Genomic DNA, 144,179 nt, shown 5'->3' with positions numbered 1-144,179 from the left:
GAGGGAGCAGGTGGGTCACATAGCAAGAGGGAGCAAGAGAGAGGAGAAGATGCTAGGCTTCTTTAAACAATCAGCTCTTGTATAAGCTCATTACCACTCATTACTCTCGGGGGGGGCACCAAGCAATTCATGAGAGATCTGCCCCCATGACTCAATACCTCCCACTAGGCCCCACCTCCAACATTGGGGGTCACATTTCAACCTGAGATTTAGAGAGGACAAATATCCAAACCATACCATTCTGCCCCTGGCCTCCCAAATCTCATGTCCTACTCACATTGCAAACTATAGCCATCCCTTCCCAAGAGTCCTCCAAAATTTTAACTCATTCCAACATTAACTCAAAAGTCTAAATTTTCATTTAAGACTCGAGGTAACTTCTTTCCCTGTAAAAATCCAAAACAAGCTATTTACTTCCAAATATAATGGTGGTATATGCATTAGGTAAACATTCCTAGTCCAAAAGGGAGAAATCGGCCAAAAGAGAGGAACAACAGGTCTCACGCAAGTCTGACACCCAGCAGGGCAGACACCAAACCTTAAAGATCCAGTATAATACTTGACCCTATGTCCCACATTCTGGGCATACTCATGGAAGGGGTGGGACTCCAAAGCATTGCACAGCTCTGCCCCTGTGGCTTTGCAGGGTGCAGCACCCTTGGCTGGTCTCACAGGTTGGAGTTGAGTGTCTGCAGCTTTTTCAGTCTCAAGCTGCAAGCTGCAGGTGGCTCTACTATTCTAGGGGCTGGAGAGTGGTGACCCTGTTCCCATAGCTCCACTAGGCAGTACCCCAGTGGGAACTCTGTGTGGGGGCTCCAACCTCAAATTTCCCCTCAGCACTGCCCTAGTAGAGGCTCTCTGTGAGGGCTTCTTCCCTGAAGCAGCCTTCTGCCTAGGCACCCAGGTTTTCCCATACATCCTCTGAAATCTGGGTGGAAACTATCAAGCCTCCTTCACTCTTGAATTCTGCATACCTATAGGCTTAACACTATGTGGAAACTGCTAAAGCTTACGGCTTATGCCCTCTGGAGCAGCAGCCTGAGCTGTACCTGGAGCCCTTCGAGCTGCTGTTGGAGCTGGAGCAGCCTGGATACGGAAAGCAGTGTCCAGAGGCTGGGCAGGGCAGCAGGACCTCACGTCTGGCCCCAGAAACCATTCTTTCCATCTAGGCCTCTGGGCCTGTGATCAGATGGGCTGCCTCAAAGATTTCTGAAATGAGTTCAAGGCCCTTTTCCAAACACTGTCTTAGATATTAGCACTTGGCTTGCTTTTGTGTTTTCCCCACAACCCACTTGGATTATTCTCTTGAAAACAGTTTTTATTTCTCTACCACAGGGAGAGCTGCAAATTTTTACCCTCTGCTTCCCTTTTAATTATAAGTTCTAACTTCACATCATTCTTTTGCCCACATCTGATCATAGGTTGTTAAAAGCAGCCAGACCACCTCTTGAAATACTTTTTTGCTTAGAGATTTCTTCCACCAGATATCTTAAATCATCACTCATAAGTTCAGCCCTACACAGAGCCCTAGGACATGGACAAAGCACAGCCAAGTTCTTTGCTAGGGCATAACAAGGGTGACCTTTGTTTTAGTTCCCAATACGTTCCTCATTTCCATCTGATACCTCCTCCACTTGGTCTTCACCATCCATATTTCTATCAGCATTTTGGTCAAAACCACGTAAAATTTTTCTAAGAAATTCCAAACTTTCCCTTGTCTTCCTGTCTTCTTCTGAGCCCACCAAACTCCTCCAACCTCTGCCCATTACCCAGTTCCAAAGCCAATTCCACATTTTCAAGTATCTTTACAGCAACTCCTCACTCCTCAGTACCAATTTTCTATATTAGTCCATTTTGTGTTGCTATAAAGGAATATCTGAGACTGGGTAACTTGAAAAGAGGTTTATTTGGCTCATGGTCCTGCAGACTGTACAAGAAACATGGTGCCAGCATCTGCTTTAGGCAAGGACCTTAGAAAACTTCCACTCATGGCAGAAGGTATAGGGGAAGTAGGTGTGTCACATGGTGAGAGCGAGCAAGAGAGAGAGAGAGGAGGAGGTGCCAGTTTCCTTTAAACACTCAGCTCTCGTGTGAACTCATTACTACTCATTATCACTGGGAGGACACCAAGCCATTCATGAGGGATCTGCCCTCATGACCCAATACCTCCCATCAAGCTCTACCTCCAACAATGGGGGTCACATGTCAACGTAAGATTTGGAGGGGACAAATATCCAAACCATATTGTTTTCCATATACATTTATGTCTTTCATCCTAAAGACAGACTTTGTTTCATGCCCAGGGCATAAAATATGGCCTGCAAAAGCATGAAAGCTTAATTGTTCCAAATCTAGTCACACTCAAAAGACTGAAATCTAGTCACATTCAAAAGACTGAATCTTTCCTCTGGATTTAATTGACCCATTTTGAGTTGTGTCCTCTTCTAGATCAGTCCAATGGCAGTCAGGGCAATAGGGTCACGTAAAAATGCCTGAAGAAGCTCACTCCACAAAAGAGCCATGTGGATGAGAGAAGGGTGTTTATGGAAGAAAATAATATTCACAACATGCCCCCAAGAAAACTATTTTTATAAATTTTAACAATAAATAAGTTAAATTGCATATCTATCTCCAACATTGCCTACATATGACATCTCTGACCCTATTCAACCTTTCCTCGTGCTAACTAAATGTGGCCAATACCATTGGCCTGTTGCTGGGCAATATCCTCTTAAGTTGCTGTTACATATCCTGTTTTTATTTCATGGATAGTGACAAAACTTCCACCCTATTCCTGAAGATATTTTAAATTCAGGTTGTTAAAGTTTTACTACTTCTTGGAATATTCACAAAATCATTCTCAGCCTGAGTAGCCAATTTATTGTGTAAATGCAGGCATGACATCTTAAAAATATATTCCACTGACTTCAGGTGCATATTCAAGTATCACTTGCCAGGCAAACAGGTGAGCCAATTAGTACAGTTATACCACCTGAATACTGAAGCTGCCAACCAAACACTCTGTAAGCCCTGCCATTTTTATGTTGAAATAGTAGTTGAATATGCTAATACAAAGAAGCGAGAAATTAATGGTTGCCTATTAAAGGTACCAAGTAGAAGTAAAAGAGAGTCCTGAGGATTAATCCAAGAACAGAGAAGTAGAAAAAAAACGAGGCTGTCCTTTAATATGTCAGTGGATAAACAATCCTTGGTATATCCACACAATGAATGGAATGTTATTCAGTGGTAAAAACAAATGAGCTCTCAAGCCACAAAAGGATATGGAGGCAACTGAAATGCATATGGCTAAGCGAAAGAAGCCATTGTGAAAATACTACATACTATCTGCTTCCAACTATGACATTCTAAGAAAGGTAAAACTTATGGAGATTGTAAAAAGATCAGTGGTGGCCAGGGGTGTGTGTGATGAACAGGTAGAGTCCAGGGGATTTTTAAGGCAGTAAAACTATTCAGTATGATACTGTCATGACAAAACACTGACATTAGACATTTGTCCAAACCTATAGAACTGTATGACACAAACAGTAAACCCTAATATAAGCTATGAACTTTAGTTAATAATAGCGTATTGATATTGGTTCATCAGCTATAACAAGTGTACCACACGAATGCAAGATATTAATAATAGGGCAGACTATGTGTAGTGGGAAGATGGGGTAATGGTAATGATCTACTTTCTCCTTTCAGTTTTTCTATCAGCTTAAAACTTTCCTAAAAATAAAGCCTATTATTTAAAAAAGAAAAGAAAAAGAAAGAAAGAAAGAAAAAAGAAAAGGAATTGTGGTTAGGGGGTGCCGTGCAGGGTGGGGAAGAACGAAATTCCCCTGGATAAACATGAAGGAAAAGGAAAAGACCAATCTCAATTAGCCCTTGACAGCCTTTCCCTTGGATGTCTGGATATAGTAGTAGGTTGTTTCTAGCTCCATCATCTTGGGAACTTCATTCTTCCCCTACCATGAGACTGTTTCCTGAAAGTAGGTTTCTACCAGGAACATTCCTTATGTGACTGCAGTTAGATAGTCCCAGGAAAGGACACACGCCTCAAGTCAGGCTGATAAGACTTGAAGGGGAGGTTTGGTTTCTTTGATTATCTGTGGACTTGTAATTATATGAACAAAAAAATGGCCCAGCCAAATACTCTGTTATCAGAAAATAGATTTTGCTATACTTTATAATTTGTTTCCTTCTGGAATTTTACCCAATCTAATCTATTAATAAAGGAAATATTTTAGGAAATAATTCAGATCTCCAGAATATAAACTCCTTGAGGATGAGAATTCTATCTGCACAGTCAACCCTCAAAAAACATGTGTTGTCCATGATAGCAACGCTGGTCATGATAATGATGATGGAAGAAGAAGTATTCAGCAAATGTGATACCAGTCCAGTCACCCATAAAATAACATTATCCCCCTTTATCTTTCCATAGATGTCAAGAGGATGAATCACGGATGTTGGTGCATTCCCCTCAGAGATGTTACTCTGCTAGCATGAGCTGTAGTGAACAATGTGCACCAGAAGCTTGAGGCTTATTGTTGAGCCACAGTCTACCCAGTCTCAGCTAGCCGCTGGTGAAAATAGGCAGGTTACCAGGAAGAATAATACACAAATCTGCTCTTATGACAATGTCATTGTTACACTTACTATTTCACTTTCTCTTTTCTGGGCTGAGAGTACTTCACAATATACAATCTCTATTCTTGGTCTTCCTGTGAGATAGGCAGTCAGAAGAAAATGGGAAATCTTAGCACATCTGAACAATAGTAAGTCTTTCTTCACAGTGTTGTCTGAAGAGTGTTGCTTGATGACATCAGCAGCCAGATCTGTGTCTTCCCCCACACAATGAGGCTGAGTTTCTGTGCATGGGTGAGAAAGCATCTTATGAGCTGAATGATAATTAGGAAAACCATTGAGAAAAAGGGAGTGACATCCTGCAAATTGAAGGCAGTCATAATGTAAAAGGAAATTAAATCTTCCGTTTTTAAGAAAGAGAGGCAATCTTGCTCACAATATTTTGACCCTTTTCCTTTATTTCTTCCCAATCCGTACTTCTCCTTTATCTTTTCTTGGGCCCATGTTCATTTTCTCACTGAGTTGATACTGCTTCAAACAGTTTTGTGGTTTCTGTAGGTGTGTCATTAAAACAAGGACATGGCTTCTAGGCATCTGTGATGACTCAGCGAGTCCAAACTCTATCTGGTGTGTTAGCGCAATGGATCAGCCTCCTCTTGCTGAACAGAATCTGCCAGATGTCCATGGTGCATGGCAGGGCTCTGGATGAGCATTCATTGTTTTATTTAATCAGTTATGCCAAGGATGGTCAGTTGAGTGGCATGGGGCATCATATTACTTGTCTGAGGCTCCTAATGAGAGAAGTTTGCCTTAAGAGGCCCTTTTCTCTTTGCCCTGTGGAACACTAGTGGCAGAGTGTTTGGTACTTTTCTTAGTTTGGCACCAACTCCTGTAACCATGGGTTGCTCCTTTGGAGCTGTGGTTAGACTCACCTAAGTGGCTTAGCTTGGTGCTTCCTAAACATTAACATTCATATACATCACCCTAGATCTTATTAAAATGTAGATTTGGATTCAGTGGGTTTGGGATAGGGCTGCCTATTCCGCACTTCCAACAGACGCCGCTGTTTCATGGACCACACCTTGAATAGCAAGAGCCTTGCTGATCTCAGCTGAGCACATCGTTTTACGACAACCTGCCACCATTAGCAGACAGGAGAACAGAAGTGCATGTGCCACTGGATTTTTTCAACGTTTGACCTCCATAATAGGGAAGGGAAAAGGAACTACCACTGATAGAGCCTTTATTACACCCCAGGCGCAACGCCTAGTTGTCAGCATTTAATTCTATTATCCCATTGATGAGAATCTGAGCAACTTGAATAAGAAAGTGATTACTTAAAACTTGGTTTGTGAGTCCCTCCCCTTTCTGACATCATGAGTAACTAGTGTTGCTAAAGCAACTCAACAGGCCCAAGATGCCAAATCTGAGAGGAGGGGATGTCAAGAGAGACTGAGAGCTCACGGCACACTACAGGAAACCCCAACTCCAAGAAAGACCTACCCAAAATAGAGGTGTGCTGATGCAAATCAGTGATCACTGCTGTTCTCGGGGTATAAGAATAGTTGGAAACCTCTCTGGTGACTCATCAGCCTTCACAGTTGCCAGGAGTTATCTCTAGCTCTAGTCAGGCAGCCAGTCACTCCCTGGCAGAGGGAAAGCCTTTTCTCAAGAACATTCTGATCTGAGGAAGGAGCTGGCTTGAGCTCATTATTCAGGGTCAGGTGGCACAATGAACTATGCTGCACCACCTAGGATGGCCTTTTCTGCGGGGGTCGAGAGCTAGATCAGGTTGTCACAGGTCCCCCCTTCTGGCCCAAGCCCCATGCATGGAAAAGTGGTGGCTGGTGGGTGGGAGTCGGGGGCAGGGGCGATGAGTCTCTGAAGCCAGGTAAAGACCCACTTCACTGGGATACTTCACTGTTTGGCTAAGTGGATGAGGGCCTACAGTGTCAAGATTTGCACACTCTAGGTATCACAGGGCTGGACCATGCATCAGAATCCCAGATTGGGTTCTCTGTTGGAAGCAGATGCCTTAAAAGGTTTCTTGGCTGAAAATGCATCCCCCAGACCACACATTTTTGTTCTCCTCTGACCGTTCCAATTCAGAGCTACCTCTTCCAAGGTAGGGCTCCTCCTGACTGAAGACACTAAGAGTAGGTGATTAGAGATGGCTTTTAATGATGTCAGGTCTTCTGAAATGTTTACTTCTCTGAAAAGTATTCTCAAACACCAAGCTCCTGGCCTAGAACTGTTAACACAGCAGAATGTTTCTTTGGAGTGTTGAAAAGAATAGCATATGAGAGGGTTATCAGTATTAGCTGGTAACATATTCTGAGGATCCACTAGGGTTATGACATTGTGTTAGAAGCTGTGAGCAATAACGAAAATGACACCTCAAACCTTTATTATCGGATGTGGAATAGGAGTTATATATTCTGGCTTATTAAATAATAGATTTTTTTCATAATAAGAACCGCAGAGGAGAAAAGACTTTCCCTTTACCCTCTGAGAATTTGATAACTGAGTCTATAAAACACACTGACGGCAATCATATTAACAGGAGAATAGGCAGACAAATATGTTATGTACATGGCTGCATCCCAGAAAAGAAAAGGGAATATTGCAAAACCCAATGAGATCTAGAAGTCTGCATGGCCTCGTTGTAGGGGAGGGAGAATATAGGTAACTTAGGGAAGAGTAAGTGATTTGAGGGAAAGATGAATGGGTGGTAGATGAGATTCGAGGGCAGTAGTGGGCAGGCTAAGTGGGGGTTGTGGGGGATTCATGACGATTGAGTTATTTCAAAGGATTTGTCTTCAGGCAGATAAGGGAAGTTTAGAGAAAGCCCCTTCTTGCATTAGCTGTTCCCCGAATGCCCTCAATTTGAAGTCATCAGCACACCAAAGCAGCATATTTGGGGTGGTATATTCTAAACTCCTTCAGAACAAACATGTATGGCATGTTAGAGTTTACAGAGCACATTCGTATAAATCATGCAATTTGGTTACTCACTACTAACCTGCAAGAATATATATATATATAATGTGCGTTTTGTTGATGAGAAAAATGAACCTCAAAGAGGTGAGGATATTTTTTTCAAAGTTAAATAGGTATCCAGAAGTGGATTTGAGATTAAGCTGAGGCATTGGTTTTTTTCTCTTCATCACAGTATCCAGGGCACTGGGGAGAAAATGGAGAGTGGTTCTTCCCTGGTCTTTACCCCTTCTCCTAGAAGAGTCCTGGGTGTGTGTATCTGGCTTATGGGAGGTGTCCACAATCCATTTCCTCTTCCTTCTGTGGCCCCTCATTCTTCAAAGGACACAGAGTTCTCTAGTGCAAAGCTCATTACCTTTGAAACACCTTGCTTCCAAAAAAGCCCATACCTCTGGTTCCCAGGACTTTACCTTGGCCTGGTCATCGTCATTTCCTTTGTTTAAATGTTAAAGAAGTGGGTTATCAGTGTGCATGGGATGAACCACATGGGAGAGAGACCGTATTCTACCTTGCATTGGGGCTATTTTTGCTGATCACAACTTGGTTACAATCTGTATTCTCCTAAATTGCTTAAATAAGGACTACCTTGTCTTACCAACTGATGACCTGTCCATAAACATTTCAGATATGGGATTGTGTTTTATTCATTCATGGAGTTGCAGCTCCTAGAAGACATTAAGATGTTAAGGGAGAGCCTTAGACAGTAAGTGTTTGATTACAATTGTCAAAAAACAAAATGACAACAAATTTAGTTTAAAGATCTTAAATTGGCTTTTATTTGTGATTCTAGAATGGGACAGCATCTCACTCTAAAAAATAGAATGAATGTTCTGATGAGTGGAGCAGAGGAATTTGGTTTCGTAGACAGGAAATGGCTGAGGAAAGCAGAAACAGAAAACAAAATACAAATTCGTCATTTCAAAATTAGTTATCTTGTAAAGGTTAAAGCAGAGGGACTTCTTTTTACAGATTAAAGTTGCCCTGTTTGGTGGTTTGGCTACTATCTCTCTCATTTCTTGAAGGTCAGATAAAGATCTTAGTTTTGGCTCGGTAGTGTGAAACTTCAGCAGGAGAAACTCCATTTCAGTTCGGTCTGTGGGGTTTAGGGCAGGGGCTCAGTCCAAACCAATGGCCTCCTATAAATATTGTTTGACAAAATTATTAGAATAACTCAGGGGTATTAAGAAAAAGTCTGGACTGGGCGCAGTGGCTCACACCTGTAATCCCAGCACTCTGGGAGGCTGAGGCGGGTGGATCACAATGTCAGGAGATCAAGACCAACCTGGCCAAGGTGGTGAAACCCCATCTCTACTAAAAATACAAAAATTAGCTGGGTGTGGTGGTGTGCACCTATAATCCCAGCTACTCAGGAGGCTGAGGCAGGAGAATCGCTTGAACCCGGGAGGCGGAGATTGCAGTGAGCCAAGATCACACCACTGCCCTCCAGCCTAGGCGATGGAGCGAGACTCCGTCTCAAAAAGAAAAGAAAAAAAGAAAAGCCTGGGAAATTCCTCTTTTTGTCAGAAAGTACCCTATCATCCAGGATGCTCTTTTGTGGGGAAAAAAAATTGCAGACCGTGGATTAACTCTGTCCTTGGGAATTCAGTGGCAGGAGTTCACCCCTGGGAGGTGGAGAAGGCATTCAGAGGTCTACTTAGCTACACCACTGCTCTGGAGTCTCATTCCCTCATTCTTCTTGCCCATCCTCAGCCTGGTTAATCCCATTAGGCTCTGGACAAAGGTGGGAGGTAAATTCCCACCCAGCCCCTACCCAAGAGATACTGGGTCTATAGATCTGGGTGGAGTACAGCTACGTGTATTTTTAAAGGCACCCAAGGTGATTGTTATTCAGGAGGCTCTTAAACCACAGTTTGAGAAAACAATGTGTTAAACAGAAATTGCATGCAGGGCAGTGGATACCATTCCTCGGGGGAACCTCTAATATAAGCCACACCCAGTCTGGGTGCCCTTCAGCAGACAATTAAGAAAGGCATTTCTGGGTCATAGCAGGACCATTCTATGGGAATATGATGCTTCTGGCCCATCCTCCAGCCAACCACTCCATCTACTAGCTACTAATAACAGCATTTATTAAATGCTTTCTATTTGTCAGCCACTGTGTTGGGGCTTTCACATGGGTCAGATAATCCTCACAATCATGTGATGAAGTTATTTCATTATTAGAGATGATAAACATCCAGAGAGGCTAAGGAATTTGTCTAGACAAAATGTGAAAGTGGTTGTGTTGGGATAGGCATCCAAGAGGCCTAGTTGCACAGATCATCCTCCTCTTACCACTCTGCTATGCTCTCTCCCATTGAAATCACACAGGTCTGGGACCGGGGAGTAAGGGCGACTCAATGCTTCTCTCCACCTGAAGACATTCTGTCCTCTACTTATGCTGTATTTCCATCCTGTGGTCTAGTTGGAACTTTTTTCCTTCCTTGGCTGTTTGTTCAAAGGACTGAAATGAAGGTTAAGTAGGAAGACTGATAGGGAGGATGGGAGCTGGAGAATTTACTAATGAAGTTGACTGAGCCTGCCTGTCTGCCATGAAATTTGTCCTTTGCCCGGTACCCCAACATGATCTCAGTGGAGCACAGGCGGCCCCTCACCAGGGCTGACCAGGGCAAGTTTCAGTGGGAACACAGTGCAGACCACCTCATGGATGTGTTGGTTTTGGCAGGATCTGATCCATGTCATCCTGTATGTAACGTTTGCCTCTGTATCCAAGTTAAAAAAAAAAAGGAGAGAGCAGAAATGAAGAATCAGCAGTAAATACAACAGTTCCTAGGAATTGGTGCAAACTCTTTGTGACAGACCCACAGGCTATCTATTTGTTCTATATAAATTAGTAAATGTATAAATGAATAGTAATAAGTAAATTTTATTATAAATTAATAACCTCTTAGTATTTTTTTCCTACAAAACGTAAGATAGAGAACACAGAGTTTGGATTAGCCATATCTGGTGTCCCATCGTGCTTCTTCCAATTCCCTGAGCAAGTTACTTAACTTCTGTGCCTCAGTTTCTTAAGATTTAATTGTGGGTAATATCTGCTTGAAAGAGTGAGATGTAAAGATTAGAAATAATGCATGCAGGGGGGGCTCTCAATAAATGGTAGCTAATATTATGATAACTACTCTAGAATTCATTTCCAAAGGTAATGGAATGTCTAAAGATGAACCATATGAAAAGTATAGACTTTTGGTCTCTGTGATTTCAAAAATAATGATATAGAGTTTTGATGCCTATATTCCTGCTCCTGTGAGCTAAAAATACTGCAGGTAAAGAGCAATTCTGTATCCTTTTGATCCTTATAACAGTCCTGTAGTATATAATAGGGTATTATTTTCCTCATTTAAAAAATTATCATGTTAAAGATTAGCAAAGTTAAATGGTTTACCCTTAAAATTTATAAAGAGAAGAGCTGAGCCACATACCAGTCTTCTGAAACTGTATTCACAGCTCATTCTACCTGACCACACTAGAATCTATATATCAGGTCTCTTTGAAGCACCCGATGAAAATTCATACTCTTGCCTTCTCTCATACCAATTTTTAGAAAAATTGTATCCCAGAGATGGAAAGAGAGTTTATTCAGATCATACAAAAAATGAGCAAGAGGGATTGGAATTTATAAAAGGAGACTTTAGTACGTAACCAGTTAGGATGCCCAAGGGGATCCTGAAAAGGCATGAGCTCTCCTGCTTGCTAGCTGTGCAACTTGGGCAAGTTAACCATATTAGGCTGGAGCTTCTCAAGTTCTCAAGTTCTGAATTAAGAATAACAGTGTCAACTTCATAGTGCTGCTGTGGTGGTGATTGAATTCGATAATAGATGTGCACCTGGCAAATCGATGCTCAATAGATATGAGTTTCCTTTACCTCATGCCTTAGCTTGACAAGTAAGCACTTGGCAAAGTCTAGTAACCAAAGCCCTGGAGTCATGAAGCTTTCTCATGCCCACAAACTAGAGACAGTGGATACTTGGCAGGGTGGCCAAGCATCTCAGCAGTTCTCAGCCTCAGCTGTCCGAAGCAGAGCTGTTCCTAGAAGGGGCACTGAGAATACTCTGGCCTCTGAAGGGAGATTGATTCCCTCTGTAAGTGGTTTGCCAGTAAGGGTGTGAATTCAATCCAAATGTTGGAGTGGTTTGTCTGCTCTGAGTGACTTGGATGCTGATAACTAATAGATGTGGGAGCACTAAAGTTCAAGCTTAATGTGAACACATGGTCACCTAAGAACAAGACTGGGACCATTAGCTCACAGTATGAGGGCTACAAGTCTCTATGAAAGGATCACAGCATTCACTTGCTATGCTTCTGAGAGCAATGGCAAGTTGTGGGCCCCATTAACAATGATCGAAGCCTCATTCTTCTTACCCTATTGGTATGCTACCTGCACATGGGTAGCATTATACCAAAGATGGGAGTGAGGAATCCATCTGATTCTAAGGAGGCAAGCCTTTCCTGCTAGTGTTCACTTCTTCTCGGCAGACAAGGTAACTGAAGACATTAGAAAGTTTTAGCTTTCTCTGTTCGTGTGTATATGGGTATTTATGCAAGCTCATAAGTTACCTGTAAAGGAGTACTGTTCTCATAATTGTCTCCTTCTACACGACCATATGGAGCATACCGTGAGTCCACTCATGTGAAGATTGTTAGAAGAGTCTCTGTTCTTAAGTCCAGGCTGTGTGCATGCCTCTCAACTTGGGCTCATTTTCTAGGTCTGTGGATTTGGCCCTGACTTCTTGGCCTGTAAAGTTTGATTTCTTGCAATGCCCCATGCAACTGGTCCTGATGAGAAAATATCCAGTTATTTGTTTGTGTTTTGCTTTGGTTTTAGTATGTTCTAATTGAACATCTATATTTCAGGCGAGGATGGCAATCAAATGATACACAAACTCCGGGCTGCCTTAACTCCAGGAAGGACCTAAGGGATGAAGAAGGCCTTGTTCTCTGGCACCTTCTTCATGTTTGGTCTACTCCCCAATCACAGGAACCATGACATCTGCTTGCCTTGTCTGGCCAGTGTCCCCCTTCATCTCTGGGAGTCAGCCTAGGAGGTCTCTGCAGCCCAGTCCTCATCCTGAAAGGCTCAGTCATATCTAAACACCTCTGTGCCTATGCTTGCTAGGGCGAGGGTACTAGAAGCCTGAGCCACAGTATGTTAATTTCCTATTGCTGTAGTGAAAAATTAAAATAACTTTAGGGGCTTTATTAGCTTTAGAGGCTAACAAAACATAGATTTATTATCTTATAGTTCTGGAGATCAGAAGCCTCACAAAAGATTCAGCTAAAATCAAGGTGTCGGCAGAGTTGCATTCCTTCTGGAGGCTCTAAGGAAGAATCTAGTTTCTTGTCTTTTCTAGCTTCTAGAGACCACCCACATTCCGTACTTCATGGCCCCCTTCCTCCGTTTCAAAGCTAGCAAGGTGAAGCTGAGGCCCTATGCTGCCATCTCTCTTATTCTCTCTCTTCTATTTATAAAGACCCTTGTGATTACATTGATTTCACCTGGCTAGTCCAGGATACTCTTTCCATCTCAAGGTCAGCAGATGAGCAGCCCCAATTCCATCTGCAACCTTAATGCATCTTACCATGTAACCTAACATATTCAAAGATCCTGGGGATTAGATGGTAGGCACCTTTGGGGGCCATTATTTTGTATACCATACATATTCATCCTTTTTCCATGAGGCAGAGCTTGTACAGGACCATTGCTGAAAGCAGTCCTGGTCACATGCTGGACTTAGAGCAGCCCCACCCATTGAACTGTCTCATCCTGGTCATTGATAAATGATAGTGATCAGCCTCCCTTGGCAGCCTTCCCAGACATGTGGTCTGAATCAGCTTCCAGGGATCCTAACGTCCTTTCCCTTTCAGCTGACACATGCTCTGTGTCCTCAGTAATCACCCTGTGACCAGTTCACCAAACTCTACCTTAGATGGAAATTTCACTTGGGGGAAACATGGCTGAACAACTTTTTCCAAGGCTTTAAACATCTGATTGCTTAGTTTGCTCCAAAAAGATTATTAGCCTTAGGTCTAGTCCAGGGGCTATTGGTAAGTCTAAAGTAGTTAAGCTGTGCTTCCCCCACCAGTCCTAGGGATAGCAAATGACTTAGGACCAACAATCAAAGCATTCAATCCTCTGGCCACAGTCCTCACCTAAAGATGAACGTATGACCCAAGCCAACTGTGGCAGAGACAGTAGTCCTCGTCTAACATTCTAAATCCTCCCTCCCATTCCTAGTCATCTTGCCATGTAGCTAGCTGTGGCCAATAAAATGTAAGAGGAAGTGCTATGGATCACTTCTGGACTGAAGCAGTGAAAATCCATGCCTGATTCTACAGTCTTTTTCTTGCTCTACTACAGCAATAAAGAAAATATTAAGTTGCAGATGGTGGAACTACAAATGGCGGAGTGTTCATCATCTCGGGTCCCTAATGACCAAGGACACACTGAGCATGTAACATGAGTGAGAAACAGGTTGGAGTGGTAAGCCTCGGATTTGGGATTCATCGTGCCTACAACAAAACCAGTGACTCTGACTAACATACCAGCCCAATAAGAAGGCTTCCTGAGGCTTTCCGGAGCTCTCAGGAAAGACTGCACCTCTTTTGTTCTCTGGCACTGCCAGAGACATTTTGGGCGTGGAACTTCCGGTAGCCATCTTGCCTCCATGAGGAGAGGGCCTATCTGAAAATGAAGCCTTTCAGAAGCAAGCAGAACCAAGGGATAAAGAAAACAGAATCCCGTTGACCTCATTTGAATCCTTGGATGTATTTGAACACAAAGGCTGCATGACCCTTTGAACCTCTCACTGATGTTGTAAAGATATTCCCTTTTTTTTTTTTTTGAGCTAATTTGAAGTATGTTTTGTCCTTTGCAATATTGAGGGTCTTCACAATCATAGCCTTTTCTGCAGACTCATGTGACAATCTAGAATTATCTTTTTCTTTTCAGGGACTCGTTCCCATGGAAAGCAAGATTCCTGCATATCAGAGTGGGGTCCTCAACACATTTGGTTGCCCCAGAGGCTATAATTCTTCTATATTCTTTATCAGTGTTCCCCTGTTGAAGTATAATTACATTCACCTTTTCCATTTCCTGAGAAGGAAGAGTGTGTTAACAGTCAGCAGCAGGGACTTGAAACTGCTCCTGTTTTATTTTAATCACCAAATCACTCAAGGGAAAATTCACCAGTAATCAAAAATAAAACAAAGGGAAAATGAATATTGATCATCTTGACTTGCAAGTAAAAACAATAAAGAGGTTGGATGTAGTGGCTCATGCCTGTAATCTGAGCACTTTGGGAGGCTGAGGCAGGAGGATTCCTTGAGCTCAGGAGTTGGATGCCAGCCTGGGCAACATAGTGAGACCTCATCTCTACCAAAAAACAAAACCAAAAATATTTTTAAATTAATGGGCATGGTGGCATGTGCCTGTGGTCCCCGCTACTCAGGAGGCTGAGGTTGGGGGATTGCTTGAGGCTGGGAGATGGAGGCTACAGTGAGTCACGATCACACCACTGCCCTCCAGAGTGGGTGATAGGGCAAGACCCTATCTCTGAAAATAGAAAAGAAAAACAATAGAGAGAAACTGGTCCTGCCCTTATTCCACTATAGTACTCTCTCTAGGCATTGATTTGCCTTTAGGCATTTTCCAACCATTAGTTTGGGCCTTTGGGAAAAAGATCAAAGGTTTTGAGGTTTCCCCCAGAAAGGATGATGAATGTTCATTGACTCATCCACAGTGGCTCTCTTGTTCCCTGTCTGAACCCAAAAGGAGGCATATAGGAGACCACTTCTTGGAAAGAGGTTAGAGTCTGTGGTGGTAAAATTACAAGATAAAAGGTCCACAGAGGGGTCAAACCACCAAAGTTGACCTCAGCTCCATGCTTTAACCAACTGTGCCAAATTCTGACCAGCTCCCCACACATCCTAACACATGTTTCTTCAGAGTGCCTTGAATTGACCAAATAGAACCTCCACACTTAGAAACGGCCAGTGGGCTGTAGGCGGCAGACTCAGAATTTCTTCAACTTTGACCACAACTGTGAGTCAGTGGATAAAACTGAGTCTTTGTCAAGTATCCCTCAAATACTAACTCAGGAATTCAGCAGGATCTCTAAGATGGATGACACAGAATATTAGGTTCAGTTTTCAAAAAAACCCATGATTACCTGATTGCTTTTGTTTAACAAGGGAGCATACATACATATTCCTGTGTGAATATGTATTGTTGACCTGGAAATTGTAATTAGAAGATTGCCAATCTCACTTTCTTAGTCGTGCTAACCTCTGGTGAAGAGTCTTCAGCTTTGCCCATGCAACTGCTCAAAGTTGGAATACCTTAACACTCATTTCAAAAGAATTCAGTTCTTCCTTTTAAGTACTACTCACTTGGGCTCATGTCTAACTTGGATGAAAAGAGTAGGATGCTATTGACAGTATTTCCTTAAATTATATTTCTCATTATTCCTGATAATTATGATATTAACAATATATTTATTAGTCGACAAGATGCGATGCTCCCGATGTACTTTTACTTAGAGAATTATAGAATTTCATGTGAAGAAATTCTCTAGCCTACATGCTCCAGTTTTCTTGGCAACATTCTCCACTACTGTCTTTCACCCTTGAATGCTGCTCTTCTACAGGCCATCTGTAGCAGGTATTGCTAGTGCCCCAGCACATTGCCTTGGCGCAGCTTGGATTTCAATCACAACTGAGACCAGACTCACTTTGAGCTGATAGTGTCTCACATCAGCTGCTGGGTGCCCCAACTATGTCTACATCTGCTTAAGACTTTCTCCCAAACTGCTGACTATGCAAGTGTAGCCCGGACGTAAACCGTCCATCTGTGGGCTTCGAGGCAGTGCGGCAGTCTACCTTCCCCCAGGGGGTTGATTCTGGGAGGCTTCCTGCAAGATTCTCAGAGGTCTCTGGATAATGCATGCTTATGGTGGCTTCCCTTTTTTTCCTGTCTTACTCCCCCTGTCCCCTCTTTTTCGTTGCTTGGGGTCACCTCCCAAATAAGTGGCTTGCATTCAAGCCCTAATTACCTCAGGCTCTGACTTTGAGGGAATCCAAACTAAAATACAGTGTATTCCATTGTGGTCAGTAAGCATGTGGACTTTGGACATACACTTCCTGACACTAGCTCTGTGACCCGGGGCAAGTTTCTTAAACCTCTTTGTGCCTTGGTTTTTTTCATCTATAAAATGGGGATAATAATAGTATCTACATTAATATAGCAGCCATTGTTTCAGAGCTTTTCCTCATGGTGAGGTGAAATCTGTCATCCTGTAAATTTCATCCTTTGGACAGAAATGGCCAACAGCTTCAGGTCACGCAGCTCAGTTGGTTGAGATGAGGAAATGAGTTATTATTTACTGGGGTTTCCCAAATCACTTGGTAAGTCATTTCCTCTGGGCCTGGCTTTGGCTTAGTACTAAGACCATCGGAAATAAGAAATTCTTCTCTTAGAGCGTTAGTGCAAAGAACAGTGATGGGGCAAATAGATTATTTTAATAACACCTCTAAATGAATGGCAGTTAACTGTTATAAAATACTAATAAAATGCTATTTAATGCAATAATTTTCACCTTTTCAATTCTTTTCTTTTTAGATGCAGCATTATAAATATCATCAGAATATAATATCTAACCTCCTGACAACCTGAGTTTATTACAGTAAATGTTCTACTGATAACACCTGCTTCCCTTTGATACAGAGTCTAACGCTATGTTTAGATTTAGTTTGCAAGTATAGAAAGTAAGTTTCAAGGAAGTGATGAAAATCAGAGACTGAGAGGCCACAACGGGTATTTGTTCGGGTCACTGAGTGGCAGATGATGTGCGTGAGAAGGAATACAGGGAAAATATATGAAATTGAAATTTTAGGCTCCTATGAGCCCTTCCCATACTTACCCAACCCTCACTTTGTCAAGCCTCTTTACTGCAAGTATGGTCCACGGACCAGCAGTGTCAACAACACCATGGAGCTCAATTACCATTCTATAATTTATACTTTTAATATTTATCCATAGCAAGAAATAGGGCTCCAGCACATTTTTTATCTCATTTTTATTATGGTATAAGATACATAACATTTATCATTTTAATCATTTTAAGTGTACATTTCAGTGGCATTATAGGCATTCACATTATGTAACCATCACCACTATCTACTTTGAGAACTTTCACTTCCCCTAAACAGAAACTCTGTATCTACTAAAAAGTAACTCCCTATTACTCCATTTCTCTAGCCCCTGGTAACCTCTATTTTACTTTCCGTCTTAGCTTATTTGTTCTTAATTGCCATATTGCATGTCTTCAATAAATACCGTACATATTATCTATTCCTCTATTGGGCTAAGATACTATATTTGTTTTCTATTACTGCCAGAACCAATTATCACAACCTTAGTGGCTTAAACAGCACAAATTTATTATCTTGCAGCTCTGTAGTTCCAAAGTCCAATATAGGTCTCACTAGGCTAAAATCAAGGTATTGGCAGGGCTACATTTCTTTCTGGAGGTGCTAGGAAAAAATCCTGTTTATTTTTATCTTTTCCAACTTCTAGAGATTGTTCTCATTCCTTGGCCCATGCTCCCCTTCCTCCATCTTCAAAGGCAACAGCATGACAGCTCCCTGACTCTATTTCCATCATCAGAGCTTTTTCTCTGACCCTCCCCTTTTGCTTTCCTTGTTCACTTATAAGTTGGACAATTGTGGTTACCTTGGGCTGACTCAGATAATCTTCCTCTTTTAAGGTCAGCTGATTTGGTAAGCTTCATTCCCCCTGCAGCTGTATCTCCTCTTTGTCATGTAACATAACACATTCACAGGTTCTGGGGATAAGAATATGGACTTCTTTGGGGAAGCCATTATTTTGCCTATCACAGTTACTAAAACAATGTTGCAGTTGATATCCATGTATATACATCTTTCTATTGGTGCTCCCATGTGAGAACTCTCTTGGCAATACATCTACAGTAGAGTTTTATTTTCCTCCTTTAATCTTTGAGGTCTTTTTGGAGTCAGATTTGTCTTTATTTTGGATACAACCCTTGCTGAGACTGACCCTAAGGGAGCCCAGCTTTGTTCAGGTTACATATGAATGGAGGAGTTGGCCTCTGCCTGCAAGGCCTGGATCTTGTATGTACTCCCTCACAAGTTCATAGTTTGAAAGCTTTAAGATCTATAGTGATAACTAAGAGAAAGGTGAGAAAGCACTGCAAAAGTCCAGGGACGAGTTAGAAGCAGTGATGTCTAGGCTATGTGCTAAAAGGAAAGCTGTCTCTGGGATAAGGGAAGTTAGAACCATCACTTCAGGGAGGAGAGTGGGCTGGGGAGCAAGGAGGTGGCCCTGACAGTTGGCTCAAAATAAGCCTGGAAGTGCTCAAGTCCAGGATATGTGTCGTGTGTGTGTGTGTGTGTGTGTGTGTGTGTGTGTGTAAGTCACGTACAATAGACCAGGTGCAGCCAGAATGCTTTCCCTTTGGAGTTGATGTATAACAAAGATGCTGCTTTTGATGAAAATATTTCTGGAATTATGTTAAAACCAAAAGCACATTCTTTTGACTATCATCAGAGCAGGGAAGTCACCTTTTGAGAACAGGTTTATTTTGAAGATAACCAAAGGTAATTACAAGTCAGATCTTACAAAAGAAGCTACCAACTGAATGACAACATTTCTGGTCAAAAAAGGACGAAAACTGATTTTCTTACATGACCGTAGAGCAAAGTGACCACCCATCCTTGCCACCCAGTCTGGGTTTTTTATGATTATCCCAATATAATTTATTAATAGCACCCACTATTTTTCTCAAAATGCCCCTATGTGCATGATACATTATTATACACTATCCTGAAGGCAATTCTAAAAAAGAGGTAACAAATATGTAAGCAATTATATGATTTTGGGATTAGTGCTCAAGTTGCTAATGTGACTGCTTTTAAGAACACATTGATATAAATGTACAAGTTCTGATATGTTTGCTTTTAAAAATACTCAAATAAACCACCCTCTATACTTTCCTTGGCTTTATTATAAATTCATGAACACACAGCAGGTCATATCACAATAGAGTTGTGATATGACCATGGCTGGCAGCAAACCACCCTCCTTCCCTTTCACACACTGTCAGAATGAGTTTTTATGACTGTCCTCCCGCAGATTGTCCTTGATATTATTTACTGTAACTAGGATTTATCTCAATAATAATGCGAGGAGAAAATGAAGGAGCTTATGTAGTATAACATGTTCTGGGTCCTATAGTCTCACAGGAATGGCCTTGACTAAGGGCATGGTTTTCTTTTGGGGGCCAGTATAAAATCAGAAGTAGTGGGTTGAACCATGACACTCTAATGAGAAAGTTGTGAGGAGAAAGCGTGAGAACTAGTGCTCTAATATGGGCAGATTATTCTTGCACAATGCCAAACACTTAATTCCATAGACACTCTATCTTCCTTCACATATTGAGGAAAGATATACTGGCATCATTTATAAATATGATCTTAGTCATTATCATAATATGCTTTCCCAAAAGCCAGGGAGGGCAAAAATACTTCGTGGGGACTTGTGAATATTGATGTAACATCATGAAATTGTATTAGAAACATGAAGACATAATAATGACACTTCAGACTATTTTAAGCTAAAGAATGTAAATAGACAATGTTTCAAATAGAAATATCCCAACCCTTCTGATATCAAAAATAATAACTTTGCAACAGGCTGCATATCTGGGGGTTCTGTCAACAAAGGATATCAGAATAGAATCACAAACCATAGTGATAAAACACAGAATCAAAATTAAACAGTTTCAACTGTTTTTATTGAACTCTTTCCTTCCAAGGAGGTCAACATAATAAAGATGTTTGATCATCTTCCCAAGCTGGGCTCTCTTTGAGAAGGTAGTATAGGCAAGACTGAGTCAGAAGAGGGGTGGGGAAATCAACAATTGATAAACAAGTATTTCCTTTTCTAATTTAACTTTTATTTTTAGTTCAGGGGTACATGTGCAGGTGTGTTATGTGGGTAAACTCATGCCACAGGGGTTTGTTGTACAGATTATTGCATCACCCAGGTGTTAACCTAGTACCCATTAGTTATTTTTCCTAATCCCCTCCCTCCTCCCACCCTCCACCCTCTGAAAGGTCCCAGTGTGTGTTGTTCCCCTCTATGTATCCATGTGTTCTCATTATTTCGCTCCCACTCATACATGAAAACATGTGGTATTTGGTTTTCTGTTCTCACATTAGTTTGCTAAGGATAATGGCCTCCAGCCCCACGCATATTCCTACAAAAGATATGATCTCATTCATTTTTTATGGCTGCAGACTATTCCATGGTACATAATGTACCACATTTTCTTTATCAGATCTGCCATTGATGGACATTTAGGTTGATTCCATGTGTTTGCCATTGTGGATAGTGCTGCAATGAACATATATGTGCATGTGTCTTTATGATAAAACTATTTATATTCCTTTGGGTATATACCTAATAATGGGATTACTGGGTGAAATGGTAATTCTGTTTTTGGGTCTTTGAGGAATCACCATGTTGTTTTCCACAAAGGTTAAACTAATTTACATTCCCACCAACAGTGTGTAAGCGGTTGAACAAATATTTCTCGCACGGCTATCATGCGCAGGGCACAGCAAAGTGGTTGAACATAGCGTCATTATATCTACCAGCTCCACCACTTACTCCACTCAGATGACCGACTTACCTTTCTCTGTCCTAGCTACCTAACCTAATGTTGGACTAATAACAAGACCTTCATAGGTTTGTTGTGAGAATTAATCCATATAAAGCATTTACAAAGTTGAGTGGCATAGAGCAAGCACCCAAATACTATAGTTAGGAGGGAACAATATATTTGCAGATAAAAACACAACTGCCCAAATCAGGTAGCATATCATAAATATGAAATGGTAACTGGCAAATTACAGGAGGAAAGATCACTGTGAATTAGAGGCAGTGGGGTTTGTCCAGAGTCTTAACATAGAGGCAGAAGGAGAGGTGCTTGTTAAGAGCATCTCAGGAAGGCCAGGATGCAAGTGTCTCATGTTCTTTTGAGAAGGGGATGCAATAAATAAGCCCTTCTGGTTGAAGCATTGGGTTCATGCAGGAGAGAAGTGGGAGAGAGGTGGTAGAGGTGGTTTGGGGTTAGTTTGTGATAAGCTTCGATTTTAGCCACTTCTGGTTTTTAGGACAAGCTCATGGATTGGTGTAAGTTGTGCCCCTGGAAGCAGATTGGGCAGGGACCTGCCAGCCTGGAGGAAAGATGACCTAGACCATGAAGATCAACTGTACTGATCCTTTTGCACTGCAACAGAGGTCAAGTGTAGGGGTCTAGACTAGCGGGAGGCAGCCAGAAGAGAAAGTCTCCTATGGATTCAGCCTGATATGAGAGGACTCAGATCAAATTGTGCTAACTGATCCCAAGGGACCTTCTGGTGTGCAGGGAAGGACAGAGACTGAGGTCCAGCTTGGGTTACTAGAAAGGAGAGGTCTTAATTAAATGACTAGTGCTTGCACTTACTTTTTTCTATTGAACAAGAATATTCTCGGAGTGACATTAGTTATTCATCACGAAATATTTGGTACCTACTTGTGCTGGAGACATTCAGAAGAAATTAAAAAAAAAAAAAAGACCATTATCTAAGGTCCCTAAGAATCTCAAAATCAGATTGAGGGGAAGGGAGAGGCAGTGTTTGGGAAGAGGCGTTTGTTCAGAAGGCCAAGTATGTGGCCTCCTGTTGTTAAGTAAGTTTCCAGTGAATAATGTGGATACAGTATGCTACTGGAAGGCCAAAAGAGGTTCCTACAGGCTACAGTGGTTATAGGAGCCTGATTTGATTATTTGTTTTATTATAAATTAAGATGTTTTTATTTTTAGAGAGAAAAAATCCTGTAGTTGGTTAAAGTGGAGACCAAATTACAAAAATAAAATTCAAAAATGTTATTTATATTTTTAACTCTTATGCACATTAGACTTGAATGTGCAAAGATATTTAATAATAATTAACATTCCTTGAACACTTATTTAGTGTGTGGTACTATGGTACACTATTTACACATCAGCTTATTTAATCCTTACAAGCTGTTAATCAGGTACACTCTATTATCTTCGTTTTACAAATGGGGGAAGAGGGGCTTGGAAAGAGGCTGTTTCATTTCTCAAAAGATTGGCTTTGCTGGAAGCATTATTACTGTCCCATGACTAGACTCTGACCTGTCATTTCTTTTATTTTGTTGCCGTTTCCACCACCCTTTTGAGACTGATAGCCTTATGTTTAGGTAGCTTTGACTGCTGGGATCCTTACACTCCCACTGAGAGGGAGTTCAGAGGCACTCAGCGCAGATTCAGTACTGGGTGTCTCACACCATTATAATTGTCCCAGATTTGATCTATGTGTATTGTTTGAGCATTTCTATCAGCCACTGCTGCTAGCACTTCCTCCATTACCCTCAGTCCTGGCCACCTGTTTTGCCAGGGAACACCTATGTGGTGGTCAGGAAGCCGACTGCCTATAGAAGTTGATGAGGCATTTCTGCTTGGATCTGGTGCCTTCCTCCACTCCTTGATCATTGTCAAAAGGTTCTGCAGCTCTTTATAACTCAGCCACTTCCAGCACTTCATCTTACTAGCTGTGTGATCTGGCTAAGTTGTTTAACCCTCTAATCATCAATTTCCTTACCTATAAAATCAGAATAATAATAGTACCTACCTTGTAGGGCTGTGAAATTAAGTGAGTAATGTTAAAGCATTTAGAATAATGCCTGGCGTATAGTAAGTGCTCAATCGATGTTTATTTATTATTGTTTCCAGAACTTCTCAAGTGTTCATTGGAAATATTGGGCCCTAGAGTCAAGCCACAACTTAAAAATAATAATTATATATAAGAAGAAATTGTAACATGGTTATAGAACAAGACCGACAAGTGATTTTTTTTTTTTTTTTTTGAGACAGTCTCACTCTGTCTCCCAGACTGCAGTGCAGTGGTACAATCTCAGCTCACTGCTGCTTGAACTTGTAGCCAAGTTCAAGCAATTCTCGTGCCTCAGCCTCCTAACTAGCTGGGATTACAGGCATGCACCACCACACCAAGCTAATTTTTGTATTTTTAGTGGAGATGGGGGTTTCACCATGTTAGCCAGGCTGGTCTCAAACTCCTGACCTCAAGTGATCCTCCTGCCTCAGCCTCCCAAAGTGCTGGGATTACAGGCATGAGCCGCCACACCTGGCAAGTGACTATTTTACAAACATACTACCATGTTATCATTAAGCAATAACTTTAGTTTTTTTAATCAAATAGGAAGTAAAGCAAAAGGGAGGACTGACAGGGTTGCAGAGAGAGAGCGCAGCACCCCATTATTTGCATGTGAGTAAAGCTGTCAGAAGTGTTGATCAAAGTGCAGTCTGAGGACCACTTGCCTGGGCACTTTAAAATATGTAAATACCTGAATCCTACTGATTCAGAAGCCCTGGGAATTGATTTCTTCTTTTTCTTCTTTCTTTCTTTCTTTCTTTCTTTCTTTCTTTCTTTCTTTCTTTCTTTCTTTCTTTCTTTCTTTCTTTCTTTCTTTCTTTCTTTCTCTCTCTCTCTTTCTCTCTCTCTTTCTTTCTTTCTTTCCTCCTCCTCCTTCTCCTCCTCCTCCTCCTCCTCCTCCTCCTCCTTCTTCTTCTTCTTCTTCTTCTTCTTCTTCCTCCTCCTCCTCCTCTTCCTCCTCCAGCTCTTCCTCCTCCTCTTCTTCTTCCTCTTCTATCATCCATTTCTGCTGCTTCTGCTGCTGCTGCTTCTACTTCCTCTTCCTCTTTCTCTCCCTCTCCTTCTTCTTCCTCTTCCTCTTCCATCCTTCCTTCCTTCCTTCCTTGCTTTCTTCTTGAATAAGTACACTAAGTGATTGTTAAGCACTTGAGAGTTTGATTTGCATCTATCCAAGGACTGAGAAAGAGCATCCCACTAGGGTCAAAGTGGACTTGCAGCTGGACAAAAGCAGGCCTGCATGTTGAGGTTTGATAAGACAATCCCAATTCCTAGGCCTTCAGGACATCAATTGACCAGAGAGATAATAATGAGCTGGCTTTATACGACATTTAAATTGAGTAAAGAACATTTGTCATTTTAGGATCAACCTTGCCTGATATCAACTCTGTAGAACACCTGGTGATCAAAGGGCATAGGGTTTACCAGCAGCAGAGTAACGATGGCAAAGCCCACTTTCATCTCAAAACTCGCTCCCTTAATAACAAGAATTACAAAAATCAGCATCACTTTCTTTCTCATGATACTAGAAGCCAAATAAAACCCTGAAACACCAGATAAGGTGACAAAAAGCAAATGGAAGATTGCTAAATGACTTAGCTAAATAGTACAAGAAAAAAACTAGGAATCTATAGAGGAAGAACTGAATTAAATCAATTCATCTGTGGGACTGTAGAAAGGCATCAAAATTGGTAACATCACGTATTGTAAAATATAGGAGGAGACTGGGGGCAGGGGATATGAAAAAAAAAATGGAAGGGGGTGTGGTTAAAAGCTACATAAAAACTACTTAAACCCCCTGAGTTCCACCCTCATCCTGCAGTTAGAAAAATATACTTCTGGAGAAACAAGTTACCTTCCCATCTCTTTTGTCAGGAAACTCTTGGATGATGTACTGACCAAAACAGGGACTAACCTAACAGAGAGGAAGACAGGGATTTTAGGAAACCGGAGACCACACAGGAAGGAGGTAAGAGGGAAATCCCAGGATGATGGCAAAGGGAAGTCCCCAAACAACAGCTGTGCAACAAGAATAAAGAACAATCAGAGGACCACTTGAGCCTGGAGGTCAAGGCTGCAGTGAGCCAAGATCATGCCACTACACTGCAGCCTGGGCAACAGAGTGAGACCCTGTCCCAAAAAGAAAAGGACCTGTCAGCCTCAAGTGGAGCAGAACAGAGGGTCCTGGGAGGAACGTCCTCAGAAAAAGATATTCAAACACAGTTGTCTGAGGAGTTTGAAGATGTAAAAAGTTCTATTGAAAGCCATTGTACATAGCGATAGGAAGACATGCTGTAGACTAAAAAATAATAACCTAAGCAAACCAAAATTAAGTAACAAAAGTCCAGGAAAAACAAAAACTTATGTAAGATGGGAAATGTAGACAGTGTACATCACTTAACTCAGAAATGAACCATCATCAAAAATAATAAAAACACTGATTATGAATTTAAGAAAAAGTTGTGGTGATAATTATAGAGAAGGATATGAGAGCTAAAATGCTCATTTACCATAATAAAAATTAAATAGATTATGCCAAAGTTATAAACCAAGATATGTTAGTATACAAATATTGTTTACAAGTACAGTAGTACATACCAAAGATACACCTCAGAAAATTGAAAGTAGCTGCCTCTGAAGAGTAGGACAGTGAAGGGTGTGTGTGTGTGTCTGTGTATGTGTGTGTGCCCTTGGAATCTATAGTTTTATTACAAAGTTTCTTGAAGGAGAATATCATAATACCATGTCTTTTTTTTTTTTTTTTTTTAGAAGAGACTTGGTAGCATTTTTTGTCCAGGCTAGAGTGCAGTGGCTTTTCGCAGGTGTGATCTTAGTGTACTACAACCTAGAACTCCTGGGCTCAAATGATCCTCCCACCTCAGCCTCTCGAGTAGCTAGAACCACACGTGTGTGCTGCCACACCCAAGCAAAACTGCTAGAGTTGAAATTCTAATGCCACTACTTACCAACTTAGTAACTTGTGACCTTAAGAAAGTTACTGATGCTCTCTGTGTGCCTCAGTCAGTTTTAACATCAATATAGTGGGGATGACACAGATAGTACTCAACTCATAGGGTGTGCTGAGAATTAACTGAGACTATCCTTGTAAAACATTTATTTTGGTGTCTGGCACATAGGATGCGTTTGATGCATCTTATCCATTATCATTTCACTTTTTAAATTATGTTCATGTATTACTTTGATAAGAAAAAAATGTAATTTAAAAGAAAGCAGGGCAGGGAGCAGTGGCTCATGCCTGTAATCCCAGCACTTTAGGAGGCCAAGGCAGAAGGATCACTTGAACCTAGGAGTTTGAGACCAGCCTGGGCAACATAGGAAGACCCCATCTCTACAAAAAAGTAAAAAAATAGTCAAGCATGGTGGTACATGCCTGCAATCCCAGCTACTTGGGAGGCTGAGGCAGAAGGATCACTTGAGCCAGGGGGTCAATCAAGACTTCAGTAAGCCATGATCACACCACTGCACTCCAGCCTGGGCAACAGAGTAAAGACCCTGTCTCAAAAAAAGAAAGAAAGGGAAGGAAAGGAAGGGAGGGGAGGAACGAAAAGAAAGAAAGAGACAGGGAGGGAGGAAGGAAAGAAGGAAGGAAGGAAGGAAGGAAGGAAGGAAGGAAGGAAGGAAGGAAGGAAGGAAGGAAGGAAGGAAGGGAGGGAGGGAGGGAGGGAGGGAGGGAGGGAGGGAGGGAGGGAAGGAAGGGCGAGCAAGCAGGTAGGGCAAAGAGAGATCCCTGACAAGGGAGCTTTCGGGAGGCTTTCTAACTACACCAACCCTGAAGCTGCATTCCAGTTCACCATGCCTAGAAAAAGACACTAAATGAGTTGTGTTTCCTGTGAAGTAAGAGGAAGGCAACAAGGATGTGTGTGTGTGTGTGTGTGTGTGTGTGAGAGAGAGAGAGAGAGAGAGCGAGAGAGAGAGAATGAAGCTTCCTGTTAATGTTGCTATTAAAAATAGGTTTGTTTCGATTATATTGTCATTAGCTTTCCTGTGTTCAGATATGCAAAAATAGTCCCCCTTCTAGCCCTGTTTCTTTGAAGGTGGACAAGGGGACAACCTGCGGATTTCTCCTGATGAATTGTTCAGGCCTTGGCATGGTCCTCTTAGCGTCTTTGTGGTGAGAGTGTGTGGATTTACAGGCCTGAGGATGATGGGGTTTTCTGCAGCCCTGTCATCTGTCTACTCATCTAGATGAGGAAAACCACAAGTTGGGATTGGAGATACACGGAGCTCACTCAGGTTGCTTTCGTGAGTGTTGCTAAATCAAAATAGCTAATTGGTACCTTTTCCAGCTCACTCTAGGTGCAATTGGCTGAAAAACAGCCGTAATAGCTGATACAGCTGGAACTTGATTGTGTTTCTCCTGGAGAGGGCTGTCTGTAGGGCTCCTATTAGCAGCACACAGCATCTGCTGACTCGTTCTGCTGTGAAGCTTTTCAGGCTAGCACTTCTCTACTCTAGGCTGTCCTCCTATGGACCCACTGAATTCCAGGTGTCTAGAGTAGAGCTTCTCTTACTTACTGCCCCCTCAGAAGGTGTTCATTGATGTCCCTGAAATGCCACTCCCTCCACAAAACTGCACCCAGCACTGACCACCAGAGATTAGTTCCTTACTTGTTCTTATCTGGACTTGGGACTTTGAGGTCCTCCTCCCTCCTTCCCCACCCCAGCTATTCACTTAGCCTGGCTCCCTGCCCTTTGTGCACTTATCCATGACCTAAATGGGTAAATTCTTTTGTGTCTATTCACCATTGAATGTTTATTTTAGGCTCAGTGACCTATCTTGTCCATGTTTTAAATTGTGAACGCCCAAGGGTTAAGGGTTACGTTTCTTTGCAATTCTCTTGTTGCAGTGTTTGCTACAGCAATACTATGTTTTGAATGTTTATGTATTTCCAAAATTCACATTGAAACCCAATCCCCACTGTGGTAGTATTAAGAGGTGGGGCTTTTAGGAGGTGATTAGGTCATAGGGTCCACACTTGTGAATGGGATTAGTGACTTTATAAAAGAGGCTTGAGGAAGCCCGTTTCCCGCTTCTGTCAAGTGAGGACACGAAGAAAGAGGGATAGATCACCGGACACTGAACTCTGCTGGTGTCTCATTCTTGGACTTTCCAGTTTCCAGAACAGTGAGTAATAAATGTATCCTGTTTATAAGTTACCTGCTCTAGGTGTTTTGTTATAGCAGCCCTAAGAAACTAAGACAAACATGTAGGCGTTTCTGTGCTGCTTTCATAAGTGAGGAAGAAGTGAAGGGTTCTAAAGCTCCGATAGTGTTTGGAAAAATAAAAGAAATCTCTGGATTTGGACATGAGAATAAGAAGGTCAAGTTCAGGGACCAAGCAGCATTTTGCAGTTCATTCCTTCAAAGATTGAAATCTGTGTGGAGAGTCATTAAATAAGGAGTCCAAGGCTGCTGAACTCCTTGGGAGGATGAGTGAGGTTCACTTGCTGACCTTTGGTGAGTCACTTCTACTGTAGTCTTTTGATTTCCCTATTTTAAAATGACAAGAATAATAGTTTTACAAGGTGAGAGAAGACTGAGGAATGCTTCAGAGAGCCTCCAAGAATTGAGAGTTTAAACCTCAGTACTGTAGTGTCACTTTGGTAAGCGTGACTGAGAGGGGAAAGAAGAGGTTATTAACTTTAAGGTCATCAGAGGTGTGTTGGCGTTTATTGGTTCAGTCTGGAACCTGGAACACCAAGTCAGAGAGTAGATAAGTCAAAGCTTATGTCAGCCATCAAAAGCCAGAGGCAGGAGCACAGCTTGAGGCATCATTCCATGTCAAAGACAATGGCAAACATGCCCATGCAAACTCAACACCTTCAGGGGGCATGGAAAGCAGCTTTCTGATTACTCTTATAGTTTTCTGTTTCTGCTGCAACTAGTTACAACCATACAAGTTTATCACCTTAACGTCTGAAGGTCGGAAGTCTAAGATGGTTCTTATGAGCTAAATGCAAGGTGTTAGTAGAGCAGCATTCCTCTGGGGGGCTCTCAGGGAGAATGTGTCCTTGCTTTTTCAAGCTCCTCAAGGCCTCCTGTAACCCTTGGCTTGTGGCCCCACTGCTCATCACTCTACCCTCTGCTTTTGTCCTCGTATCTCCTGACTATGATCCTCCTGTTTCTTACATAGTCTCTTGTGATTACGTTCCGCTCCCCCCTCCCCCACCAAATAGCCAGGATATTCTTTCCATTTAAAGATCCTTAATTTAATCACATCCAAAAAACTCTCTTAGTAAAAAAAGTACCATATTCAGAGGTTCTAGGGATTATGACCATGGACATCTTTTTTTTTTGGGGGGGGGGGGTCATTATGCAGCCTGCTACAACTACCCAATGAACGTCATGCTCTTTGTTAAGGGCTTTGTTTTAGTGCTAAAGCCATGACCTGCATATAAATATAAAATAAACGTATCACAGATTTAGTTTAACTCATTAAGGAACAGTTAAAATGATACCACTGTTTCAAAGGAAAACTGAAAATTCCCACACATCTAAAGACCTTCAGGAATGCTGAAAGAATTTGCACATGGATGTACATTGGTCAATATGGGACACTAATTGAGTACATCACACAATTCACATTTTTGTGAACAAAATAGTTTGCATCACTATCATCAGTACTCTACAATTTACAGAGCCATGGTTTCATTGAACAGCAGATAACCCAGCCTGCGATCCCAGACTCCAGTCATTGTATTTGCCCCTTTCAGTCTTTTGAAATGTTTCCCGATACCTTCTACAATGAAAAAATTCCCTTGGATCCTCAGAGCCCCTCCTTTGTAGACTTCCACCTCAGAACAGTTTCCACCCTTCTTAACCACCTGCGTTCTCTCCACCCCTGCATCACTAGGTAACTACTTCATTGATATTCATTTACAATGATCAGGTAGCAACTTAAAATGCATATACTCCTGGGTGGCTGTAAAAGCAGGAATCAAAGCTTTGTCAACTGAGTGCGATAAAGCTGAACGTGTAGGCGGCAATTTTCACTCCCCTTAGAATCACCTGGGAACTTTTTGGAACCTGCCAATGCGGGGATGCAATTCTAGATCACTTCTGAAGGTCTCCCCAGATAAGTCTCACGTGAATTCTTATGCAAATCACGGCTGTGGCCCTTGCTCCTGAGAACGAGGTCAAGAGACTGGAACATGCACAACACCTGCAGCTTGATAGCGCTATCAGGTCCCAGGACCCACCTAGACTTTCTGAATTGAATCTTGAAGATTAACAAGATCTGAGGTGCTTTGTATACATGTGAAAGTTCGAGGAGCACAGGCCTTTTGGGTGGTCTTCTGGAAGGCACTAGGCTTTCAGGTGGAACAGTGCTTCTCAAACTTTGACTGAGAATCAGAATCACCTGGATGGCTTGTTAGACTTTCAGATTCAGTATGCCTCAGTAGCCTCCAAGAATTTGACTTTCTTACAAGTTCCCAGGAAACCACACTTTGAGAATCACTGGTGTAGAACATTAGAGAGTGAGAGAATTTTGAGAAAGTGTCAGTTCTTTCGGGGCCAACTACACCATACTGCTGGCTTATCCATTCCACTGAGCTGGTTGGTCCTCTAAGAAAATAACTGGACTGACACACCCAAAACTCTTCAGCACCATCCTAAAAATAGTTGCTTTTAGCCAGACAGGGAGATTGTCTTGAGAGCAAGAATGTGCAGTGCATCTCGGGCAGAATCAAGTTGGCTGTCCCTCTAAAATCCCTCAGGATCCCTCACTCTTTGGAAGGCTTTCTTGGGAGCAAAAGGGTGGGGCCAGACTCCTATTAAGTTCATTAGGGATGGCACCAGGTGCAAGAGGCTGAAGAAGAGAGTTGGACCCAGCGAGCAAGACATAGGGTTTATGGAGGGGAACTTACTTACAGAGCAATCCAGTGGTGGTGGGCTGGATAGGAGAACCACCGCCTCCTGCAGAAAGCATGCCGTAGAGGCTGGGCACAGTGGCTCGTGCCTGTAGCCCCAGCATTTTAGGAGGTCAAGGCGGGAAGATTGATTGAGGCCAGGAGTACGAGACCACCCTGGGCAATGTAGCAAAACCTCATATCTAAAAACTAAAAAAAAAAAAAAACAAAAAAAAACCCATGTGTGATGGCACACACCTGTAGTTTCAGCTACTCAAAGGCTGAGGCAAGAGGATTGCCTGAGCCCAGGAATTTGAGGCTACAGTTAGCTCGGATCACGCCAGTACACTCCAGCCTGGGTGACAGAGCAGGCTAAAGACCTTCCTAAAGACCTTCAGGAACGCTGAAAGAATTTGCAGACGGATGTACATTGGTCAATATGGGACACTAATTGTCCCATCACACAATTCACATTTTTATGAACAAAATAGTTTGCATCACTATCATTACAATTTACAGAGCCATGGTTTCATTGAAAAACAGATAACCCAGCCTGCGATCCCAGACTCCACTCATCATTTTTGCCCCTTTCAGTCTTTAGAGACTATCTCTAAAATAAATAATTTTTAAAAAGAAAGCATTCCGTTTATATTTCATTTTCACTTAGCACCCTCCCTTAACAACTTTCACCTGACCGTCTTCATTTAACCCAAAACACGGGGCCCCAATCCTCTGTGAGGCCCACGTGCCAGGGGACAAGACGGTTCAGATGTTCCTCAAAGATAAGGACTGACTTTTTGAGTTGGCCACTTCTGTATTCCTTAGCTTGGAATTCCAAACACACATTCAGATGCATCTGCTGTGCAGGGTCATTCTCGGGGTATGCTTAAGTGACTCCTGTCAGGTGTGTCTGCCATACAGCAAGCCAAAGACTTATTTTTGAGGCTGGAGTGAGTGGGAATGATGTTCACATATAGGTGGAGTTAGATTTTTAAAAATTTTTTATTTCTTTCTCCTCCTTTTTTTTTCCCCTTCCCCTCTCCCTCTCTTTCACTTCTCTTGGAGAGTCCAGGATGAATCACTCATGGCTGGCATTTAACTCACACCTGTTATCCTGAGGCAATTTCTTTGAACAGTTCACTGCTTCATACTCCCTCCCTGGGATAACAGCAGGGGAGGGTTTTATTCACGTCACGTTATGGATGTGGCATCTGAGGCTAGCCTGCCTGCCACTGTTACTTAGCCAGTTGGTGCTAAGACGTGGTCACTACCCACAAATGCCCCTGGGGCTTTTCAACAAAAAGCCATGGGTTCAGGCCGGCTTGCTTCAGCTATCCTCCTGGGAGAAAATGCTACTGAGGTAAGTCGAGGTGGGCAAGCCTGGGGTGGGGCTTGCAGTTGGGGACAGGGGAATAGTGGAGGTTCCCGCATCCTTTCTTCTAGGCAGGTGCCCACAGCCGCACCTGGAGGCAGTCCAGCAGGCCTGTGGAAGAGCTAAGGCTGAAAGACAGCGATGGGGAAATCTAAGGCCTAAGGGCCTGCCCCAGCCCTGTGCCTGCTTTGAAGGGAGTGCTGGTGATAGGTGGGTAGCCCAAAGAGCTCACTGACCCTGCAATCTGTTTCCTTCATGTCTACCTTGTTATCAAACAGCTGACCTAGGGCTGCTTTCTCTGGGGACTTGGGAAGGTAAAGGCTTTTTTCCAGCTGTGCAGGAGAATTCAATGTAACACGTTGGTCTAGTTCTCCTTTTCCTTTTTTCATCTTGCTCATTCTGTCCACCCACCTTCTCCCACTTGTTGGCTGTTTCCTCCTATCCTCCCCTAAAAATGGCTTTGGCTCTTCTCACCTTGGCCTGATCCAGCCATCTGGTAATATCACATGGCCAGCTCAACTTTTGATGAGGGCTTCATTTTTGAGTGACAGAAGCCCTTGTAAGGCAGTATGGTATGGTTTGCTCTGAAAGAACTGATACTGATATGTCTTCAAAACTCTCTCATGGGCTGGGCACAGTGGCTTACACCTATAACCAGCACTTTGGGAGGCCAAGGTGGGCGGATCACTTGAGGTCAGGGGTTCAAGACCAGCCTGGCCAACATGGTGAAACCCCGTCTCTACTAAAAATACAAAAATTGGCAGGTGCCTGTAATCCCAGCTACTCGGAAGACTGAGGAGAATCGCTTGATCCCAGGAGGCAGAGGTTGGAGTGAACTGAGATCGTGCCATTGTATTTGAGCCTGGGCAAAAAGAGTGAAATTTTTGTCTCAAAACAAAAAACACCTCTCTCCTGTTTCCCAATGTTCTACACCAGAGGTTCTCAATGTGTAGTTTCCTGGGAACTTATTAGAAAGTCAGATTCTTGGACTCTGAGATCTACCAAACCTGCAACTCTGAGGGTGGGACTCATCAATCTATAGCAAGCCATCTGGGTGATTCTAATGCTTGGCCAAAGTTTGAGAACTGCTGTTCCCCCTGAAAGACTAATGCCCTCTTAAAAGACCACCTTCCCTCATGGTAAATATTTGCTACTCTCTAGGAAGTTCTTTGTGACTATTCTTATCGATGGCTAACATTTACTGGGAGTTTTCTGGCGTCAGGCTCTTCACATATTTTTTTCTCATTTAATCCTTCTAATATCTCAACACACTATTGTACCCATTTTATAGATGAAGAAACTGAGTCACGGAGGGGTTACGTAAAAATGTTTAGTATGTGTTACTCCAGAATACTGTAGCTGATCTTCGTGCCAGACCCTTATTGACTTCAATAGGGATGGCATCATGTTCAAGAGGCTGAAAAAGAGACCAGGAGCCAGTGAACAAGATATAAGTTGAGGGGACTGATGTACAGGGTGATGCAGCAGCAGTGGGCTGGACAGGAGAACCACTACCCTTTGTAAAAAGCATGCGGTTTATATAGCTTTTCACTTAGCACCCTCACCCTAGCAAACTCCACCTGATAACCTTCACTGGACCTGAAACAAAGAGCCTCAATCCCCTGTATGACCTGCATTCCATGGGATGGGCCGGAGGTTCAGATGTTCTTCCTAGACAAACGAATCCCTGGGTTGGCCACTCCTAGATTCCTTAGGCTTAGAACTCCAAGCGCACATTCTTCTTGACTATAGGGTCATTCTTGAGGTAGGCTTACATTAAGTTATTGGTCAGATGCATCTGCCATACACTGATTTCCATTAAGGAGAGACCAAGGGCAGGTTACTCCAAACCCCTGATGCAGTCAATCTTCAAACTGAGCTTTAGGCAGAGGGATGGTAGAAGAGGAAGTGTTCTGAGTTGTGTGTTAGCAAGGTGAGTAGGCTACAGGTGAGGCCATGAGATGTGTGGAAGCTATAGTCCTGCTTTGTCATCAACCCTAGGTGCTTCTTTTTACTCTTTAGTCCTGGGCTTCTTAATCTGTAAAATGCAATGGTTGAGCTATACTGCTAAGAACTTTTCCAACTGTGACAGCTTGTAATTATCCAAAGGCAATGTGCATTAGAAAAGTTGAAGCCCCATTTGACCCTAGGTATTTGCTCCACTCCTGTATGTGAATATGAAAGGAAGCCTGCCTATTGGAAAAGTGGACCAGTGGGGGATTTGACTTGATATTGGCCAGCAGGATTTGGCTGGACATTCCCTACCACAGTGGCAGATCTCAACTGCAGAAAGGTGGCCAGAATAGCTTGCTATCACCTATATGCCCAACTTAATTCCTGTTTTATTGTCCTGAAGAAAGGGGTTGCTTAAAGCTCTTATATCTATGGTCCTTTCCTTGATGTGGTCTGTGCTGAGTAAACATGGTTAACATTTAAAGCCTGGAGAGCTTCCCTCTAAGCAAAGAATTTGAAGTGTGAACATAATTTAGTGGCCACATAATATTTTTTATCTCCTGAAACCAGAGATCTTCTAGAAGTGGAGGGTGGTATTCAAAAAAAGCTATGATGGGGAAAAGATAGGAAGAGGAGTTATGGAAAGTATGGGAGTTTCTTTTCTATCCAAAACTTTACTCCAAATACCTGGGAAGGTCTTGAACCGTGTGAGAGTGACATACCACAAATGTAACCATGAGCTGAGACCAAGCATCTAGAGTAGTCGTCTTCCCCTCGTTACTTCAAAACCTTCTTTGGAGAGAAAGATGATCAGAGGAAGACTTTATCTTTGATCCCAGTGAGGGCCTAGAGATCCAAGCTGGTGTCAACTTGAATAAAACTCATTCTATTAAGCTAGTGATCCATTGCTCTGGGGCAGGGAATTAAATGAGGACTCTGTCATTTTCCTTATGCCTCACTGGTATAGCAGAGGGCCACAGTAGAAAACGTTCCAATTAGAAGTCAGGTAACCAGGGCCCTTGGCCAGACCCCAACATGTATTAGCAACACGATCTTGACCATGTGCCAGTGTGATGAGAGCCAGTGTGCTCTCATCAGTGGAGTGTAGATTGTTACACTGATTCTTTCTACTTCATATTAGGCAGTGATGAGGATCAACTGACATAATGAATACTGAGATGGTGAGCATATTAGTGGCTTAAAATAACAAATGTGTTATCTCACACAAGTTCATTAGGTCAGAAATTTGAGGACAGTTTAGCTGACAGCTTTAGTTTGAGAACCCTCATGAGGTTGAAGTCAAGATGATTTCCAGGGCTGTCGTCTGAAACCTTGACTGTGGCTAGAAGATCCACTTACAAGATGGTGCACTCATGTGGTGGCAGGTAGATGCTAGCTTTTGGCAAGAGGTCTCAGTCCTTTACCATGTGGACCTCTCCATAGAGCTGTTTTGGTGTTCTCATGACTTTATAGCAGGCTTCCCTCAGCAGGCCTTCCCTTGGCCATGTAAGTTGGCCCTTTACAGTACACAGGAACATGAACACCAGAAATCAGAATATCAGGAGCCATCTTACAGGCCATTTGATAAGCTGCTACTGCAGGTGTCATTAGATTTATTGTTCTGAGAATGTTGCTGTAAGTTGGAAGTACTATCTTAGGAAAATACTTTGGCTAACATTCAGGCTGTTTCTCAGCCCAGTATCTCATTCTGTTCTCTGAATATAGGATGTCAAAATGCATCTTTCCAAAGGCCATTTGGAAGAGCAGGATGAGCACAGGTAATAGGTGTGAGGAGGCAAGGAAATGCTGTAAACACTTAATGAGTTAAGATTTAGCAAAGAAGCTCAGAAAAGCTTCAGGTGCACTAAGGCAGCAGCTTCATGGCCATCCCTCACTGTGCTTGTTATAAGACAGAAATAAAGTCAATAGTTTAAAATTTCCACCCCAGCAGACCTGTAATCAGTCTTGCCAATGAAAAGCAAATGTAAGCCTAATTTCCTGTGCCTTTTCCTGCTCAGCCTCTGTAAGGGGTCAGCCATCACAGAAATGGATAGAAAAGGTGGCCAAAACAAAAGGTGTTGAGCCCAGCAACCTCCTTTCTGCACCATTCGTTGTATTTTTTTTCCTCAGTGGGAAAATACAATGAAGTCACGATGCACTCTCTCACAGGTTTTCTCAATGTATTTTCACAACTCAAAGGTTGTGTCTCAGTCAAAACTTTATCAAATAAAGCATCAAAAGAATGCTCCTTATATTTCTAGGATATGTATTTTGTACTTAATTAAATTTTGCAGATATTTATACAATACCAACAATGTGCCCCAGAACTCTGAGGTAATGGTGAGAAGCAGAGAGGCACAATGAAGAGTCTATTAGGGGTGGTAAAGTGTTAAAGAAAAAGCTGAAAAATACAACAATGGCAGATACTATTGACAGTCTGGCCCAGAGGCATTCAGTACCTTCTCCCTGCCCACTTCCCAGTATAGACGCAGAAGAAGTGAGCTATTTGCTTTCCTGGCCTCACTGGAAGCTAGAGGTGACTACATAACCCAGTCCTGGTCAATGAGGTGTAGAGTCACCTGGAGGCAGTTCAGAAAGTTTCCTTTCCCTTATAAAAGAGAAAGGTGTGAAAGGAGAGCTCACTGGCACTGCTCCTTTTCCCTCCTGCCTGAATATAAATGTGATGGCTGAAGTGGGGCAGTCACCTTGTGCTCATGAAACAATTAACATTTGGCTGAGAATCCCAGACACAGAGCAAAACATAGAAGGAACCACAGTCTTGGATGGCCTTGTTGTACTACCAAACCAATTCCAGCAACAAAACCAATACCTCCAGACTTTTAGTAGTAGTCATTTAAGCCACTTTTAGGTGGCTTTTCTCGTATTTACTGATTATTCCTGTTGAAGACTAAGGCCAAATGAGACTGTTAGAGAGTAAATGCACTGAAAGATCAGTGAGGTCAATTCAGCAAGAGCTGGAGAGGTGTGGAAGGGCTCGATTGGTGGAATTGGGGTCAACGGGGAGTGCTTGAATAGGTGGAAATGTAGCAGATGAGATGAAGAATAGCATTCCAGAGTGGACATACCAAGAATTTATCACTGAATCCATATCTCTAAAGACAAGGTTGTCACAGGTCCCTGATCCCTAAGATGTGATACATGGCTGGGCCATTTTGTATAATTAGGGGCAGCACAACATGATGTGTCACATCGAGGGCTCTTGGACTAGATAGACCTATGTTTGAGTCCCAGCTCTGCCACAAACCAACTACATAACTTTGAGCCTGCTGCATAACCTACTTAAGCTTCAGCTTCCTCATCTTTCAGTTGAGGGCAATAAAAATTAAACAACGTAACATATGCAAAGTGCTTAGTGTATAGTAAGCATTTACTAGCCTGAGTGGAAATTACTACTATCATCATTATAGTGATCAGATATTATATCCATCTTTACATGCCACCATAGGGATGCCTGCTTAACTCTAGAATCCAATCGTTACATCTATCAGATGGGAATGTCATCTCTCAAAGCTGCATTACCTGTTAAGGAGGCTCCTTAAGAAAGATTCCTCGAAACAAGTTTGCCTGGAGTGTGTAAATAACTTACAGCATTTTGTTATTTTTAAGCCCTTTAAGCAGATTTTTGAGCTAAAAATCACTATGATCTCCCCATCCGCCCACCCCCAGCAGAAGATACAAGAATTATGTAAGGCAAGAAGATGAAAACTTTAAACAATGACCTTTAGATTCAGTGAAGGGTTCAGGGTTGCCATTGTATGGAGTAAACTGGCTTGGACTTTGGCAAGTTCTAAAGAAGTTTGGACTTCAAGGCACACTGTGGAAAACTCCAGGGCAGGAAACTCTTTTCTGGTAAGACCATTTTGTTATGTGCTGTCTCTACCATCCGCAAAGGATGGGGGCTAGAAGGGAAAGTTGAGGTAGGACAAAGATAGTGTCAGGAAGAAACCTGGAAGGTACCATCTGAATGTGCTCTTGAACTCATAAATTCCCTCACAGTAACTCAGTTACTGGTTCTTCAGGTATGTGATTGGATCTGAGGCTGTAACTGCATGCGCACATGCGAGCACACACACACACACACGCACATACACACACATTCCTACCCCTCCACACCTTTCTTCCTGCTGCAGTCCAGTTGCCTTTCAAAATCTTTTCCCTCACTTATTTACGGTATCTCATCAAAGACTTTCTGACACTCCCAATTAAAGTTTACCACTCCTGTGCTTTCTTAGACATTTGCTTTTAACTTTTTAAATTGTGAGTGTTCCATGCTTGCTGAGGAAAAACATACATTCCAAAAAATTAACCATGTAATTTTATTAACTAAACCCAATAGACTTCCAGAATTGTCATAAACATACTCTATAAGATATAAATGTATACACATATGTTGAATAAAATGGAATACTTTTTCATTGTTTAAAAACATATTTTGAATAAACATAGATTTATTTACATGCCAATAAACAGGATATGAATGTATAACTTTTTAATTGCTGATGGTATCCTTCTGACTTATACTATACCATTATTTATTCAATAAGTCATTTAGATTAATTTCAGTATTAAAAGGAATGTACCAATAAGCATCATTGCTCCTTGATATTGACACACTTGCCTAATCTCTCTCCCAGCTCTCAGGATTATTAGAATAATGTGAACTTTTACATCCATCTTAGTTTTTTAAATCTTAATTTATCTTTACATATATTCTCATTCAATACTTTCTTTCATTATTTTTCATAAATATGTTAACTATTATTTGGATATTGGTTCCGTTACTGCTATCATTGTTCTCTACCATTTTTAGAAGACAACTTCCTTCTACTTGTGTTCTTTTTGTTTGCTTTTCATTTGGCTGGAAGATTTTTAGGTTTTTTTTTCTCTGAAAAGGTAAAAGTGGTCACTCTTTAGCATTATGTCTTAAATTTTTGTTGCCTCCAAACATAAACAATTATTTGGCTTATATAGCTGTTGTCACAATCCTTTTTCTGTCATTAAGTGCTATGAAGGAAAGTCATTATTAACCCTTTTTAAAAGTTTTAAATTTAAGAAATGGGGTCTTGCTCTGTTGCCCGGGCTAGACTTGAAATCCTGGGCTCAAGTGATCCACTCACCTCAGCCTCCCAAGTAGCTGGGACTATAGGCATGTGCCACACTGCACTTGGCTTAAAAATTTTTTTTTGTAATAGTAGCCTGTTTTTGTTTGGTTACTTATAAATTTTTTCCTTGAACCCTAAGAAAAGTTACCAAGCAATTTGGGTCTTATTATTTTATGCTATTCAGTGGGTCCTTGATATGTGTAGGCTGAATCCTTATTTAGCTCAAGAAAATTTTCTTCTATCAGTTCTTTGATTAGTACTTCTCGACCTGCTCTGTTGTCTCCTGAATTCCTACTGTGCATGTATTAGATCTTTTCAATCTATTCTCTAGGTCGTCTCTTTACTTATCATGGTCATCTCTTTTCTCTTGTGTCTGTATTCTGAGAGGATATCTTGAATTGTAAATTCTATTTTACTAATTTGTCTCTGTAGCATCCAATTTGTCTTTTACTGATAACCCTCCATTTTTAAATGTGCTAATAGTGTTTCATGTGATAGCAATTAGAACTGAGCTCAAAACTTTTTCCTATTAATAAGTACAAGTTTCTCAAGTTTCAGAGACATTGATTTGACTTTTCCCCCTTTTCCTGGAGCCAATTTGTTTTGTATGGGAGACATTTGTTCCAACCCTTCATTTTAATTACTGAAACATTTCATATGCCTTGTGATTGGCTGTAAAGCTTCTGCAGCAGGAAGGAGGTTACTGTGTGACTGAGTAATGAGAATCCATATGAATTTTGCCTGAGATTATATGAGTCTTTGTTCAAATCCTTTAACCCCAGATATTGGAGAGGGGTGAGGAATTATATGTATGTTTTTAATAATTTAAAGTTTTTAATTTAAAAATATTTAAACTCTAAAAGGTTTGATTTTTCTAGACTAGATAGGAAACATTTTTCTGCGAAGGGGATAAGGGAGAACTTGCACTAAATTTTTTTGTATGTTTATTGTGATAGACCTCAATGCTAGGACATAGTCTGTTCCTCCTAACTGATTTTGTTAGGAACCTGATATGGAGCTGCTTCTGCTTTTCTTAGCAAACATCTTTCCAAGCAGAAGCTGGATGTGAGGTCCACAGCCAACTGGTGGACGTTGGCATCTAATGCATCTCCCAAAGCATCCTTAAACTTAAGATTTTGCCCCTACCAACTGCCAGGGTGTGCTGGGGCCAACTCAGACCAAACCCTGAGAGCCAATGGCTACATTTTTTGGGCATTTTGTGAGCTGGTTGTGATATACAGCTGTTATTAAACATTAAATGATGTAAGCTTAATATCACATAAATTATAATTACAGGCATCATTAAAAATTAAATCATAAACTTACAATCAAATACTAAAAACTCACCACTTCCTAATTGTTTCACTTTGTTATCAATACTCCTGAGATTACTTTTCATCGATTGCTTCTGGATGGTGGCAATACTATATATTGGTGTGCTACTGTGCACCTCCTCCCAACTGTGTTCAGTGACATGTGGAAGAGCTGATGATTGAACATTTTCCGGTGCACCCTTGCTGGTTCACCCTAAGCCCTAGCCTCAATTTCTCTAAACTAGGGAGATGTGGGAGAATATACTGTGCAGTTCTGCTAAGGATTTACAGCCACTTACCAGAGACACTTTCCCTTTTATGTTATAGGCTAGTTAAAACTTCCTTCATTCTACTGTGATTACCGACTTTTGCAGAAATTCCTCAAAAGTTCCATATATTGATGACAACCTTTCTCCTTGGGAAAAAGCCAGAAAACTTGAACTTCCAGTTTCACGGGGTGTTATTAAAATGTATCATTGGAATGTATCTTTGAGAGACAAAATTTTTAAAGTAGTAAAATGAACTTGAAACAAGGATATTCTGTGGGGAAAATGATGAATGAAACATAGTGCCACATGAAGTTGGGCTCCAGACCAGATGAAGCTGATGTCTGGATAAGAGAGTGGAGTGGCCAGTCCCCCACAGCTTTGAGATTTGGCACTGCCTGAGATGTCACAAGGACTTCCCGAAGAGAGATTCACCACTGAGCTGTTGGCCTGGAATAGTCTGGCAAATAAACAGCGGCCCTGATTTTGTTGGCCTTTCTTTCTGTAGAACTTGCAGGGCAGCTTTCTCAGGCATGTTGAAGTGGGTGCAGCCCAAACAGTACTAGGAAACAGGCAAGATGCACCTTGAGCAGAGTTCTGGAGCCAATGTCACAGAACCTCCTTTCTAGGACAATATTCTGCTTCTGCCACAGACTGAATAAGAAAGCACTATATGGAGAATATATCTGAAGAACCATTTCTAATCGAACATTGTGTAAGAGGCGCTACCGCTTGCAGAGATCTCTTTGACAGATTCCTCTCAAGTGTCCAGGGCAAGAGGATCATTCAGTTTACACTGAACTGACAAGTTCCTCCTCCCAGAGCACTGGAACTATGAAAGCATTGTGTGCCCCTTTTTTTTGCCTGGCTAATAGGAAGCTTTGTTTTCCTTCAATTATTAAATTTTCCTTAGAGACAATTAGTTTTTATTTTCAATAACATCTCCCTTCCTTTCTTCCTTCCCTACTTGTTTTGTGTCTATTTCGCGGCTTTACTTTTTTGTCATACTTGTGTTTAATGTTATACAATATATATTAATGTATACAATGTATTTAATGTTATAAATACATTTAATGTATTTAATGTTATAAATACATTTAATGTATTTAATGTTATACAATATTTCAGAATAATAGAACAGCCAATCACACATAAATCGGTGATTTTTAATCCATTGGATGATGAGTAAATCAATGTCGTGTACCTAAGCCAATAAAAGGTAAATACTTCCTGGAAGTAGGTACAGATATGAATAAACATAAATATCTTATATAAAATATCTTAAAAGTTATACATTTTGGGTGGTTTACCATGTGTCCAGCCAGCCCTATCCTACAAATGACAGGAAATCAAAAGTGATAGTTTTGGGGAATGTAATCTTGATAGGCAAGACTTATGACTTACTAACAACCATATGTATTGCTTTCCATTGATTAAATGCCAGCCATGTTGCAGGTGCATTCCGTACATCTTATTTAATGCTCACCCCTAGAGACTCCAAAAGTTAGGTTTTCTATTAAATGCATACCCAGGTGATCCTAATGTTCAACTAGGGTTGAGAATTTCTCATCTAAAATAAAAGGAAAAAGTACAGTTGCATGCAGATCACATTTAATGTGCCAAGGTAAAGAGCCAACTGAGGCCCTGGCATCTGCCCCTGGACAGGGAGAAAGGTGGCTTGCCTGAAGCTGAGGTGTGTGATGTCAGCAGTCTGAACCACCTGCAGCATGGGAACTTTAGATAGGAACATTCAACTCTAGAGAACTTATAATGGAGATAATGCCTTTGACAGTATTGAAAAACCAAACATGTCACCTGAAAAGTGATTATATTAAAGAAGTGCAATGGTCTAGGCTCAATAGAACCAGCTTCCATGAAGGCTGGTGGGAGGAGCAACCACCAGGAGTACATGGGCCTGTTTTACTAGAGTAGGAAACATTTGAAATGTCAACTCCTCTCTGAAGCTTGGCCTAGTTCCTCATGCAGGCCTACTTGAGACTTAATGTTCATTCCTCTCTGTATCTCTTATGATAGAGGGCAGTTGTTTGAGTTTGCTTTCACCAGAAGACTGTAATCTTTGATTTCACCTGTCTTATCACTGGATCTTCAGAGGGAAATACAGTGTCAAGCAAATAGTAGGTGCTCAATAAAGCTTTGAATGAATCAGTACATTAGACATCTCATCGGATGTCTTATCCTCGCGCGTCCAAAGAAACAGATCATCACCACTGTCAACAAAACTATTTTAAATAGGTTTGAACATGGCACTGGGCCTCTTTTAGAGGACAGTAAATATGGCACAAAGTGACTAGCACATTGTCTCCATTGTGATGAAGTTATCTATATTTTCTGGTTTCTGAGGGCTTGGACTATAAATCACTGAGCTCTGAAATGAGAGCTCCATAAATAAATTGGTTCCAGTGAGTTAGTCTTACAACGTATGGTATATTTCACAGTCAAAACTATAATTCTAATGAGCAGTCGTGTTGATGAATAGACCTCCCTTGTAACTTTCTTCCTAATGTGATTAGTGGTGGTAGTTAGAGGTTGACTGTCCTGTTCTCATATTGTAGGCCAAACCTTTACACCTGTCAAGACAGGTATAGATTTAGAATATTTTATTTAACAAGTTAAGCCTGAGGTTATGCTTCAGACTGTTATGATTGAGTGCTACAGAGAGAAGGGAATTTCTCATTTCCTTCTGGAAAGCAAAATGCAGATTAGCATGTTGGTGATTACTCATTTATCCTCCACACCCTCCCTCCCCCAAAGCATCTCAGCGGTTTTCTGTTGAGTTGATTTATGACAGCAATACCAAACTGGAGGTTACAAAGTGCTATCTTTTGAGAAGATAATCTGAAGTTTGGATAGTGAGTAATCAATTCTATCTATTTAAGATATTGCAATTGATTTTTATTTTTAAATAGACTTTTTAAGGGACAAGTTCAGGGAAAAAAAGGTGTCTTAAATTGACTGACACTGTATCAGGTCTTAACAGACTCTACTTCCCTGCCCCCCACCATGCCCCAGAGGGTTTGGTAGGCCACATTCTCTTAGCACTTCATGCTTTAGGTAGATGGGCAGAGTGTCATTTCCAAATACACTCCACTCCACACTGTCAAGAACTTGGCTACCAATTTAGATTCACCTCAAGTGTCACGTTTAAGATGTCAGCAAGAAAAGTATACCCCAATTCTAGGCATGCTTTCACTTGGCCATAGTCACTGGCAACATAAAAGACCACCAGTTGTGGGTTAAAATTGGTGGTCAGATTGTAAATGGACAACTGGGGGACTGAGAAGCTTCATTCAGCTCACTTAATCACAGCATATGCTCTAGAAGGAGTCCCAGAGGCCCAAACCTTTATCTCACAGATAAGGAGTTGGAGGCCTGGAAGGTGCCTTGAATTGGCCCGCTTCCCACAGCTGGTTAAAGACAGATAAAAAGACCAGGCTGGGTCTCCTAAACTGCAAATCAATCTATTTTCTTTTTTCTATGGCCTATACTATGAACATAAATTATAAAGTAACATATCACTCATTAATGGCAATGGTTTTTAGTTAAAATACTAGAAGTACTATTTCAGTAAGCAGGTGATCTAAAGTCGTGATCTTCAAACTTTAGTATACATTAAAATCACTCAGCTTGTTGAAACAGATTGCTAGGCTCCAGTGTCAGAGTTAGTAGGTCAGGGGTAGAGCCTGTGAATTTGTACTTCTAATAGGTTTCCAAGTGAAGCTGATGTGAATGCTGTTAATCTGGGAACCACACTTTGGGAACCACTGGTTTAAAGCAAGTCCAGGCTATTTCCTGCCATTCATCATTGGCCACCTGTGCACTGTCTACTAATTGAAAGCCACATGGTTACCTCCCCAGCAAAATGTTACCAGTGAGTTTTTTTTGTTTTTTTGTTTTTTTTTTTTTTTGCATTCTCTTGTGCATTTTCCATTGAAAGGCTATTACATTACAGCATAGGGGTAAAGAGCTCTGGCTTGAGAAGTCTATGCATTCAACTCTGCTCTCAGATGCTGCATGATCTTGAGCAAGTCATTTCACATCTATGCCTGTTTTCTCATCTAAAAAATGGGAATATAATCATCTTACCCACATAATTGTGGAAAGAGGAAGACAAAGAGTTTAATAGATGATGATCACTTGATAGGTCAGAGACCAGTGGGGGGTGGGGGTGGGAATTACCCTAGCTTTTACTGGAAGAATTGAATGATGATAATTACTTGGGTGAGGGAAGGGCTTGGAAACCAAATAGGGGTGGTGAGGGAAACCAGACATTTAGCAACAGCATAAAGCTGCAACCACTTCTTGGGCTAGAGTAAAAATGGGAGGAGGTAATGTTTCCAGAGCCTTCTCCTGAGAGCTAGAGCAGAGGGGGTTTGCTCAGACCTGAAAGTGAGGGTCTATCTGGCAGGAGCTAGAGTCAGGGAAGAGACACCTAGAAGTTGGAGGGCAAGAGATCCAGGGAATATAGTTCTCTGTGATACCAAACAGAGCAGGGGGAAAGCAGAAAATCAGTCTTGGAGCTACTGCCATACTCAAAAAATATTTATCATTGTTGCCCTGAGAGTAATTATTTGTATGTCCCTCTCCCCTCTACTACTGGACTATGTCTTCAGATCTAGACCCTCACCTTCACATGTGCCTACATGTAAAGTAAACACCATATACATGCAAAGTGGTATTGCCTTACGTCCACTTAGCAATAAAAACAAATGGGAAAGTTATCTACAGTAAGACTTGTGCATCTTGACTAGGTGATACAAAGTAAAATCTGCATTTGCGGTATAGCTTAGCTGCTGTCTGCAGCCCCATGTCATCCCTGCACTGTGAGTGTTCAAAATATGCAGACTGTACAACAGAGACAAAACTAGACACTTGGTTCTTAAGGATGATTCTCAAGGTTTGGGGATGAATGCAGAGGAGGCGAGAAGAATTGAGGGATGATGGACATTCTAGGTTTCCTATAGCGAGAACATGCCTTGAAAGGACATCACCTAGAGGTATTTCCTCATTTAAGATGGTGAAATTGGCCGAGCGCGGTGGCTCATGCCTGTAATCCCAGTACTTTGGGAGGCTGAGGTGGAGCGGATCACGAGGTCAGGAAATCGAGACCATCCTGGCTAGGTGAAACCCCGTCTCTGCTAAAATTACAATTAGCGGGGCATGGTGGTGGGCGCATGTAGTCCCAGCTACTCAGGAGGCTGAGGCAGGAGAATGGTGTGAACCCAGGAGGCGGAGCTTGCAGTGAGCCAAGATCACACCACTGCACTCCAGCCTAGGTGACAGAGCAAGACTCTGTCTCAGAAAAAAAAAAAATGGTGAAATATATTAACAACAGCTCAGTATTACTTACATGTGAACACTCAACGTCCTTCACAACTTTACAAAAATGAGATACTGTGATAACGATCAAAGCGGGTGGGTGGGAGAAATAAAAATAGCAGCAATATTTATAAGCCACAAGACAGCTGTTTTAGAAAGATTTCTTAGGTGGTAAGTGAAATTTCAACCCAAAACTTAAGTTTCAAAACAACCTTTATTCTGTTTGAAGATCTAATACAATGCATTAAAGCAACTTAAAACAAGACATAGCTCCACTGAATCTATAACTTGAACGAAATGTCAAGGAGGCACACTACCCCCACCCCCCACCCCAGTTGCCTTGTGAAGGCAAAATTACAACTGACCGTGACATCCTCCCTCTCGTCAAAAGACCAACTTTATTTTAACAATGTCATATAAACAGATTTGTAAAAACATTGAACTGATTGTAGCTTTAAAAAATACACAGGTATAAATGAGTTTTTTTTTGTTTTGCTTTTTTTTTAAAATATATATATATATATATTTATATATATATATATATTAGCAGCATCCTGGGCAGTTAATGCTATCTCATGGTGACAAGTTTCATGTTAAGTTGGATAGTCTTTCCAATTGACTCAATTCTATTTCTTCCCCACCAGTATTTTCTAGAACTGGTTTTTTAAAAAATAAGAATTTGGCATTTTGGAACTTTGTCCCATGTGAGACATTGTGCTTTAAACTGCCCCTTTCTAAAAATGACCCTAAACTCAAACAGATCTCAGGGTCTGCGATTCAACTAACTTGGATACCATGCATAGCAAAAGCACAGTTGTTAAAACCAGCAGAATTTTTCTTCCAAAGGAACATCAGTAGGACTTCCCAAACATGTTACTAGTTCATAACCAGCTACATGACAAAGCAATTGGTTCCCCACAGTGACAGCTCACATAAACACATTTTGACTCGACACACTGAAAACAAGGATTTCCAAGCTAAGCAAGTCATCTGACCAGCTCCCTAAAAGGAGTAACTTTTAAAAACAGAAAAAAGCCAAAGAAATATGAACTTCTCACTTCACTTGCAAACAATTTTCACCTTTGTAAGACAAAACAAAGCAACCTCAATGGGAAAAATCCCATACAAATATATAAGAATTGTACTAGACGTTTGCTTGTTATGTACTTGAACTCAACTACTGTGGATCTGTTTTGGCTGAAAGGTGTACCGGAAACACAGTCCATGCACATATACATATATACATATATCAAAAGGCCGTGAAGTTATCAGATGTTGCAAACACATGCTTTTTGCTTTTTCATGTGGTTATGATCTCGTGTGTGTAACGTGAGGTCCCAATGCTCCCACTTCTATGCCCTATCACAGCCTCACTGCAGCTTAGCTTCTGGCTTTATCTTTAGGATGCTACACTGGGTGGGAAAAACTGATGCATGGATAAAATCACATATCAGGAGTGCCTCTGCTGTATCTAGTCATACTCAGCCGTTCAGACTATTGTTAGGAGGACTGTCTGATGAAACTCAAAGTGCCCGGCTAGCAAAATATCTAAAAAGACAAATGCAGTGAGCAAGCTACACCGCACTCAAAAAGGCATCGGGCAGAATAGGTCTGGTGTAACTCAGTCATATGGAATGATGAATCCTACTTTGCTGTTCAGTGAAAAGATCTACTGCACTTATGTTTGTGAGATGCAAAAATAAGGCAACTGCCTAAATACCACGTCATCTTGCAAAGACTGTTGAAGCCAAAATTCACAAAACTGTAGCTTTTAATAAAAATATTCAATCTCAGATCTTATATTTTAGAAATAAAAATTTGTACGTCATAGCATACATGTGCTACCAAAGAAAACCCACAAACCTAGTTTAAAAACTATTAACCAATTAACTGTTAGACTTGTGTGTGATCTAGAAGGATATCACAATAACTTTAAAGCAGAGACACAGACTAAACCAGGGAAATCATCAGTTGTCTGGCGATGAGAGGGAGATGGTCAGATCTGTGAAGTCAAGTTTGAGGGCTAACAGTCTTGCTGTAAGACTGACTTTTGCTTAAGTATGAGTAGCTTTATGTAAAGAGGAAAAATACATTCTGCAGATGATTCACTCAGCTGCAAGACTGGTTCTTTCAAAAGGAACAACATTAAAAAACAAAGGAACAGAAAACCCTCACCCTAGTACTTAAACAGAAATATAGCTGTGGGTAAATCTAATATGGAGAAAGGGAAATTTGAAATTGCAAGATGTCATTTAAGTCTATTAGGGTAGTGACCATATTATGGTTGCTAATTAGTCTTTATTCCTCCTAACACATGTACAGTTCCTACTGAACATACCAGCTTTTGCAGATCTAAATCAGGAAGAGAGATCTCTCAGTCCTGCCCTAAACGGGAAACATTATGCTAACTATGCTTCCTTTTCCCCCGTAGTGAAGCACATACAATGATTAGGATGAATGAGAAGGACTGCCACTTGGATTCCTGCAATGGCCATGACCTTAGCGAGCTCCACACAGTCCAGAGCAGTGACAGTACGATTGTGTCCATTTGCTTTATGTTCTAAACCAAATGGAAAGCTAGGAGTAACCAACATCCCACCAAAAGTATTTTTTCAGATCATGCTTTTTTTTTTCCTAAAATGAGTATTTGCTGGTCGTGATGGATAGTCCAACGTGACAGAGATCATCCCTTTAAACCAGTGTTCTAAACAAAGGTGAGCACTGTTCCAGGAACCCAAAAACAAACTTGGCACTTCCTTCCTAAGAACTGAAATACCTGGCCAGTCACACTGTGTTAGTTACAGTAGGTTTGTAATTGTCATTAATTGATAACTAGCAAATCAAAGTGAGAAAAGACTGAAGTAGAAGAAGCAACTTCACTTTGCAGTTATTCACTTCTCTGTAAATCATGAGAAAGACAAAGTGCATATAACCTTGCCTCCCCCTCCCACCACCCGACCTGATACATCCCTTCACTACATTCCCCCCTCCCTAGATTCAAGAAGTTCACAATTCTTTATGAAATAAACATTGCCAGGTACCGTATTTTAAGAGTCTTAAAACAACATTGTTGGACTCAGCAATACTTTGTCATATTCATATATCTTTTTCTTTTTTTTTATTGAATAAAGCAGCTTTGAAGCTTATCAGGCACTGCCCAACAAAACAGTCCAAAAAAATCTGTTATGAACTTTTTATCCTTGGGCTAACAGCCAAGTACTCTGTACAAGAAAAACTGTAAAATATTTCATAGTTTTAATTCTGAAGCCATTTTTTTTTACTGGCATCCTGTACATTTCTTTTAAAAAAGGATAACAAAAATGAATATTAACAAAAATCCGGGACAACAATATTTTCAAGCAACAAAAACTGGGGTGGGGAAGCTTATTCTGAAGGTACATTTAAAACTGAAATAACAACTTAATGAAAATTAAGAATTGCATAGCGCTGTGAATTTAGCCTTCAGCAAAACAAAACAGAAGCTATTTGGTATTGATACAAATCCATCTATTTGATAGTTAGTCATCCAATATTATGTACATATTTTATATACTGAATGTCATTTTAAGTCCTGTTTTCCAAACTCCATTTTTCTGTTGCTGGGTTTTTGTTTTTTGACAAGTTTAAACACTTTCTGGCACTTTCTATGACAGAATTTCTTCTGAACATACATGAACTGACGTTCTCCCAAAGCGTCCCTTGTGAGTGGAAGTGCCTTTCTGCTACATATCGTTCATTTGTTAGAAAATGAAATAATCCACAGTGCGATGTGTCTGGGTCCACCGTGCACAGCAACATCCAGGCTAAACCAGGCTGGACCGAACCTTCTCAGGCCAGGGTTCTTCTGCCTCTCTCTCCTCCGCTCTCCACAGTCCCAACTTTCAGCTGGTAAAGCTTCAGAAAGCATTAACAAGCACCATGGTTAAAGGCCTCTTTGTCCCTGCACGCAGAGATTTTTGCATTTCTTTTTCTCTTTGTGTTGTATGTGGTTGTGGCTTTAAATTAAACCAAAGAAAAAAAGAAAGAGAAAGAAAGGATAAGCACTCCAGCTTAGAAACGTGTGGTCATCATACAGCCCTAGGCTGCATATCTTCCCCTACTTCTTTTTTTGTGAAAGAAAGCTCTAGTCCCATCCGAAGACAGATGGCTTCGTTTCTGCAGCTCAATTCACAGATCAGACTGGAGAGGAGCCCTTTGCTTTCCAGAGGCCTCAGGGTGGCTGAACTTCAGGAGAAGGATCAGAGAGTAAGCGCTTCATCGCCTCTGCTGTGCATATACTGGGTAGGCTAGTGTGACATTGAGGGAGTCGTTGTGCTGCACGAGGGAGGTGTGTTGGTAATGTAGCACCAGTTCTTTCAGAGAGCTGTACAAGTTATAGGGCTCGGCAAAGCCATAGCCAGTCGCTGTTTTGTTTATGACACAATGCTTTACTTCGCCGTCCACCCTAGAGAGGAGAGAAGAAAAACTGTCTTTTGAGCTTGCCCAAGCCAATTCACAACTCTACAGAGCATGTTTAATAAAAAGCATCATTGTGCAGTCTCAACTTGGGGAAAGGGTCCTAGGTTACAGTAGACTCTTGGCCCTGTCACATGGTAGACACTTGGCTGAGTGCCTTGGGTAGGTAACCCAGCTTCACTGACCTACTTTATTTTCATCTTTAAAATGGTTTAAAGGGAAGACAATAGTAAAATGTATGTAATACAGTTACTTTGAGAAATGAAAGGAGATCATGCATGCAATATGCTTGATAAAATGCCTGACATGCGGTAAGCATGCAACAAATGGTAGCTTCCAACCATGATGAGGACAACTATCAGCAGTGCTCCATGACTAGCAGTGTTACTATTACTCCCAGGACGATTATTCATAGGATTCCTTCTTTCTGGCTGTCCTTGAGGTGTCTGCACAGCTCTCCATCTCTGCATGTGCCCTTAGACAAGGTAAGGACAAAAGGACCCTTCTTTGCTGTAGGAATATTTCCCTCATTAAATGAAAGGTGATCATGGAGTATAACATACTTTTAGAACCATTCCCTACTAGAGGACATGAATTTCTCTGAAATGGTGATGTCAGTGATCCCATGTGGGTATACCTGTCTCAAGGATAATGATCAGAATCCTTTCTCTTTTTTGACCTGTTCCTGATGAGTGTTTTTCCTATGGGTGATGTTCTCACATAAATTACCTCAGATTCTAACTATAGTAGCCTTGAGAGGCAAAAAGGGCAGGCATTGCTGCTTCCATTTTAAAGACGAGAAAAAAAAGGTTTAGCGACGTCTCGTGATTAACTAGCACTGAATGGGAATCCAAACCCTAGTCTTCCAGCTAAACAGTAGGTATCTATTAGACTGTATTAACATATATGTATGTTTCTATTAGATTGTATTAACATATACTTCTGGCTAGACTTTAACATGGTATTACGTCTGCTTTGGTTTCTCTTCTACATTACTGCACTATAAGCTTATTCAAGACTGTTTCAAAACTCAATGAATGAATGAATGAAACATGTCTTCATGAGATGTTGTAAAGAATAGTTTGCCGGAGATACATACACTACAGAGCAGGCGTAGCAGCCCTGTTTACTGCTCTCCCGGACAAGAAAAGTGCCATCTCGCTTCCCTCGCAACAGGTTTTCGGCTTTGTTTCGGTTGCTGCTTCCAACATTCCACGTCTTCTCATCATGATGGGGTAAATCTTCATCATCTTCCACCAGCGAATATTGGCTAGGCAGGCAGGGCAGAAAGTTTCTAAATGAAGGGTGCCGGAGCCATCAGCCTGCCTTGCTGTCTTCCCTAGGCATACCCCCCTCACTTCCCTCTTGGCCCCTACCAAGCCAGTCAGACTGGCCATCATATGCCTGCCTCTGCCTGACCTGAGTTTTCCTCTCCTGGTATTCAGCCTCCAGTGCAACCTCCCAGGACAAAGAGTTAGCAATCAATTGTACTATTTCTATTTTCAGGCAACCACACTGAGGTACCTGGGCAGACTGGAAGGTATTAAAACAATCTTGTTTATCCAGTTTAGATCAGGAAATTGACGAGGAAGATTGCCAGTTTTTGAATAATTCAAACAAAGTATATACTTAAGCTTTAAAATATATTAAGCATAATTATTTTCTCTGGCTGTTCCAAAAATATTTTGGGATTTTTCAGATGTTCGGGGACATCATTATGGACACAGAGTTGTTTCACAGCATTATGAGTAAAAATAAATCCTAGTCCTCCTTAGCTAGGCTTTCTTTTTTTAAAATTCTGGATAATGGCACTGAGTTTATACATTTTCTCCTACAAGATGTTCCAAACTCAGTAAAATTCCTCACTTGTTCTAAAAACAAAGCAAGCATGCGTTTTCCTAAAATGAGAAAAATCTTCTGCTGTCACCATCTTTAGTAACTACTTACTCTTCAGTGTTTTCATTGCCCAACCACTCGTTCAACTTCTTTTGCCGAACACCTTTTTGAGTCAACCACCTGAAAAACAGTTTTGAAAAAAGAACGCATTAACTCATCCTGAATTGTAGCAATCACCAGTTATTCATCTATAGGATTCCATTTCAAATACTTACATCAAGTATTGGTCTCTCGTCTTTCTCAGCTGGATAAGGTCTGGTTTAATGCTGTTCATACGTTTGTCAATTTCTCGATACTCAGCTGCCTGCTTCTTCAAGTCTTCTTCCAATCTTCTTCTACTGTCAATAATTTCACTGATTCGAGACTTCAACTTATCATAATTATGCATAATCCTGCAGGCAAAAGAAATGCATTTGTCATTATCTGGGTACGTCATGAACAGTCCCCAAAGTTTATGAAAAGTTTCACTATAGTTTCCCAGCCGTTTTCCTCAGGTAAAGCGTGGCTTCTCTTCCTGTCATTTTTAAATCATTCAAAGCACAGAAAGCAAGATCATTTTTAAACGGTTTTAGAGGATTTTGGTTATCTCTCGCACAAGAACAAGGGAAACAACTATGGTTCACCAACCTTTGTATTTCTTTCTCATTGCCCTCACGTTTAAACTTTTCTATGTATTCTTTGCTGTAGCGCTCCTGGGTCTGGCACTGTTCTTCAAATATTTTTATGGTTTCATTAAATGCTTCAATAGCTGTCCTTTTCATTTGGATTTCCTGCAACATAATTTTAAAAAGATAATGTCATACCTTTCATAGAACAATTTCTTACTGCAAGACACTACCAGGACATTTGATCTGTATTATTAGCAGAGGTGGGACTCGAATTCATAAAATCCATTAAAATAGTATCCCAGAAACAAATACTTCCTCTGGAGAATTTTCTCAATCTATGAAAAATGATTGCTTGGCAATTTCCCATAGTTTTTATCTTCCTAAAAGCTATTGTAGTTTCTATAGCATCTCTGTTGTTTTCTATTCCCTCTGGCATTCCCAGATACATGAGTGACCAGTGAAGAGTAAGGGTCTAGAAAAACACAGCAGTAAATGTAGCCCTTCCTTTTGGTTGCAGGATATATATTAATGCCTAAATCTCCGTTTCAGGGATTAGACACGTCTGTGAAACTTCCAGTTATTACTAACTTCCAATCTAAACAGGATCCTTCTATCAGGAATTAAATCAACTTGAAACTCAGTGACTGCTTCAGGTATCACGTGAACTTAATTTATTATTCTGATACTTAAAATTTTTGGTTTAAAGGTTTAGAGATATGCTAGAATAATCAACAATGATTCACAAATAAATGATCTCACCCCCACTTCATTCATAAAAACCCTTTAAATTCTTTTTTCCATGTTAGTCTTCAAAAACTAAGAGTTCTAAACTTTTAATCTGATTTTCATAGAAAACTCACCTGGGATGTACGGGTATATTCTTCATATAATCTATCATATTCTCTACTTTTTTCTTGAAACTGAGTGTTATATTCATGTAATTTTTTCCCTACAGCTTCAATATTATCTTCTTTGACAACTTGATCCTAGAAAGATTAATATAAATTCAATGGATGAGGTATTTAATCAAATAACAACTGTTTAACAAAATAGCTGACATGGAAACATCTTTAAAATTGCAATTATGTAATTACAAATGTAAAGTTTTTTAGACTTGATTACATGTAATTCATCTGTTTCAAATGTTTTCTAAGTATTCGAAGTATCTTGTCTAAACATCGTAACTGGATAATTCATTCAGTTTTTATTACCTGTTGGTATTTGGATACTGGATAAAGTAATTTCACATCCAGCTTGGGATTATACTGAGCTAGAGATTCATTCCGGTAGTGGTTTATTAATTCAACCACAGAATTGAAGGTTAATGGGTCAGAGAAGCCATATTTCCCATCTCGATGAAATATTTTGATTAATTTGTTATTTCCCCCTTTCCTGTAAAAATATAAAAAGGAAGGTATTAACATTTTCAAATAAAGAAATATGTTTTAATATCAGCCCAAAACCCTAATTTCAGCTATATTCCTCAGCTTACCTTAGTGTAAGAGTATAATCACCATGCATTTTAGTAGACGCATCTCGTACCAAAAAGGTCCCATCTGCTGTATCTCGAAGTTTTTCATTCACTTCTTCCCTGAAATGAAAACACAAAACCATGCTCATCTTAAGGTTCAGTGACCACAGATTTATATTTTTTCAAATAGACTATTTTTTAGAGCAGTTTTAGGTTCACAGCAAAATCAAGTGAAAAGTACAGTGAGTGCCCATATTCCTCCTGCCCACATAGATTTAAATGAATTGCATTTTCAGAGCTTACTAATAAAAGCTTACTAATAATTTGTTTAAATAGAAATGTCAGCAATTGCAGTCTCATCACAAACAGGTGCATATCACTTTCACTACTGGTGTATCTGTGGTACTAAGTTTTTATTGTTTCAAGTAAACATTACAATCTCTCTGACAAATGAGCACAGAAACTCATGATCTCAAAAAGGTTTCTCCAACCTTACTCCCCCTTCCCAAAGCTAACATAAAATGGCATTGTTTTCTTACTGTGTTTAAGACAAGAATTCTTAGAGTTGTGCTTAACAGATAGAGTGCCTTCACACTCTGTCAATAATGAAACTTCCCAGGTATTTAATTTCCTGTGGCATCCAGCACCCACAGTTCTCCAGCGCTCAGTGACTTTTTCTGGTCGTCTTTGGAAGAGAACCAACTATGCTTCATGCTTATGTTGGATGATATCCTAAAAATGGAACTTAGCAAGCTGGTGCTTTTCTTTCTCTTAATCTGAAACTCTCTGTATCTAGTGAAAACGAAGTTTCTGTAGCCTTACCTCGAGATATCTCCCCAGTACCATTCAGCATCTTGTAAGGACATATTGTTATTCATACCGTTGTTGGCTACAGTAGTGGGTTTTGGTGGTTTAGGAGGCAGTGCTGCAGATGAAAAAGAAAAAGTTGTTCGCAATCCCAACTACATTAGCACTAAATTTCTTTAGATAAGTACTTTTACTTTTAAAAAATCAAAAAATTAGAGTAACTGAAATATACAGCATTAGTTCACGATTCCATGCAATATGGAAGATAATTTTCTTAAAAAAAAAAATTTCAGAGCATGGCTCAAAAAGAAATGAAACTGAAAAGGAGAAAAGAGAGAGAGCCTTAGAAACTGACAAATAAATTGGGCTGGCCATGTGAATAAATTTCAAAGTAAATCCAGAGTCATGACATTCTACACTTCTAGATTCTAGTTATATTAAAGTTTCATGCCTGGTCAAATCCATCTAAAGTAAGAAACTATGAACATATGAGTAGCAGAAATAACATGAGTTGGCTTTAATTTCCTCCTCTTATTTAATTATGAAAGACAAATTTGGTCTCTGTCCTCCACAAACGCTGTTGCAGTAATAAAAAGGCTCATCTACAGCAGTATGTTTTCCACAGCAGTATGTTTTAAGAGGAGGAATTGGGCTTCTCTAATCTTAGTATTTCAGGCACTGTTCTGCAAAAAGCCACTTTAAGAAACTCTCATCTGTGCCCTAAATCTCTTTAGTATTTATGTTAATATTCTGTTGGATAAATTGTGCTCTATATGCCAGGTATGATTAAAAACCATATCCCCCTTCCTCAATGTCAAATCAGTATTCATATATACCAATTGGTGACAAATAAAAGACTGCAATATTCCTGAATATCTTAAATGGGGGCAGGGGAGCTAACACTGGAATAAAACAACTTAGGAAACAAAATAAATCTAGGATTTTTAGGTAAATTCTGTCATAAGTTTTTAAAGCACTGTTACTATTTTAACTTATGCAAAAAATGATTTCAGTTATCTACGAAGAATATTTTACAGACTAACAATAATGGAACGTCAACTTCCTTTTTCATTATAATATCTTAATACAAGAGAGGACAAGCAAAGTCTCAACATCTAGAACTGAGTTGTAATCACTGCAACATTTTACATGCTTTCTAAAGTACTGTTATCACTGCAAAGTGCCACACTGGTCTCATCCACTGGCAACAGAGAAAAGCAGCACAAAGGATGCATCATTTTAATTACAGGGACAATATCCCACAACATAACTCACCCAGGGAAGGATCTCGATTAACAAAAGACACCAGTGAAAAACTGGAGTTCAATTCATATCCATTCAAGTAAGAATAAGCATTTACCACACACAGCCTGAGCTGCTTGCTTCCAGACAGTCAAACAATCTGTTTAATTTTTAAGCCATGAGCAAACTAATTTTTATCAATGAAACAAATTAATAAAAACAGAAATCTAAAAAGGATCTTTTTTACAGTAGCTTTCAACAAATTAAAAAGCCACGAAATTAACTAATTCTAATACCGCAGTATTACCTGGTGGGTCCATTTCTATATAAAACATCAAGTCTGTGCCACAATTTATATCTGTCTTGGCATATTCTAAATCCAGGTCTTCCATATTCCAAACAGTATTGTACATTTGTGCAAGAGTTTCCTTGGCTGAGCTCAGTTATAAGAAAAGAGTCCGGCTTTCTTTGTAATGGTGTCTTGGAATTCATTTTAAAACCTATAAGGGGCTGCACTGAAACCTATTACATCACACGCCCCAGCCAATCAAGTCAGAAAAATGTCACCAGACCACTCCTGCTTCATCAGTTCTCTTCTATACCAGCCTTAATATAATGCCAACCTCACTGAGAAGCTACATTTAATAGAATTGCAGTATATACACGCTCATCCTTTCAAAAAGGTGTTTAATTTGACTGTTCTCCTCCAGCAGCGAGTTTTCTAATTCCTTGTTTATTACTCCTTGCAGCATGGTACGCTCTGCTGTTGGCAGGTTGACAAAAGCTGATATGCTGCAGCTCCGAGCTTTTCTCCCCACTTACTGCATCTGGGTTTATAGATAGCCCAGTCATTCCTTGGTTTAAAAATCTTACAAAGGCATTAAAAGGGTATACTGAAGCTACATTTTATAGTCCTTAGATATCTCTCATGTATAAGAGAAGCAGAACGGACTACTCCTGGTATTTAATTTCAGTCCTCCGTAATTCACTGAAAACCCAGAATTTAAACACTGTCACAAATGTACCATATTAGAAAGGACAGTTAAAAGAAAATGTATAGATAAAATGTCCTCCTCTACCAAACATTCCAAAGTTAAAACTAGACTTTATAGACGAACAATGAAAATTCTGAATAGGAATGCAGATGCCTATTAGCAGAAATATTAAACGTAATTGTCAACATTATTAATGAGAATTTTAATGTGACTGCCTACAAAAACTGGGCAAAGAAAATGCTTCTTGCAAAAAGAAAGAGGCTATAGATCAGAATGCAGAGTAGAGGTATATTTATCTTTGCAAAATGTTTCACTGATGAACCCATCTTCACTACTAATACTGCTTGAACGGGAAGATGATGTAATCACTTTTTTTTTTTTTTCTTTTTCCCCTCTATCTCAAATGCTTCACTCCAGGACAATTATTCTTTCTTAGCACTACTTAATATAAATAAATCAATTTTAGTTCTTCAAAGTCATTCTGCATATAATCCTGTCACCCTTATAGGAGCCCACTGTACATTCTCATTGTGAACCAATCTCTTTACATTCACAATATTACGATGGGGGGGGGGGCTCTTCCCCCACGTAAATGTGGCTCATTTAAAAAACTATAGTGGGCTCTGTGATCTATGTACACACGTATGTCACATATTTGTGTGACCATTTAAAAAACACAGAAACCCTTGAGACTTTCTGTAAAATTTGGGATCATAAAATATATGAAAAAGCAGACCAAAGGCAAGGCATTCTGTTCTCTGACGTCCCCCGTCTAGTTTAATTCATTTTCCCATTATTGAGAAAAGCAGGCTCACCTTGTTCCTTCCCACCCTCTCCCACTTTTCTATTTGCCTAAGTTTAGATAAACCTGAACTCAAATTCAAATAAAAATGGTAAAAGTGGCGTTGTGCCCTCAGATAAGATTCAGAGAAACATTCTTTTTTAGTTTAATTAAAATGTCGACCCTCCCCCAAAGCAAGGAGACAAGTTCTCCAAGCAGCTGTGGCCGGTGTAACAGCCCAGAGTGCCAGTCCGTGCATTTGGGAACCGTCGGTGCAAACCAGTCTGGCTGTTGGATCTGCTGTGGCAAACTAACCCAGGGAGAAGGCAGGGAGACAGGTGATTTTACATGGTCTCTCCAAGCCCTGGCCTGGCACCAACTTCCAGCCAAACACGTTGTAATTAGTACCTTCTTCCTGAACTTCCAACCTAAACCCTATCTTTCCCAGCCACTGTCCCCCTCGAGGACAGGGGGAGTGTCTCCCCTAATCTCCCATCTGTCCTCCCCAGGCAGCGCTTACAGGGGCGCACGCACACACACGTACTCCAAGACAAACTACAGAGAGGCACCGCTCAGATAAACCACAGGGAAGGAACAGAGAAGTGCACAAATTCAAGGCAACTTACTTTGCAGGTTATGCATTTCAACGGTTTCCCTTTGAAATGCCTGTATCCGACAATGAAAAAAAAAAAATCCCCAAAGCTGTTCTTCCACCAAGTGGGCCAAGCCCCCGCACCTCCCCCCAGCCTGTTCCCGGCGGGCAGTGCTCGTGCCCGGCGCCGAGAGTGCGCGCAGGAGCGGGGGCGCCGCCAGGACCCTCCAGGCACGCACAGTGGAACAGCTCCGCTCGGCTCGGCTCGGCTCGGCTCGGCTCGTCCCGTCCCTCCACCCCACGCCCCGCCCGGCAGTGCGTCCGGGCGTCCGGGCCACCGCCGCTCACCGCCGGCTCCTCATTGAGAAGCCAACTGGATTTTGCTACTGTACTGGGGAGGAAAGGAGCCCAGGCGCTCGCACGTCTCCCTTAGATAAAGATCGCAGCTTCATGATTAACTTGGGCAGGTTCAAATATTTGCTGAGCTAGGGATTTCGGGAGGGGGAGGGGAGCCCAAGTCAAAGTTGTCATCGGCTGACAAGTGGCCAATGCAAGACCAACTTGATCATTTTCGCCTAGGAAATGAGAAGGCCATTGTGAGAGGACCTAAAATAGTCTCACTGGCTGCTGAGCGCGCTGGCTGGCTCGCGAGGCTCAAGTAGCCGACAGTGAAGCGAGGCACTATGCACCGCCAAACACAGGAAGTGGCTGAGCTAGTTCAGCAAAAAATAGAATCAAAGCCTCACTTGTAAAGGCCTGAACCTCTTGGAACAACCCAGAACACAGTGCCTCGCTCGTGTCTACCTCTTGCACCTCCTCCCACACACCAGCACAGACAGCCCCGCAGGTGTAACAGGAAAGCCCTTGTGAACAGCTCGGGCAGGGAGCAGATTACAAAAGTGTTCAATAGTAAGTAGTAGGAGGGCATCCTCGGACGAATATTAAACCCCACACCACATGCATACTATACTCCATGATCATGTGACGATTCAGAAGAAAAAAAAAAAAACACTGCGGCTATTTTTATGAGGTCGATTGCAACTCGCATTTAAATGGCCATATGACCTGCTAATTAAAAGGTGTCTCTGCATTAGGTTTATGTGCCAGCTAATGGGGTAAAGGATAGAAGGGCAGAGAAGGACATACCTTTCTAGTGGATGTTTGCCCTTTATTTGAGAAAGTGGGCAATAGACAAGACTTGGGATTATTGACTACTATTTAAATAATTAAAATTTGATCTAAGAAAATTTTCAGTTGCATCAGCATAGATAGCTTTAAGGTTATCCAGGGAAATAACCAAACTTTACACCAGAAAGTAATTTAGAGATCAATCAATTCCTTCATGCCATTGGGGGTGGGGGGGGGGGAACAAAATCTGACCCAGGGAGGTGAAGTGGTTTGCAGAAGATTATAGCCCTAAGACTAGAACCCCATCTTCTGATGGTTTCAAATGCCCTTTTCTACCCACTGTTCCTGCTCCTCACTTCTCTTTCTTTGCTAGAGAAAGTAAAATAATGGACAAAACTGAAGTTAATCTTTTAAGCCACATGCAAAAAATTTCACACCCCCAACAAAACTCTCTTTCTGTTTTCTATTTTTAGCTTGCTTCAAAACATTTCATTCCCTTTGAAGACATAGGTTCTTTCAATAATACCCTCATACTCTGCAAGGGAAAGTGATGCAGTGGTCACATAAAGTCCACACAGGCCAACAGTAGGAACGAGCTTCAAGCTTACTTGAAATATCTGGCAAGTGCTGTTAAACTCACGATGAAAGTGATTTTACAAACTTTCCTTTCATGCAACTGATAAAATATTGAAAAACTTTCCCAATGGAAATAACAGTCTATAAGTGAATCTGCCATCTGATCACAGGGACATATGGTTAGTTCAGAGAATACCCTTGCATCCTGAGCTGCATAATCTTGCCCTACTTTTAAAAATAGCCTTTCTAAAGCTAGAAACATTGGAAACATCAGTCTCCTAAGCATACCTGTCTGGATTCACATGATGTTTCATGTCAAAACCTTCTAAGATTAAAATGCTCTGTTAAGTCCAACAGTATATTTTCTGTTTCAGAAGAAAATGAGCCACTGGAAAGCAGTACTCTCTCAACGCATAGAAAGTAAGTCTTGAAATAGGTTGGAAAAACTTTGCCTTAAACAAGTTTCTCACAATATGTACAATCATCTACCAGAGAAGTCCTGTTATATTACGAAAGTGTGAGCTGAATCTTTTTCCCGTTGAATTTTAGTGTTTAAAAAGTGATCTGCAAGACACATGTTCTTTATTAGCTTAAAAAAGGGAGCCCTCTGCTGGTAGAAATGAATCGGTAACTCCTACTTTGGGAGAAAACCATCAACTTTCTGTATATTTTGTATGTCCAAATTTGACACAAACTAATGCACCTAGTTGTATTACTGTCACTTGATCTATATGACTCACTAACAAATAATCAGTAAAAAGTACACTTTTCACGAAGCTGATAGTCTTTGAGGAAAACTTGTATTTTAATGTCAGCATTTCTCTGGGACCTCAAAGGCCTAGACACACTGGAAAACTAACTTTACCTTCTGGATACTTTAAAACAATATGGATCATTTTCCCTCTCCCCCAAGTTTCACAAAACTCATTTCAGAGGCCATTATTTCACATCTCAGCAGATATAGTCAGGAAAATGTCTCTTGATCCTTAAACTGTTCAAAAGTTACAAACTGAATACTATATTTCATATGTGCAAATCACCATCAAGTGGCAAATGTTGCACAAGCAGCTTCCAACCTAGAATGCTTCTTTTTGTGGGACATCATTTAGAACAAAGACCATGAAAAAAAGAATAGACAACAAAAATTAACCAAAATCTTCCATCTAAGGGTAAAATGAATACCTCCCTTCATAACTTTAAGACAGTGTAGAACAGAGGGCCTTTTAGGGTAATTCAAATTATTTGCTCCATATCCACTGGTCTTAATTGATGTTGTGCTAAGGAAAACATCCATTTAAGTATATAAATAAGCCCAGGTTTACATATGTATAAAATCTGACACATTCTACCAGATTTCTGAAAAGGCATCCCCACTGCTTAGCAGAATAAAGAACTCCTCCTCTGCAATTCTCCCTCAGATCCTGTCCCTTGAGATAAAGAGAAGTCTGCACCGTGAAAACAAAAGTAAAACTGACTATATACCCCTCCTAAACACATACATACCAAAATACCTGTGTCTCTTTTTCAGGGCACAAATAAAACTATTGTTTGACAAAACCTAGTGTGGCTTTCCTGTTTAGTTCTACACATCTAAAAACATGTAATTTTTCAAAGTTGCATTTCTCCCCTTTGAAGCAACCCTCTAATGTCAGACCACATTTTAAACCCAATAAAAATTAAATCAGAGAAAAGTAAAACTCTTTGAATGTCATTTCCCTCTACCTTAGTGCTTGCCTTTAGTCTGGGTTGAGAACCAAGCCCAGAGCCTTTAAAACAAGATTTATGAATCAGGCTCTTCAGGATGAATGTTTTGCAATGTGCCAGTGGTTAAAAATTAACTTTGACAGGTGTAGAAGGGCAAGGGGGAGAAAGAGTCATTTATTTTCCACTCTGGGCTTGAGGGTGCAATATTAGACTTCAATTATACTACATTCATATTTCTGAATATATCCATGAAATCTGAAATATGTAAATACAGTTATAATGGGTTTCATTCAAAGGCACCCTGTGTTAAATAGACTTATTTTTACCTTGGTTTGCCTACAGAAATCTACTTTACCTACCTAAGTATTAATTGGGTAAAGAGAACACAATGATTCAAGAAAACTTGTCGTTTGGCTTTAAATATTTTTAAGACTTTTTAGTAACAACATAGAACAGCAAACTATCAACAAAGTTCAGAGAGCTTACTCTGTGCCCTACCTTTTCCAAATCTTAGTTTCCCTCCATAAATGAGGAGAATCCTTGTTTCACAGGATTGCTGGATGCATTGGATGTGTTGATGTGTGACTATTCTTTGAAAGTTGGAAGTTTATCAAAGAATAAATTTGGATAATTATTATGCTGTATCTAGTTCTCTGCTAGGAAGAGCTCGAAAGGAGAAAAAGCCTTTATCCCTGCCCTTTAGAAATGTAATTATGTAGATTAATAGGAAAAACTATAGACAGTTAAATATAAGATGACAGAAAGCTTAAAGGCATAAACATACTGAATGGGTCGACTTAACTTGCATATAAAACAGGGGAAGGACCTACTTGAGTGGAGATAAAGTGGATGGCACTGCTTGGGGCAGCTACGTATAGTTGCATATTTTGTGCACTGTGCAAAGGCACCTAGGCAAGATGGAGGAGTGGTGATGAAATCTAGGCTGCTCCATTCACCAAGCCACATACAGAGGAAGGGCTTCATACAAAGGTACCTTCCTCCCTCCAAGCAACATACCCACATCAGGGAGGCAACTTCCCAGAGTGTCTCTTTTTGCCCCTACAGGCTCCTAGAGGCCGTAGCTCTGCTGGCTGGGAACATGGCGTGAGGAAAAAGGCCTGACAGAATTCACACAATTAATGAGGAATAGGTGGACTGAAGGAATCAGACCTGCTGAATGAGGACAGCTCCCATAAGGCCTCAAAAGCTAGAGTTGATGCGATAGATAGTAGAGAAATGATCAGTTCATTAAATCTCATACCAACCCCAGGAGAGAGGCATTAACCCAGTTCCACAGTCTGGAAAACAATTTGGAAAAGCTGAGTTACTGGAAAGAGTTGAGATTCCAATCCAGATCTATTTGAGTCAGAAGCCCACTGTTTTTTCCACCGCATGGCTCATGGAGTGATTTGGAGCCTTATCCTGAAAAGTATTAACACTGCCCTGACATTGTTTACTATGTGTGACCCATGGGGGCTAATTTCACATATTTTTAGTTTATTACATGCTGGAAACTTCAGAGGAGTTTTTGATTGGACACTAAAAGCAGCCTCATTGCTCATGAAGATTCCAAAAACCCAGGCAGCAGGGCATGGCAGATAGAACGGGGTGGAGTGGAGGCGGCGGCTCCTGGGCAGACCCGGTTTGGGCCCCCACTGGCTGGGTAGCACACAGCAAATCTCTCTCTCTGTGGGTCTTGGTTTCCTCATGTCTAAATTGGTAAAGCTGGACAATGCTTTCAACTCTAAAATGATGCTTCTTTTGTGATACTATCACTTAAAATATGCACTGCTTTTGTAAAATACCAAGCCATTATTTTGTACTGTGTAATTTATTTTGAATAAGTCTTTAAACTCCATGCATCAAAATGCTATTTCTCCTTTGCCTATTCAAATTGTACCTATTCTTCAAGACACATTTCAAGCCCTATTTCTTCTATGAGCCTTTTCTGTCTACTCCATTACCCTAGATAGTCACCAGCTGCATCTCTGAAGTTCTTTTTGTACTTAGAGTTTGTGGACTCCCACCTACCATTTAATTAGATACTATGTGCTGATTGGTCTCATTTGAACTGAAACTTTGCCTCAAACATCATAAGCTTTGTCATTTCAAGTTCTATCTGGTAATAATTAGAAATGCTGTCTATCTGCCCTATAACAGAGTCTTGCTTTTGTCTCCCTTAAATATCATTCAGGTACTCATTTGTGTTCACAACAATGTAACTGTAAATGGCCATTCACTGGAGATGTAAGGTGCTATGCTTTCAAAGTTCTGTCTGGTACTAGCACATGCTGTGGCAATGCTGAAGGACTCTAAGAAATTATTGCATTTTTTAAACCAGGCCTAAGAATCATTTCTTCAACCCAGGTTGCCATACTAGTCATTTGCACTGGAGCCATTCCTGAATACAAAAATGTTCTGGATGGGGATGTTTTGTTCCTGGAGTGGGCAGTACAATGTATGCACATATGAGAAGATACTACAACAGCCATTTAATTCCAAAGGTCCTATACAAATCACACAAAGTTCCTGGGAAAACGGCTCAAACTAGAATTTAAAACCTACTTGGATTTAATTTTTTAAAGAGGCCACATAAATACTGGGATGATCCAGCAAATGTTCAAGGCTTTGTCATTCTTTAGCAGAGCTGATGGAACTAATCCTCCTTTGAAACAGGCGCACCAATTGCTCAGTAGAGAAATATAGGGTCCTTTGACATATCAAACAGCTTTCTGGGTGGCATTATGAAAATAGTGCGGATACCCATTTTTACTTGGGTGGAATTAGGATGCAACTAACAAAGACATTTAACCAGTTGACACCAGTCAGGCTAATCAAACTCTACCACTGATTCTACTATACCTTGTGTAGTAGAAATTTTCCAAAATTCCATGTGATAAATTCATTTGTGGGTATCTGTCAAACCCTGTCTGGCGTTGGCTTCCATGTGTCTCTTCTCTCTAGAGGGGTGGCCACTGAAAAGATCAGGACTACCCCCTACTAGCCCTTCACTGAAAGCAGAGTCCAGCTCTCCCTAGTCTCTAACATAAGCCTCAACTTAAGTGCCACGTGCCACATCCCTATGCCCATTCTTTTCCACTAAGTCCAAAGGCAGCCTCTGAACACCAGCACAGAGCTGTCAAATCCATTCACAGTGACCTGTGTACTCACACGAGATGAAGCCTTTTGGCCACCCCCTGGACTGAAGTCCTAGGCCCTACCTGTTGACAGCCTTCTTTGACATAGTTTACCTAGAATTCTGGGCACCCCTGTTAAACATTCTGCTTGCTGTGATTTGGAACATCCCATGCTTGCCTTATCTACTATATCTGATGCCTCTCAACTCTGGTACCACAGGTACCATTTTGGGCCTGTCCACATAAACCTTTCCCAATACCCACATCTTCACTGTTTACCTACCCCATCCTCTATCCTACCCCCTTGCAGGTGGCTTTTGAGTCTAGGCCCTGGCCTCTCTTAGGCTGCCCCATCCAGATGCAAGTAACCAAGCCTGGCTGTGCAATACCCAATTAAGAAAAAGCACAACTTAACTCTCCATTGCATGATGATGAAACTGAGTCCCCATGCCTGTTCATACCGAGATAAATGTGGTAATCTGCATGTATTACCTATAATAAATATATTCATGGAGTTTCATTTAAGTTCCAGGAATAAATTAAGACTACAAGCAACACCTTTTACTGGTCCTGAAACTTCACGTATAGGACCCTAATCACTATTCTAAATCACCACTGTCGATTAGCTAACTTTTAACTGGTATATAGCAAAATGAGGTTGTTTAGACTTTCCACAGTAGAAGAAAAATACATCAGTTTAAATTAAATGCATTGCTAACATGGTCTACATTTCCTGCTTTGTTAAATGGCTAACTGAACAGCAGCCTGCTTTCAAAGAAGTGTCTGGCTTGCTCAAACTTGCTGCAGTGAACACTCTGGTTTCATACTGCTCGCATTATTGAAAATGTTTATTTTGACAGGCATTTCTCAGCATACCCACTTCCAAAACACACATTCTAAAATACTTTAAATTATATAGCAATTATAAATCCCCTACTTTATAAGTATTAGAAAGAAAAACAAAAATGTCAACAACTAAAATGAACTCCATAAATTTCTTCAACAACCTGAAGCATAAATGTTGAAGGGTACAGGGAACTCTCCAAACTCTCACCTAAAACCAAGTTTAATTTAAAATCCGCAAATGTTGAAACTCAGATAATAATTAACATATACACTATCACTCAGCTATTTGTTTTCTTTAAATCACAAGGTAACATATTACTACCAATCGTAATTCCATAAGAAGCTGTATTACTTCAAAGGAGGTTTACAGGCACCATTTTTTAAGGCTCTAAAAAAAGGAACAATGAGAGAATGTTAAATGTTCAAAAAGCATTACCTGGTGCAGGCTGTCGTTCATTCCATTCAGTTGAGATTAAAATTTCTATAACTTTTATGAGGTTTTCCGTATTATCAGAGCTGTAAGAAAGAGAGTTTATTAGAAACCTTTTCCCTAAAAGCAAACTCATTTTCATTATATACACTCAAGTGAACATGTGTGATAGCATTTGGGCATGCATCTCTGGAGTAGTATATTTAGAATACATTGTCATGACCAATCCATTTAGGACCACCCTCATCACCCCAAAATACATGTTTGTCTCCTTTCACTTACCTGGCTGCTGAGAATCTGAAAAGCATAGGGCTGAAAATTTCAGAGAGTACTCTTGCATTCAACAGATTTTTGCTGGAGGTTTGAGAGAGCTTGAAGAAATGTTTTAACAAATACTGAAGCGTAAGCCAATACTGATGAGGTATGCTAGGCGACCTAATAAGCTTCTTCAGTAGCTGAATATATTCTTCGGAGCTTTGTACTTCTACAAGTTTAAAAAAAAAAAAAAAAGAAAAGGGAAATGAGTAAGAGACTATTTCCAGGTATCGGTGAATAAACACCTAGAAAAGCTCTGTTCTTTCTTCAAGCTATAGGAGTCATTAAAAAAGTTGTTGGGAGAAGCACACGGTACATTTGTCCTTCTCATTAAAAAATGCATTATGAGAAAGAAGAAATCTCAGGTCAAATGGAAAAGCAAGAAGCTCAGTGTGTAAAAAAAACCACAAGCTGTTTAGGGTGTGCTGGCAGCAACTTACCCAGCATTGAGCAGCTTCATGTGTGATTGGCTAACTCAGAGGAGCATCAGATAAGTATCACAGGTTTTAACTTTGAAGGTTACGAACCACAGTTTCCTGTCCCCAGAGCACTTAACTGAACCTTAGCTCCTAAAACTGAGAGCCCTCTTCCCTTAACACATTCTGTTATGGCCACTCAGGGAAGGTGACAAGAACATCCCCCATCACTGGATCCTAGTCCCGGTTCCTTGAATCTGACACTAGTACTTGGAAGACCGTGTACTTCATTGACATACAAACTTTGTTAAGACCAGTAGGTTAACAATGAGCCATTTCTGATTCTGACATGCAGACGGGCTTCCCAAGCAAATGAGAATCTAGGGCTTCTCTTGGATGCCTGGGTAGAGGAGGAAATTTGAGGTGGTATTGTTGGAGGAGGAACAGGTGGCTACTACCACTATTTTCTAACCACTATCTCTATATATGCAACACATATACAAGCATATCTACATCTCCATGTATGTCCAATGAGGTCCTCAGAAGAGAAAAAACAAACCTTGAGCTAAAGAAATCATTTCACTGTAAACGGCTGCTGGAATGACAGGATTTGGTAAGTCCAGGAGATAGCGTTTGAAAGCGTCGGCCAAAATGTGCACATCGATCATTTCCAAGTCCACAGAGGCTGTATCTAGGAAACATTTTAAGAAATATTTCAGACATTTATTTTAAAGAATACATCAGTTGGGCTAATTTTCTGAACATCTGACTCATGTGACAAAAAAAAAGGAAGCAATATGAGGATAAATATAAGACACAAAGTATTCATTAGCTGTACTTCTTGTAGGGGTTGATCCTGGCATTTGGGGTAGAACAGTTTTTCCTGTGAGGTCTGTCCGACAAATTGCAAGCATTTGGGATGCCTGACCCCCTGCCCATGATGCCAGTAGCAGACCTCTGGACTTTGGGGCAACAAAAAATAATACCTTTGTTATGGGCTGAATTGGGCTGCATCTTCAGTGGTTACCTACCCCATCCTCTATCCCACCCCTCTAAGCCCAAACCCCTAATGCCTCTGAAAGTGACTGCATTTAAGTTAAAATGAGGCCATTAGAGTGGACTCCAATCCAATCTAATTGATATCCTTCTAGGAGGGGAAATGAGGACACAGAGACACACTAGGGATGCACAGGCACAGAGGAAAAAACGCTGTGGACACCGTGAGCAGGCAACCACCTGGAAGTCAAGGACAGAAGCCTCAGGAGAAACCAAACATGCCTTCATCTCAGACTTCTAGCCTCCAGAACCACAAGAAGTAAGTTTCTGGTTTTTGAGACAGAGTCTCATTCTGTTGCCCAGGCCGAAGTGCGTCTCTGGTGTGATCTCAGCTCACTGCAACCTCCACCTCCCGGGTTCAAGCGATTTCCCCTGCCTCAGCCTCCTAAGTAGCTGGGATTACAAGTGCATACCACCACGCCTGGCTAATTTTTGTATTTTTACTAGAGACGGGGTTTTACCATGTTGGTCAGGCTGGTCTCAAACTCCTGACCTTGTGATCCACCCACCTCAGCCTCCCAAAGTGCAGGGATTACAGGCGTGAGCCACTGTGCCCGGCCAAGTTTCTGCGTTTTAAGCCAAGCAGTCAGTGGTAACTTGTTATAACTGCCTGAGCAAACGAATATAGAATCCAAACATTTCCTAACACCCTCTGAGGGTGGTTCTGCCCTGACTGAGAAGGGTTCTAACTAGGAATGGTTAGTCATATAGTAAATGTTTCCGAAAACCTCAACTGGAAAATTTGAAAAATGCATATTCCCAGATTTCCTAAGACTTGAGTTGATACATTTCAGAATTCATGTAAATGTCACCAACAGAGTGGCGGATTCAACAGTAAGATACTACAGACTTTTAGCAACCAAGCTCAACAATATCCATGAAAATAATTTCAACATTTTTAGAATATTTCTCCCTAATTCTGGCTGAGTATTACTAATCTAACCTGTGGACATCAGACTATTTCAGAAAATCAAATGAGCATACCTGTCCAGTAAATGCCTCAGCTGGGAAACAGGTCAAGCGATCCAATAACGGGGGTGATACTAATCAAAACCACTCACCAGGCACTCACTATGCATGGCACTCTGAACACTTGGGTTGGAAAGAGACACAATGCCCAGCAGAAAAAAGGGATGCTAGAAACAAAGATCTGGGGGCAGGGCTGACCATGGGCCTCCAGAAAAGAAGAGGTCTTTGGCTGCTGCTGAAGGATGTACACTAGCAATGTGAAGGGTAATTTGAGGAAAGTGATCTGGGGACTTGTGTACTCAGTGGAGAAAAGATGGGCTGATGGGCAAGATACTACATTTGTAACAGCTTTACTAATGACAGTGTTAAGAATAAATTGGAAAGGAGTGCTGCTAGAAGTAAAACTACCAGTTTTAGTTCTCTGAATCAAGGTGATGGGGGTCTGAATTCTAATGCAGTTAGAAATGTGCAAGATATTATCAAGACCTCATATAACTCAGTGATTGACTGCATTGGGCTGTGGCCTAGGAGAGAATGAGGAAGTATGAAAGTTTACTGCAAAGTGTTTGAGTATAAGTGAGTGGGAGAAGGTAGTATCCTAGATACCCTTCAATGAAGTATGATAGTACAAATCATTCGAGGTTGAGCCTAAGACTACAAAAATTCCTTGGACATATCGTTATCATAAACCAAACCTGCCCCACTAAGTAGGCCAATGTTCCAAAAGTGAGTCACCCAACCACAGAGCTCTAAGAAAAGTCAGACTGGAATAGGATATGGACAGGTCAACTTGAGGAAAAGAATTACTAAATTTAAAAGGTGAGAGACAAAGTGTTAAATCTCTTAAATGTCCTACAAGCAACTAACCAGAGACCTATCACATGTCTAACAAATGTGGGAGGGGCAATACCATTGCAAGTCTTTGCCTAAAGGATCTATGTTGAAGGTAATGCAATTGTGAGCATAATTAAATACCGTCAAATAAAATCGTGTGTGTGTGTCGCTATAGGAATTCTCTATGGTCACCACCCTTGGCCGTGCTTCTGGTCTCCCATACACTTTGCCCCTGTGCATTTCATCTAATGTCTCTTTGCCCGGAAAATTAGTATTACTCAATTTGCTTATCCTAAAATATGTGACAAAACATTTGGTGATGCAATATAAATATTAAGATAATAAATATACACACATCCCTCCCTCAGGCAGGGTCTCCCTCTGTGCTTTTGCAGTGCTAATGAGCCATCCCTCTATCAAGGCACTTCCCAAAGAGTATAATCATTATATGGGATTATGTTTCCCCCTGCTAGACCAAGGTATGTCAAGGGCAAGGACTGTGGCTGTCACCTGCTCTTCTCGCATCCCTCAGTGTCTAGCACATACAATGTGTTAAATGTTTGTGGACTGAACTAGAAGGCTCTTAGAGTGAAGTTAATTTGTCAAAGCCCTTCTCTAACACGAGGTATATCAAAAGAACTTCTATAGTGTATGAATAAAATTATCTTATGCAGGTCTTTGGGTAATGTTACCTTATGTCAAATTCTACTAGAGTTAGTGACAAAGTCTGTTTTATTTCTCTGACTTCTGCTCTCTAAGAACCCTTTTCTGCACTGAAACTGGCCTAACGTGCTCTCCCACTAGCTATTCACACCTGTCATGTGATGACTTTTGAAGAGCTACATAATCTTTAGGTCTTGATTGGAGGAGTTTGCATTCTCTCCTACCTCACTTTTCACTGAGTCTACTCACGACAGGTACCCCGTAAACTCTCCAATCCTTCACTCCTCCCTCCCTCCCCCTGGAATGGAGTCCCCTCTTCTTCAGGTCTCTCCCTAGATGTCTGGAGACATTTCTGATTGTCACAACTGGGGAAGAATGCTGCTGGCACCTCGTGGGTAGAGGTTAGGGATGTGGCTAAGCATCCCACAATGCATGGGACAGGCTGCCACTCTTCCAGCAAAGAATTATCCAGCCTAAAATGTCAATAGTACCAAGGCTAAGAAAGCCCGAGTCAAGTTAAAAGAAACCAAAAACTGTCAGGTGAAGATCTGAATCATTAAAACTTGCATGAGACAAAGAAACAATTTATTTTAGGGCAAAATTAAAAAAGAGAAAAAAATCAAGGACTTTTGGAGTCAGAAAAATTAGCCACTCAGCCACTAAAAAATGTGAAAGAAATTATTTACCTGAGGGTCAGCTTTCTTTTCTGCTGAGTTAAAGTTACTAGGATGTACATCACAAGGTTAGTGTGTGGATGAAATAGCTTAGCAGGTGCTAATAAAAGTGGGCTATTGTCTGCCATGTCTGTCCTTTTCAAACACTGGTAATTCATAAGGTTAGTTAAAAGCCATAATTTTTTTTTTAGGTGTAAGTGACTATTTTGGAGCCTCCTCCAGGATATTATACAATATTTTTATGTATTGAAAAATCTTTGAGTTGGAAACAGACCTGGCAGATCCACTCCCAAGTTTGGACAATATTTATTTATATTTGGGGGGGGGGCACAAAATTCACTTTTTTAGCACAGACTCCAAATGAAACCACTTTTCTATGTGTTTTGATCTCACTGGGGAAGGAAAGCTGTCGGTCAAAATGTACCGTTGACGTGAGTCTTTGGTTGTTGACTCTATCTTGCAAGTGGTGTGAAGGGTTTTTTGTTCTTTTTTTTTTAACAACTAAACTGCATCATTCTGTGTTGATCACATTACAAACCTAACCACTATTTCTCAAATAACTTCCACTTCATCAGGCTCTGATGTCTAAACTTTTCCTGTGACTAAACATGTTCATAATTTGACCAATTTTCTGACCCAAACATGTGTCTTTATTTCAATTGGCTAAGGACAAAATTCAGCGTTTCCTTAATACTCTGATAAAGTTGTCAGAAATACCAAAAAACAAGCCTTTTCACCGTGAGTGTTCTGCATGTTAACTTCTAATGATCTGCTCTGTGGGATGTGCAGGAGGCAGAGCAGCAAAGAGGATATGCCCTGTTCGCATGCAACTGATTTCCATGTACAAAGAAAAAATGAAGTTAAATATTTTTTTAAAACATTTTTTTAAAACATTTGGTCAGAACATTTCAAGTGTAAGAATTTACTGATACTGATAAAGGTCTAGTCTCCTCCTTTTCTCCAAAAAGACCTCTTTTCTAGAAAGTCTCAGAAGCTGCCTCATTTTGAAACTGCCTCACGCTTCAAATTCTCATTTACTATCATGTGGGCATTCTTTGTACAATTATACCTCTGAAGGAGTGCAAAACTGGGTTTCACTCTTTTTGGTTTAAACACCTAAGTTCAGTTAAAATGATGTGAGGCAGTATATAATTTTTTTAAAGTGTTATGAGGGAATGAAGGATCTTGAGAGATTTTAGAAGTCAATATAAGAAGATGACTTGCTGGAATGCTGGCAAGTAAATTGATGTGTAGTTTTTTCTCTATGCCAAAGGAGGAAGTGGGTGTGTGGGGTACTAAAGTCCTCTTGGCTAAATTAATTAGTGTCATTTAACCAAACTGTCCTCAATTCTTCCCAATTCCACATCCAGTGACATGTTGGTTAGCTTGAAATAAGCCTCGGTGGGAATATTCATGCCACAAAAATGGGCAGACGCTACCAACCAGGGCCTTTTTCTTCCTAGAGAGTTGGTTTATCAGCACACCACTGAACATAACAATCTCATGATGTTACTTAATGTACTCAACACAAGAAAAAGCAAGAAAGAAGACAAGCCAGAAAGAAAGGGAAAGGGAAAAGGAAAATGGAAGGGAAAGGTAATAAAAGAAAAAGGGTGTCAGAAGAGACATTTCTTAAGTGACATAGGCTTAAAAATATTTTTTAACTGATTCAGATGAAATAGATGTAGCCAAATTCAGGATCAAGGAAAGATGGTAGATATACAGAGCGAGAGAAACATCAAGAGGTCGTTTCTCTCCTCTGCAGGACCCACGGCCTGCTGGCTATGATGATGGCCAACATGCCTGAAGGGAGGCATGCACACACTTGCAGCCCAACTCAGGAGAAAAATGTCAAAGGTCTGCACTGTTACCGTAACAGGGCAGGGGGAGCTGTGCATGATTTGAGTTCCCTTTACATTTAGAACATTGCATAGATTAAATTCCATTTTTTGTGTGTGCTTTACCTGGGAAAGCCAAGACCTGTCTTTCCCATTTGTATTTCTAGCTCTGTGACACTTACCACAATCAAGAAGCTGTCGTAATTCCGCCAGGTTGCCGGAGCTCTGTGTTCTGTATAGAGTTGAACATTCCAGACCTAGGACACAAAACAGACCACAGACTATGTATGCAAAACACAGCTCTCTGGAGAACCTGTGAGCCCGCTGCCAGAGACATTCCAGTTTCCATCCAGTATCTGTTCTAGATGCGTACCAAATATTCTTGGAAGTCAACTCGTACTATTAATCTTATCTGGCATGTCGATAATTTTGGCAAAACCATCTGGCCTCTAAGAAGAAAGTTAATCATATTTATTAAATTATGAAGAATTTAATAGTTTCCATATGGAAACTACATGTTAATCTAGAGTTAGAAATTATAGACCAAGACATTTTCCCCAGTACTTAGCCCTAAACAGTTTGAGTGTCCAGCAGAGTATCTGGACATAGCTGGTAGCAGGAAATTTACCTAATGAATGCACAAGAGACAAATAATAACAGCCATGAAATAAGGGTGAACTGATGCCCTCTGGCAGTCTGGTTACCTTTCTTTTCAATGGCTTCCACGAGCTTGATAAGAAGAGGCGGGGCAACGTCAGGAGGGGCAAACTGCTCTGCAAGATCCGGGAGAGTCAAAGCTGCAAACAACAAAATCCCACCATTGTATTTAATTTGGATAGTTGAATGCATTAGACCACAATGAAGGACGTACAAAATAATTTAATTACATCTGATCTTAGCAAACCCAGGCCCGAGCAAGAAGAACCCCTGCTCTGGGCTTTTGCACTGTCCAGGCCAAAGTGATATGCCCACTGCTTCTCACCTAGAGTCTGCTCAGAGTAATGCCCCAGAATTTCCTGCTGAGTGGCCTCTTATGGCCTTTCCCCCAGGTCCACCCTCCCCAGGGCAAACCCCCCTGTCTAGGTACACCCCTGGGCCCCAAAGTTGAGGGGAGTGGCAGGATGGATGGGAGTTTGGATGTGCAGGGAGAAGCCAGGGATGAACCAGGATCCAGCTCTCCGCATAATACCACACTCTAGGGCAGAACTCTCAGGAGCCCAAGAACCTGAATTCAGATCTCTCCTCCTGGTTATTAGGAAGAAATAACTGCCCAGAAAGGACGGGACAGATTTTATTGAACAGATAATAAAATTTTATTGGACAGATTTTATTGATTTTTTTGTTATAAATCATGTGGACATGATTTATAACAAAAATATTTAGGCACAGGTTACTTGGGCCTCTTTTTTGCATTCTTGCCCCCAAGCCTCACAAATGCCAAGTATGGGCTGAGTCTCAGATCCAGAAGCCAATATGAATGAATACTGCCCACTTGATATCAAATTAAATTTCTGTGTAACTTTGTCAAAGCCTTTGTTTATATATTTTTTGGTCAGTTAGTAGTTTTTAAAATGTGGTGTTTTCATAAACTTTTTCCGTGCGTTTTAACCGTTTGTAATGATACCAAAAAATCTAACTGGATGACACTCATAAATAACATTCCTCAACATTACATTGATAACCTTATTCTCAGTCCAAAAAAATAAAACCATTGTAAGCAAAAAAATTCTCAAATTATGCCAGAAGAGGGAGCTAAATATATTCATCTTAAATTTGTGAAACTGCAAAATAAAGGTAAATTAAAGTCATTATGAAAATATACGTACAACCTGTTTATTAGCCTCATCACTTGCAGTCTTTTCTAGGAACAATTTATATAATCTGAGAAAGACTAAATATTTGCGGTTTTGTTTCTGTGAGATTTTACCAGTATAGCTCTTTATTATAAACCATATACTATGGTAAACAAATTTCTTTTTTTTTTTTTTTTTTGAGACAGGGTCTCGCTCTGTCACCCAGGCTAGAGTGTAGTGGCATGATCATGGCTCGCTGCAGCCTCAACTTCCTGGGCTCATGTGATCCTCCCACCCCAGCCTCCAGAGTAGCTGCGACTACAGTGTACAGCACCACTCCCAGCTAATTTTTTGTATATTTTTAGTAGAGAGGGTGTTTTGTCATATTACCCAGGCTGGTCTCGAACTCCTGGACTCAAGCAATCTGCCCACCTCAATCTCTCAAAAAGTTGAGATTACAGGTGTGGGCCACTGCACCTGACCAAAAATTTTTAATTAAGCCTGTATTTCAAGTACTAAAAGTCAACATAGAACACATTCATGCTACCAAAGTAGTGTTAGTAAATTTTGATCTCAGAGAATGAAGTATGATTAAGTCGTTTTGCAAAAACACTCAGACTGCAGTACGCAATGTGCAGTACATAGACTGTCACATGATCTTTCCACCTAATTCTATTTAGCATTGCAACTACCCAGGATAAAAAGAAAAGAGCTACATTATGACGGAAAATCCTATAGCAGCACTGTCTATTAGAGCTTTCTGTGATGATGGAAATGTTCTACAGCTGTGCCCTCCAATAAAGCAATGCCTAGCCATGGTGGCTATTGAGTAAAATGCAGCCATTCCAACTGAAGAACTGAATTTTTTATTTTAACTGATGTAAATGGAAACAACCATATGTGGCTACTGCCCACGGTATTAGAGAGTATAGTCTTATCTGCCTGCACAAGGGCAAATTTTGTCAATGGCAGATGAAAGATTCCCAAGTCAGCTTTGTGTTAGAGACCCCACTCTAAAGCGATCCCTGAACACAAGGCATCTTAACATAGAGCTAATCAATATTTGAACTCAAAGCCCTGCAATGTTTACCACTCGATTTCTTGAGTGACTTTGTCCTACTGCAACATCACTGTAAAACATCTTAGGTTTCATAAAAGCACGAACGACCAGCCATTAACTTTCCAGTCACTGTGCAGAGGGCTGGGTGGGAACTTCACCATTCTCCAGTGTCTCCCACACCTGCCAGAGCTAAGCACCACCTGGAGAATGTGCTAGAAATACTGATTCCCAGGTACCATCCTAAATCTTCAGGATCAGAACATCCAGGAATGGGCTAGTAATCTGTTTGGGGTTAGAAATAAGCATTAGGACATACTCTTTTGATAAGAAAATTCGTGTGGGTGATCCTATGAAAAAGTTCAGCAATGACACCTCTCAAATCTCTGTATGTTAAAATGTAAATATATCTGAAAAGCACTTAAAATACAAATGTCTTAAAGATTTCATAGTCTAATTAAAATCATTATAAAATTTTAAAAGAAATATTATAAAATGAAAGGGCACACCATTTCATTTCCTCTGATAAATTATAAACCACTTCCCTTTGCCTTAATATCTACTCACAAAAGTATCCTCTCTCACAAACACCTTCTACACTGAACACAATGAAATATCATCCTATCAGCATATATAATAGAAGGGAAATATACAGGTAGAGAAATGATGTAGAAAAGTGTTATTAAGATCCATCATTGTGTCATTCCTTAGGCCTCTCAAACTAACAAGACTTAGCACACCCGAGATCTCAAAAAGCTAAAGATCAAATAGTAAATACATATCCATGCAACTCTCATGCAACCAACATGCCAATTCCTCTTCCCCTTTTCTCATAAATTACACAGGCATTTTTTTTAATTAAAAAAAAACTTTAATGTTGGCTCTGAAAATAGAATTACTTAATAAAGGTTTGTCTCAATCCAGTCTTATCAACACAATCATTTCTGCAGGCAAATATGAAAGTTAAATTAAATGATAATTAAAGATTTCATCTAATTGTGATTGAAATATGCACCCAAAAGTTGTTATATTGCTGGGCTGGCAAATGCTCATACAGAAGGGTTTCCAGCTCTCTCTTTCTTCATTAAGCTTGAAAAAAATTTTTTAAAAAGCAAAACCTCCTTGCTTTCCTTTGTCTTTTCAATGTTTTTTTGGCAAAAAGTGTTAATTTACCTGCAGTATCCTGCGCTACAAAACATCGTATGTTTTATGCATTACTCATTCAGGTGTTGGATGAAGTTTCTGAAAAGCACCGTGCTACACCAAGTCAGGTGTCTGTGAGAACACTGGAACTTTTCTCAAAATGCACACCAGACTGCTTTAAAAAGAAAAAAAAAATACACATAGGTACTAGGAAGTATAAGTACTCTTTTTGTAACGTATTGAGTGACTCCCCACTGACTTTTTAATATTGAAAAAAGCTTTATCGCTCAAATGTATGAATCATCATAGCTGGTCAGGATTTTGCAACTGGAGTTTGAAAATAGTAAATTTTACAAGGATGTTTTTTTAAAATAGCAATTCAAAGATTTTCTATTCCTTAGGACAAAATGTCTGTGAGTCAATCCATTTCCTCTTTAAAATATTTAGACTTGGGGAATGTGAAAGTTCTATCCAAAAAGCTTTAAAGTTTATATCATCTACTTCCAACAATAGGATCAATTACCATTGAAAGTCTAAAAAGCATTTTAAAACAAAATATTAATTTTTATGACAATCCTAAAATCAACTATGCCTTTAATTTTACTAAATACACAAGGTCAAGAATCACTTTTCCATTAGATTCAATTTTAAGAAATTCCAACAGGAAATGACAATTGCTAGGAATTACCAAATTTGGCAAGTTGTTCTTTGAAAAGTCCACGATAAAGCACCACGTTACAAAGTTTGATGAACCAAAAAATAATAGGACTAAGAACAAAAAGATGCAAATATTATCAATTATATGGGAGGGGTTGTATGGAACAAACACAGATTAACAGAGCACCATCCTCCAACAGTTTACATATAAATTCTCACTACAGTTCAGCTTTTGATTTTTATACCTGAGTAAGTAATGGGTTTTGGTTGTGAAGCTTGCTGTAGCACAGTGTATAAGTCTGGAGAACCAACTCCACTCTTCAGAATCAGGGCAAATTTGTTGATTCCTTTACTACAACCCAATCCCAGTTTTTCACTAGCTGAATCATTTTTCATTGAGAAATCAGTATTGCTTAGAAAGAAAAGGATAAATATCAGCAGAAATGTTTAAAAGTAGTGAATCCAAGACATGCATTATTTCAAAAGAAAGGAGGATTCAGCCTTCAATGTTGACCAGAACACCAATGAACTAGGTGTTCCAGGTTGCAGGAAGAATATTTGATGACACATCCGATGCTGCATTTTCCACTAGTTCTGGTTTTCCCCCTTTGCCCTGGTGACAGCCAATCACACGGAATAGAAAAAGAGCCTTCTCTCCAAACTTCAGCCCTTCCCAAACCACTGACATGGACAGGCCTCGACAGTCCTTGGGCACCAGCGGTGTGTGGGAGACAGTGGCATTCTTTGCATTAAGTGGTGCCAACACCGTTATGAAGTGCAAAATGAAACCAGCACACAGCTGCACCTTCGGGAGGCATTCTCCATAAAAAAAGATATTTTCAAGTTAGTGCCTGGCAGGGCCGAGTGGAAAGTTTAAGCTGAAACACTGGGACTCCAGAGGCTGCCCAAGCCAAATATTTCGTTACTGATGGAAGCAGGTTGGAAGTGTGTGAAAAACTGTCACTTACCTCTAAAAATGTAATACAAAGAAAAGAAAGTGTATATGCAAAGTGTGGATCAATATTATATCAAGATGTTAGTCTGTCTGCTAACTGCTACTGAGTCAAAGCTATTTCTGTCTGAATCTCTCTCAGGACTTCAAGTGAAAAATGTATATTCTGGTGGGCAAATCTAATCCCAATTCTTTTCTTAAATAAACCTTTTAAGCATATTCATACTTTATGCTTGTAATGATTAACATCCTGAACTTTAAACTTATTAAGCTTTATGGGTGACACTACAACAAATGATGGCCTGTGCTCTTTAAGCAAAAACAAAGCAAAAAATCCAGCGACAAGTTCCTTAATTTTGGGACACATCTGTTTAATCAGTAGTAAAAAAGTGATTAGAAGCAGAGCTTTAAAGCCAAAGAGGCTTAGGTTTTAATCCTTGCTTTGCCACGTACTGAATTCAGCAATCTTGGGTGAGTTAATTAACTTGAATCCCATTTATTCATCTGTAAAATGGGAATACTTATGTGCAATAATAAGGATTAAATGAATAATATATATATATAAACATGACAAGCCTCATGCCCAGTATGTAGAAAGCACAAACTAATAGGTAGTTATTATTGTTAGAATTAGTCATGTAATCTTTATTATTGTTTAGATTATGGAAATCCACTGATTGCGACTGCAGGTTTTAAGACCACAAATTATCATACTTAGACCCTTCTCAATACTGTTCTAAGGAAGTAAGCTGGAAGCATATTTGGTAAACACTTGCATTTTGCCTTTGTATATATACATAATACTCAAAATCCTCAGAAGTCAAAACCAAAATATTTTCAATTTATCACACTTTTCCCCAAAAGGACCACAATACTAATATATTTGAGTCACTAGACTTCTTCACATTCAGAATACTGAACACTGAACACTGAATGTGAAGAAAAAATGAAGTTGGAACGACTGTGTACTAAATTATATTGAGCATGGTGGAAACAAGAACTTTTTTTTCTTTTTTGGAGGAAGGAGAAAAAAAGTATGGGCAACTGAAAATGAGAGTACAAAGAGTAGACGTGGAAATAAATCTTCAGCCATAACTATATTATTTTCAGAGATAACTAGCAGGAGGGAATTAAAAGAGTTGCCAACAGATTTAAACTAGAAGTTTGCAAATCTCCTCAGATACCCTAATTAGTCTTTAATATCGTTAAGTTTATCTTCTCCCATTTATCTCTCCTGCCGCACAGCTAAAAACAAATGAAAGGGATTTGAGATCCTCTGTCCATTCGTTTTATTTCTAGACAACAGACTGGTATAGAAAACAAACAGCAGGCAAAGATCTTATTAAACATAAGCAGACCTAACAGCTTTGTTTCTGATAGCCTTAGCTAAAGCCTCAGAGTTAAGAGGTAACTGAAATGCAAGATTACATTTAATCTTTGACAGGCTAGCCTAATTAATTGTGATCCTTATCACCTAAATTGGAGTTTGATTCTAAGATTACAATTTACAGTGTGTAGCAAATTAAAATGCTAGGCAGGATATAAATGGGGAAGAAGGGGCTTCCTCCTCTCCTCATCAGAAAAATAATTTATACTTGAGTCCACAGGATTTTTGAAGCCAATGATTTATAAGGAAAGTTGGTCTTTCGGTGTGCTAAGAAACATTTCATACGATGTGTGACCCAGAAGCCCCCCAAAAGAAAAAAGACAAATCATAGGCCATACCACGCAATGGGCGGTAGGCTGTTTGCTGAATGAATGATTAGTACTGAACATCAACTAGGAGCCACATTCCCACAGTAAGTATTTTACAAAAATATTTTCATTTATTTTTCATAGCAGTTCAAAGGTATATAGTCTCTATTATCCCCAATTTAAAGGCAAGGAAACTATTTGGCCAATGTCGCAAAGTTCTTAAGTAGTGCCTATGTATTTAGTTTGGGCTTGTCTTCCCTGCGCCAGAGTATACAAGTGCCAGTCAAGGAAAGAAGCTTATAGTAAGTTTCCCAACACTTCCCGCAAGCCTCCCTTCTTTAAAAGGTATCTGCAATAAGGGTATTACGAAACACACAGATATCTGATGGTCAACCCCACAAGGGGAATAACCTTAATACTTTCTGATTATGTTCAAGTTAAATGATCTTGATAATAGCAGTTTTTGTACTTCCTCCCCAAATAACAAGTTAATATATTCTCTCTCGTTATGAACTACTTTGAAATGCAGATAATTAACACTGTAAATGGAAAAGCAATAGGAGCCCCTATTAATAACCAGAGAAAGGCAGGGGCATTCCAGACGAACCACACTATCTCTGGCTGAGGGCAAACTTGTGGAGACACTTCTCTCCTACTTACATGTGATGATAAATTTCAGAGTCAAACTTATACAATGTCATGTTAGAAATGCTTAAAAATAATAAAGCAGAGTCTTAAAATGTAACTTGAGAAGCTGCGATGTCACAAGCAATTGAAAGATCCCCTGATTAGTATTAGGACAGGGCAGGGGATGGAGAGGAACTGGACAGAAAGATGCTACTGGCAGACTAGAGACCAGAAAGAAGCTTTGGATACAGGCTGGGACCTCACTGACAGTGCAGAAGCAGGCCACTGGCTGACCAATGAGAAAGTGAGTGGGGAGAGAGAGAGGAACTGCCAAAAAGGCAAGTTTGTCCAGCCAGACCGAACAAGCACTCTTAAGAAAGCCTGGATGGAAGCGAGGAGAAAAAAGCAAGCACCAGATTCCTTTCAAATAACTACAGAGAGTAGGAGTTTTTTTCTCTGACATTTTTAAATATCCTGAAAAGTTTAAAGAATTGCTTAGTGAACGCCCACATTATCTTTCACCTAGACTCTACGATTAACATTTTATCATATTGGCTTTATTTACATGTTTATCTGCCAGCACATCTTTTTTTTTAAAAGATGCATTTTAGGCCGGGCGCGGTGGCTCAAGCCTGTAATCCCAGCACTTTGGGAGGCCAAGACGGGCGGATCACGAGGTCAGGAGATCGAGACCATCCTGGCTAACCCGGTGAAACCCCGTCTCTACTAAAAAATACAAAAAATTAGCTGGGCGAGGTGGCGGGCGCCTGTAGTCCCAACTACTCGGGAGGCTGAGGCAGGAGAATGGCGTAAACCCGGGAGGCGGAGCTTGCAGTGAGCTGAGATCCGGCCACTGCACTCCAGCCTGGGCGACAGATCGAGACTCTGTCTCAGAAAAAAAAAAAAGATGCATTTTAAAGTCAGATGCGAAGTCAGCCGCTACAGACTGAATTGTGTCCCTTCCCCCCAGATTCATGTTGATGCCCTGACCCTCAATGTGATAGTATTTGGAGACAGGGCCTTTGGGAGGCAGCTGAGTTTAGAGGAAGTCCTGAGGACAAGTGCTCTCACAATGGAATTAGTGCCTTTATAAGCAGCAGCACCAGAGACCTTTCTTCCCACCCTTCCCATGTGAGATCACAGTGACAAGGCAGCAGCCTGGAGGCTAGGGAGAGGGCCCTCACCAGAGCCCAACCACACTGGCACCCTCTGAGAAATAGATTTCTAAATGTCTATGGTGGTACAGACATAAACAGTCTGTGGTGTTTTGTTATGGTAACCCTGACCTAACACATCAGTACACTACACCCAAAGAAAGGAATGGAACCCTGTTTAGAAAATGTCAATGTCAAACACAAATTCTGTAAGTGTTTAGTAAATACCCTCTATGTGTCAGAATATTACCAAGAGCAGTGGTTTGAGGCAGTGGTTTCCCAACTTTAATGTACATATTAACAGCCTGATTCAGGTCGGGGTGGGGTCTGGGATTCTGCATTTCCAGCAGGCTCCCAGGTGACGCCCACACTGTCAGTCCTCGCACCACAACCACACTCTGAGTAGCAAGGATTGAGGCTGACCCCACCTGCCACAAAGAGGAAATCCAGACCACTGTGGGAGACAGAATCCCAGTGATTGACCTTCTTACTGATAACTTGTTGCCTACATGCCTGAATTTTACAGGCTGATCTTACACCAGACCCCAGTTGATGCTTATGGACTGGAGGGTCTAGCTATCATATCAAATTCGGTCTGATATCACAATGAATTAGGTATCAAAAGAGAGATTAGCAGCCGGGAGCTCTGCTGCCCTGTGCATTGTGTACTGATAAGTGGGGAGGGACTATGTAAGCCACAACTTGCCCAAGGTCCCACAGGAAGTTCCAGCCGAGGACCGAGGCCTCCTGATGCCCATGCCAGAGCCTTTCCCACCTCACCACATTCAAGAGGACTTTGCTCTTTGTATTTCCTGTGGGGTGGGAGGAGTTAGGGAGGGACTGAAAATGTTAGGCTGATGACAAATTACTACTACTGATGATAATTCCCATGTGGTGAACACTTAGTGTAAGAGACTCTGCTCAGCGTTTTATCTCATTGAATCTGTACAACGCTCGAAGGAATTATCATTGTCCCCATTTTACAGGTGAGAAAACTGAGATTAAGAAAAGTTAAACAAGTTGCCTGAAGTCATACCAGTAGTAAGAAATAAAGCTAGGATTTTAAAGAACAGATGGGACTTCAAAGCCAACTGTAACCCCTCTGTGAATCTAGGTTGCCTTTTTAGGCAGACACGCTGCGTGATGCCATATGTGAGGTTAAAAAATCTTTACATGACACTGATGGACAAGCACTTGGCGACAGTTGCAACCCTTAGTGACAAGAGGTGCGTTTTTCAACTTGAGCTTGGACTGGAAGGCCAGCTTCTCACCATCACCTCTGCTTTATCAGTATTGAAGCCCTGCCAGCCCACTCAGCCAGGCTAAATATTTTCAAGACAGCATTTATTAAATATTTTCTCATAAAGCTAAACAAAGCACATTCTTCCCCAAGGATGTAATGGGTTTTATACAGCTAAATATAGCTAGCTAACTTATCACTTTTAGCAAGGTACAAAAGACTCTTCTAGTTAATCATCAGGTGGACAGAGGGCCCCGCAAATAACTTTTTTAAAATACATATTTTGTAATATATATTTGCAAGCACCCCAAAATGAAATCTTAGTAAAATATGCTTAACAAATATATGAAGGGAGTTGAAGCACCCATGATCAAAAAGGGAGAGAAAGGGAAAGCAATGAACTGCATGTGGAATTGCAAAGAAAAATAAAGGCAAGAAAGGCAAGAGGCCTGGAAACATTGTACAGAAAATTCCCTATCAGCTGGTGCAGAAGAAATGCATAAGATAATATTTATTCAGACTTCATTTTAAAAGTTTGAAAAGATCACTGAAAAAAGACTATATATATTAAAAAGTAACAATTTTGAGATAAAAGTAAACACAATCCTTAATTGTGTAAGGAATCAGAGTTTAATAAAATGAAGCAACATACTTTCACTACCTCAGACAAAAACAGACCATGATCAGCAGTGAAATGAACAAGAGGCTGTTCACCTGTCTGCTAAAGAAATTATTGGGCTTCTTCTGGTTACGGTTTTAGAATTATAACTTGAGATGGGTCAATTTGGGCAGATGTTGGACCCTATCACTACATTCTCAAAAAAGCTCAGGGTAATAAATAGTACTACAGTTACTAGTGCCAAACCAATGCACTTAAGAAAAAACATACCAAACTGATATACAGAAGACCCTGTAGATATAGTAGAACCAAAATATAGAATATATATATATATATCGATTATAGAAAGAAGCCTGGTCATGTTCTCAAAAAGATTCTCAGAAATAAGCCAACAGATACAGAGAGGTGATATTTGAGTAGTGAGTGAATTCTAATAATTGCTCAAGAGTCAGCAGGGAGAAAGTTATGTCAATATAGACTAGAGCTAACTGGTGAAAGGGGTCAACTAAAAGCTTCACTCAGAGAGGGAACTATTCAATCGGTCATTTTAATTAACACTTTAGATTCCTGATGGAAATACAATGTTAACAATCTGTAGATTGAACACAGCAAAATGTTGGCCTCCTATAATGAAAATCCGTACAACGTTGTTAATGAAAAAGTAGCAGTGACTCAGGCTGGTGGACGGCCCAGAGGTGAAAGCAATCATTTATCACTGCGGGGTATTCCTTTCTGCATTATCATCTCAGAGTCGCCTCTTCCTTAACAACCATAACAACCTATGCTCCACTTCTCTGTTGCGCCATTTCTGTCTTCAGCTGAAAGGGAAGTGATAGGGCCTGAACCACAGGAGGGAGTTTGTACATTTTGTTCTATTAGATTAGGCCTCAGTAACTTTATGAATTATAAGCTGTCAACTACTTTTTCATCTGCTATAGAATATGCTTCTTAGAAATTGTGGCTATAAATAAAACAACAGATGTTCTTTGTTGGCTCTAATAGGAGCTTGAGTAATTTTTTAAAAAGGGCTAGAAGTTAAGCAAATTATCTAAAAGGCTGTTTCAGGTTTCCCCTTGTTGGTCATCTTTTATGTTAGCCTTCTGAAGACATTCATTTTAGCCCATAAATTACTTTTTGGGGCCATTTAATGTAACCTACTGGAAAAACTAGAAAGGGGTTTTCAATACAATTGCTTTCTTTCTGTGACTTTTTAAAGAGTATTGATTAAATCCCCTACCTATTTATGATTGTCACTATATCATATAAAAAGCAATTGAAAAGGCACTGTGCTAGTAGAAAAAAATCAGACAATGGATGAGGCCATATGTTCCAGATTTTTCTGCCAACAACATGTTGGTAACTTTGGGCAAAACATTTAATGTCTCCGGGCCTCACTGTCATAACAGTGAAGTGGTAGAGGTTTAACTAGATGTTCTAAAATCATTTATAGTTCTTAAATTCTGTGTTTTAGAGAAAATGTCAAGGAGATCACATGTCCCAACATAAAATTACTAAATTTACATCTAATCGCAAATTACTTAAAAAATAATTCTATATTATCTTTAGCCACTACGTGTTGAAAATCTGGAAGAGATCACAGGCATCTGGAGAATGGCTGGAGTTGGCACCAAGCGAAAATTACTTCAAATATGGAGGGAAGGAAGTTAAATAAATGGGAGAATGGCAACATTTAATTATACTTCACTGGGCTACACTAACTTATAATTTCTAACCCAGGGGATAGGTGGTTTAAAATAGTGTTTTGGTATAAATTTTCACTTTGCCAGAATGAACGGTAAAATTCAAAATGATGAAAACATTTCTGTGACTTCTGTATGTGGATCTAACAAAAGACAACCAATTCCATGTTCTTAAATGTATTCCAAAGTTACAGCAGTTATAAATCAGAGAATGTAACTTGGCTTCTATAAATCATGGGGTTGCGGGGAGGAGGAGATCATGAAACTGAGAGCAACATGAAGAGAGAGAGGTGAACTGTCACTGCCCTAGTCATTTAGGTTATTTCCTTGAGTCATGATAACCGCCTTGTGAAATACATCAACCTCATTTTGTATGTGGGAAAGAGACTCAGAGGTTTGGTGACTACACCAAGATCACTTAACTAGTGTTTGGCAGAGCAGATATTACAACCCCTGTCTGGCTGTATCCAAGGGCCCTTCTCTTTCCACTTCATCTTTGATTTTTTTTTTTTTCTCCTCTTCTCCCTCTTTGAGTTTCAGCATTAAATTGCTAATAAATGCAATTCAGTTGGACAGTTTGAGATTTTTAACCAATGCATGCACAGCACTGCTGAGCTCTAAGAGATGATGGGAGGGGAGAGTCCATGCAAAATGAGCTCATGATCTACACAGTGAGTACAAATGTCAGGGATAAAACAGATAAAGGGGCTTAATTAGAAGTCATGAAACTTAGAGGAAACAGCTCCATTTCCAAAACCTCTGTGGGTTTATCCATTCCCCTCTGAGAGTCATTTAATTCTTTGGAAAAGAATACATTCTCAAAAATGTGGTATTTCTGATTACACAAGGTCAGAAATAATACACTAAAAACTGCCCTTAGTATCTGAGGCTCTCATTACCAAGAAGCCAATAATAATCATGGCCAACATACACAACATACTTAGTATGTATCAGGCTCTATGCTAAGTTGCTTTACTAAAATTATCTCAGAAAATATAATCTTTCACAACATTATAAGAAAGGTTCTATCATCATTTTCATTGCACAGAGAAGAAAAACAGGCTCAGAAGTGATTTGTCCAGGCTCACACAGCTGTACTAGTCAGCACCAGGATTTAACTGATAAGAGATGACCTGGTTTAGAGGACATAAAGGCAGCTCCCTTCCAAGAGATCCTAATGCACTCAATGTCATCCCATGAGGCCCCATAGGGCATATGGTTTCCTTACAAACTGTACCCCTTTTGGGGGGCAGCTCAGTGCACTACTTTGGACGTTAAGCCAAAAGCCAGGCAACAAAGTTAGAAAAAGAGTTCTCTAGCCAAAAAGACCTGGAAAGCAGACAGTTCAAGAATAGCCACTCTTTGATCAATTTCTCTACTTACTGTAATTTTCTTTTTCTAAGATATTCTATGGGATGTTTAGCGTATCTGGTCTATGTTTACCAAATGAGAACAGAACCCCTCCCCCTCATGGTGACAACCAAATTTCCTCACTCTTGAAAAATCACAGTAGGAGATAAAGTGTTTCCATAGTCATGCCTTCTAGCAACTTCATTTTGGAAGAAAAGGTGCAGAAACACAAAATAGCCAATGAGTCGAGTTTAGATAAGGAATTAAGGGGAAGAATGACTTTCAGTGCTCTGTAAATAGTGGGGTCTCACTGTAAGCCACACATGTAATTTTACATTTTCTAGTAGCCACATCACAAGCAAAAACAACAGGTGAAATTTAATCTCTTATTTAGCCCCATATATCCAAAATATAATCATTTCAACATACAATCAATATAAAAATTATTAAGCAGATATGTTAGTCTTCATTTCTCTCTTGTTTTCCACTCACGGCACATCTCAATTTATAGCAACCACCTTTCAGTGGCTCAGTGTGGCTTTGACATGTGGCTGCTGGCTCCTACACTGAGCAGCATGGCTCTAGAGGATGGCCTTCAATTTTTCTTTAGTGTGAACTTGGTTACTTGAAGAATGTGTTAGCTTTGAATTCAAAGATAAGTATAAAGAAAAAAAGTATCATATGCCTTAGATGCTAAGAGGGTCAAATAAGAGTTCTATGTCCTTTTACTGTTAGCATGTATTAGATAAAAACAGCTTAACTCTATTGGAAGGCATTTAGTCAAAGTTGACAGGGGAGCTGGGGGCACTGATAGTGTTTGTTATATACTAAGAACCTGCTGGAATACTAGGAACTTGGCATCCTGGCGTTTGTCACCATGCAGGGTGTAGAGTCAGAACATCTTCAGAAATGGCGTGATTAATAACAGTTTCATCTGATGGCTCTCCATCTGCCACTGGCTTCCCTTAAAATAAGCATCAAAAGTATCTGTGCACCTCTCATTAGAGACAGTCTGCTGACTGCAGAAGACAGAAGGTTCCACGATCAGGGAAAGACTGATATGGTTCAGCTATTAAGTCAGAAAACCGAAGGCCTGCTTAGGTTCACATCTTGACATTATGAACTGCAATAGTTTCATTTATAAAGTTAGTGGTCATTAACGTGTCCGATACTGGCTACAAGACAAATGAAAAGAACTTAAAGAGGGCAGAGGTCAAAATATGTACCTAGTATTAGAGGCAGAGGCAGGCAGCTTAAGGAGCTGCTTTTCTTCCTAAGATGGCTCAGAGATGTACATAACACAGGAGCCTCAAATTCAAAGTCTCTAATACATCCTTTTTCCAGAACATGCAGTTTAATGAATCCATCCCTACAGAACATAGAACCTATTTTTCAACTGTGTTGGTTACAATGTTAAGTGCATCCTGGGCTTCAAACTCCTGCTAAAAAGGTAGCATCCCAACGAGCTGTGGAGGAGATTTTGAAGCAATTTAGCACCTCGCGCTGTCAGATGTTTTCTTACAACAGGTGCCCACAGTGCTTGCTCTAGTCCTAAAACCTGACTCTAAGTGCATAGACTGTGAAGTTTCAGCCCAGCTCCTAATTGACTCTTCTAAGAAAAAATGGGCTTCACAGCTCAAATATCTGCTTCCAGTTTGGATCCCCAAGAGAAAACTATGTCTTCTAAAAATTCAGGATGCTACTGTTTTCCCTAAGCAGCAAATGTGTTTTGGGTGTCAGAAACTGGAAGTGGCAAGCAGTTCCCAAACTCAGATTATATGATAACATTATAAATAGCTAAAAGGTACTGAATCAAAAATTATTATTCAGGAGAGGCAACAAGAAGAGAACAGGGAATTATAGGCGAGGGAGTTTCCTTTGGAAATGGTAGTTCCTGGGGAACAGAGGCTATCTACAGTGGATGTCTGAAAAAGGCCATGAGGAGAGGACAGGAAATTAATATTATAGACATGGAGTCTTCTTTGGAAATGACAGTTCCTGGATTTTAAAAGTGCTATATATAGTGAATGTTTGAAAATGTTAAACTGCTCTGCAAAAATTGTCTAACAAAGGAAGGAAAACATAACTTTCCAGCATAGGAGTAAAAGTATTAGCAGAACATAATAAATTCAAAGTGTAGTACAGCCCATCTCTCCCCACCCCAACTGGCTGTCACAAATACATTACTTCCCTGCGGGGCCTGTCTTTGCACAGCCAGCCAGCCAAAGGGGTAAAAAGAACAACATTAAATTATAATTACCAGCCCTTTGTTCATGGGTTACTCCTCCATGGCTATGTCTGCATTTCCACAGGATTTCTGGTAGACAAGACGGGGTGAAATGTGTGGGGAGGGGGAACTTCATGACTCTTCCCTGGATGGAACAGCTATCAGCCACCTGTTCAGATTGCCTTGTGTTATGTATACTTTTACTTGCTCCTATAATTTAAAATGCTGAAGGGAAAAAAGCGGTAAGATTTTAGGGTAATCTGGGCTTGGCCGGGCCGGGCAGCTCTTGCTTCTGTGGTTCTCCCACCTCAGACTGGACCACGAAAGGTCCTGAGATCCTGGTGGCACATATCACAGTGATGGCTGAGTAGGCCCCATAAAGCACGTCTTCCCTCTCCCTGGAGTGGCCACACCCTGAGAAGCATGCCCTGTACCATAGGACAAGTACTAATGTACTGTGTCCCTGCCACTTGCCAGGTAACCAAGTTAGCTACAACTGGCCAGGTGAATGTACTAACCTTCTTCAATAGGGCTAGGGCTAGGCCAAACTGAAAAATAGGAGGCTTATCTTGAGCACCTGTTTTTTCTTTCCCAAACTTTTTTTTTTTTTTTTTTAACCCAGCTTGGCATTATTTTTCGTTCTCCATTATCTCACACGCTTGCTAATCACGCCTCCCAATCCATGAGACTGCATAGTGCCTTATGGTCTTCTCTAGTCTTGCGCCACTCAAAAGCTAGCCTCTTAGAGAAGAGTCTATTAAACTCAATCACACGGAAATGAAAAACCAAAAATGAAATGGAAAAATGACCAATGAAGCTTTATGTGTTATATTACAGAGATGTTGCTGATTTTAACAGGGCCTCAAGCCAAATTCTAATTGTAGAATTTCAGGCACAATCTTTCTTGAAAACATAGCTCTTTAGTACTTTGCTGTGAATAAATCACTGGAATAGGTCTAATTAAGATCATTAAAATGCTCCCCTCAATAGTGGATTTTGTTGTTTTTGCTGTTGTTTCTTTTTTTTGAGACAGGGTCTTGCTCTGTCACGCAGGCTGGAGTGCAGTGGTGAGATCATGGCTCACCGTAGCCTCGACTTCCTGTGCTCAAGTGATCCTCCCACCTCAACCTCCCAAGTAGCTGAGACTACAGGCACATGCCACCATACCCAGCTAATTTTTGTAGAGACGGAATTTCACCATGTTGTCCAGGCTGGTCTCAAACTCCTGAGCTCAAGCGATCTGCCCACCTCAGCCTCCCAAAGTGCTGGGATTACAGGCATGAGCCGCTGTGCCCAGCATGAATAGTGGATTTTGCACAGCTGAGACTAGATGGTCATTCTGAATACCCATGCATGCATACTGCTGGTGCTTCAACAACAATCAACTTCGTAAGGTAACAGAAAAGAAGTATAGCAATAATACCTTGAATTTATGTGGCACTTTAAAAAATTACAAAATGTTGCTGGGCGCGGTGGCTCACGCCTGTAATCCCAGCACTTTGGGAGGCCAAGGTGGGTGGATCATGAGGTCAGGAGATCGGGACCATACTGGCTAACACGGTGAAACCCTGTCTCTACTAAAAATACAAAAAGAGGCCGGGCGCGGTGGCTCAAGCCTGTAATCCCAGCACTTTGGGAGGCCGAGACGGGCGGATCACAAGGTCAGGAGATCGAGACCATCCTGGCTAACACGGTGAAACCCCGTCTCTACTAAAAAAAATACAAAAAACTAGCCGGGCCCCGAGGTGGCGGGCGCCTGTAGTCCCAACTACTCGGGAGGCTGAGGCAGGAGAATGGCATGAACCCGGGAGGCGGAGCTTGCAGTGAGCTGAGATCCGGCCACTGCACTCCAGCCTGGGCGACAGACCTAGACTCCGTCTCAAAAGAAATAAATAAATAAATAATTACAAAATGTTTTTATACTTTTCTTTGATACTCAAAGAGAAAAGCAGAGTGGGGTGGTCAGAATGGAGAAAGACCCAGATTAATAACCATGTTCAGGCTGTTTTCATTAAAGAACATACAAACATCTAGTTTAAGGAATCAGGGTTGCTTTGAACTATGCACTATCTTGAATAAACAGATACTTGGTGTTAAAGATTTCTGTGAACACGCCCCTATGAATTCAGCATCCCACTCCTTTCAACAGGTGCTTCAGTGGAAAGAATAAAACCACACCACAAAGGCAGTCAGTTACCAAGCCTGCAAGGCCCATGGCTCTGTGGTTTTTGAAGATATTATCAGCATTTTAATGTGAACTGTCTTGCAGACCCAAAGCCCCAAATAATCACCACTTTTTGGGAGTTTGTAATTTTCCAAATGACAACAAGAGCATTTATGACTCTGTACATTAGAATCTGTTGATTACAAGAGCTATTAATGACAAGAGAATTCCAGTGCTATAGGGAGCAGCTTTTTCACACTGACAGCCAGTATGTTTCACTTTCGCCATCTGATTTCCTTCCAAGTTAGAAAAAGCAGTGGAGACAATGAAATAGGCTGAGAAGTAAAATGAAGCTAGAGCTCAGAAAAGCAAACTTAAGTGTTTTCCTCAACTCCCATTATCTTCATAAAATCACTAACTCATTTCCCCCCAAGCACTATTTTTGGGGACAGGGCTTCAAGTTAATGCAAAGTCTATAAAGGTCATGAAGCAGCAGCTAACAAGTGACATTTGTTTTACCCCACTGCTGAAGCACAGGATGAGGCTGAATCGGAGGCTGACCCAGATAATGATGGTATTGGGATATAGCTTAATCGAGCATGAATACCTCCAAAGACTTCCAAGAGCCCCGAATCATCACTTATTCCTTTACAACACTAACTTCCCTTTGTCAGTAAGAGTGGGTTATTTCTTACATTCATGGCATGGAAAAATCTTTATCTGACAAAAATTCTGAGAGGACCAAAAAGTGAGTACTTTGCAAATCAGGGACTGAAACAATTCTCCTTTGGTCATTTTAGAAAATCAGATGCTGTTCAATTTCATCACCTACTTAGAAATCTCAGAAGCTCTAATCAAGCTCTGGAGCAACCCAACGACAAATGTTCCAGGCCATTCTAGATTCATTTCCCTTGAAGGATCTCTCACCAGTAAGTGCAGCCTCTGAGTAGCAGCTCGTCCATTTGCAGGAAAAAAAAAATTGTGGCCTGACTTGTGTCAACTAGGGACAAAGGCAGGAGAAGAATGTGGAGGTTACTCAGTGGAAAATTTAGGAATGAGAATCTGGAACCTTAAGAAACCTTAATTTAATTTAAGATACTGCTTTGTTTGCATCATAAAAAAAAAAAAAAAAAAAAAGAAGAAGAAGAAAGAAAAGACTGCACTGATGCAATCTACTCCCCTGTATTACATAAAATTTTAAGACCTAAAAGAAACACGATTATGGGTATGAACCATAACTAAGCGTTTCCAAGAGTGTCTTCCCTTAAATCACATTAAAATGGTAAAAGTAAGTTACAACTGGTGACGGTCCACTTATCAGTCCATTCAGGCCAGCTCCAAGATAACAATGACTTAAATATCAAACCAATATTCCGTAACCCTCTCTTTAGAATTCTTGACATGAGGTCACTTTTTATTGAAGGCTTCACTAAAATAAAGTCTTTGTAAAGATACCCTTGGGGTTAGAGGCCTAAGATGAAAATACCTTAATAAGATTTCTCCTTTATAGAGAGATTCCAGTGTCCCAGCAATGGATCATTCATTCTTTGGGGGGTTTCATTTTGTATTTTTTGGCAAGTTTGTAGTAGATGATCCCTCTGATCTTTTTAAATCTAAAATCCCACGATTCGAAACTCTTTTCAGTAAACTTCCAATTTCCATACTAATTGATGAAGAGAGAGAACAAGAGAAGGGGCTTGACCATACAAAAAAATGAAACATCTCAACAGTTGATATGTAAGTTAAGGATGCAGAATAATTCTTTTCTTGGGAATAAGTCTCTCCTGGTTTATCTTTGTATCTGGCGACTGTGCCAGAGAACAGGGAGTTCACAGAGCAATCCTGAGAAGTTTGCTCCAACACTGACTGGTCAACTGATTTATATAACATTCGAGTGTGCAGACTCACATTTACTTGCTGCATTTATGACCAAAGGGCAAACATTTAAAAATCACTCCAGATTCTGGAAAGGTCATTAAAAAAAAATGGGGGTCCACGGGAAAATAAAAAACATGACATTTATTAGCTCTTTCTTGGAGTGGATATAGATGCGTTTATAGTTCATTGTTTTCAGTCATCCTCTGACTAAATAAACTTTCCACCTGCTTAGTCAAGTGCTGAGAGAATATGACTACACCAAAGGATGTATGAAGCATGCATTTAATTTATTATAAAGAACTGTAATAAGGCAAATGTGTGCAGCTGGAACTAACTTGTACCAGATTTCGCCAGTCCCCAAGCTCATGGTAGATACTTGCAAACACCTCTAGAAGTTCCGGCTGTTTTTAATTAATAGCTCATGTTGGTGGCATCTTGCCTGTGCCTGACTTACTAGAATGTCATTTTATTTAAAATAGGGTTCTGAACCTTAAAATATATATATAGATAGATAGATCCCTTTATTTTCAAGTCAAATAAATGACCCAAATAGAAATTTAAGTTTGGCTCTTTTAAAGGCAGCAATATTTCACATTGAATGTGCTCCTGAGGCCAGAGGAAATGTTCTTTCCTTTCCTAAAATTTCTAGCCAAGTACTCACAAACCCAGTTTCTTCCCAAGAATATTTGTTTTTTTATTTCTCAGAGCCTAGTTTAAAAAGGCTGGAACCCTTCACAAGTCAGAATAACTCCATTTGCTAGCTGGCTCTTTCTCCAAGTCCAGCTTGAATCCTATGGGACACATAAATCCTTGTCTGAAATGTAGGATAAGTGTCATGAAACATACTAGGAAATTGGTAAACCACAGCTCAAAGCATAAATACAAAGATACAAGCGAAATCTACTCTAAAGTAAAACTATGATGAGCAGAAATACCACCAAGCATTAATTCTTTAGCTAAGGTAACAAAAATATTCAAGGAAAAAGTATGTGTTTTATGACAAATCAGGGGAGAAAATAAAAATGCAATGCAGATAAAAATTAGTATTGCTAGAAAAGACAAGGTAAATAAATGCACATTTGCCCTGAATTACTTAAGCCAGACATAAACTTGATTTTTCCTGTCAAGTACTGTGTCAGGTGCCATCTGGGAAAAAAACAAAACTGGGAGCATCTGAGAAAGGTGGAATCTGAGGGAGAAAAGGCAGAAAAGGGCATATTTTACAGCTACCATGCCGTATAGCCAATTGCCACTGGATGGCAGCGGGGTTTTACTTAGCAAAGTTGCTAAAAGCATTAGGATTGGTCATTCAGTATCTGTCCTACATGTTCGGCCCCAATAACTCAAGGTTTCAGGGAAATACAAAGTGCTCCTTCCCGCCCCCAAAATTGGGGATCTGTCCTAGAAATTGCAAACCTTTGTTCTGATTATCAGTAAATCCCTTGAAAGTTACTAATTTACTATCAGAGTACATTAAATTGGGAACTAAAATTAGAACTTCTAATAACTTCTAGGATTTTGAATTCAGAAAGCAAGCACACATGTGCTTACATTTGCACGCACACATCCCTCCAGTTTACTATTGCAATATTATCATCTTGAGCCCAGTACAACAAATTGAAACCACATTTTATTCTACTTTTTCTTGTTAACTTGATGGCTTCACCACACTTTTAAATGCTACACACTTCCCTCCCTCTCCCTTGGCATCTGATCCCTTTTTTTTTTTTTTTGTAAATTCAGTAATCTCACCAGCAACAAGCTTTGCTTTCAATAAGTATATCTGCCAACTTAAACAGCATCTCCTAAGGCTATGGAATAATGAAAGACACATGTAGGTACTTGCCTGTCATCAGATGCAAGCTCACGTCTGCCTGAAATTGGGCCTGTAATTCTGCTGATCCTCAGGTTCAGGACAGCGTGACTGAGAGTGGTCTAGAATGTAGCCCTTAGTCTAAACAGCAGATGAAGGATGCAAGGGGCCAACCTTTTTCATCCCTGCTGGGCTCTTGACCAGTCGTTGCTCTTTAGTTCAAGGGGGAGATGTGAGGGATTGCTCAAACACTTGGCAGACAGAAAGGTCTTAAGACAGCAAGTAGTGAATTCTGCCTCATTCCTGCTGATGAACTTGAGGCAGTGCTTTCCAACCAAGCCCAAACTCATGATCCAACCAGAACATCTCCAAGAACAGTCACTCCTGCACACAGCCAAGGCTCCACCACCCCCAATCAGGCGAGGGTCCTACACAACTCCTGATCTGAGCCCCTCCTCAGATGAGACAGAGTTTGCTCCTTTCCCTCTCACAATGCAGTCCACTGTGTGCTTTCCTTTGAGGAAATACAAAGATTTTGTTTAAAAACTTGCAAAGTCTGAAGAATGGAAAAGTGTGAAAAGGCTGAAAAACCTGAAAGAAAGGAGTTGCAGTTCTGTCCATAAAAAATGCCTCCTACTTTTTTGCAGCTGGGGTTACCATCAGGAATCAGTGGCTGATTCATCCAGGTCTACAGGAATGCCCTCTTTCCACCCTGCCCCCACCACCTACAGACTGACTTGAGCACCCTTTTATGCCCTTCCTCTAAGTGTTAGTGAGCGGCTTGCAAACGTCCAGTGCCCTTAGTTCTGCCAAACAAGTAAAAACTTCAAGGGCTGTGAGGGCTCACAAAGACATACTCATTATAAAAATTATTATTTTTTTAAAGAAGGAACCTAACAGGATACGCTGAAAAACCAACTCATCAACACAGTTTACATCTTCCACCTTCTGAACTGACAGCCTAAAAGTCATCTCAAGCACAGGGCTACCAGAGATGTGTTGCCAAGTGTTTTTTTAAGAGGTTTCCACCAGACATTATTAAATTACTATTTTAAAATTAAATCTAGGATCCAGGAATTTTACCTTCCACAATAACAAGGGTGAGAGTAATGTAACCACTGTATCCTCCACCTTGAAGAATCTCTTCAGATAGTTGAAGCAGGATCCTTATCAGAAAGCGGTGGCAGTAACCCATTGTGTGCTGACTTGTTTTTATCCTGTCTGGAAATCAATCATTGTCCTCCCTTCCCTTCTCCCTTGGGGAGTCACAAAACAGGCACCGAGCACCAGATTAACTTTCCTATGTTCACAAAAGGAAAACACACACACTCTCTTGATTTAAAAGAATCTTCTTAAGGATATGAATTAGGTCTCCTTGAGCTCAGTACTGATGGTAAGCAGGTTCTGAAGTCTTATAACTAATCTAAAGAACTCCAAGAGCACCAATTCAAGCTCCTGAAGTAGTGGTGGTTTTAGGAACTTAGGGCTGAGGACACACAGGCCTGCTAACAAAGCAAGGGCTCTCCTCACAGGGCTGAATGCTAATAATAGGAAGTCTCCGACTTACATATGGAGTGTGTCCCCAAGGCTCATTTGTAAGTTGGCTGTGCAAAATCCAGAACACATTTTCCCCAAAAAAACATTATAAATGGTGACTAGGTCCCCAGATTAGACCCCTGAAGTCTGTTTCACTCAAGTGATTTTGCATGACTATAATGGCGATGACTGCAAATGGGCAAGTTTTGGTGACATAAAGGGTAATATAAACTTCAGCAAACAAACATGGAAACCTAACTCACTTATTATAGCTTCTATTATATGTCTAAGTCTATCAAGGCCAATGGAAATAATCTAATCCCCCCACCCCTGACTTTCATCATTGATGTCAGAGGCAAGGAGCTGACAGAGCTGGGGAAAAGCAAAGGGCTGGGAGGCAGGTGGCAGAAGAGGTGTGGCAATGCCAGAGAGCAATGCATGGGTTTCCACCGACTTCCCATGCTGGGGCCTGTCTCTAGGACCCAATGTCCTGTGGCAGGCACCCACTCCCTGCTTCTGCTCCAACAATCTGAGGAGCAGGCAGTGAAACCTAAGCTCCTTAGACCCCAGAGAGAAGAGAAACATAGTGAACTGGAGAGGAGCAAGTGCTAAGGGTGAAGGAAGACACACAGCTCTTCCCAAGTTGTGCTGCTCTCCCAGCTGGGTGGCACACTCACTCATGCTCTCAGCTTCCCTCCATTAAGTTTTTAGCTACCCTCAAGGCAGTGAAGATTTTCTCTTCCCTTTGGTGACCCCAGAATCCAGCCCAACACTTGGCATAGAGTAAGCACATAATAGATGACTGTCAACAGTGGTGGCCAGGGAATTATCTTCAGTTCTTTAGGGGTTCCCAGATGGATATTCATCCAGTTATTCATTTGCCCACCAAATAGTCTATGAACTGTCTTCTACATGAAAAAATTCAATAGCTACTTGACTGAGAAAGTATCTATGTTAACGCCCCCCACCCCACCACAAGCAGTCTCCTTTCAAAGAGTACCTGGTAATTGAAATACCTGGTAATTGGTGACTATAAACACCTATTAAAATGCAGCTTTATGGGAAGCTAAGTCATTACCATAGTAGCATAGTAGTAGAAGCTACTGGGTTAACAGAATTCCTACAATGGCTTGTTGAATTAACCAATGTCATTTAAGGAAAGAAATAGTTTAGTTAAGAAGTCCAATGCCCAATATGATGTTACTTAAAAATGAAACAATTTGAATACTTCAGTGAGTGTTTAACTGGATTTTGTGACAGGACCACTTAGTGCCAGGGTAGATAATATATCCAAGCAGTATTTTAACAACCCCGTACCTTGGGTTTTATGGAAATACAATACACAAAGACCAAGGAGAGATACCATGATACAGAATGATGGTTGAGAGAGTAAAAATTAAAAAGAGATAAAAGTTGATTGAGTAGAAAAAGCAGAAATAAAAGTTTCACATGCACCTAATTCTACTCTTCTTTGGTGGTTCTAGGAACAAAACCAACTGCAACAGGAAAATGACTCTGAATTTTAAATAATGAGTAAGCATATATTCCTTTTCCTAAAGGAAGAGACAAAAATAGAAGAGAAAGAAGGTATCATTACTGGTAAATGGGCAGGTCTTGACAGAAGGAAATTACACAGCCTGATTATAACAATGCATTTCAACCTCCCTACATAAAATGCTCATGTCTTAAATTCCTCGGTAATATTTATGAAGCTATCTTATTTCCCCTCTATCTCACCTTTTTGAATCATGCTGCAATACTATGTATGAGCCTAATGCTGACATCCATAGCAGTATGCTGGAAAATACAAACATGTTCATTTCCTTCAGAAAATATCTCTTGGTTTATTATGGCCTCACTCCAACCACTCTTCTGTTCGGTTTTTGCTTTTATTATGCTCTACTCATTTAAATTCATCAATATGTTGCTTTGTAACAGTTTACATTTTTTTGCACACATATATAGGTATACTACATAAAAACTGAAACAAATAACATATGGGTCTTCCAATTTCCCTCGTATGACCTCTTTCTTTAGCTGTTACAGTGCTTAGTTCCCAGTGGCGGATAAATAATTGTTGCCAAAATAATTGACCAAACATGTAATGCCAACAAAGGGTATCAAATGATTATTTGGGTAGTGCCTCATATAAAAAAGCTTAGATTCCAAATATGAACAGACGTAAAGAAAAAATAAGGGCACTATACAAAAGAGTATTGGCTTTATTCATAAATTTGTTAGGGTGTCTACCAACACACACTATCACAGATAGAATACTAATCTATGGAAATCGTAATTTTCTCAAGAATTGAAGGGTGTTTAGATACAGGGGAGAATAAGGGGAGGTGGATTTAAGAATCAAATTCTGCTACGCTGGTGTTTTATATTTAAATCTAAGTCATCTTAGTAACTGAATTTATATATCCATCCAAATAGTGGGGAAAACACCATTGAAAAGAACATTTTTGGCCATGCGTGGTGGCTCATGCCTGTAATCCCAGCGCTCTGGAGGCCAAGGCAGGCGGGTCACTCTTGAGGTCAAGAGTTCAAGAGCAATCTGGCCAACATGGCAAACCCCATCTCTACTAAAAATTCAAAAATTAGCCAGGCTTAGTGGCACATGCCAGTGGTCCCAGCTGAGGCAGGAGAATTGCTTGAACCAGGAGGCAGAGGTCATAGTGTATTGAGATCCTGCCACTGCACTCCAGCCTGGGCAACAGAGCAAGACCCTGTCAAAAAAAAGAGAACATTTTCCCAGTATGGAAATCCTTGAGAATTTTCAAAACAAAAACCTTTTTTTGTTTTATCAAACGCACCTTAAGGACATTCAATGACGCTGGGGAAATGATGCTGTTTAGGGCAGTCGTCTTTGCATGGTGCCCATGATCTGGAAAAACAGGTCCTGGGACCAAAGGCCAATGTCACCACTGGCCTGTCCCGTTTCAGTTGTGCAGGAAATAATGGATTTCAGAGGCTGGAATGAAGGAAAGCCCAAACAAACAATAGAGTTAGAAAAATGTTTTCAGCCTGTAGTCCCAGCTACACCAGAGGCTGAGGTAGGAGGATCACTTGACCCCAGGATGTCAAGGCTACAGTAAGCCACGTTCATGCCACTATACTCCAGCCTGGGTGACAGAGCAAGACTCTGTCTCAAGAAAAAAAAAGGCCATCTGTAGTGGCTCACACACATAATCTTAGCACTTTAGGAAGCTGAGGCGGACAGATCACTTGAGACCAGCCTGGGCAACATGATGAAACCCCATCTCTACAGAAAAATCAGCCAGGCATGGTGGTGCACGCCTATAGTCCCAGCTACTCAAGAGGCTGAGGCGGGAGGATCAACTGAGCCCAGGACGTTCAGACTGCAGTGAGCTGTGGTCGAAAGAAAGGCAGAAAGACAGAAAGAAAGAAAAAGGAGAAATGTTTTCAAAATCAATCGTCAAGCCTCTAAAATGTGTCCAATTAAAATCCACTTATCCATTAAAATGGAATTCTATCTCAAAAATATAATTTTAAGACAGACCATGAGAGCAGCATACCTCCTCTACTCAAAAAACTATTATGACTTAGAGACGAGCCATGACAAATTCAAAACAGAGGGAAAAGTTCCTTATCAAATCCCAGATTTCCAAGTCCCTTATTCAAGAGCACCACTGAAAGAATTCTATTTCGATCACACTAAAACTACCTGTCAGAACGGCAAACACCTTTGAGTTTTAGTTCTTCTTTTGACCAATAGGTGGCAATCTTTATTGCTAAGGATTTAGGCAAAGGCTTCAGCTTCAGAAAGACTGCCTTTCCTCTCCCCTCTTAAGGCTCAGCATTTTTTCTCTTACTAATGAGCTATTTGACAGTTAGTAAGCATATAACCAAGATACTTGTTATTTATTAAGCTAATGCAATTCTGGATTTATAAAGGAAAAAGAAGTCCCAGAAATCTTTTTAAAAAGACACACATGGCCAGGCGCGGTAGCTCACGCCTGTAATCCCAGCACTTTGGGAGGCTGAAGCAGATGGATCATTTGAGGTCAGGCGTTCCAGACCAGGAGGGCCAACATGGTGAAACCCTTTCTCTAAATTAGCTGGGCATGGTGGCGGGCACCTTTAATCTCAGCTACTTGGGGACCTGAGGCAGGAGAATCGCCTGAGCCCAGGAGGCAGAAGTTGCAGTGAGCCAAGATCGCGCCACTGCACTCCGGCCTGGGCGAGGAGTAAAACTCTGTCTCAAAAAAATATATGTACATATACACACCAAGTGGACAAAGCAAAAGAGACTTTGCAGGGGAGGGGATGGCTAGGCATGGTTTTGACATTATTATGACTTCCAAATAAGGCATAAAGTATAGAATACACCCATACAGCAAACTAAAGACTCTGGAATGGTTCACAACCAACTTGTACAGGTAATGAAGATATATAATGTAAAAAGAATAAAGGTGTTTACCAGAAAACATCCTTCAAGGGACAAGACTTATAAATGCAATGGAAACTCTGTCTCAAAACAAAACTTTATTCCAGTGGTCTCTTCGGGGAAACATGTACACAGGTGTTCAGCAAATTCACTGTCACCTTCAATGCAACTGAAGAGAATACTCAATTATGTGTCTTCGAAAGAACTGGTCAGTTCATGCTCACTAACTTATGTAATTCTGCAATAATTTAACTTCATTTCTTCTTTGGACAGCTTCAAAGAAGGTCAAGAAGAGTTCATCACTACTCTCCATAAAACACTACTTCATATAATCTTCAACTGTTTAAATTGGTCCTTGGTCTTTATCTTCTGTGGCTAAACAATTTCAATTCCTTTCATTTTCTTCAGGTTTAAATGCATCGCTTCAGTCTAAAAAGTAATTTTTTTCGTGTTTGTCCCAAATGTATTTTTGTTTTTATTTTTGAGGGCCTCACTGAAATCCTTGGCTTGGTAGAGGTCATCAATTCTATTTTGCAGATGAGAAAACCAAGGTTAAGTATGCTACCGTCTTTAGGTCACACAGCACATTAGTCACAGCAATTAGGACTAACGGTTAGCCAAGGGCATTGTTCAGAACTCTGAGATGTCCAGCCTGTTTGCAAGTGCTCCACGTAAGCAAGAACAATGAATGGAAAAGAACAAAAGCGCAATGCTGCGTTGGTGATTCTATAACATCAGTAACAAACTCTTTCTCCTATGTATCTCCCACATGCTCATAAGGACCAAAACAGCATATTCAAAACTCAACCAGCTTAGTTTTAAAAAAAGTATATTTGTCTAAATTCTTAAACTTTCCAAGATGTATAACCACTGCTAAATATATTCACGTATAATGCAATAAAGAATTATAAAATATAATGAAGATTTGCTGATATACGTATGTAGTTCAAGCTTTTCCTCCAACTAGGAGGCTCTTTGGATTAGAAAATAAGAGATAGCTAATAAGACCCATCATATATTCCACACTGTATTCTTTTCCAATGTTGAAATCTATTTCTTCCCTTTGAAGTCAGCAGCTGAGTCTCAGAGAATCAACCCAAAGCAGAGTGACTTGGATGCCTGACTTAATCTGGCAACTAACTGTATGAGTCCCTTTACCCCTCTGTTTTGCCCCCTCGATGACAGAAAAATTATTCCTTGTGCCAAGGGATGCAGAGAGGTTGATAAAACTGCATGCTACTTTCTTAGAAATTGTCCATGAAACTCATGGAACATGTTATGAGATGGAATATCATAGATGATGTTCAATTAAACATATAGTTTCTTAACGTCTAGTCCCACAGAGTCACATTACATCTGACAAGTTCAAACAAGTGCATTTTTTCTAAAATACTTGTTGCCTTATAACTATTATTCCAAAACAAAGGAAGAAAACTTCAAATTAACAAGGGATATGACCAGTTAACTATTCAGTGAACAGCAGCATTCATATATTCAGCACGAATTACAATGTGGTTACAGCTAAAACTCATTTTTTTTTTTTTTTTTTTTTGAGGTTCGGAGCAGAAGTTTAATAGGCAAAAGAAAGAGAAAAGCTCTCTGAAGCAGATGGGGGTCCCGGAGAAATGAACAGCCCTAAAACTTATCTTTATACTCACAAAAATTTTATTGCTTGATATAAAATAGGCAGTGAGAGAAAAGTTTTCACAAGGACCATTGAGTGAACTTAATGTTTCTAATTAAAATACCCATAAATAAATCCCAAAGTCTTTAATTATGACCCATTTTGTCAAGAGACTTTCAACACATGCTTTTTGCTAAATCCCACCGGGGAAAAAAGAAAAAGAATTTTCTGTCACTCAAGTCCTGTACCTATGAAAATACACTCCATACAACTGTTTTCTGCATCCAATTCATTTTTCTTCTACCTAACTGGGGGAAAAAATCAAGTTAAATTATTTCAATTTAAAAAGGTCTTTATATACAAATAAAAAGTCACCAAGGATGGCTGGTTACAGAATTTTGGTGTGCCCTGGATGAACGTATATTGCTGCTTATATCCATCTGCAATTTAATCTTAGTAGAAAATACAATTAATGCAGCCACAGAACACTCCAGATTAATGCTTTAAACTACAGCTGTTTAATCTTCTCACTGTAAAAGACCAGAATACCTAACACTTGATTCTAGAAGAGCAGGAAGTAAACAAGAGTGGAGAAGAAACTGAAGTTACTCAATTGTCCATGAAGCTTAAGGAGCCATTTTACATAGTTCCAATTAAGTAGCCCCTCATCACTCTCATTCATTTAATCGTTTCATGGCAGACTCTTCAGAATCTGCATCCCAAAGGTAACTTGTTTCTGCCCCTGATCCACCAAAATTAATTGAGCAGCTGCTTTATGCTGAAGCCCTGGGCTGGGAGCTAGTCTTGATGGTACAGTAGCTTCTTTTGGTTAACTAATTGAACTGTCACTAAAGGAAAAGAAAAGCTACAACAGACATACTTGTTTGCAGTTGGTTTACACATTTTCTCCAGTGACCACTCTGGGAAAGAAAGGTGCAACTATTAGCACAAATTTGGTAGAACAGAACTTTCTAACTCCAACCTCTTTTAATTCATTGCAACTTCCCTTGAAGAATTTTCTAGGTTATGACCTCCATAGATGGTTCTTCCCAGGGCTGAATTTTCTCTGAGGAAAATCCTCTCATCTAGTTAGAGTTCACAGGAGAGGACATACTTTTTTAAAACAGGAAACAGAACATCAAAACTTTTCAAAGTTTTATGTGTCTAATCAAAGCGGTGGAACAAATCTTTTCTTAATCAAAATTATATTTCAACAGTCAGAGAGCCTAGTAGATTTTACATGTTCAAAAACTAACAATTCTTCTGATACCAAGAACAGAAATACAAGTTATGTTTCACATAATACAGAAGCAAAGGGCTCAAAATGGGCTTTACTCTTTCATCGTGGCCTTTTGTAAAAATTGCGACAGTGGACCAGTGGGATTTCTGGCAGGAAATAAGTCCCATCAGAAGCTGACCTTTGTGTGTGTGTGTGTGTGTGTGTGTTTTTCTTTTTTTTTTTTTTTTTAAGGACTTGCTTATGCAGAAAATTCTTGCTTTTTCCATTATGTGGTGTCTGGGGGAGGGTGGGAAGAGGAAGGCTTCTTTCTATACTTGTAGAGCACTGTAATTTAAAATGAGTCATGCAAAACACAAATGAAAATGTTAACCTCTGAGATGGGGGTCAGCAAATTTTATTCCCGCTTAGATCCAGTTTTCTCTGGCCAACTTGACTAAATACAAACCAGGGGCTTTCCCTGGATAGTCACGCTCCAACTTACCCAGACACTGAGGGCCAAGTTCAAAAGAAGGCAAGCTCAAGAAGGAGGCCTCTAGAATTAAGAAATCCTTGGCCATGGCTCAGCTCATGGACAGGCCTTGGGCTATCCTGTTCAACCCAGCATACCTCCCATTTCACAGGTGTGAATTTCCAGCTCCCATCACAGCTCCTGGGGATACCCTAACTCCTTAGATGGGTAGAATGATCTGTCCTGGTGGTAAGCCGTATCACAGTCCCTGACATGGTCTCCTGGGTCCAGTCTGGGAAAGCATTTGAGTTCCTATCTACCCATGGGGCCTGCTGCCTTGCCTCACTGGAAGTCATGCTTCCAATAAAATCATTAAACCTACGTTCATGATTTAATGGAACCACCCAGCAACTAAACTAGGACTTTTCTTTTGGCTTCATACATCATGACTATGATGCAAAGTTTGACCACTGTGTATTCTCTGAGCAAGATTCAACTTGAGGCCACATGAAAAACTTCAGACACTTGATCCATGTTCTAGCCTCAAGTCCTCTAAGTCAGAGCTGTTTCCTTCCTCTATGCCAAGATTAATTTTTTGCCTAACCCATCAATTAAAACATAAATCTTTTTCTAGGTTGGAATTGCTATAAGGAGTACAATTCCATATTCTCAAACTAACAATATTCAAATATCACAATACTTTTGCCTAAATGGAATGAGGGCATTGCTTTAACCTATGATACTTCATATTCTTCCCTTTTTATTTCAAGTAAACTTTGAAAGAAGTTGATGCATTTTGTGCAAATGTGTGTGCAAATTGTCACAAATAAGGCTCTGATTTGATACATGCTTCTAGTACCTGATTTTCACAGAAATTAGATTGGCCAATCAAGCATTTTTAATATCTATAAGATTCTTAAATTAGTTTGAAGGTAACTGGTGTCTGGATAAAGATCATAGAAATGTGAGATTGTATTTAAAAGTCTACAATTTACAGGCAACTACTTGCTAAGATTTAGTTAATACTGCCAGAGGTTCCTTTCCTCCTGCAACTCGTCTTGAGCGTGGTACAGTGTGGTGCTGGGAAGAACCCATCCTGAAGTGAGAAAGGCTAATGCAAAGACCCGCTCTTTACCAGCTACTAGTGTTGGACTCTGGGCAAGTTTCTTTTTCTTTCTAAGCCTCAACCTGCAAATAGGACTAAGTGGACTAAGTGAGATTAGGTAGGTAGAGCACACAGCATGCGGTGCCTGGCACAAAGCAAACGTTCAATGCGTGCTTGCAATTGTGTTAGTAAGGAGTCACATTGAAGAAATTTCAAATTTTTCATCTCAGAGGTAAAACATTTTATCTTGCTTGTATTTAAGAAAAGGAAAATGTAGCATCTAATGTAATGAACTAAAAACAGTAATGTAAAAAAAAAAAAAAAATTGCAACTACCACCTTTTCAGCAAATCAAAAATTCAGGTGATTATTCAACTACATGCCTGGAATAAAGTAACAAAATTAATCGAATATGCACTGGGATTTTACTAAAAATATTAAGTATCAACTCTTCTCTTTAACCCTTATAAACAAAAGATTTTTTTCCCTCTCATTTTAGGAGGCTTTAATTACTATTAACTAGTAGTCATCAGTATTATTAATAGTTACTATAACTATTAACCCCCACCAGGACCATTTCCTTCTCTTAGGAAATTATACATTAAATGTGAGACAATATAATCTGAAGATTACTACTTACAATTGCTAAGTTATAATTTAAAACATTTCAATATGTGAACTAAACAGCATTTAGTGCTGGTGAAAGATGGTCCCTTAGGAGTCCACTGAATCAAGGGACTCATCATCTAAGCAAAACCCTCAACTATATTTTAAATGTGTTCTAGAAAATAGAATGATTGGGGTTGCCTGGGAGGTGGAGTGACAGTGGTTTTGCATTTTGGAAAAAGATCACTGTGAAACTCACCCCATCATTCTCTTCTAGAATATATGAAGGGCAACTGGTCTCACAGCTAGACTATAACAAAACGAGGAAGGAAAGAAGAAAGGAAGGAAGGAAAAAATATTTTCATTCTTAAAGAACATAATTACCCAAAATATTAAAGGGATATAACAACTAGGTTGGAATTCACTGAAAACAGTTATGGGAATAAAAAACAGTTACAGTGACAATTCACTTAGTTGAATTTGACAATTCACTTATTTGGGGTAGGCAAAGAGGTCTCAGAGTCTGCTGCACAGACTCAGGTTCCTGGCAAAGAAAACAAGAGTAAACATTTTTTTGCATCTTGTCAAATTTTTCCTTAGTGAGGGCCAAAGTTAGATGATTCCAATCACAGAAGGGCTGCAGAGATGTGGTCTGACAAGAACTGGAGTTTCGGTTAAACAACTGTGAATGTTATGGTCCAATATGTTTAAACTTCCTCTAAATGTTAAAGCTGACCGAGTTTCTCAAGTTTCCCCTAAGGGGAAGATTAGACCACAAGTGACAGTTACAATATAACTGTGCATGTAACGCCAATCCAAACAATGAAGGCTAGTGAAGTAGCAAGTTAGAGCTAGCTTTCAGTCCTTTCTCTAAAGCTGCTTTTAGTGAAACAGCACGCTCAATTATAAAGGCAGATTTGTACAGTGTACCCAATAATGGCTTTTCTATATGATGGTTTAAATATAACATTTACTATATATCATATACAAATACAAATACATATTTATACATAAACATTTATATATAATATATATAAAAGTTGAATATTATATAAATCTATAATGTTATCTACAACATTAAGAAGTACAAGCCAAGTGAGGGCCACACTGAAGGTTAAAATTTTAGCCAGTTAAGAGCCACAGGTTCCAACATGCAGAAGGAATGAACTGCCCTTTAAAAGTAATCACCTCTTTCCAGTCTGTGGTTCTGATGAGGTTCTTTTGCTGTAAGGACAGTAACTCACACATCTGCTTTATTCTTTTTAGTTGTTATTGGGTGTGTTTCCCAAGAGGAAAAATCTGCTTGCTTAATTCACTTTGTCATATCAGACCGCATGATACGTCACTGGCAAGCCAGGGAGTCATCTGCCTTTGGCTCCAGGGTGCCCTGTGGCTGGTCAGAAGTCAGCAGCATGAAGCAGTGTGAACATTAACCCCCGCCGGCCCTTTCGCTATATTGCACAGTTGCTTAAGAGCATTGGGTCAACAGTCGGACTGTTTGGGGTCAAATCTCAGCTCCTCCACTAGCTGTGTGACCTTGGGCCATCATCTAAGTACACTTGTTTATCTTTAAAACAGGTATAATAAGGCCAGTGTCACAGAGTTCTTAGGAAAAGTACAAGTCAATGGAATAAAAGGTTAGTGCAGTACCTGAAAAATAATGTGTGTGTTGAACACATAAATACATGTATATGGCCAATTTTATATGTATATATGTGTATATACGAACATACATATGTTTAAATCTGTATTTCTTATTCATATACAGTAAACATTTTCCCTGTAATATTTTTATTCTGTGTTGCCTATCTTTTGGAATATATATTTCTACGTGTTTAGAAGATATATACTTTATAGTTTTATTTTGATAATTACTTTTTAAGGTAACCAAAATGAATTACTTTTAAATTTATACCTTTTTAAATTACAAAGCTTAACAATAAAAAGGCAACCTTTAGGTCCTCCCACGTGAACAAGAGGTTCAGTGTATCTTTCCTGAGCTCCCGCTGATCAGTGAATGCCTCTCAATTGCCTTTCCACATAAAATACAAGGAGGAAGCTCAGTAAGTTCTTAAGTCACCATCTTTTCTCCTCAAAACTCTACTGAAATCAATGCACTATTTTTTTGGCATTTATTGCCAGACAGGGAAGAAAAACATCTTTGTTTCCTGGTAGCAAATATCTTGCCAGATATTTTGGCAAGGTACTTTAACATTATTCTTAAAAAGAAATGCCCAAACATATTTTTCATTGATTTCACATGAAAAATATGGGGAACACTTTCAAATCTGCACGTATGCATGAAAACTTATTACAATGATGTTGTTCTATTTCACTTGATGTGGTTTCCCGTTTATCAACACTTGTAATTCTCTCCTGTTAGATATTCTCTCCATATATCTTCTCCCTTTTATGTTTTTATCCTTTGCATTCTGAAAGAGCCTTATCTTGTTTCTCCTTCACAACACAGACTTTATTTTCAGCTCATTACCCCCTCAAAACATGAATTTTAATATGCTATTACATTTTTAACTTAGTCTTTTTTTTATTGTTTCACTCTGATTTCATCCCATCCTACTGTCTTTTCAGCTCATAACCATCTGACTACTTTCTGTCCCTTTCATGAGGGACAGAAATAAATCATAATAATAAGCTGAAATATTATAACAGAAGTAAATTGTAATATATCAGTTCTGGAGGTCTACTGTTCTTCCAAATCTCCAATACGATCTCCCTTTTTCTTTTATAGATGGACATGCTTCAGTAGGCTTGGTTAGGTTTTTCCTGTTTATCACTAAATAAGGAAAGATCTACCCACGCCTGGTGACTGCTGTGAGCCAAGGGATCCACTTGGGTGCTGGTATCAGGCCTACAGTTAGTTGGCAGGTTGAGACGAACAGGCCAATTCCAAAGTGGTTTTCATTTCAACATGATTTTGATTAGCCTGAGAGAAAAATCTCCTGCGTTCGCCGCCTGGCTTTCTGGTGCTCTGAGGGATGGAGAGCCTGTAATACTCAAAACCCTCCATGAACACAGGTCTTTCTAACTCTACCCCACCTTCAGCACTTTATTTTCACGGATCAGGATTCTCAGGATACAACAGTAATAGCCCCTAACTTACCATTCCAGCTCTCTCTGGTTATTTTCTGAGTTGTAACCTCCTACTGATTAGAAAGGCTTTGTCGGAGAGGACAAGGAAGAGGGGGTAAGAGCATTCCTGAGGATAGTTCCCTGTGCCCTTTCTGAATTATGGACAGAATTAGGGAGGAGATGGGTCTGCCCTGCTATTTTTAGGTAGTCAAAACTTATCCTATATTTGTTAACCCTGGTTCTGTTGAGTTTACAGTATGCATTTCTCCCCACTAATTCTAGTTTTATGTATTCAGAATAATTTTTTTTTCTTCCTGTCTTCTTCGGGACTGTAGTGAGAAGAGGCTCTCTTGGAGACTCTCAAGAAGCTGTCTCAGGACTACCAGCCAGAGGCCTTTTTAACTCAGAGAACATTTTTTAAAGGTTTTTTTAATTCAATGAGAAGATAAGTAAATAAGCAAAAATAAATGCATTCAGGAAGTTCTGCTGGCACTCACTACCTTTGAGAGACGATCTCTGGGCAATGTCACACTGTCCTATTAGATACCTGAAAATAAAATTCACCTGTGCCTTTCACTTACCCCCTCCATCCACCCCTCTGCCCTTGGAATTCAGGTAACAGAAACACAAATGTTATAAATTTGGCAGTGGCCGACTTTCCTGAGAAATACGGTTTGGCATTCAAAGGAATTTGGCAATTTGTACTCAGTCTTTTTAAATGGCTTTTACTGCTAACCTTGACATAATTCAGGTACAAGACTTCAGATTTATCTGAGTCAACTTCAAGTTTCTTGTTTTTATGGATTTCAAGCAGCTGCTATCCACAGGCCAAAACACACAATTCTTATGCTGGATACCCTCAAGTTTTTGGCTTTTAAGCAAGTATAACTCCAGTCTGTGCTCCATTTTAATCAAAATGATATAATGAGTCTGAAATAAGAAAACCTGAAGTGCAGGGAAACATTTAAAGCAGACATTTAACTTCTTCAAAAACAACAGAAATGAAGGTAAATCTATTTATCAAGGTTATAAAACTTTTGAGTTATCTGATCATGGTGTATTTCTTCCTGAGAAAAATTGCATTTACATGCATATACCCAAAACTTTGTCTTAGCTTCATGGCCTTATCCGTCTCTTTGTAATTCAATCCTTTCAAATACTTACCAGACATAAGAAAATGTTGTAAGTCACATATAAATTGGAGGTAAATTTCTGGAGTTGTATGAATGTAATAGCTAGTGAAACTTAACAGATAGAGCAGACATAATTGAAGACCACCCAAAAAGCAGAATTCAATTACCGATAACTTCACAAGGGACTGCTTAAGGCAATCCCCACGACTGCCTGACTTGCCCAAAATGTTCTTGAATCTTGTGAATGCACCATCACTAAGAAGTCCCTTTTCTTTTTAAATATTTACACAATCACATGACCTTCAGTTTTTAAATCTCAAAAATGGTCATAATATGCCATCTTTGCAGGGTGGTTGTGAGGGTCAGATGAAAAATATCTATAAAATGGCAGGGCCAGCGTGGTGGCTTGCACTGGTAATCCCAGCACTCTGGGAGGCCAAGGCGGGTGGATCTCCCGAGGTTAGGAGTTCGAGACCAGCCTGACCAATATGGTGAAATTCTGTCTCTACTAAAAATACAAAAATTAGCCAGGTGTGGTGGTGGGCGCCTGTAGTCCCAGCTACTCAGGAGGCTGAGGCTGGTGAACTGCTTGAACTCAGGAGGCAGAGGTTGCAGTCAGCTGAGACTGAGCCACTGCACTCCAGCCTGTGCGACAGAGCAAGACTCTCAGGAAAAAAAAAAAAAAAAAGCCTGGCAGAATAATTAGCAAAGACTAAATTTGCAAATGTTTAAGGTTCATTTTGAAGAAGACATTTTCAACAGTTAAACAGACCCACAGAGAAGTGTGAGACAAAAACTATAATATGCACTTTGATATACTCTAACCAAATTCATTATATCTCATTCCTTGGTACTCCACAGATATTCCTTATTATTTAGCAATAAAATCATCTTGTTCTAACTTCTTCAAATACTTCTGAATAAATAATAAACAAACTTGCTTTTTGCTACCTGAAAGAACATGGTAAGATTTAAGTTAACAATGTGTAAAATGCTTTGAAATTATGCATTAATGATGCCACAAATATTCAGCTATATTTCTATAGTTGGGACACAAGAATGCAAAAAAAAAAAAAAAAAAAATTTCAAATGCACTGTTTACTGATAAAAAAATTCTTAAGCATTGAAAATTATTTTTATTATTTATTTATGTATTTATTTAGAGATAGTCTCACTCTGTCACCAGGCTGAAGTGTAGTGGCACAACCTCGGCTCACTGCAACCTCCGCCTCCCAGATTCAAGTGATTCTCCTGCCTCAGCCTCCCTAGTAGCTGGGATTACAGGCGTGCACCATCACACCCAGCTAATTTTTGTATTTTTAGTAGAGATGGGGTTTCACCATATTGGCCAAGCTGGTTTTGATCTCCTGACCTCAAGTGATCCGCCCACCTTGGCCTCCCAAAATGCTGGGATTACAGGTGTGAGCCACTGCAACTGGCCTCAAAAATTATTCTTTTAAATAGAATAAAAATAAAACCATCAGTGTTTAAGACTAACAATAGCTAAAAAGTTAACATACTATATCTAATATCATAAAAATTAATCTTATTAATGCCCTTGAGTAATTCTGAAAACTGCATTTTACCAAAAAGCCAGTAGCAGGCTGGAACCAGTGCTTGCTGTGGCACTGGTCTCATGTGCCGAGTCTAACAGCATTATGTCAATTTTCTTCTTTAGGAGAAAGCTTGGAAGATGACAATGACAACCCCAGACAGTCACTCTGACTTCACAATGCAGCCTTGTCTAATGTCTATGCTAATGTGTTACCTCTTAGGTAGATTTAGAGGGGTCTGAATAAACAAAATGTTATAACCATCATTCTCTACTTACCTTGCAAAATTTAACAAATATGTATGAAACAAATCTGTAGGAACTCTGAGCACAGATCACGTCAACGAGTTTAGCTCTACTGCACAGATGCCGTTCAAAGGAGGCAGTAAGTTTCAAACCAGTTTAGATACCAGCAATTGCTAACTGCCCACCAACAGAGGTAGAGCCTAAATATTCACACTGGTGAAACATATCTTAAAACCATACACCACGTGCATTTGCAAAAACTTGATACCAGGTAGGCACTTTCATAAGCAATAATCCCATACAATCCATGGATCAGTCTCCAATCGGATCGTGCAATGAGGTCATGTACGTACATCTTTCCAACCATCATAGGCTGCTTCTCTGCATAAATCCTCTCACTGCATTCCCTTATTCTCATATACAGGGCTTCTGGGTTGCATTACTGGGGAAACACTACTAGTGAGAATCAATTTTTCTGGGTCTTATTTCTCCGACAATTCTTCTGATTAGGAAGAGAAGGATTGAAACAAAAACTCTGCCAAAACTCGAAAGAGACAGCATTTAGCTTTTCATCTGATAATTAGAGAACACTGGAACTAGAAGGTTAAGGAATTTATAGAAAGCAAAGCAATGTGGAATTTCTGATTCAAATAATATGTCACAGATTTATATTTCACTTATGTCTATATTCTTTACTCTCTTGGATATCAGATTTGATCATCAAATTACGGCTCCTGCAATACGCTATAATAAATTCACAGTTATAACTTCAATATCAATCAAACTGTGACAGGACAGAATAATCTATAGGCATTACATAATCTACCAACCGAGAATAGAGAGATAGATGAATACAAATACATTGCAAACACCTCCATGCAAGAAACAGTCCAGAGAGGGTATTCCTGAAAATCACAGCCATGCTTTAGGTGGTATAAAGTCTTTGGGAGAAAGTTCTGCATACATAATTAAACAAAGATTTGCAGCTAATTTGTGTTGTTTGTAACTACAAGGATATATTTTAACAATGTATACACTACGTTATCCATTATATAACAATGTATACCATGTTTTGTTTTTAATTCAAAGTTATATTTTAACAATGTTTCTACAATAATTCTACTCACTGTATACTGCATGGAATTTTCATAGTAAAAATAAAATATCGTGGTCTTTTACATAAATTGGTAAGAAGGAATAACACATTTATAAAGTAGTCTGATATTTTGTTAAACAACTTGACATTTTAGGTACACTACACCCAAGTAATTGAAATAAAGCCCATTTCTAGTTCGCTTCATCCCCCTCCACGTGTCCTCCTCTATTGAAAGCCTAAGGACTGCTTTGATATTGAATGGTATAAACTCAAGACCTCAAAACATTCAGATATAATCCATCATGCAATTATGCTTCTCATTTCAAGCTATCACACCACGTTATTTTCTCCTATCTGAGCCTTCAGACCAATGTTACATCCTTCCCCATGGAAATTTGTTAGCAACAAAGATACACATATAGGCAAGAGCCAGCTGTACTAACATCTGTTTGGTTTTTACTAATCAAAACATGGATATGCAAATAATGTCATATTTGGCACTCTTATTTGCCATAGGTGAAAAATTCTCCCCTTTTTGGGTGCTACTTAGCAGATGTAAGTCACCATTTGTTGTTGAATTTCAGAATTTCTAATTTTTTTTCTAACTCAGAGAAGAAATTCTTACTAATCAGAACGTCTCTTCTTGCAGACAAAGATGCATTCATCTAGAAACCAGAGAAGACTGACATCAAATTTATCAAAGAATCTATTGACAAGTTAAATAGAGAGTTCCATATTTATAACAAAGAAAATTGTATTCGAATATCAACATTAACTTAGTTGCCACAAAACAAAATATGCTCCCTCTAGTTAAATAACTCCTATTTGAATCAGAGGTGTGTGAGGGCTTCACTTAGGATGTACATATAAGGACACTGGACCCTTTTCCCGTTTTTTAAAAAAGAACACAGGAAGAAGTGTATAGAGTCAGAAGCCTTAACAAAAGCATCTGAACAAACATTCTAAAGGACGGAGGCAGAAACGGACACCTGGCAGAAAGCTTCCCCTCAAATAATGTCTTATTCTGCAAGCTTGGACTTAACTGTCACCACAGCTCTAGGAGAGAAGTTCAAGTAATTCCCTTCCAATAACAGACTGGGGGAAGGAGGGAGAAATGCCTTCCTCTCCTCTCTGGGCGAGAGAGCCTCCCTACTCTCGGGCCCCTCAGAGCGTGCCTGTGAATTCCTCAAGTGGTCAGGCCAGCTCAGGATCAGAACCCTCCTGCTAAAAAGCAATAAAGGTGAGAATCCTCTTTTTGTCAATTTCATTTTCAAAAAAACCATGGATACACAAATTGTTAATTAGAGCTACTTTTCTTTCACTCATACATTTTTAGGGAAACAAAATAACTAAAATTAACAGAAAACATGTTTTTAAAAAATCAAAAATGTAATGAGAATATAAATAAATGCTCATGAGAGGGTGAACCGTGTTGCAATACGTAATTTAATATGCAAATGACATATTCTCTGACCCTAAGATAAGTGGTTAGGCTAATTTGATTTTATTCAAAATAATTAGCACATTTGTTTTTTCCAGACACACTCTTTAATCAATTATATTCATTACGTCTTTTAGAAATATATTTCATTTCCTACTGAAACACAGAGGGCCAACACTTAAATTTTTATGCCTGGGTAGAAATCTCCATAATGTCCTGATGAACTTTTCTGGTTGGTCAGAAGTTAGAGACAGAGCTCAAAGGCCCTTATCTTCTAAGATCCTGTAACTGACACAACTTTCTTGCAAAAACAAAGTGATTGATAGATGCAGAACGAGCAGTCAGCACCATAAATTGGGTGATTTTCCCCATCACTTGGGCTTAACAAGACAAACCTCCAAGTTCACAGCAAAGGCTTATTTAAGTAGGAAGGAAGGTGAAGAATGTTATGAGAAAGTATATTCTGAAAGAAAACAGAATTCATAAAGGCAGGAATTTGTGAAGCAAAGCAAATAACTTGCACAACCACTATTTGCCTCAAGGAGACAGCAGTAGGTTATGACCAACGGGCTCAGCAGAGGTGTGTAATTTTGGATCAGGTCACTATTTTCTGTGACCTCTGTACAGTGTATCAACGTCTGTGATTTATTGCAGCCCTGCTTTCTGGACACGGAACAACAACCATGAAGGGACACTTGAATGCTGAATGTGAAAAATGTAACAATAACATGCCTCAGGAAACCATGAAAACCAACGCCAATGGCGGCCTTTTTTTTCTGTTTAGAAGCGATTTTGATCAAAATTTAACATAAGCCATGCCAAATGCACGCTTTATGTCTTACGTTTGAAACCAGCTGAAATCCACTGTCAGAGTCTGCAGGAGGAGCCAGCGAGGGTTGTGTAGGTCAGGATGGAGGTGAAGATGCAGTAAGTAATCTCTTATGCTAGCAGGTTTCAGTGCACTCCACAAACTAACATGGGCACAGACTCACTCGTCTAAATATTCTGCATTAGCATGACTTTAATTAAAGGATCTCAAAGTATGAGTTAAAACCACTGTCCTGAGAAATAGCCTCACTGGTATGGCTTACATATGACAGAGGAATATATTTTTATTCCCATATCCCTAGATCCCCACTTTCCATCAACTCATTTCCTTGTGTACAAGAGAAAATATAGGACCCTGGCTGAATGAGGTTGTGTGTAGCGGGACGGGATGCCAGGATCTGAGCAGCCTAAGCCAGAAGATTGCCTTTCAATAGCTGCCTCACCTAAGAGCATGTAACACCCACCTTGTACACCCAGCACACTCTTTATCCAAACAAAGCATGCAAGAGGTTCTCTCCAAAGAACATAACATAGGGCTCTACTGGTTTCTAGAAAAATGAAATGTCATCATCATATTGGCAATTTTAGCCCCCATGCAAAGGGAAGGAGATAAAAGGGTGGGAGAAAGGGCACAGAATTTGCCCTGAGGATACTCGCTGGCCAGGACAGACCCTGTACTCACTTGACTTAAGTGACTGCAGGCACTATCAGCTTAACCCACTTTCCCACCAGCAGAACTACCTGTCCCAGGCCCTGGGAAGAAAATGAAGAGTTCTGGAGACATAGCAGGCAATGGTGAAGGCCAAGGCAGAATGCCTCAGATGTGGAGGATGTGGATAACAAATAAGCTGTTATTTTCTAAAACAAGATGGGCCATTAAGCTTTGTATGATTGCACATGACATTCAGAGCACGTGGTCAATTTCAAAAGCAATGCAGAAAGTGAAATAGATGATGAGCTGCAGCAGCTCATGTTTACCAGCATGCTGGGAACCTACCACACTGTCCTAGATACTTAGGATAATGGATGACCACAAAGATCCCTCCCCTTATGGAGCTTAAAAATCTAACAGAGGGAATAGTCAATGAACAATAAACATAATAAGTAAATGATATCATGGGTTAAATAATCAATGATTTGCAAAAGCAGAGAGGTAGGTCCCAGCATGGAATATCGTGAGTAGAGTCAGACTCCATGAGAAGAAAGATTTGAGCAGAGAAGTGAGAGTGGGTCAGTCTCAGATGTCTAGGGAAAGAGCTGTCCAAGCAGAGGGGACAAAGCACAGCTCTAAGGTGGAAGAGAGGCATGAGACAGCATCTCAGGGCACGCTGGCTCTTGAGTCTTAATTTCATCTTTTATCTTTGCTTTCTAGCGCAAAATAAGGACTCAGGCCATGCTTACTAAATGTATTTAAGTCCCAAAACATCCAAGATTATCCAATTTGAACAATTCATTCAATCTATATGCCAGGGCTTCCTAAAAAACTGCATGCAAAATGTATTGGAAGAAAGTACAGCGCCGTATATAAGATTTCCTAAGGGTTTCTGACTCTTTCTCTCAAAAAGTAAAACATCACAGCTTTATTTCCAAGAACATACAAGCAAAGTAGAAAAGTAAGACTCTATCGTACAGGGAGGAATCTCTCACAGAATGTACTTTTGGCCAGAGTCTAATGACAACTTCCTTTCAAAAACAGAGAGGATAGCAAGGCTCAGCAGGACACAGACACACGATTGGCATGCAGGCTGTCCTCACACCCTCTATCTACCCTGCTGCCCATTAATGAGGTGTGCCAAGTCCACAAAACAAATCCTAGACCTGGGGCGGGGGATTGGTGAGGAATAACCTTCTAAAAGCAATAAACACAGCATAACATGAAAAACTGGCTAAGTCAGGTGGAGGTGGAGGGTGTTAAAAGGAAAAAAAAAAAAAAAAGAACTAAAGAATTCAATTACAGTAAGAACAGAACAGAACTATCATTTCTTGCCTTCATACAATTTGTCACCGCAAAAGCTTTTCAAAGAAATACAAACGGAGGCAAAAGAAACCAGTCTCATACGTTCCAACATATACCATTTATCCTTATAACTACTTTCCATATCAATTCAACATGCAACTCATAGGAGCTATTGAATTCGCACTTCGTAGGAATATTTAAATGAGAATACAAGACCAACATTTCTAGAAAATTGAATGTTTAGTATTATACTCCCCACACGGCCCCCCCGCCCACTCTCTTTTCAACCTTTCAGTTATTCCTAATTTCTCATTTATATTCAGGCTCTAATACTTTTATGCCATTATCATGGGTCTCTTTCTTGAATTCTGCTAAAAATTTTCATTTCACTCCACCTTTCCATGTATTAAAGAAAAATGGAAAAGCTGCTAAAAATCTCAGTTGTCATCACATTACATGAGAAAGGAAGCATTATAAAATAGTTTAGGATATAAAAAGAGAAAATGATTTTTTCTATAAGGAAAGACTTGCTTTTCTGTACACCATATCCAAAGAAACTTACACCTGATAGCAATTATCAAATGCAATTTTGCTGAAAGACTGCTTTTATAAAATTGTTTTGTAACTATTCTTGACAAGGTGCCCTTATTCCACCTTGTAAATAATCTTCTCTAATTCAACTGAGATATTTTTATGATTCTGTAAAGCTCTGTATTCTGGGAAAAATTAAATCACTTTTTCTTTTGAATTAGCCTACTGAAGAAAATGTTTTTAACTTAAAAAAATAAAAGGTGAAAAATATATAACTTGGTGGAGAAAAACGATTATACATATGTATCTTCAATCTGCTAAGTGCTGCAATGGTTGACAAAATCACTTATGTATGTGTGGAGAGTCATGGTTTTTTGATTCACCTGCAAAGCAAAATTAACTTTGGCTTTTGAACAATATAATAAAAGATATTATTTGAACATTATAAAGTGTAACATTTATGAAATAAGTATCCCTTCTGGGCTGGGTGTGGGAAAGAAAAGGGCTTCCCTTCAGGTATCATTAATAAATTCCTGGCCGGGCGCGGTGGCTCAAGCCTGTAATCCCAGCACTTTGGGAGGCCGAGACGGGCGGATCACGAGGTCAGGAGATCGAGACCATCCTGGCTAACACGGTGAAACCCCGTCTCTACTAAAAATACAAAAAATTAGCCGGGCGTGGTGGCGGCGCCTGTAGTCCCAGCTACTCGGGAGGCTGAGGCAGGAGAATGGCGGGAACCCGGGAGGCGGAGCTTGCAGTGAGCCGAGATCGCGCCACTGCACTCCAGCCTGGGTGACAGAGAGAGACTCCGCCTCAAAAAAAAATAAATAAATAAAAATAAATAAATAAATAAATAAATTCCTTGACTTTAACACAATATTCCCAATCTATTATTACTCAGTACTGAAAGGCAGCTCTTACCCTTGCATTCTGTTTCTCAGTTCTCATTGTCTTATTCACTTGTGTTAGAAAAAGGCAACATTAAAGAAGGCATAACACCTTATTAATGGTACCAGAATCTCTTCCAGAAATATCCTGTGATGCCAGTCAGGTCTCCTCAATATATAACTACTGCAGTTTGGCCCACCCATCTTAAACATTCCTTCCCATTCCCTTCTTAGATCCTAAGAAAAAAGACTACCAGAGAAAAAAGAAAAATGCATGTGATTTACTAGTGAGGAAACCGGTATTTGACAAAGCTGATAACACTAAAGCTGAGCATAAGGCTTGTCTCTGTGTGAAACCAAACAGAAGATAAACCTTAAAGACACAGTTGTGCCCGAAGCGCAAGTATGGACCATCTCCAATAAGCAATAAGTGGTTTTTGAATGAAGGTGGTTTCCATTTAAGAAAAGTATTCAGTGAATGTTTTTTCCCCTCATGAAGGTGAACCAGACTATAGGCATTAATGCTACAAATGACACTACCCACAAAGGAAGTGAAATCCCTTTACTTTTATACTAACTATAGGATTGGGTTTCAGCTTTGCCCACAGCGATCCTGGAGAGGAAACCAAGAGGTAGATACCGGGTTATAAAAACAATGGTTTCTTCTCAGCTGAGTTCTGTGGTCATTTTATTACTCTCTCTATTTTTCCATACAAATCATGTTAAACATACTTACATTAGACTTACCCTCCACTTTCCCAAAATTATTATTAGACACACACAGGTGGAGTATTCCTTATCTGAAATGCCTTGAACCAGAAGTGTTGTAGATTTCATGTTGTTCTGGATTTTGGAATATTTGCATTATACCCCTTGACCACTCTTAATCTGAAAATCTGAATTCTGAAATGCTCTAATGAGAATTTCCTTTGGGTGTCAAAAACACAAATTTCTGGTTGTGTAATGACTGACCAAGCTTTTTTGCACCACACATCAATTCAGGTGTAGTTGCCAAGATAACTTCTGCCCAGAACATAACAACTCAACCCAAACTTCAGACTTTTCCTTAAAAAGAAAAAGAAAGGGAGTCATTAAGCAACCACTTATCAATACTGACCTTGTTGTTCAACATCTGCTTCAGTTTTCGAAGAACCTGGTGCAACAGGAAGAGGCCGAGGCGGCCGGGGCTTTGGCGTGGGAGGCGAGATTTTTTTCCTTCCAATATATTCTACATAAGTTCCCGGAAAGTCCCCCCTTTCCCCTGTGGTTTCATTATAGCCATTTAACCAGCCAATTTCTTCAGGCCTGGCTTCCTGTCCATCACTGAATCCAAGAGCTACTAAGGACCCTTTATTCACAGTCAATATGTCACCCAAGTGCAAGTCAATATCTTCTTCTCTTTCCTTTTTATAATCATACAGCGCTCTGTACTGGTACCCCTCAGCACTCATGTTTGCAAATCTGCTACCATGCAACAGTTGAGCCTGGCTGTACAGAGCAGTCTGATTTTACGTTTTTATGAAAAGTGAATTCAGACAGTGTGTTAGAATTCCTATTATGTGTCCAGCAGAGGACAAAGGACCACTCTCCAAAGGTTTAAGAGGAGAGGTGACTGGCCATACGGCTGTCCATCTGTCCTCCATCAATGGTGTGACCGAAGACAGGGCTCCACTTCCTCTGCGTGCCACAGTCCTCCCACTGGCTTCCTTTTCAGCAACTTGTCAACACTTTGAATCCAGGCTGACTCTCACAGCGAGGCCCAATCCTTTCTGACACTTTTGTCACACTGTCCATCTGTCGTCTGATTGTACCGTGGCACTCCACACACGAGCTTCACCTAGGAATGAAAAAAACGAGACTTAAGAATGAACACCACACTTTGCCATCTGTATTAATTGGAATTTCTACTTCCATTCAACAAGTACTTAATCGATTTGGCAGACAGACACAGGCCAGTGTGCTATTGCTTGACACAATATACACAACAAAGATTAGTAAGGCAGTTGCTGCCTTCTAAGAACACTGGGCGGGGGCAGAGGGGAGGAGTGTCGGCATGAGGCAATGTCTCAGCGATAAGACTAGTACACAAAGAGCCGCAACACTAGTACATGTCATAAGAGAGGCAGAAACTAAACACTACAGGGTTCAAACGAGGGAGAAAGCACACTAACTGCAGGAATCTGAAGACAGAACGGAATGTGTGGTGAGATGCTAGTTACAGAAGTGACTAAGAAAATGTCATATTCTGAGAAGAGCTAGAACAGGCAGTCTGAAGCCAAAGAGGGAGCAGTGGGATTGGGGTTAGAGATTTAGGTAGGGGCTGTAGGACATCATGCACGCCCATGCTGAGTTTGTGAGTGATTCAGTCCACCATGTGGAACACTGAAAGGGCTTGGTGAAAAGTGAGCAATAGGATCAGAGCTGCACTTGAGGAACATCAGTCTAACCACAATGTGTGAGAAAGGTATGTTGCAGAGGTCTGGCCAAGAGGCAGTGAGGACACAAACCGAGGTGGCAGGTGTGGAAAGGGGAGGAGTGAAATAAACACTGCAGAGAAAGAACATGTGGGATGTGGCAAATGCTTAAATGTGGGGCGAGAACGAGAGGAGCAAAGGACTCCTGATCCTGCGTGAATGAGAGTTTGTAGCACTATCAGGCAAAGAGAAGCCAGGTGACCTGATGTGCTGACGATGATTCTGGGCGCCCCTGTGCAAGTGTGCTAGTGGCTGATAAAACCCTGGTCTGTGATTCAGAAGAGGAAACACACTAGGGACTTGGCAATCAGCCACAATTAGGCAAGGCTGAACTCAATGGAATGGAAGCGCTCACAAGGACAAATTAAAAGTTAAAAAGAAAAAAAATGATCCAAGGGCCAAATAGTGAAGTTCAATGTATGTAACTGAGGAGGGAAAGTCAAGGTTTAGAGACAACGTCCCAAAAACAAGGAAGAAGAGTTCATAGGAAAATGTGATCCCTAAGACTAAATCCTACAAAGGCATCCAGACAGGAGAGACTGAGTCAAGGCGAAATAATTTGGGGCTTCGCCCATGATGGAATCATCACGCAGATTCCAGTCCAGTAGTGAGGACAGTAAGAACGTCTTAAGGAGTTCAAAAATATCAGAGAGGAAGTAGCAATGGCTGCTGCAGATCACTCTATAAAGAGAGCTTGATGGAGGAAATGGGAAATGGAAGTGTTTTTCTTTTTTGTTCTCAAACATAGTGGAGGCAAGGGAATTAGAGAGTTACTAAGTCAGAGTAGATGGCTGAGAACGGCATGTACACATATACACTTTGTACTCCAGGCATTTCTCAATGTTATCTTTATTATAAAGAGTAAAAGTCACCCAAAGGTTTCAGTTAAGCTGGCTGTACAATAAAGCAATAAAAACAATAGCCACAGAATTTCAGTGGGCTATATCAAAGAGAGCTTTTATAAGTTTTAAAGAGTGGAACACTTTAGAAGTTTAATATTATAGGCACTCGTCAGTGGAGGCATCTTAAGAAGCAAAATCTAATCACAGATTAATTGTTATGTTGGCATTCAGAAGTGTAAAGTATTCAACTTTACATGGTTAAAGCCTCTTAGCTGTAATATAATAACACACTTAGGAGAGTTACATATTAAAAGAAGCAAAAACAAACACTGGAAGTCTTTGTGGAACAAGAATATTAATTGGGGACAGTACTCTACTCTGCATTTCAGTTGTCGGAGAAAAGAATTAAAGCAACCAGTAGAGCATATCAGAAAAATAAGCCATATTATTTGTTTAAAGAAAGCCTTTCCTTTTGAAAGATCCAGAATCAAATTGAATATTCACTGCATAAATTCACATGAAAATGTAGAACTAGCAAATCTCATTTTTAGTACTAATGTACTCTGTACAAAAGAGACACAGACCTCTAAAGAACATGAACATTTACATATCCCTAAATGCTTAGAAACCAGGCAATATGCCTAAGAATAATTTAATTCCTCCAAATCTGCCTTGAAATTTTTGTTAGCTTTTCCTGGCAATGTATGTCTTTTAGGGAAAAAAAAATCCTCGACCAGTAGGCTGGGTAGATCTTTATGCCAGCTGCTTCCTAGCACTTCCTTTATTCCAGCCACCCAGTGGGCCAGTTTGGTGGGATTCCTAATAGAATGGGAAGTATAATGAACAAACTGTCCGCCATCTTCAATCCCCCAGGAACCATCAAGCAAGCCCCTGCCCACAGCTTACCTCTGAAGCTGTTCCTTGCCAGGGGGCTCTGTATTAAGAAAAGGCTCCAGGTCTTGTCAAGGTTTTACAAACCTAAAAGCTGTGCTTGACTCTGCCTGAGGCTAAATTTGTGCAAAGGGAAATAGAAACCTAAGGAACATGATGACTTTTTAGAGGCTAGACACTAGAGAGGCAATCCCTGTCAGAAGTGACAGAGAACTAAAGGTCTCTACAAACTCTCTCTCCCTTGCCACCTGTAAGAAGAACCTTACTTTGTGTGTAAGAAGAACCCTGTGCAGAACTCTGGGTCCTCATCTGATAAAAAGAACCACAAATCTTCTATGACTCTAGGATTGTAAATAGAACACACCATTTCTGTCTTCTGAGATCCCAAAGCAAGGCCAGGAAGACGGATACAAACAGGGCATCCACCCATTGATGCAGACATTAATTCAAGGCCAGCCATTAGTCAGTGTCAATTAAGTGGTCTGAGGGCAATGTTGTTTTTAAAAAAAAAAAAAAAGGAGAGCAGACAAGTCATTGGGGTGGGGACAGGACCACAAGGTGATAAGGTGTAGAGAGCCCTTAGCTAGATAGAGAAGGCAGCCACCCCTACTCTTTTGCACATTGTACACTTTCTCCTGACTGCCATGTCCATTTTGATGTCTGTCATTCTTGAGGATTGAATGGGTTAATACACATAAAGCTCCAGTTAAGCATTGGGTGATGATGATGATGATTGAGTTTGTACACATATAGCTCCAATTAGTATTAGATGATATGATGATGCTGACTATATATATATAGTCATATATGTGTGTGTGTGTAGATAACTATATAAAAACAGGTACTATCAGTAGTCTCACTTAACATAGGACAGAGAGTATCTCTGTCATGATAATACTCAGCAATTGTGAAGAGGAACTAGAATTCAGATCCAGGCAGTCTGACTCTGTAAGTCCCATTTTTAACACCTCTAGCATCTACTGCCTGAACTCAACTTGCTTTGGTGTCAATGATGCAGATTCCTGGCCTACACAGGCTGATCACTCTGATTAACCTTAACTGTCTGTGTGCCTCTTCAACTCTCTCAGACAGCGGCTTTACTGATAGTGTATGTGGCTCTTTCACACTACCTGCACACATAAAAAAGCTATTTTAACTCGGCAGCAGTTCCATCAACTCCAAAACCCAGCATCTCAGCCATGCAAATTTTCTTCCAAAGAGACTTCATTAAAATGTGTCCCTGCCAAAGAAGTCCATAAACTAGTGAATAAAAGAATACTGGGCACCCCACTTCTGGAAGGCTGCCCACTTCTGGAATCCTGCCTATTTCTGCTCTATGAGTTTAGCTTCTGCCACCTGTATCCTTCTTAGCACCTCTGCCTCCTGCCACTATCCCAGGCCCCTCCACTGAACAATTTCCAACAACTCAGCTCCTACCTGGGGGGATATGGCACTGCCACAAGGACTGTTACATTTAGAGGACTGGGAAGTCCTCTTTTCTCTCATCCTCAAATTCTTCACAGTACTGCACCCAGCAGCTTGAGGTATTTGGCAATACCTGTGTAACCAACCCCCTGCACCGAGATGGACTTGGAGCCTAAACTATCCAGATCAACAGGATTTTTCCTCAGATTCACTCTAGTATGCCTCCATTCTCTTTCGCTACATATACCTGTCCACTGAACGATTTTCACCCAGTTGTGACATGATTATTCACATAGCAAAGGTTTTTTATATGTAGATAACATTATCTACAATGTAATATTTTCAAATAACCAAGGCAGTTTTTTGATATAGGCTCCAAGCTAGTGCATGCATAAGTTATTGTAACAAAGGGTATAAAGGAATCCTACGAACAAGTAAACTAACTTACTCTTATACAATATCATATGCAACAGTTCAAAATTTTAAGGAATTTTTCTCCAGTCTTTCAATCCTTCTAATGACTGCCTGCAATCCCATTAATCAGAAGCATATTTTCTGTCCCTGCTAAGATAGAGAGCAATTCTCTTTCTATTCCCCAAAATGAAATTGTTTCTGATGTTTGACAAGTAGCAATCCAAAGCTACTTAAAGTACAACTGCTGTAAAGTAGATTTTGTGTGTAACCCTCTAACCTATAGGCATTTTGGAAAAGAGCCAAACAAAAAACCCTCTCTGACTTTGTTGAGTTACTCCATTCCCCCTTTAGAAATGGCAAGAATCTGGAAAACGTGATGGAGAGGCAGGAATACAGGATATTTCTAAATCACATTAAATTGATCAAGAATATATCCAAGTCATGTGATTCTATCTCCCAATGAAATTAAAAGTTTGGCATTGGATGGCAGAGCAAAATGGGTCTTCAACCAAGGCAGGAGGGTATGGAAGGATTCCTGGGCCCACAGCCCATATCTCTCTACATTCCGTCTTTTTAACTTCAGTGTGCTAGCTCAGAGTCTAGGTCAAGTTCCTCACCTAAATTCATACAGTCTTTTAAAAAATCATTATTTAAAAATGTTTTACCTTCCAAATCATGGTGTCCCAGAAATCATGAAAATCAAGCTGAACAAAATTAAAATATCCTAGTCCATTTTGTGTTGTTATAATGGAATTCCTGAGACTGGATAATTTATAAACAACAGAAGTATATTTGGTTCTGGAGGCTGGAAAGTCCAAGAGCACGGCACTGGCATCTGGTGAAGGCCTTCGTCCTCCCTCCTCTTGCAAGGGCAAGACAGCAAGATGGGGCCAAACTCGAGTTTATAACAAGCCCATTCCCAAGATAACTAAGCTACTCTTGCCATAATGACATTAATCCATTCATAAGAGCACAGCCTCCTATTAGGCCCCACCTCCCAACACCATTGCATTAGGGATTACATTTCCAACATGTAAGTTTTGGAGGACACATTCAACCCATAGCACCTAGTAAACATAATAAATTGCCTTCAATTTGAAATGATGAACTTGGGTGAATTTTATGGTATGTGGATTTTATATCAATTAAAATAAAATGAAAATAATGGGCTTAGATTAACCCCAAATAATAGACATCAAATTCATTTACAAACCAACCAACTAAACAGAATGTGTTGCATGCTGCCATGCTCAGGGCTGGGTGTGTGGTGTGGGTAAATAGGGTGTATAGGCTGTAATTCTCACCTACAAGCCCTTTTGGTGTTGTGTTTATGGGGCGAGGGAGAGGAGAACAGGTAGCACAAGCCCAGGTAACACAACAAGGAGACAGGGCTCTTCAGAAAGCAGCCAACATGATGGGAAGGCACTGCAGGAGACACAGAGGAATGACCCTGGCCCAGGTGATGGCAACGCTTTGGAACGCAGTAGCCATTACGCGGAGGCTGGGAGAAAGGGTGACGTAGCTTCTGGGACCTAAGGGACAGATCCTATCACCCAGAAAAGGCCATGAGACTGATCATTCTGGTTCTCTGCATCCTCACAATGGAGAGGACCTGAGGGGGCAGGAATGAGAAGACTGAAGGGGATGATTTTAAGTCTTTCTTTTTTTGAAAAAAAAAGATGCTATTCTGTAAACTTCTTGGCAAGGTTAGTATGAACACTGAGCTTCAGATTCAAGCAGCTGCCCCAATCAGTACCTAAATATGTAACCTCAGGAAAGTCACTTAAACCTCTCTGTGGCACAGTTTTATCATCTGTGAGACAGATACAAGCAAACCTACACCTCACAGAGTCACTATGAGGATTAACAAAATGACACTTAGCTCCATACTTGATAATAGGAGCTTAGGATAATTAATGCCAACATAGTACTTACTATGTGCCAGGCACAAAGTTCTCAGAGTTGTACATATATCAACTCATTTAATCATTACAACCACTCTAAGTACAACTATTATCCCCATTTTACAGATGAGAAAACAAGCAGATAAAAGTTAACTACTTTGCCTAAAGTTACATAGCTAGTAAACTGCAACTATGATATTACTGTTATTTCTATTAGTATTGAATGTCACCTACTGTCATTTATACAATTCAGATTTAACAGAGGAACAAACATTTGTGAGGCATTTTCTTCTGCATTGCCTCTTAACTCGCAAACAGTTCTAAATGAATCCTGAATGAAACTAAAATAAAACTCCCTGCTGTCTTAAACCCCTTTTGGAGTAAATAGATAAAGGCTAAGTGTGGACTTTGCCCATGTAGTTCTCTCCTTACCTGGGGTAGAGGACGGCTCCGCAGAGGTCAGGACAAAGGAGGCCTGGGAGAGGCCAAGGGATGTGTCCATGTGTGCGCATCCCCAGGATGTAGAGACAAGTAGCTCATGGTACAGCCCTTGATCCTGGGGCAGAACCCCAGGCTGGGACACTGGGACATCCAGGGAGGAAGACAACAGGCAAGGAATGGCTGGCCCAGATGCCTTGGCTTTATTAGCTCACTGCACCCACTGGTGGAGTCTCCTCACACTTTGGCCAGACTCCTGTGACTTCAGTACTCTGTTGGATGATCATTAACCTGACAACTATTTTGACTACAGGTGCCTGTGGATATGTATTTGATTTACTTTAAGGAAAACAATGTGAGCAGAATAAAATCTCCAAAGATGTTTCTACAGTAGACTTTTTTTTCTAGTAATGCTATACTACAATCACTCCAGTCTTTCAAATAAACAAACACCTAACACCTAAATAAATAAATGCCAAACAGACAAGTTTATAAGTAATTATATAGTCTATTTTTTCAGCTCATGTGGCTTAATGTACATGAAATGGCCATTAATTGCTAGTCTTTTAGGCAAGTAACTCCATACAAGTATTGGTAGAATCATGGCAAGTAATCACATTAGGGTGTATGTAAAGGAGGCATGGGAAAATGCAGTAAATGACATGAATACTTTGAAAATTAATTACAACCTAGGTTTTTGATAAAAAGCTGTGATATAATTTATATTCTGCTTTCTAAAGTAAAAACTAACTTGATAATTCCTTCCACTGATAACTAACTTTCTAGGCTTCCAGGGCTTCATTAAAATGCTTCATTCTCTTACCTTCACTTGCAAACCCTGTGCCCTTCAAGAGGGAGAGCTGGAGGAGCCCATATGAAACATACAATATCATCTGCATTGTGTATGCCTTGACGTGACAGAATTCTAAAACCCAACACAAACATTATCTCAACTGGCTATATTCTACTTGAGCATAAAAATCAATTTTTTTTCAGCCTGCTCATTCACCATCTCTTTATTCAATAAAACAAGCATTTTGCAAATCACAAAATGCAAACACAATAAAAGCTGAACTAGAATTGTTCCTATTTTAATGATCATGTGAACAATCTTTCAGACTGGATGCCTTTTTACAATACTCCCCTGAACGACCTAAGAGAAAAAAGGAAATTTCAATCAACATATCAACCTAAAAATTACATGACATTCATGGAAAAATGTAACGAAATGGCCAACACTTTTAACGGTACAAAATTTTGGTTAGTTTGAGTAGGTTTGCATTTACAATTCAAAGTCCTTCAAAAATCATTTTAGGTGAAACTGACATTACCAGAAGATAAACGCATGTCACCATCATCACTGTCAATAATCAAAATATGTATTCCCATGACTTATTGTTCCACTTCTGTTTCCCAAAACTAACTTTATTCTGTGAGGATTTCCTGCGCTTAGTATATTTAAACTCAAAAAATTGCTAAAGAAAAAACATTTAATAAGTGGGAAATAAAATGCTTTTTACACTGACTATACAGCATCATGGATATGAAAAGACTCATTTTTAAAAAGCAGATTTAAAAAAGCAGATAAAACATCAGATAGTAGTGTGTACACTGCAGAGTTGTTATGCAACTAAGAACAGGTCCCAAGTCAAGATGAAAGTTAAAAGTAAATGCACATTACACTTTGCAAGCCAGTATCAGATACATTAAACTTTCTTCCAATCATAAAAATCTATATACACTTCTCTGGAAAAAGCAGTATGACCTGCATATAAAAGCTGAAGAGGCAAGCAGTGACATTACCCAGCAGTTGTGCAAGGCAGGGAGCCTCATCCTCTGGCCTTTCCAACTTAAACCTTTACTCTGAACCAACATTTCTTCCCAAACTTTAGCCGTGCGCGCGCGTGCACGCACGCATGCACGCACACACACACACACACACACACACACACCACATTACTCTTATTTTCTTTATACTGGTCAGAAACATTTGCTTCCCAAAGTTTACTCAACTTTTGCACCTAAGAAAACTATTATCTGCTTGCTTCTAAACTGTTTTTCAAGAACAGTGTAATCTGTCAAAAAGTTATAGCTAGTGAGTTGCTTTTTCTTCCTTTTCAATGTTAAAAGATACTTGTGGCCTTCTGTGCAGAAGTCACCAAATTCCTAGTAATTCAAACTGTGACGATCTAATACTCTAATAGCCTGCTTAAGAAATGAACCTATCTGCCTATTCCAACCCTTCCTACCAAATATCTAACCATCTTTAAGATTGCCAAAACGTAACAGAACTAATGAAGTATTAAAATATAACTCCACATCAAGCCTTGACCAATAAGCTCTGTGAATATCCCGCCTGATTACTAAATCTTGAGCCTCATCACACCAAAATGACAATCTTATGTTGCATTCAAAACCCGGAACTGCTTTATCCACTGGTACTTCGCACTGGCTGACAAAGAGGAAAAGAACAGAAAAAAAACCTAAATTCATGAAGCCCCCAAATAAAGAGCAGACACCAACAGCGCTGCAGCTCAAGGGATTAACGGTGGAAGTGAGACCTTTCCGGTATTAATAGCGCCCCGGGAAACAGAAGAATTCCCCCAAATCCAGTTGACATACATTCTGCATTCAACATGTAACAGCCATTCTGCGTATACCCTTGCAGTTCAGGCTCCAATTCTGGTTCCCAAAGTGTATTTCTGTACAGGAGTGCCTGGCCAGAGGTTTTCTGTTCTCTTTGTCTTGTGATCTGGGGGGCAGTTTCTGAGCTTAGGTTAGAGCTGTGGTTAGAGTTCACTAGTGTAAGAGCTGTGGTTTCCAGAGAATTGCCCACGATATTTTAGCTCCGGGTTGCACGCTCCCTGGCTTTCCCCAGCCGGCTCCATATTGCTGGGCAGGTCCCTCCCGTCTCGCCCCACGTTCCAAAAAGCTGGATTTCCGGGCTGTTCCAAGACCCCACTAAATATGCCTCCAACAACCTGCCCAAGCTTGGCTGGCACTAGACGCCGAGTTAGGGCCCCAGCGACCAACCGCCCCGAGGCGCACTTCCCCCACCCCGGAAGAGGAGGGCGGCAAACTTCGGAAGGCGGGGGTTAGGGGACTAGCTCTGCGGACCACCGCCGCCTCTCCCGCCCCGGGAAGGGCCGGGGCAGCGACCCTGGGTGCAGCTGGAGGACCACGGGCGAAGGGAGCGCTCCTTCCCGCAACACGAAGGCAGCGGCCAGGGCGCTCTCCTCCGGTGAGGGGCCGCGGAAAACTGCAGCAAGGCGACAGCAGGGACCCTCGGAAGTGTGCGATGATGGAGGGTTGGGGGAAGCCCGAGCTCGCCGGCAACTCCGGGGGCAAATGCGACCGGCGGCGTGCAGAACCAGCTCACAGGAGGACAGGGGAAACGGGAGCCAGGATGGCCGGGATCTCGCAGGACGCCGGCAGCGCGAGGGGGGAGTGCTGTCCGGTGGCCAGGAGATGCCGGAGGCGGGGAGGGCCAGTGGCCGGCCAGCTTCCCCCCGTTGGGGCTCTGCAGAAGGAGAAGCGGCTGCCAGTGACAGGAAGAGAGCCGCGGCAGCCGCGCACACATGCACCGCCTCCCCCGCCCGAGCACACACACCCGGGGCCACCGCTGCCTACCTCCCCCGCCTGCCGGCTTCCTTCCTCTGCGGGGCCCGCGCTGCAGCGGCGGCCTCCTGCCCGCTCGGTTCCGACGCGCCTCCAGCCCGGCTGCGACCCGCCGGCCGTGCCCGATCTGTGCTCGCCGTCTCCGACCGCTAGCCTGCCGCCCTCGCCGCGGCCACTGCTTCCTCCAACTCCGCTCCAGCTGCTCGCGACTCCTCTCCGTGCGCCCGCAGCTCCAGCGCCCGGCGCTGGCCCCGCCTCCGGCCCGGCCCCGCGCGCCCCGCCCCCGAGCCCACACCAACCAGAGCCCACGGCTCCGCCCCTTTCCGCCCGCACAGCTCCGGCCTCCGAGCCGGCGGCCGGCGGTGGGGGAGCGAGCTCCGGCCTGGCGGACCTTTCCTGCCACCGCCCTCGCCTTCCGCCCCCAGCCACGGGGATGCCCCGGGCGGCGGTGCTGCGCGCTGCCTCTGCTGCGGAGTGCTCTGGCTCTGCGCGTCCCGGGCCGGCCCGGCTGCTGGGCGTCTCCCAGCGCAGAGGCGGAGGGGTTCGGGGAGGTCGAAGACAAGTTCAGACCTCCCGGGAGGCTGGCTGTGTCTCTAATCCGAGTGTCTTGCAGCCAACCCCAGGCTTTTTCGAGCCCCTAGCGCCCCAGCAGAGTGGCTGGGGTGGGGAGAACTCGGATTCCGGAGCTCGCCAAAGCGGGGAGGCCTTGCAATTCCTGGCCTCGCCAGCACCGCCTCCCCAGTGGGCGGAAAACCCGCGCCACCCGCTTGGCGCTCCGGGGGTGAAGGAGGGGTGAAAGGGTGAACCGGAGGGACGGGCGCCCGCAGCCTGCCGCTGGCTGACTCCGGCAGTCTGGCACCGCCACCTCCGGGAGCCAGGCGGACCCACGAGAAGGGAAGAGAGTTTTCTGAGGGTGTACGCTGATGCCTTCCAGTCCTGAGATGACAGAGCAAATGGAGGTCACTCAGGCAGACCACGGGCCCCTCGGCGTTCGCGGGGTCGGTGGCGGCGGGCAGGAGGGGTTCGGAGGGAAGCTCGGGTGAATTACATTGTCTCTTAAAGGTGTTAGTTTTGAAATGCAGATTCTTCAAGTAATAATTACCTAAATTGCTCCAGAAAAAATTGATGTTGGTTCAAACCTTCCACTGATGATAAGATGGAATGCCAGCACCCCGTGTGTGCCACTCTCATATTAAACATGTGAGAATCTGCTTCCTAAAAGCTCTTTCCAGATTCTCCTTTCTGCAACTTAAAGCCCTGCACCTGCCCACCCTGCGTGCCTAAAGCCCTTTTATAGTTCCCTCCCAGTTTCCTTGCAAGAAAACTCTTTTAAAAACAAACAAAACCTAAGCACTTGGCCTCTGTAAAACGTTGAATTTGGTGGTTTATTCCTGTGGGCGTTGGAAGTAGAGGGAAGAACGTCCTAAAATTCATCGCTCATCCTTAAAAAATATCATTTTTAAAGGTGACTCGCCTAACAGAAAAGTAAGCTCCTCTTTAGGCTATTCAGACACTGGTGTTTCTATTATTCCAAGTTGTCTCTTGAAGAGGCGACACGAAAACAGGCAGCTACCCACATCAGGTTTAAGAATACACTTTATCTAAAAGCAAATATGAAATTTACCAAGGTACCTCCTTCACACCTACTGTGTGAAATGAAGGACCTCATGCATTCTCTGTCTGTAAATGAAGTGATGTAACTTGCCTTGCAGTAGAATTACTTTGATCCAATCCAATAAGCTGAGATGAAACTGCTGTGACCTTCACAGTATTTCCTTTAGGTTCCGCTCTGAACAAACTCTAACAGTGAAAACCTTGCTAGTTATCTCTAGCAAGAGATAACTTTTTTTTTGGAGATAGCTGGAAAGAGCCTTATGCACTATTACAGTGGGGTTCTCTTCACCCGCAAACCTAAAATCAATAAAATTCCCAAATGCACCTCCTCATTTAGACACAGTCTTTAGTGATTTATTTCCAGCGTACGTTGTATTTCCTTTACGTTTTTTCATCATATTTGAACATATAAGTATGAAGAGTGTCCCAAGGGAAGAAAATAAGGCTCTCTTTTCATATACTGAATAAATTCAGTATTTCATTTGTTTTAAACTGATGATATTCCCCCCCATATCACTAGTATTAGCATTTTTATTTTCACCTTCAATCGATTTCTATGAAACAGAAGCAAAGGCAACAAAACAGCAATATTCAAGCTTTTTTAAAAATAATCTTTTTATTTAAAAATATCTAGTCTAGAATCCCCAAATACAACTGCTATAAGGTAACAAGTCATGTAACAAGGCCAAGAGGCCCATTGCACCACCTCCTTTCCTTCTGTCTAGAACCTCTGGGTCCTTGGACTAGAAACATCTGCATCTCCTGAAAATTTGTTGGAAATTCAAATTGTCCTTACTGAATGAGGAATGCTGAGGGTGGAACCTAGCAATCTGTGTTTTAATAAGCTTTCCAAGTGATCTGATGCATGCTATGGTTTCAGAACTATTACTCTAGGGCTTCTGGAAACACTGATTGAAAACCTCTGCAATGAAATACTCACATAAGTACCCAAACACCACGGTTCAATCAGTAATGGCCAAACTGTTGGCTGGCAGGTAGTGACACCAGCAAGGAACTGGAAATAGCAGAAGATGTACAACTTGCAACAAAAGGGGTGATACAGGGGTGTCACAAGGCATAAGGGTGAAGGTCTTTTGGAAGTCAGCCGTAGGAAGTCAAGGACCCCCAAATGTCAAGAAAGGCTTTGAGTGGCCACAGGCTGAGAAAGAATTCTCCCCAAAGTATGGTAGGGTACTCTCATTTGGCATCATCATTCCAGCTACATCAATATTGTGAGTGCTAGAATTAGCTTTCATTAGACTTGAAACCTAAGAATGTATCTTAGGGTTCAAAACCAACATGAATTACAAATGGCTTAGACCCTTCTCGAGTGAGGCCCATAGACCAGCAGTTTTGGAACCATGTAAGAGCTTGTTCGAATGGCAGAATCCCAGGCCCTATCCCAGGCATACTTAATCACAATCTGCATTTTAACAAGATTTTCAGGTGATTCCTGTGCAAGTTAAACTTAGAGAAGCTCTATCTTAGACAGGGGTTCTCAATTTTCTCTACACATTGCAAATACCTGAGGAGCCTATAAAAATCTCAATACCTGGTCTGTACCCCAGATGGATTATATCAAAATCTCCGGGGTGAAATGCAGGTATTAGTAACTTTTAAAGCTCACATTGTTCCAATGTGAAGCCAGGTTTTAGGAACCGCTGCCTTGGAGGAGCCATTTAAGAAAGGCGCCATTAGGCAAGCCCTCTGGGTACAGTAGAGTACAAATGGCTGGTCTTAAAGAGAGCAGCTGAACTAGAGTTTAGCTAATTGTTAACACACAGGAATGTGAACCCAGATTTTCCAATTTTCCTAGAGAAGCTGGAAATCCAGATTTTTATGGGCAATTTTCCAATTATTGAATGCTGGTAATGAATTCAACATTTTTTGAAATATGGGTTAGGCCACATTCGTGTGATTTTTTCAAATGTGGGTTAGGTTAGTGTGATGTTATGATGCTGCACATCATAAAATACAGTGGCCAAAAAAAAAAAAGTCACTCAAGAAGAGTACTGGCTTGTTGGAATATCAGCCTGATAATCTAAAGAGTCAAGTATTTTAAATGTTCTGTTCTGTAACAGAACCAAACACTGTAGGCATTCAATGACTGGGAACTGGTAATGGGTGAGATATCAATGCTTGCAACCCTGGGGCAAAACACTATGGTCTTCTGTGCAATATTTTTATTTTCTCTTTCTCCTGCCTGCTAACTGATGTGTTGTGGGTGGGAAAGTGGAATGAATCTTTGCATTACTTAGCTTAAAATCTGCACCTAAATCAGCTTGGGCTGTGGCTTCAGAGGGTGCAAGCTCCAAGCCATGGCAACTTCCACATGGTTGGGACTGTGGGTGCACAGAAGTCAAGAACTGAGGTTTGGAAATCTCTGCCCAGGTTTCAGAGGATGTATGGAAATACCTGGATGTCAAGGCAGAAGTTTGCTGCAGATGTGGAGCCATGATGAAGAACCTCTGCTAAGGCAGTGCAGAAGGGAAATGTGGGGTTAGAGCCCTCACACAGAGTTCCTACTGGGGCACCACCTAGTGGAGCTGGGAGAAGAGGACCACTGTCCTCCAGACCCCAGAATGTAGATCCACTGACAGCTTGCACCGTGCCCCTGGAAAAGCCACAGACACTCAATGCCAGCCTGTGAAATCAGCGGGGAGGGAGGCTGTACCCTGCAAAGCCACAAGGGTGGAGCTACCCAAGACCATGGAAGCCCACCTCTTGTATCAGTGTGACCTGTATGTGAGACATGGAGTCAAAGGAGATCATTTTGGAGCTTTAAGATTTGACTGCCCTGGTGAATTTCAGCCTTGCATGGGGCCTTTAGCTCCTTTGCTTTGACCAATTTCTTCCATTTGGTATGGGTGTATTTATCCAATGCCTGTACTTCCATTGTAATCTAGGAAGTAACTCACTTACTTGCAATTTTACAGGTTTATAGGCAGAAGAGACTTGCCTTCTCTCAGATTAGTCTTTGGACTGTGGACTTTTCAGCTAATACTGAAAAGAGTTAAGACTTTGGGGGACTGTTGGGAAGGCGCTGTTGGTTTTGAAATGTGAGGACATAAGATTTGGGAAGGGCCAGGGGTGAAATGATATGGTTTGACTGTGTCCCCACCCAAATCTCATCTTGAATTATAGCTCCCATAATTCCCACGTGTTGTGGGAGGGACCTGGTGGGAAATAATTGCATCATGGTGGTGGTTTCCCCCATATTGTCCTCATGGCAGTGAATAAGTCTCACAAGATTTGATGGTTTTATAAGGGGTTTCCCCTTTCACTTGGCTCTCATTCTCCCTTTACCTGCCACCATGTGCCTTTCACCTTCTGCCGTGATTGTGAGGCCTCCCCAACCATGTGGAATTCTGAGACCATTAAAACTCTTTTCCTTTATAAATCACCCAGTGTTGGATACATCTTTATTAGCAGCATTAAAATGGACTAATATACTACCAGAGTAAGAATTCAGAAGGCCAACAGTACTATAATTCCCATTCTGTTGTTTCTGAGCTTTTACAAGCTGTTATTCATGTTGAAGCATTAGAAGGAGAGGAAACTTTAATGTATCCCAGAGAGCAAGTCAGATAATAATCACCTATACTCAAAGGTCTCTGATAACAATGCATGCTCTAGGGATTCTTGTCTCTTTTAGTTCTTCAGTCCTCATACTTGAGGAATAAGACTCTGAAAATAGTCAATCAGTACAGAATGGAAGTAAATGAGCCACCTGAGTTATAGTTTCAGTTCAATTTTGCTCAATATCTGATCCCAAAATCACCTGCAAAAAAAAATTCGCCTTAAAAAAATTAAAATACAATTATCCCAGTTGAGTTGAGCAGATTTCTGTGCTATTTTCTTGAAAGCAAGGGCAAATTTTTATTTTTGTATGACTCCAGCAGCTAACAGACTTCCTGGTACATCATGGGCACTCAGTGAGGGAGAAAGGTCTGAAGGGTGAAAGGAAACTTGACACCAGTTTCTTACATTTGTGGCAGTGGAAACAATAGAATGCAAATGCTGTCTAGATTATCCTTCTGAGGGTCTGGTAAGTCAGAGCCAGATCTGGAAACAGATCAACAGGACCACCCATTATGGCAATCTGCAAGTGGTGCTGAAACATCTGTGAGCATGAAACAACGGGAGAACCATATGCAAGGCAAAATGAACCTTATATCCTACCATATAAAAAATTAACTTAAAATGGATCATAGACCTAAATTTAAGAGCTAACACAATACTTCAAAAAACTTAAAAAAACAAAACAAAAAAAAAAAGGTTTGGAAAAGATTTCTTAAATATCAGGACCAAAAAAAACTTGACCTTAAGAAAAAAACAAAATCAGTGAATTGGTCTTTCATTGAAATTGAAAATTTTGATCTTCAAAAGACAATGACAATGAAAAGCCCTATCTTAGGATAAAATGTTTTCTTTTTCTTTTTTTGAGACAGAGTCTTACTCTGTCACCCAGGCTGGAATGCAGTAGCACGATTTCGGCTCACTGCAACCTCTGCCTGCCAAGTTCAAGCATTCTTCCTGCCTCAGCCTCCCAAGTAGCTGGGACTCCAGGCATGCACCACCATGCCTGGCTAATTTTTGTATTTTTAGTAGAGACAAGGTTTCACCATGTTGGCCAGGCTGGTATCAAACTCTTGACCTCATGATCTGCCTGCTTCAGCCTCCCAAAGTGCTGGGATTACAGGCTTGAGCTACCATGCCTGGCAGGAGAAAACATTTTCAAAATACATATGCAACAAAGAACTTGTATTTATAATACATTAGGAACTCTTACAGCTTAATTTAAAAAAAAAATACTACAGTTTTTTTAAATAGGCAAAAGACTTGAACAACACTTTACGAAAGAAGATATATGGCGCTGGGTATGGTGGCTCATGTCTATAATCCCAGCACTTTGGGAACATAAGGTGGGCAGATTGCTTGAGCCTGGGAGTTTAGGACCAGCCTGGCCAACGTGGCAAAACCCTGTGTCTACAAAAAGTACAACAATTAGCTGGGAGTGGTGGCATGTGGCTGTGGTCCCCACTACTTATGAGCCTGAGGTAAGAGGACCACTTGAAGGAGGCAGAGGCTACAGTGAGCTGAGATCTTGCCACTGCACTCCAGTGCCAGGGGAACAAAACAAAACAAATAATCAAACAAAAACAGTGTCTCAAGCCTATAATCCTAGAGCTTTGGGAGGCAGAGTCTGGATAATTGCTTAAGGCCAGGAGTTCAACACCAGTCTAGGCAATATAGCAAGATCCTGTGTCTCAAAAAAATAAAAAAAAAAATTTAAGAATTAGCTGAGTATGGTGGTATGCACCTGTAGTCCTAGCTACTTGGGAGGCTGAGGTGGGAGGATTGCTTCAGCCCAGGAGTTCAAGACTGCAGTGAGCTAGGATTCAGCCACCGCACTACAATGTAGGCCGTAGACTGAGACCCTGTCTCTGAAAACAGAAAAAAAAGATATATGAATGGCAACCAAGTTCATGAATGGAAGCTCAACATCTTTAGTCATTAGGGAAATGCAAATTAAAATCATAATGAGAGGGGACTCAAATAGATACTTGTAAGCCAATGTTCACAGCAGCAGTATTCAACAATAGACAAAAGCTGGAAACAACCCAAGTGTTTATTAACATGAATGGATAAATAAAGTGTGGTATATACATACAAAGGAATATTATTCAGTCATAAAAAGGAAGAAAGTTGTTTCACATGCTACAACATGGATACACTTTGAAAATATTGTGCTAAATGAAATAAACCAGTCATAAAAGGACAGATATTGTATGATTCTTCTATGTGAAATATCTAGAATAGATGAATTCATAGAGACAGAAAATAGAGAGTATGGGATTGGATGGGTGGGAATGGGAACTTATTGCCTAATGGATACAGTTTCTGTTTGAGATGATGAACAATTTTGGAATAGATAGTGGTGATATTTGAACAGCGTTGTGAATGTAATTAGCATCACTACATTGTACACTTAAAATGGTTAAAATGGCAAATTTTATCTTATATATTTTACCTCAATAAAAATTTAAAAAATAGGCTGGGCGCGGTGGCTCAAGCCTGTAATCCCAGCACTTTGGGAGGCCGAGACGGGCGGATCACGAGGTCAGGAGATCAAGACCATCCTGGCTAACACGGTGAAACCCCGTCTCTACTAAAAAAAATACAAAAAACTAGCCGGGCGATGTGGCGGGCGCCTGTAGTCCCAGCTACTCGGGAGGCTGAGGCAGGAGAATGGCGTGAACCCGGGAGGCGGAGCTTGCAGTGAGCTGAGATCCGGCCACTGCACTCCAGCCTGGGCGACAGAGCGAGACTCCGTCTCAAAAAAAAAAAAAAAAAAAAATTTAAAAAATAATTAAGGGCCAAATATATATAAAGGGATTGTATTAGCCTGTTTTCACACTACTATAAAGATAATACCAGAGACTGGGTAATTTACAAAGGAAAGAGGTTTAATTGACTCACAGTTCCACATGACTAGGGAGGCCTCACCTCAGGAAACTTACAATCACGGTAGAAGGTGAAGGAGAAGCAAGGCACATCTTCGAAAGGCAGCAGGAGAGAGAGAGAGCATAAATGAAGGGGAAGTGCCACACTTTTAAACCATCAGATCTAGTGAGAACTCTCTCATTATCATGAGAATAGCATAAGAGAAACTGCCTCCATGAACCCATCCCCTCCCACCAGGTCCCTTTCTCAACATTTGGGGATTACAATTTGAGATGAGATTTGGGTGGGGGATACAGAGCCAAACCACATTAGGGACATTGTTTTGTATTCTCTGGATACCCAATAAATACTTGCTGAATTAAAAAAGAAAACACAGTGAGATATGACCACATACCCATTAGAATGGCTAAAATTATAAAGGTTGGTAATACCAAGTGTTGGCAAGGATATGGAACAGGTGCAACTCTATAACTCTGGTGATGGCAATCAATGTAAAATGATATAATCAAGAAAACAGTTTGGCTGTTTATTTAAAAGTTAAACATATATCCACTGTAAGATCCAGTGATTCCACTTCTGTGTATTTGCCCAAGAAAAATAACAACATGTGCCCATACAAAATTTTGTGGATGAATATTCATGGGAATTTTATTTTTAGTAGCCCCAGATTGTAGATAACCCAAATGTCCATTAACAAGTGAAAGAATAAACAAATTATGATACTCCCATACAATGAAATACTACTTGTCAAAAAAACAAAACAAAAGAAAACACCAAACTTTTCTTTCTTTCTTTTTTTTTTTTTTTGCAGAGCTAGCAGAGGTTTTATTTTGGACAAAAAAAAAAAAAAAAAAAACAAAAAACAAAAAAAACAACAATTGAATGGTTTTGTTGCTGGAGGCATGGGCAAGGGGGGTGCCCCAGGGAGTAAACTCCCCTAGTGGGCTGAGGGATAGGGCTGTGCCTCAGGTGGGTCTCCTGTTCCCTGTGCTTCCCTGCACAGGGGCCTTTCTCATGGGCTCTGGGGCAGCAGCAGGATGGATAGGCTGGGAGGGGCTGCTGTGGCTGTTCACTTGAGCAGGACATCAGAGGACTCGGACACCAGCTTCCCATCACAGGTCTCGATCTTCTTCACAACCACAGCCCTGAAAACCCAAAACTACTGATACACACAACATGGATGAATATCAAAATTATGATGTTAATACCAAGAAACAAGACAAGAAAAACAGTATACATACAACTTGGTTTTATTTTTTATAAAATTCTAAAAAATCCAAACTAATCTGCAGCAGAAAGCATGCCAGTGTTTTCTGCTGCTTTGCTGGGATGAGGCAGGAGTGAAAAGATGGTTGAGTTATAAAGGGCACACAGAGACCTTTGGGGGTGAAGGCTATAGTTTCCTGAGTATAGGCATATGTCAAAACTCATTAAATTGTACACTTCAAATATGTGTAGTTTATTATGTATCAATTATATCTCAATGAAGTCATAAGAAAAATAGAAAAGTAAAAGGATTTTCTTCTTCGTGGTGTTCTAATTTCATCAAGTCAGAAAATTATTAGGAAATACTGATTTTGTTAAGTACAATGAGAATTTTCTAATATCTGCCAGAAAGTTGTCATAAGAAATACTTAAATCTACAAGGTTTGTCTTGTGACTGATGCTCCCTTTCATACGATGCTCTTGTCCAGTGCACAGCCTGTACCTCAGTGCATAGCAGCCTGAAATCATGTTCACAGAACCCCCTTCCCAATATTAGGAAAACCTGGAAGCAGAATTATTCATTGATAAGTTGTTTTTAATGAGCATAGATTCAGAGTAAATGACGGTGGAGAGTCTTGAGGGATATTTCATCCTGGCTTTGTAAAACCGTATTGAAGTGTCCCAGTCACCCCATCAAGTTCATCTTCCTAGTGAGCAGAATGTTTCATCCCCCATCCCAGGAACCTTCTCCCCTGGACTGCCTGATAAACATGAACTAACTCTTATTATCTGGCTTCCTTTTGTGTAAGTTCTACACAGCCATTCCATTAGATTACAACTATATTACAGCACTTACAGTACACTTAGCATCCAGCTTCTTCAGTTAACATCATATTCTAGTCCCACCTCTTAGAGACTAAAACTTAATCACTACATTCAGATTTGGGAGATAACCAGATTTTCTCCACCATTTAAAGATTCTGTCAGACTGAGTCATCATGTGTTCATTGTTGTATTGATTTCTTTCAGAAGGTCACTTTTTCCAAAGTTTTGGACCTACCTTTCTCCAACAAAAGCCCACTCTCTTAGATCCATAAGGAATGTGTTAGTTGAACTAAAGATGCAATTCTGAAACATTCCACTATGCTTATCTGAAAATGAGCTTGCGTTTGAAAAGTGACAAGAAGCATAAACATGATGAAGAGCAAGCTAATAAATTATATTTCTTGGAGATTCGACTAATAGAAAATTTAGCCTGTGGTTGATTATATTCCACACCCAAGCCTTGAGCACTGGCACACATTATCAGGGTGCTGTTACAGCTGTCTGGGTAAAAGGATTTGCCTGAGTGTGTTCATGTTGGCACTGCCGGCGTAAAAATTAAGGGCAAAGTCACACCGATAGATAATGAGCCCTTTATCAAGGAAACTGTGTTGGACAATCTCGCTGCTCAGAAAGAATTTTTCAAAAGAAACCTCAGCCTTTGTTCCCTCCACTGGAGGGGACCCAGAGCTGTCAGTGCTGCCGACAGAACCTGGCCCCTAGCATTCAGACAAGCTCACAGAATAAAGGAGACACATTCCCATCGGCCTCCCCAGTCTAGCTCCTATCGTATAGACTTTTCTCTGAATCCTGCTAAGCTCTGTGCAAAGAAAACACTTTAGATCAGGCAAGGCTGTATTCTGATAATACTGATTTTTTAAAAAAAGGGTTAGAATTTTTCATTTAAACACTTAAACTTGTTGGTAGATGCATCACAATGTTAACAAGGATTTCCTTTCTGTTATAAATAGAAAGCAACAACTTTCTATTTGGAAGAATGACTTTGGACAGAGTGACTATGGATAATTTAGGATGTTTTAGAAGTTATTAGATTATTTAACCACTAACGTGTTTGAAAAAGGTAGCTTATGTTTTCTGTTTTAAGAAGGGAACCATGTTTACGATGGTTTTTGTATTAAATTTTAATGTTTAAAGGGGCTTTTACAGGTTGGTTGCAGTGGCTCATGCCTATAATCCCAGCACTTTGGGAGGCTGAGGTGGGCATATTGCTTAAGCTCAGGAGTTCGAGACCAGTCTGGAAACATGGTGAAACCCCATCTCTACCAAAACTACAAAAAAGTAGCTGGGTATGGTGGCATGCGCCTGTGGTTCCAGCTACGTGGGAGGCTGAGGTGGGAGCATCGCTTGAGCGTAGGAGGCAGAGGTTGCATTAAGCCAAGATTTCACCTCTTCACTCCAGCCTGGATGACAGAGTGAAACCCCATCTCAAAAAAAAAAAAAAAAAAAAAAAAGAAAGAAAGAAAGAAAGAAAGAAAGAGGGCTTTTACATAAATTGTTTTATTTGACGCACCAGCCCTGGGTGATAAGCAGAGCATGTATCATGATTTTCATTCTATAGATGAAGAAAAAGACTTGGGAAAACTCCATGATTTGGCCTAGGTCCCACAGGTGGGAAGCAACAGAGCCAAATCTCCCCTTGGGTCTTCTGACTCTTAGAGCAGCCTGTGCTGCCTCACTGTCTGATGATTCTTCCATTTGGGTTAATGTGCTCCTTATTCTAAATCCGTGTTGTGTCACTTTCAGGCAACTTTCAGTCCAACTTCTGTAATTATTAACTGATGTAACATTACCACAAACCTAGGAGAAATTTTGAAAGGGCCCAAAAAGGCTTTGGGATAATTAACACAGAGTTTCAGACCTCTGGGATCACCTAATCTGTCTACTTCAGGAATATTGAACTATAGAATTGGCAAGTGCTGCATACATCTAGTTTAACTGTTTTTCAGATAAGAAAACCAAGACCCAGGGAAGCTAGATAATTATCCCTATAATACAAAGTTAGTTAATGCTTCAAGTCACATAACTAGTTAGTGACAGAACGATGACAAGAACCTAAGTCTAAATCCAGGTCCATGGTATACACCTGTAGTCCCAGCTACTTGGGAGGCTGAGGCAAGAGGATGGCTTGAGGTAGGAGTTCAAGGCTGCAGTGAGCTATGATTGTATCACTGCACTCTAGCCTGACAGAG

At 40.6% G+C, this 144,179-nt stretch overlaps 1 protein-coding gene across 7 annotated transcripts; it reads right to left on the bottom strand.

Moving 5' to 3' along the window:
• Window positions 1–46,819: 46,819 nt before the first annotated feature.
• On the bottom strand, window positions 46,820–131,939 carry PIK3R1 (phosphoinositide-3-kinase regulatory subunit 1). Of its 7 annotated transcripts, none has more exons than XM_025387431.1 (16): window positions 131,872–131,939; window positions 120,971–121,690; window positions 74,759–74,851; window positions 74,237–74,311; window positions 68,580–68,711; window positions 67,572–67,773; window positions 67,296–67,375; window positions 55,874–55,976; window positions 55,073–55,171; window positions 54,792–54,972; window positions 54,441–54,566; window positions 53,600–53,742; window positions 53,188–53,364; window positions 53,024–53,092; window positions 52,176–52,346; window positions 46,820–51,065 (listed from the first exon to the last, which is right to left on the bottom strand). In XM_025387431.1, exons 2-16 carry the CDS (start codon window positions 121,302–121,304, stop codon window positions 50,876–50,878), a joined length of 2,175 nt encoding a protein of 724 aa, XP_025243216.1. In that variant the 5' UTR covers window positions 121,305–121,690; window positions 131,872–131,939; the 3' UTR covers window positions 46,820–50,875. The 7 variants fall into 7 exon arrangements, with proteins under 7 accessions (XP_025243216.1, XP_025243217.1, XP_025243220.1 ...); XM_025387432.1 differs by lacking the exon at window positions 131,872–131,939 and adding an exon at window positions 130,007–131,334; XM_025387435.1 differs by lacking the exons at window positions 67,296–67,375; window positions 67,572–67,773; window positions 68,580–68,711; ... (2 more) ...; window positions 120,971–121,690; window positions 131,872–131,939 and adding an exon at window positions 59,503–59,909.
• Between the last annotated feature and the right edge of the window lie 12,240 nt (window positions 131,940–144,179).

The sequence above is a fragment of the Theropithecus gelada genome, chromosome 6 (assembly GCF_003255815.1).
Source record: "Theropithecus gelada isolate Dixy chromosome 6, Tgel_1.0, whole genome shotgun sequence".
NCBI classification, from domain to species: Eukaryota; Metazoa; Chordata; class Mammalia; order Primates; family Cercopithecidae; genus Theropithecus; species Theropithecus gelada.
Note: the sequence above shows the minus strand (reverse complement) of the source record. Positions and strands in the feature narration are given on the sequence as shown.

Excerpts from the sequence above, each read along its gene's own strand:
- PIK3R1 (XM_025387431.1), bottom strand. The coding sequence starts at position 121,304 with ATGAGTGCTGAGGGGTACCAGTACAGAGCGCTGTATGATTATAAAAAG. Across the intron at positions 68,712-74,236 it reads ACGACAGCTTCTTGATTGTG|ATACAGCCTCTGTGGACTTG; the intron begins GTAAGTGTCACA and ends AATGTTTCCTAG. Across the intron at positions 53,365-53,599 it reads AATGAGAAAGAAATACAAAG|GATTATGCATAATTATGATA; the intron begins GTTGGTGAACCA and ends TTTTGCCTGCAG.